Source organism: Cervus canadensis, chromosome 17 (genome assembly GCF_019320065.1).
Source record: "Cervus canadensis isolate Bull #8, Minnesota chromosome 17, ASM1932006v1, whole genome shotgun sequence".
NCBI lineage: Eukaryota > Metazoa > Chordata > Mammalia > Artiodactyla > Cervidae > Cervus > Cervus canadensis.
This window is the reverse complement of record NC_057402.1, coordinates 58,499,297-58,643,475: the sequence shown is the minus strand read 5'-3', so window position 1 is coordinate 58,643,475 and position 144,179 is coordinate 58,499,297. Positions and strand designations below refer to the sequence as shown.

The 144,179-nt window shown below is 43.0% G+C and overlaps 1 protein-coding gene and 2 pseudogenes across 6 annotated transcripts; all 3 read left to right on the top strand.

Moving 5' to 3' along the window:
* The first annotated feature begins 37,386 nt into the window (after positions 1–37,386).
* LOC122454981 lies at positions 37,387–40,143 on the top strand (annotated as a pseudogene).
* Positions 40,144–46,449: 6,306 nt separating this feature from the next.
* GABRA5 (gamma-aminobutyric acid type A receptor subunit alpha5) lies at positions 46,450–143,278 on the top strand. Of its 6 annotated transcripts, none has more exons than XM_043434548.1 (11): positions 46,450–46,595; positions 48,203–48,261; positions 48,633–48,792; positions 62,155–62,276; positions 63,097–63,164; positions 63,267–63,487; positions 114,396–114,478; positions 131,670–131,813; positions 134,230–134,382; positions 137,508–137,719; positions 141,988–143,278. In XM_043434548.1, the coding sequence occupies exons 3-11, from the start codon at positions 48,707–48,709 to the stop codon at positions 142,285–142,287; spliced, it is 1,389 nt and encodes a 462-aa protein (XP_043290483.1). In that variant the 5' UTR covers positions 46,450–46,595; positions 48,203–48,261; positions 48,633–48,706; the 3' UTR covers positions 142,288–143,278. The 6 variants fall into 6 exon arrangements, with proteins under 6 accessions (XP_043290483.1, XP_043290480.1, XP_043290482.1 ...); XM_043434545.1 differs by lacking the exon at positions 46,450–46,595 and adding an exon at positions 46,634–46,861; XM_043434550.1 differs by lacking the exon at positions 46,450–46,595 and adding an exon at positions 47,013–47,134.
* LOC122419932 lies at positions 76,444–76,534 on the top strand (annotated as a pseudogene).
* Positions 143,279–144,179: the final 901 nt, after the last annotated feature.

The window sequence follows — 144,179 nt, the reverse complement described above, 5'->3', positions numbered from 1 at the left end:
TCTATACATGGACATCACCAGATGGCCAACACCGAAATCAGATGGCTACTTTGCAGCCAAAGATGGAGAAGCTCTTTACAGTCAGCAGAAACAAGACCAGGAGACGGCTGTGGCTCAGATCATGAACTCCTTATTACCAAACTCAGACTTAAACTGAAGAAAGTAGGGGAAACCACTAGACCATTCAGGTATGACCTAAGTCAAATCCCTTATGATTATACAGCAGAAGTGAGAAATAGATTTAAGGGACTAGGTCTGATAGACAGAATGCCTGATGAACTATGGACGGAGGTTCGTGACATTGTACAGGAGACAGGGATCAAGACCAATCCCATGGAAAAGAAATGCTAAAAAGCAAAATGGTTGTCTGAGGAGGTCTTACAAATAGCTGTGAAAAGAAGAGAAGTGAAAAGCAAAGGAAAAAAAGGAAAGATATTCCCATTTGAATGCAGAGTTCCAAAGAATAGCAAGGACAGATAAAAAAGCATTCCTCAGTGATCAATGCAAAGAAATAGAGGAAAACAACAGAATAGGAAAGACTATAGATCTCTTCAAGAAAATTAGAGATACCAAGGGAACATTTCATTCAAAGATGGCCTCAATAAAGGACAGAAATGGTATGGAACTAACAGAAGCAGAAGATATTAAGAAGAGGTGGCAAAAATACACAAAAGAACTGTACAAAGAAGATCTTCATGACCCACATATCACAATGGTGTGATCACTCACCTAGAGCCAGACATCCTGGAATGTGAAGTCAAGTGGGCCTTAGGAAGCATCACTACGAATAAAGCTAGTGGAGGTGATGGAATTCCAGTTGAGCTATTTCAAATCTTGAAAGATGATGCTGTGAAAGTGCTGCACTCAATATGCCAGCAAATATGGAATAATCAGCAGTGGCCACAGGACTGGAAAATGTCAGTTTTCATTCCAATCCCAAAGAAAGGCAATGCCAAGGAATGCTCAAACTACTGCACAATTACACTCATCTCACACGCTAGTAATGTAATGCTCAAAATTCTCCAAGCCAGGCTTCAGCAATACATGAACCGTGAACTTCCAGATGTTCAAGCTGGTTTTAGAAAAGGCAGTGGAACAAGAGATCAAATTGCCAACATCTGCTGGATCATCGAAAAAGCAAGAGAGTTCCAGAAAAACATCTATTTCTGCTTTATTGACTATGCCAAAGCCTTTGACTGTGTGGATCACAATAAACTGTGGAAAATTCTGAAAGAGATTTTCACACCTGACCTGCCTCTTGAGAAACCTGTATGCAGGTCAGGAAGCAACAGCTAAAACAGGTCATGAACAACAGACTGGTTCCAAATAGGAAAAGGAGTACATCAAGGCTGTATATTGTCACCCTGCTTATTTAACTTCTATGCAGAGTACATTATGAGAAAGCCTGGGCTGGAAGAAGCACAAGCTGGAATCAAGATTGCCGGGAGAAATATCAATAACCTCAGATATGCAGATGACACCACCCTTATGGCAGAAAGTGAAGAGGAACTAAAAAACCTCTTGATGAAAGTGAAAGAGAGTGGAAAAGTTTGCTTAAAGCTCAACATTCAGAAAACTAAGATCATGGCATCTGGTCTCATCACTTCATGGGAAATAGATGGGCAAACAGTGGAAGCAGTGTCAGACTTTATTTTTGGGGGCTCCAAAATCACTGCAGATGGTGATTGCAGCCATGAAATTAAAAGACGCTTACTCTTTGGAAGGAAAGTTATGACCAACCTAGATAGCATATTAAAAAGCAGAGACACGACTTTGCCAGCAAAGGTCCATCTAGTCAAGGCTATGGTTTTTCCAGTAGTCATGTATGGATGTGAGAGTTGGACTGTGAAGAAAGCTGAGTGCTGAAGAATTAATACTTTTGAACTGTGGTGTTGGAGAAGAGTCTTGAGAGTCCCTTGGATTGCAAGGAGATCCAACCAGTCAATCCTAAAGGAAATCAGTCCTGAATATTCATTGGAAGGACTGATGCTGAAACTGAAACTCCAATAATCTGGCCACCGATGCAAGGAAATGACTCACTGGAAAAGATCCTGATGCTGGGAAAGATTGAAGACAAGAGAAGGGGATGACAGAGGATGGGATGGGGCTGTCATCACCGACTCAATGGACATGAGTTTGAGTAAGCTCTGGGAGTTGTTGATAGATAGGGAAGCCGGGCATGCTGCAGTCCATGGGGTCACAAAGAATCAGACATGACTGAGCAATTGAATTGCATGGGGGTGGGGGGGGTGGAACTATAAAAACCACAAACATATGGAGGTTAAACAACACTCTTCTGAATAGCAAACAGATCCAAGCAGAAATCAAAAAGGAATTCAAAATATGCACAGGAACAAATGAAATGGAGACATGACAACCCAAAACCTGTGGGATTCAGCCAAAACAGTGCCAAGAGGGAGGTTATAAGCAATACAAGCCTATTTTAAGAACCATGAGAAACATCAATAAACAATCTAAATTTACACCTAAATCAACTAGGAAAAACAAAAACAAAACCCCAAAGTTAGTAGAAGGAATGTAATCATAAAAATCAGAGCAAAAATAATTGAAAAAGAAACAGAGGGGAATATAGCAGATATCAAAAAACTAAAAGTTGGTTCTTTGAGAAGATAAATAGATTAGACAAACCTTTAGTCATACTCATCAAAAAGAATAAGAAGAATAATCAAATCAATAAAATTAGAAATGAAAATGGAGAAATCACAACAGACAACACAAAAATACAAAGGATCATAAGAGACTACTATCAGCAACTATATACCAATAAAATGGACAACTGGGAAGAAATGGAAAAATTCATAGAAAAGTATAACATACCAAAACTGAACCAGAAAGAAATAGAAAAACTGAACAGACCAATCACAAGCACAGAAATCAAAACTGTAATAAAAAAAATCTTCTGAAAAGCAAAAGCCCAGGAGCAGATGGCTTCACAGGTGAATTCTACCAAAAATTTAGAAAAGAGCTAAAACTCATCCTACTCAACTTCTTTCAGAAAATTGCAGAGGAAGGTAAATTTCCAAACTCAGTCTATGAGACCACCATCACCCTAATACCAAAACCAGACAAAGATGTCACAAAGAAAGAAAACTGCAGTCCAATGACACTGATGAACATAAATGAAAAATCCTGAACAAAATTTTAGCAAAAAGAATCCAACAATATATTAAAAGATCATACATTATGACCAAGTGGACTTTATTCCATGGATGCAAGGATTCTTCATTATTCTCAAATTAATCAATGTGATACACCATATTAACAAATTGAAAGGTAAAAACCATATGATTATCTCTACAGATGCAGAGAAAATGTTCGACAAAACTCAACACCCATTTATGATAAAAACTCTCCAGAAAGCAGGCCTAGAAGGAACATTTTCAACAAAATAAAAGCCATATATGACAAACTCACAGCAAACATTATCTTCAATGGAAAAAAATTGAAAGGATTTCCTCTAAAATCAGGAACAAGACAAGGGTGCCCACTCTCACCACTACTATTCAACATAGTTTTGGAAATCCTAGCAACAGCAATCAGATAAGAAAAAGAAATAAAAGGAATCCAGATTGGAAAAGAAGAAGTAAAACTCTCACTATTCACAGATGACTTGATCCTCTACATAGAAAACTCTAAAGATGCCATCATAAAATTACTAGCGCTAATCAATGAATATAGTAAAGTTACAGGATATAAAATTAATACACAGAAATCTCTTGCATTTCTATAGACTAACCATGAAAAAAACAGACAGAGAAATTAAGGAAACAATCCCATTCACCATTGCAAAGAAAAGACTAAAATACTCAGGAATAAATTTACACAAAGAAACAAAAGACCTATATAAAGAAAAGACCCATATAAAGAAAACTATAAAACACTGATAAAAGAAATCAAAGATGACCCAAATAGATGGAGTAATATACCATCTTCATGGATTAGATTAATCAATATAGTGAAAATGAGTATACTATCCAAAGCAATCTATAGATTCAAGGCAATCCCTATCAAGCTACCAATGGTATTTTTCACAGAACTGGGACAAAAAATTCACAATTAGTATAGAAACAAAAAAAATTCAAATAGCCAAAGTAACCTTGAGAAAGAAGAATGGAACTGGAGGAATCAACCTGCCTGACTTCAGACTACTACAAAGCTACAGTCCTGAGCATAAAGCATCTATGGACACCTGATCTTTGACAAAAGAGGCAAAAATATACAATGGAGAAAAGACAATCTCTTTAACAAGTGGTGCTGAGAAAACTGGTCAACCACCTGTAAAGGAATGAAACTAGAACTCTTTCTAACACCATACACAAACATAAACTCAAAATGGATTAAAGGTCTAAATGTAAGACCAGAAACTATAAAACTCCAAGTGGAAAACATACACAGAACGCTCTCTAACATAAATTGCAGCAAGATCCTCTATGACACGCCTCCCAGAATAATGGAAATAAAAGCAAAAATAAACAAATGGGTCCTAATTAAACTTAAAAGCTTTTTCACAACGAAGGAATGTGTAAGCAAGGTGAAAAGGCAGCCTTCAGAATGGGAGAAGATAATAGCAAATGAAACAAGTGACAAATAATTAAACTCCAAATATACAAGCTCAATACCAGAAAAATGACAACCCAATTTAAAAAGTGGGTCAAAGAACTAAACAGATATTTCTCCGAAGAAGACATACAGAAGGCTAATAAACATGAAAAGATGCTTGATATCAATTATTATTAGAGAAATGGAAATCAAAACTACAATGAGATATCATTTCCTGCTGGTCAGAATGACCACCATCAAAAATTCTGCAAACAAAATGCTGGAGAGGGTATGGAGAACCCCTCTTACACTATGGATGGCAATGCAAACTGGCACAGCCACTGTGGAGAACTATGTGGTGACTTCTTTAAAAACTCAAAACAGAATTACCATACAACCCAGCAATCCCTCTCCTGGGCATACACACCGAGAAAACCAGGATTGAAAGAGACACATGTACCCCAGTGTTCACTGCAGCACTGTTTACAATAGCTAGGACATGGAAGCAATCTAGATGTCCATTGGCAGATGAGTGGATAAGGAAGTTGTGGTATATATACACAATGGAATACTACTCAGGTATATATATATTAAAAAGAAAACAACACATTTGATTCAGTTCTAATGAGGTGAATGACACTGGAGCCTATTATACAGCATGAAGTAATTTAGAAAGATAAACACCAATGCAATATATTAATGCATATATATGGAATTTAGAAAGATGGTAATGACAATCCTATATGCAAGGCAGCAAAGAGACTCAGATGTAAAGAACAGACTTTTAAATTTGTGGGAGAAGGTGAGGGTGGGATGACTTGAGAGACTAGCGTTGAATCATGTATATTACCATGTATATTACCAATAGCATTGAAATATATAAAACTAGATGAGCAGTGCATATTTGATGCATGAAGGACACTCAAATCCAGTGCTCTGGGACAACCCAGAGAGATGGGGTGGGGAGGGAGGTAGGAAGGGATTTCAAAATGTGGGGGACACATGTGCACCCATGGGTGATTCATGTTGATGTATGGCAAAAATCACCACAATCTCGTAAAGTAATATTTCTCCAATTAAAATAAATAAGTCAATCAAAATAATAAATACATAAATGGCTGTTGAATCTTATCAAATCTTTTTCTACATCTATTGAGGTGGTCAGATAAGGAAATGGCAACCCACTCCAGTACTCTTGCCTAGAGAACCCCGTGGACAAAGGAGCCTGGTGGGCAGCTGTCCATAGGGTTGCACAGAGTCAGACATGACTGACATGACTCAGCAGCAGCAGCAGCATTGAGGTGGTCATATTATTTTTATTCTTTAATTTGTTAGTGTGGTGAGTTATAATATTGATTTTCAAATACTGAAAATACCTTACATGTCAAGGATAAACCCCACTCCATCAAGGTGTGTAATCCTTTTAATATATTGCTGGATTTGAATTGCTAATATTTTGTTGAGGATTTTGTATCTATGTTTATCAGTGATAGAGGCGTGTAACTCTCTTTTTTGTGATCTTGTTTTCTGATTTTGATATTAGGGTGATACTGGCTTCATAGACTGTGTTAGGAAGTGGTCCTTCATCTGCAATTTTTTGGAATAATTTGAGAAGGATAGGTGTTAATTCTTATCTAAATGTTTGGCAGAATTCAGCTGTGAAGCCATCTGGTCCTGGACTTAAATTTGCTAGGAGTTTTGGTTACTGATTCAATTTCATGACCAATGATTGGTCTGTTCATACTTTCTATTTCTTCCTGATTCAGTCTTTAATAAAGCATTTGCCAATTTCCTTTCAGTTGTCAATTTTATGGTGTAGAGTTGTTTGTGGTAATCTCTTATGATTCTTTCATTTCTTTGGTGTTGTCCTTTCTAATTTCTGAATGAACTGATTTGAGTTATCTCTCTTTTTTTAGTTGGTCAGTATGTCTAAGGATTTATCAATTTTATTTATTTTTTGAAAGAATCAGATGTTAGTTTCACCGATCTTTTTATTTTTTTAAATCTTTGTGTCATATATTTCTGCTCTGATCTTTATGACTTATTTCCTTCTACCAAATTTGGGTTTTGTTGGCTTTTTCTAATTCCTTTAGGTGTTAGGCTAGGTTGTTTGAGGTTTTACTTTTCCCTGAGGTAGGCTTGTATCACTACAACTTTCCCTCTTAGAACTGCTTTTGCTGTGTCCATAATTGTTGGGTTGTCATCTTTTTATTTTCCTCCAGGTATTTTTAAATTTCTTCTTTGATATATTGGTTGTTTAGTAGCATATTTTTCAGCCCCCATGTATTTGTGATTTTTTGCAGTATTTTCTTGTGGTTTCTAGTTTCACATTATTGTGATCAGAAAAGATGCTTGACATAATTTTTAAAAATTTACCAAGGGCTTTATGTGGCCTAGTATGTGATCTATCCTGGAGAATGTTACATATGCACTTGAAAGAATGTGTAGTCTGCTCTTTGGGGAAAGAATATTCTCTGCATCTATTAAGTCCACTGTCTCTGATGTGTCTTTCAAAGCGAATGCTTTCTTACCAATTTTATGTCTGGATGATGTATTCATTGATGTGCGTGCATGCATGCTAAACTGCTCCAGTAATTTCTGACTCTTTGCAACCCTATGGCCTGTAGCCCATCAGTTTCCTCTGTCCACGGGATTCTCGAGGCAAGAATACTGGAAGGATTGCCATGCTCTCCTCCAAGGTATCTTCCTGACTCAGGGATTGAACCTGCATCTCTTATGTCTCCTCCAATGATAGGCAGGTTCTTTAGCACTAGCACTAGTGGTGTGTAAATGTCCCCTAGGATAATTGTGTTACTGTCCCTTTTCCCCTTAGTACTGTTAATATTTGCTGTATGTATTCAGGTGCTCCTATGCTGGGTGCAGTTCATGGGGTTGGAATGAGTTAGACATGACTTAGCAACCGAACAGCAACAACAATAATAACAACTGTTACATCTTCTTCTTCTTGAATTGATCCTTTGATCATTATGTAACATCCTACTTCTCTCCTATTATAGTCTTTGTTTTAAGATTTATTTTGTCTGACAGAAGTATTGTTACTCTACCTTTCTTTTGATTTCCATTTGTATGAAATATCCTTTTCCATCCCCTCACTTTCAATGTGTGTCTTTAGATCTGAAGTGAATTTCTTGTAGGCAGCTGATACAAAGTTCTCTTTTTTTTTAAACCATTCAGCCACCTTATGCCCTTTATTGGAGTATTTAATCCATTTACATTTAAAGTAATTTTTAATAAGTATGTACTTATAACCATTTTGCTAATTGTTTGGGAGGTTTTTTTTTAAGTTTTTTTTTTTAATTCTTTTTTTATTTGTATTATTCTCTTCTCTTGTAATTTGGTGATTATCTTTAGTGTTGTGTTTGGATTCCTTCCTGTTTTTTCTTGTTTAACTATTATGGGTTTGGGGTTATGGGTTTGTCATATATATATATATATATATATATATATATATGCATTCATATATATATTCATATATATATATATTCATATATATGTGTGTGTGTGTATATATACAATGTATATATATTGTATATGTACAATTTAAAGTTGCCAATCACTTAATTTCAAATGTATTTTAACAACCCCACTTTTTAACTTCCTAGTCACAACTACTGTTTTGACATCATATCTTGCACCTTTGATTTTTTGTATTTAGGCAGATATAATTGATTTTACTACTTCTGTCTTTAACCTTCTTATTGCCTGATTTATTAACTTTACTGTATGTTTCCCTTTACCAATGAATTGTTCATTTTTGTAACTTTTATGTTTCTAGTTGTGATATTTTTTTGCTTAGAGAAATCCCTTTAACATTTCTTGTAAAGATGGATTGATGGTGTTTAATTCTTTCAGCTTTTACTTGTTTATACAACTCTTGATCTTTCCATCAATCTGAATGAAAGATTTCCCAGGTAGCGTATTCTTGGGTGTAGGTTTTCCCTTTTAATCATTTAAGCTATGTCATGCTACTTCTTCTGGTCTACAGAGTTTCTACTGAAAAACCAGAGCTGATGGCCTTATGGGAAGTCCCTTGTAGATAACCTGTTGCTTTTCTCTTAGTACTTTTAATAATCTCTCTTTATCTTTTGCCATTTGAATTACAATTTGTCCTTCTGTGTTCCTCTTTGGGTTGATACTGTCTGGGACTCTATATTTCCTGTACTTGGGTGTCAGTTTCTTTTCCAGTGTTAGGGAAGCTTTCAACTGCTATGTATACATATATGTTCTCTTGTTTTTGGCTCTCTCTTCTCCTTCTGGAACCCCTATACTGTGAATATTAGTACACTTGATGTTTTCTCACAAGCCTCTTAAACTGTCTCCATTTCTTTCTTTCTTTCTTTTTTCTTTCTTCTGTTCAGTTTAAGTGATTTGCACTACTTGTTCTTCCAGATTGCTGATCCATTTTGTATCATTTAATATACTGTTGATTCCTTCTAAGGCTTTTTTTTCACTTCAGTTATTGTATTCTTCAGTTGTTTCATTACTCTTCATATTTTCTCTTTGATAATATTTTCTAACTTCTCACTCTGTTCATCTATTTTCCCCTAAGGTCTTTGATCATGATTACAGTCATAACCTTGAACAATTCACTGGGTAGATCGCATATGTCCACTTCCCTTAGTTCTTCTGCGGCTAGTTCTTATGCACTGGTATGGGAAGCCGAGTCCCACGGTCTCTGGTTTTACAGACGTGGGGGTCCCAGGCCTGGGGCCTGCACAACGGTCTCTGAGACATTGTCCTGTTCTTTCTGGTGGGTAGGGACATGTACAGGAACCATTGGAGGCTTAGGGGATGTTAAGGCAATCTGTACTTGGTGGGTAGGACTGTATCCCCACCAAGATAGTTGCTGGACTTGAGGTATACAAATAGTGGTGACTTCAGGCAGATGGGCCAGGCTGGGGAAGTGTGAAACAAGAGCAAGGCTTCCAAAGTGGCACTTACCCACACCAGTGTCAACATGGTAGAACAAGTTCCCCAAAATAGCCACCACCTGCGTACATGTCCCCAGAGTGAGCTATAGTTTCCTCCTGCCTCTCTTGTTGTTCACTCGCCCTGTGATGCCAACTCTGTGACCCATTGGACTGCAGCACGCCAGGTCTCCCTGGAGATATTGTTATCTCCTGGAGTTTGCTCAAGTTCATATTAATTGCCATCTCATACTCTAATGCCCTCTTCTACTTCTGCCCTTGATTTCTCTCAGATCATGGATTTTCCAAGGAGTGGTCTGTTTGCAACAGATGACCAAAATGCTGGAGCTTCAGCTTCAGTCATTCCCGCCTCTCTTGCTGCTGTTCAGTCACTCAGTCATGCCCAACTCTGTGACCCCGTAGACTGAAACATGCCAGGCTTCCCTGTGGTTCACCATCTCCGAGAGCTTGCTCAAACTCTTGTCCCCTGAGTCAGTGAGTCAGTGATGCCATCCAACCATCTCATCCTCTCATCCCCTTCTCCTCAGCCTTCAATCTTTCCCAGCATCAGGGTCTTTCCCAATGACTCAGTTCTTTGCAAAGGTGGCAGAAGTACTGGAGCTTCAGCTTCAGCTTCAGAATATTCAGTATTGAATTTCCTTTATGGTTGACTGATTTGATCTCCATGCAGTCCAAGGGACTCTCAAGAGTATTCTCCAACACCAAAGTTCGGAAACATCAGTCTTTTGGTGCTCAGCCTCCTTTATGTTCCAACTCTCACATCCATACATGACTACTGGAAAAACCATAGCTTTGACTAGATGGACCTTTGTTGGAAAAAATGTCCCTGTTTTTAATATGCTGTCTAGGTTGGTGATAGCTTTTCTTCTAAGGAGCAAGTGTCTTTTAATTTCATGGCTGCAGTCACCATCTGCAGTGATTTTCAAGCCCAAGAAAAAAAATGTGTCACTCTTTCCATTGTTTCTCCGTCTATTTGCCATGAAGTGATTGGAACCAGATGCCACAGTCTTAGAGTTTTGAATGTTGAGTTTTAAGCCAGGTTTTTCACTCTCCTCTTTCACTTTCATCAAGAGGATCTTTAGTTCCTCTTCACTTTCTGCCATAAGGGTGGTGTTATCTGCATATCTGAGGTTATTGATATTTCTCCTGGCAATCTTGATTCCAGCCTGTGCTTCCTCCAGCCCAGCATTTCTCATGATGTACTCTGCATATAAGTTAAATAAGCAGGGTGACAATATACAGCCTTGATGTTCTCCTTTCCTAATTTAGAACTAGTCTATTGTTCCATGTCCTGTTTTAACTGTTGCTTCTTAATCTGCATTCAGGTTTCTCAGGAGGCAAGTAAGGTGTTCTGATATTCCCATCTTTTGAAGAATTTTGCTCAGTTTGTTGTGATGCATACAGTGAAAGGCTGTAGCATAGTCAATGAAGCAGAAATGGATGATTTTCTGGAATTCTCTTGCTTTTTCTGTGATCCAATGGATATTGGCAATTTGATCTCTAGTTCTCTGCCTTTTCTAAAACCATCTTAAACATCTGGAAATTCTTGGTTCACTTACTGTTGAAGACTAGGTTGCAGAATTTTGAGCATTACTTTGCTAGCATGGAAGATGAGTACAATTGTGTGGTAGTCTGAACATTCTTTGGCATTGTCTTTCCTTGAGATTGGAAAGAAAACTCACCTATTCTAGCTCTGTGGCTACTGCTGAGTTTTCCAAATTTTTTGGCATACTGAGTGCAGCACTTTAACATCATCTTAGGATTTGAAACAGCTCAGCTGAAATTCCATCACCTTTGCTAGCTTTGTTCTCAGTGATGCTTCCTAAGGCCCACTTGACTTTGCACTCCAGGATGTCTGGCTCTAGGTGAATGATCACACCATTGTGACTATCTGGGTCATTAAGATCATTTTTGTATAGTTGTTCTGTACAAAAAGAAGCCACCTCTTCTTAATATTTTCTGCTTCTGTTAGGTCCATTACATTTCTGTCTTTTTTTGTGCCCATCTTTGCAAGAAATGTTCCCTTGGTATTTCTAATATTCCTGGAGAGATCTCTAACCTTTTCCATTCTATTTTTTTCCCTCGATTTCTTTGCACTGATCACTGAGGAATGCTTTCTTATCTCTCCTTGCTATTCTTTGGAACTCTGCATTCTGATGTGTATGTTTTTTCTTTTCTCCCTTGTCTTTAGCTTCTCTTCTCTTCTCTTCTCAGCTATTTGTAAAGCCTCTTCAGACAACCATTTTGCCTTTTTGCATTTCTTCTTTGGGGGAGATGGTCTTGATCACTGCCTCCTGTACAATGTTATGAACTTCTGTCCATAGTTCTTCAGGCACTCTGTCTATCAGGTCTAATCCCTTGAATCTATTTGTCACTTCCACTGTAAAATCATAAACGTTTAGGTCATACATGAATCGCCCAGTGGCTTTCCCTACTTCCTTCAATTATGTCTGAATTTTGAAATAAGGAGTTCATGATCTGAGCTATAGTCAGCTCCTGGTTTTGTTTTTGCTGACTGTATAGAGCTTCTTTATCTCTGCTGTGAAGAATATCATCAATCTGAGTTCAGTATTGACCATCTGGTGATGTCCATGTGTAGAGTCATCCTGGAAGAGGGTGTTTTCTATGACCAGTGAGCTCTCTTGGCAAAGCTCTGTCAGACTTTCCCCTTCTTCCTTTTGTACTCCAAGGCCAAACTTGCCTGTTGACTCCATGTATTTCTTGTCTTCCTACTTTTTCAGTCCAGTCCTCTATGATGAAAAGGCCATCTTTTTTTTTTTTTTTTTTTTTTAAGTTCTAGAAGGTCTTATAGGTCTTCATAGAACCATTCAACTTCAGCTTCCTCAGCATTAGCGGTTGGGGCACAGATTTGGATTACTGTAATGTTGAATGGCTTGCCTATGAAGTGAACAGAGATCATTCTGTCGTTTTTGAGATTGCATCCAAGTACTGCATTTTGGACTCCTCTGTTGATTATGATGGCTACTCTGTTTCTCCTAAGGGATTCTTTCCCACAGTAATAGCTATAATGGTCATCTGAATTAAATTCACCCACTGTGGTCCATTTCAGTTCACTCCAAAGTTAACAGATGGTTCTGACTCAGGAATCCTTCAAATTATTGCTTGTACCCTGTGTCCTAGAATATGTGAGATTTTGTGTGTGCCCTTTAGAGTGGAGTCTCTATTTCCTGCAGCTCTCTGGATCTCCTGAAAATTAACCCTACTGACCTTTAGAGTCAAATGTTCTGAGGTCTCATTTCATCTTCCTGGTGTAAGACCCCTAGGCTGGGGATTTCAGTGTGGGGCTAAAACCTCTCACACCTTGGAGAGAATCTGCAATTATGATTATCCTCCCATCTGTAGGTTGTCCACTCAGGTGTATAGTTCTTGACTGTGCCATGATTGCACCCCCTCACTTGTCTCATTTTGATTCCTTTTTTATATCTTTAGCTGTACAACATTTTCTGGTCTTTCTTATCAATAGTTTCTCTGTAAATAGCTGTTATTTTGTTGTGCCCATAAAAGGAGGTAAACTTGGTGTCTTTCTACTCCACTATCTTGGATCAAATTGACTGGTGCCCCAGTTTTTATGTCTGATGACCCACTTTTTACATGTCATCCAGGGAATTACCCTTGATTACCTACCTGGCTCTATGAGACAAAATGTCTTATGTTCCTGAGTTACCCAGGACTGCTAAAGTTGGAGAGACAAATCATGGCATATTACCACTCTCAGAGTATTGCACAAATAACAGAGTAAAAGATTATCTACAGACTTCCTGAGAAAGAAGTTTTTCTTTCTCAAGCAATATCTGCTTGTCTCAGAACTTTCATCTTAGGGTCAGATTTCTGGTTTGACACACTTACAGAATGTATAGAAATGCTTTCAGGGAACAGAGGTTAGTGGTCACAGTCTCTGCATAGACACTCTGACCTAGTCTAACTCACTGGTATCTTCCAGAAAGGGCCTTATATCTTAGTCTGGTGCCCCAATTTTTACAGTTGTTGCCAGGGAACACTTCTACATTACCTGGCTCTGTTGACTAACAGGGTTTATCCTTGTGGGTCCCACAGGACTTCAACTAATGGAGAGAGAGATCATGAACAGCTACCCCACCCAGGGCACAGCAAGAGGGAACAGAATCAGAGAATCTGTCTTTCTGTGAATGAAGTTTATCATCATAGCTGCAGGCTGAGAGGCAGGTTTCTAGTTAATCACACATCTAAGGGCTGAATGTAAACCTTTTCTGAGACCTTGGAGGTTGGGCACTATCTTTTTGTTCGCCCTTTCTTGGTCCAGAGCACCAGTATCTCTTAGGGTGGAGTTCTTATACACATCTAGTACCCTGTTTTCTTTGTTATGGTTTTATGGCTGTGGCCTAAGGGATATGCTTTGATCACCTGGCTGTAGTGGACACAGTGTCTTGCATTCAGGGTCTCATGATAGTGCAACCATTGGAGACAGTTGTTTCTAGGTTACCACTGTGTAGGGCACTGCATACACAGCAGATTGAGAAACATGCATAGCTTTCTGTGCAAGAGACCTAGTCCTAGAGCTTTGGCCTTAAGAGTACACATCAGATTTGACATACGTCTAGAAGTTTCAGGGGTGCTCTTAGAGAATCTAGGCCAAGGGACACCATCTTTACACTCTCCTCTGTCAAACTACAGCTCACTGGTATCTCCCAGAAACAAGCCTATGCACTCATCTGGAGCTCGTTTTGTGACTGCTGTCCAGGAGACACCTCCAGATGGCCTGGCACTGGTGGCCAGCAGGACTTACATTTGCAGTCTCGCGCACCTGTGTTGTGTCACCTGTGTTGTGTCTGACTCTGTGGCCCTGTGGACTGTAGCATGTCAGGCTTCCCTGCCCATGGGTTATTCATGCAAGAATAGTGGAGTAGATTGCCATTTCAATCTCCAAGGAATCTTCCCAACCCAGGGATCGAACTTGCATCTCCTGCATTGGTAAGCAGGTTCCTTAGCACTAGTGCCACTTGGGAAGTCCCTTGAAATTTCACAGGACTTGTATATATTTTTAGTCTTTAAAAGTTGCTGCCTGAGGGTCTAGATGCTAATAAGCCTGGATCTAGGTACTGAAATATCTGCCCCCTGGAAACACTGATTGGTCTTGACATTCTCTCAATTACTGGGACAAGTATTAATAATTAAAAGCTAAAATGTTATTAAAAATAGAATAGACTGTTTGAACAAACACAAAGTTTTGAGAGCCAAAACCAAGAGCTAAGTCGGGGTTGAGTAGTAAGGTTAATCTCTGACACAAAGTCCACTCTTTAAAGATGGGGAGAAATGGTTATTTCATCTAGTGCATAGATACTAACACAGAAAGTCAGGCTAAATGGAGAAACAGAGGACTATGTTCCAAAAATAAGAACAAGATAAAAGCTCAGGGAAAAGAAAAAAAAAAAAAAAACCTTAATGAAATGGAGGTAAGGAATTAGCTTGATAAAGAGTTCAAAGCAGGGGGAGTGGGAAGAAAATTCAAGAGGGAGGGGATATAGGTACACTAATTGCTGATTCACATTGCTATAAAACAGAAGCCAACACAATATTGTAAAGCAACTATCTTCCAATTAAAAATAAGTTTTTTAAAAATTTCAAATTAACAATAATAAAAATGGTCACCAAATTTGGGAGAAAAATAAATGAACATAGTGAAAACTTCAACAAAAAGGTAGGAAATATTTTAAAATTTGCAAATAGAAGCCACAGAACTGAACAATAAAATAACTGAATTGAAAAATACAGTAAAGTAGATCAACAGCAGAATAGATGAAGCAAAGAAAGAATCAATGAACACAAACACAGGGTAGAAGAACTCACCCAATCAGAGCAGCAAAGGGGGAAAAAAATTAAATGTAAAGATAGCTTAAGAGACTTATGGGACAGCAACAAGCAGACTGACATATGCATTAAATAAGTTCCAGAAAGAGAAGAGAGATTGGCAAAGAACTTATTTGAAACTCTAATGGCTAAAAACTTCTGTGACCTGAAGAACAAAATAGACCTTCAGATCCAGGAAGCCCAGAGTGTTCCAAATAAGATGTACCAAAAGACCCACATCAAAACTAAGTATAATTAAACAATCACAAGTTAAAGACAAGGAGAGAATCTTAAAGGCAGTGAAAGAAAAGTAACTTGCTATATAAAAGGAAACCACTATAAGAAAATTAATAGATATTTCAGCTGAAACTTTGCAGAAGAGAAAGGAGTATTATGATATACCCAAGGTGATGGAAAAGGTTTCAACCAAAAATATTCTACCCAGCAAAGTAATCATTCAGAATTGAAGGAAAGGTAGAATTTTCCAGTGAAGGAAAGTCAGGGAAGGACAGGGAAGCCCAGTGTGCGTCAGTCCACGGGGTCACAAAGCACTGAACACAACTTAATCACTGAACAAAAAGAGCTTTCCAGGTAAGTAAAAGCTAAAAAAGATCATAATCACTAAACTTGCCTTACAAGAAATGTTAAAGGGAATTTTTTTAAGCTGAAAAGGAAGGGCACTAATTAGTAACAAAAAAATATATAAATGCCACTGGTAAAGATAAACATATAGTAAAGGCACTAGATGAATCACTTATAAAGCTAGTATGAAGATTAAAGACAAAGGTAATAACAATAACTAACTACAATAATTAAGGGATACTCAAGATAAAAAGATGTAAAACATGACATCAAAAATGAAGGGATAAACAAGATTGATAAACCTTTAGCAATATTCATCAAAAAAAAGGGGGAGGGACTCAAATCAGTAAAATTAGAACTGAAAAAGGAGAAGTTACCACTGACTCCACAGAAAAACCAAGAATGATGAGACTACTATGAGCAAATGTATGCCAATAAAACGGACAACCTGGAAGAAATGGGTAAATTCTAAGAAGGAAGTCTCCCTAGACTAAACCAGGAAGCAATAGAAAATATGAATAGACAAATCACAAACACTGAAATTGAAACCCTGATTAAAATCTCCCAACGAATGAAAGTCCAGGACCAAATGGCTTCATAGGCGAATTTTATCAAACATTCAGAGAAGAGTTAACCCCTGTTCTTCTGAAACTGTTCCAAAAATTCACAGAGGAAGGAAAACTTCCCAACTCATTTTATGAGGCCACCATCACCCTGATACCAAAATCAGACAAAGACACCACACAAAAAGAAAATTACAGGCCAATATCATTGATGAACAGATATGCAAAAATCCTCAAAAAAATCCGTATCCAACAATACATTAAAAATACCATATACCATGGTCAAGTGGGATTCATCCAAGGGATGCAAAGATTTTTCAACATCCACAAATCAGTCAACATGATACACTATCTGAAAAATTAGAAAATAAAAACCACATGATCATCTCAATAGATGCAGAAAAGTCTTTTGACAAAATTCAGCACTCATTTATGACACACACATACACACAAAAACTCTCCAGAAAGTGGGCATAGAGGGTACATGCATCAACATAATAAAGGTCGTATATGACAAACCTACAGCTAGCATTATACTCAATGCTGAAAAGCCAAAAGCATTTCCTCTAACATCAGGAACAAGACAAGGATGTTCATTCTCACCACTTTTATTCAACACAGTTTTGGAAGTCATACCTACAGCAATCAGGGAAGAAAAAGAAGTAAAGGGAATCCAAACTGGAAAAGAAGTAAAACTATCACTGTTTGTAGATGACATGATCCTATACATAGAAGATCCTAAAGATATTACCAGAAAACTATTAGAACTCGGCAATGACCTTGTAAAGTTGCAAGTTATATAAGTTACAATGAACTTGTAAAGTTATGAAATCAATACACAGAAGTCTGTTGCATTTCTATACATGGACTAGTTCCAAATAGGAAAAGGAGTATGTTGAGGCTGTATATTGTCACCCTGCATATTTAACTTATATGCAGAGTAAATCATGAGAAACGCTGGGCTGGATGAAGCACAAGCTGGAATCAAGATTGCTGGGAGAAATATCAATAACATCAGGTATGCAGATGACACCACCCTTCTGGCAGAAAGTGAAGAAGAACTGAAGAGCCTCTTACTGAAAGTGAAAGAGAGTGAAAATGTTGACTTAAAGCTCAACATTCAGAAAATGAAGATCACGGCATCTGGCCCCATCACTACATGGCAAATAGATGGGGAAACAGTGGAAACAGTGGCTGACTTTATTTTTGGGGGCTCCAAAATCACTGCAGATGATGACTGCAGCCATGAACTTAAAAGACGTTTGCTTCTTGGAAGGAAAGTTATGACAACCTAGACAGCATATTAAAAAGCAGAGATATTACTTTGCCAACACAGGTCCATCTAGTCAAGGCTATGGTTTTTCCAGTAGTCATGTATGGATGTAAGAGTTGGACTATAAAGAAAGCTGAGCGCCGAAAAATTGATGCTTTTGAACTTTGATGTTGGAGAAGACTCTTGAGAGTCCCTTGTATTCCTTGGACTACAAGGAGATCCAATTGGTCCATCCTAAAGGAGACCAGTCCTGAGTGTTCATTGGAAGGACTGATGTTGAAGCTGAAACTCCAATACTTTGGCCACCTGATGCGAAGAGCTGACTCATTTGAAAGGACCCTGATGCTGGGAAAGATTGAGGACAGGAGAAGAAGGGGACAACAGAGGATGAGATGGTTGGATGGCATCACCGACTCAATGGACATGAGTTTGGGTAAACTCCGGAGTTGGTGATGGACAGGGAGGCCTGTCGTGCTGCAATTCATGGGGTCACAAAGAGTCAGACACGACTGAGCAACTCAACTGAACTGAACTGAACTGAACAAAAAAAGATGAGAAAGAGAAATTCAAGAAGTAATTCTGCTTACCTTTGCATCAAAAGTAATAAAATACCTAAGAAAAAAACCTAAGCAGACAAATGACCCCTACTCTGAAAACTATAAGATGCTGATGAAAGAAATTGAAGAAGAGATTAAACAGATGGAAAGATATACCATGTTCAAGGACTGGCAGAATCAATATTGTCAAAATGACTATGCTACCCAAGAAACCTACAGAATCAATGCAAGCTTTATCAAACTACCAATGACATCTTTCACTGAACTAGGGAAAAAAAAAAAAAACTCAAAAATTTGTATGGAGACACAAAAAACCCAAATAGCCAAAGAAACCTTGAAAAAGAGAAATGGAGGGCTCAGGCTCCCTAACTTAAGACTATACTGCAAAGCTACAGTCATCAAAAGAGTATGGCACTGGCATAACAAATATAAATATCAATGTAACAGGGTAGAAAACCCAGATATAAGTCCACGCACCTATAGTCAATCTATGACAAAGGAGGCAAGAATGCATAAGGTTGGAAAGACAGTCTCTTCAACAAATGGTGCTGGGAAAACTGCACAGCCACACGTAAAAAATTAAATTGGATCATTCCTTAACTCCATACCCAAAAATAAGCTCAAAATAAGCTAAAGACCTAAATGCTAGACTGGACACTATAAAACTCTTAGAGGAAAACATAGGCAGAACACTCTCTGATATAAATCATGTCAATATCTTTTTTAATCCATCTCCCAGAATAATGAAAATAAAAGCAAAAATAAACAAATGGGAACCACTTAAATGCAAAAGTTTTGCACAGCACAGGAAACAACAAATGAAATGAAAAGACAACCCACAGGTTGGGAAAAAATATTTGCAAATCATATGACTGATAAGGGTTTAGTCTCCAAAATTTACAGCTTATGATACAATAGCACCAGATGTGCAGAAGACCTAAATAGACATTTCCCTAAAGAGGACATACACATGGCCTATAGGCACATGAAAGATGTTCAAAATGACTAGTTATTAGGGAAATGTACATCAAAATTACAATGAGATATCACCTCACACTGGACAGAATGGCTATCCTCAAAAAATCCACAAACAACAAATGCTGGAGAGGTTGTGGAGAGAAGGGAACCCTCCTTCACTGTTGGTGGGAACATAAATTAGTACAGCCACTATGGAGACCTAATATGAAGGTTCCTTAAAAAACTAAAAATAGAGCTACCATATGACACTGCAATCCCATTCCTGGGCATATATCCAGAGAAAAATGTGGCCTGAAAAGATACATGCACCCCAATGTTCATTGCAGTACTACTTACAATAGCAAAGACATGGAAACAAACTTAAATATCCATTAACAGAGAAATGGATAAAGAAGACATTATATATATATATATCACTCAGCCATTCAAAGCAATGAATAATGCCATTTGCAGCAACATGGATGGACCTAGACAGTGTCATACTGAGTGTATTAAGTCAGACAGAGAAAGAGAAATATCATATGACATCCCTTATATGTGGAATCTAAAAGGAATCTAAAAGGAAATTATACAAATGAACTTACTTACAAAACAGAAAGAGAATCATAGACTTAGAAAATGAACTCAAGGTTTCTGAGGGGAAGGGATAGTTAAGGATTTTGAGAAGGTCATGTACATGCTGCTATATTTTAAATGGATAACCAACAAAGACCTATTGTATAGCTCATGGAACACTGCTCAATGTTACGTGGCAGCCTGGATGGGAGGGGGATTTGGGAAGAGTGGATACCTGTATGACTGAGTCCTTTCACTGTTCACTTGAAACTATCACAACATTGTTAATCAGCTATACCCCAGTGAAAAATATTTTTGGCTTTAAAAATTAAAAAAACAAAACAAACAAAACGTTGGGACGGGGAGAGTAAAAATTTAGGGCTTTAGAATACATTCAAATTTAAATTGTTATCAACTTAAAATAGATTGGTATAAATGTAAGTTGTTATATGTAAGCCTCTTGGGAACCTTCAAGCAAGAACCTATAATAGACACACTAGAAACAATAAGAAAAGAATTTGTGTACCACTACAGAAAGTCATAAAAGTGCAAAGAAATAGAGTAAGAGAAGAAAGTTACAGGAAACTATAGAACAGCTAGAAAACAATTAACAAAATGGCCTTAAGTATATCGTTCAGTTCAGTTCAGTTCAGTCACTCAGTCGTGTCCGACTCTTTGCGACCCCATGAATCGCAGCACGCCAGGCCTCCCTGTCCATCACCAACTCCCGGAGTTTACTCAAACTCATGCCCATCAAGTCGGTGATACCATCCAGCCATCTCATCCTCCATCGTCCCCTTCTCCTCCTGCCCCCAATCCCTCCCAGCATCAGGGTCTTTTCCAATGAATCAACTCTTCGCATGAGGTCGTCAAAGTATTGGAGTTTCAGCTTCAGCATCAGTCCTTCCAATGAACACCCAGTACTTATCCCCTTCAGCATGGACTGGTTGGATCTCCTTGCAGTCCAAGGGACTCTCAAGAGTCTTCTCCAACACCACAGTTCAAAAGCATCAATTTTTCGGCGCTCAGCTTTCTTCACAGTCCAACTCTCACATCCATACCTGACTACTGGAAAAACCATAGCCTTGACCAGATGGACCTTTGTTGGCAAAGTAATGTCTCTGCTTTTTAATATGCTGTCTAGGTTGTCATAACTTTCCTTCCAAGGAGTAAGCGTCTTTTAATTTCATGGCTCCAGTCACCATCTGCAGTAATTTTGGAGCCCGAAAAAATAAAGTCTGACACTGTTTCCACTGTCTTACCATCTATTTCCCATGAGGTGATGGGACCAGATGCCATGATCTTAGTTTTCTGAATGTTAAGCTTTAAGCCAACTTTTTCACTCTTCTTTCACTTCCATTAAGAGGCTTTTTAGTTCCTCTTCACTTTCTGCCATAAGGGTGGTGTCATCTGCATATCTGAGGTTATTGATATTTCTCCTGACAGTCTTGATTCCAGCATGTGCTTCTTCCAGCCCAGCATTTCTCATGATGTACTCTGCATATAAGTTAAATAAGCAGGGTGACAATATACAGCCTTGACGTACTCCTTTTCCAATTTGGGACCAGTCTGTTGTTCCATGTCCAGTTCTAACTGTTGCTTCCTGACCTGCATACAGGTTTCTCAAGAGGCAGCTCAGGTGGTCTGGTATTCCCATCTCCTTCAGAATTTTCCACAGTTTATTGTGATCCACACAGTCGAAGGCTTTGCCGTAGTCAATACACCATAAGTATATACCTATCAATAATTACTTTTAAAGTAGATGAACTAAAATCTCCAATCAAAGGGGATATGGTAGTTGAATGGATTTTTTTTAGAAGACCCATCATTATGCTGCTTACAAGAGACTCACTTCAGATATAAGGACATACACAGTTTATATAGTGCTGGAGAAGATAAGATATTTAATGCAAATGGAAACCAAAAGAAAACTGTACTTACATAAGACAATGGTCTTTAAAACAAAGACTGTAATAAGAGACAAAGAAGGACATTGCATAATGATGCAAAGGTCAATCCATATCATGACATAACATATGTAAATATTTGTGCACCCAACATAGGTGCACCTAAGTATACAAAGTAAATATTAACAGATCTAGAAGGAGAAATAGACAGTAAATCAAAAATAGTAGGGAAATTTAATATCCCACTTACAATTGATACAACATCCAGACAGAAAACCAATAATGAAAGATCCACCTTAAATAAAATGCTAGACCAGATGAACTTAACAATATTTACACAACATTTCATTCAAAGGCAAGAAAATAAACATTCTTGTTAAGATCACATGGAACATTCTCCAGGATAGATACTTATTAGGACACTAAACAAGACTTAAAAACATTAAAGTCTTATCAATTATATTTTCTGACCACATTGGTATGAAACTGCAAAATGATTAAGACAAGAAAACTGGAAATTTTACAAATATGTATAAACTAAGCAACACGCTAATGAAACATCAATAAGTTTATGAAGAAATCAAAGGAGAAATCAAGAAATATCTTGAGACAAATGAAGATACAATATATAAAAACATGCAGCAAAAGCAGTTGTAAGAGGGAATTTCATGAAATAAACACCTACCACAAGACACTAGAAAAACATCAAATGAACAACATAACTGTACATGTCAAGGAACTAGAAAATGAACAAACACAATCCAATGTTAGTAGAAAAAAGGAAATAACAACATCAGAACAAAAGTAAATGAAATAAAGGCTAAATAGACTGCAGAAAAGATTGATGAAACTAAGAGCTGATTCTTTAAAAAGGTAAAGAAAATTGACAGGGTTTTTGCTAGAATTACCAAGAAAAAAAACAGGACTCAGATAAAGTCATACATGAAGGAGGAGATATTACAACTGATACCACAGAAATATAAAGGGTGGGTTTCCCTGGTGACTCAGACAGGAAAGAATCTGCTTGCAATGCAAGAGACCTAGATTTGACCCCTGGGTCAATAAGATTCCCTGTTGAAGGGAATGGCTATCCACTCCAGTATTCTTGCCTTGAAAATTCCATGGCAGAGGAGCCTGGTGTGCTACAGTCCATGGGGCTACAAAGAGTCAGACAAGAATGAGTGGCTAACACTTTCATTTTTCAAGAGACTAGTATAAAAAATTGTACATCAACAAATCATACAACCTAGAAGAAACTAATAAATTCCTAGAAATATGCAGCCTACCACGAGTTAATCATATAGAAACAGAAAATCTGAATTGCTAGGAAAGATAGTGAATGAGTAATTTCAAAACTTCCCACAAGAAAAAGTCTAGGACCAAATGGCTTCACTAGTGATTTGTACCAATCATTTAAGGAAGAATTGATACTAATCCTTCTAAACTCTTTCAAATGACACACACAAATAAAGGTGGAAACACTTCCTATTTATTTTAGGATGACAGCTTTATGCTGATGCCAAAACCAGACAAGGAAATCACAAGAAAGGAAAATTACAGTCCAGTATACATGATGAACACATATGCAGAAATCCTAAACAAAATATTAGCAAACCAAATTAAACAATACATTAAAAGGCTCATACACAATGATCAAGTGAGATTTATTCAAGAGTCTCAAAAGTAGGTCAAAATCCCCAAATCAATCAATGTGATACTCCACATTAACAACAAGAAGGATAAAAATCATTGATCATCTCAATGGATGCAGGAAAAGTATTTGAAAAATTTTAACATTCAGCTATTATAAAAACTCTAAACAAAATGGGTATAGAAGGAATGTACCTTAACATAATGAAAGCCATATATGACAAACTCACAGGTAATGATACTCAATGGTGAAAAGATGAAAGCTTTTCCTCTAAGGTCAGGAGCAAGACAAGGATGCCCACTCTTCCCACTTTTATTCAATGTAGTATTGATAGACCTAGACAGAGCAATTAGGCAAGAAAAAGAAATGAAACACATTGAAACTGGAAAGAAGTAAAGCTGTCACTATTTGCAGATGACATGATACCACATATTAAAAATCTTAAAGACTCCATAAAAGTACTGAACTAATAGATGAATTCAATAAAGTTCCAGGATACAAAATCAATATAAAAATATCTGTACCATTTCTATACACTAATAACAAACTATCAGAAAAATTTAAAAAACAATCCTATTTACAACTACGTGTTTTTGTTGTTCAGTCACTAAGTCATGTCCAACTCTTTGTGACCCCATGGAATGCAGCACACCAGGCTTCACTGCCTCCCAGAGTGTGCTCAAATTCATGTCCATTGAGTCAGTAACACCATTCAAACAGCTCATCCTCTGCATTCCCCTTCTCCTCCTACCTTAGTCTTTCCCAGCATCAGGGTCTTTTCCAATGAGTCATCTCATCACATTAAGTGGCCATAGTATTGGCACTTTAGCTTTAGCAGCAATTCTTTCAATGAATATTCAGTGTTGATTTCATGACTGACTGGTTTGATTTCCTTGCTGTCAAAGGAACTCTCAAGAGTCTTCTCCAGCACCACAATATGAAAGTATCAGTTCTTCAGTACTCAGCCTTCTTTATGGTTCAACTCTCATATTTGTACATGACTACTTGAAAAACCAAAGCTTTGACTATATGCACCTTTGTCAGCAAAGTGATGTCCCTACTTTTTAATACACTGTCTGGGTTTGTCATAGCTTTCTTCCAAGAGGTAAATGTCTTTTAATTTCATGGCTGTCATTACCATCCACAGGGATTTTGGAGGCCAAGAAAATAAAGTCTGTCACTGTTTCCACATTTTCTCCTTCTATTTGCCATTAAGTGACAGCAACATATGCCAAAATCTTAGTTTTTTGCATAGTGACTGAACTGAACCAGACAGTGAGAAACCTGGCTCCCACCATTTTCTATTCACTCAATCAATTGTTCAATTTCAGTATAAATATGTAGCAACATCAAAATTATTAAGCTAGATCCCTGTGGTGTAATACATAGTCAACTAGATACAGTACTTATGTACAGCTTCTTTTGCCTATAGTATTACATATTCTACTTATTTTTCAAGTAGCTTAAGTTAGTATCTCCCCCCCTTTCCATTTGTATGGTTGTTTCATACCATTTCTATGGTTGTTTTAACTCACACTTCAGTTAGAATTTTGGCGTCACATTCTGCACTCCATCTTGGGACCTCTCAACTTCCTACATGATTCTTAAAATATTTGCATGTATTACAGTTAATTTCTTATACTGTAAAGTTCTATGAATGATAATACATCCCTTGTGAAAGTGACAGTGTTAGTCACTTAGTCGTGTTGGTGGTATGTTTAGTCGGTAAGTCGGATCCAACTCTTGGCAACTGTATGGACTGTAGTCTGTCAGGCTTCTCTGTCCATGGAATTCTCTAGGAAAAAAATACTGGAGTGGGTTGCCATGCCCTCCTTCAGGGCATCTTCCTGACCCAGGGATTGAACCCCGATCTCCCACATTGCAGGCAGATTCTTAACATCTGAGCTACCCAGGAAGTCCCTGAAGTTCTATAAGTTTGGACAAATACAGAATGTCATATATCTACCACTACAATGTCATACAGAATAAGTTGATTGCCTAAAGAATCCCCTTATTTCGTCTATCCTCAGTGTGTATATATGAACAGTAAGAGCAAGTGAGCTCTCTAGTGTCTCTTTTTATCAGGATGTTGATCCTGTCACATCACAGCCCCATCCTTATGACTTCATATAACTTTAAATACTTGGAGGTACCATTTCCAAATACAGTCACATTAAGGGTTAGAGTTTCAACATATGAAGGAGGGAGATATGAATATTCAATCCATTACAGTGGGAGACCTCAGTAGGACTATAAATACCTGCATACACACAGATTAGTATAAACACATATATTTCCTTGACTATTCAACTTAGATGTCCTAGAAGCTTGACATCCCATAGCAGTGACCACATCCAATGCCTAGGCCTTGGTTTCTAATGCCATTTTCCAATAAACAGAACAAGGGCTTCTGGGAGAAATAGCCAATGTTAACGATAGTTTAGAAACTGTACAAGATGAACCCAGAACATCTTGTATTTCCAGAAAGCAAATATGTAGTCAAAAGAAAAAACACACACCACACTGATGGGGAATTGTTAACAGGATACAAAAGCCAACTGAAAGAGCTCCCAGTATCCAAAGGTGGAACAATTTGATCAAATAAATAAAGTAGTACTGAATTGTAACCTGATATATGAAATAAATGTACTTGAGTACACAGTGATATAAAAAGTAATTGATTGAATAAATAAAGGAGGAAGCAAGAGAATTCTCTTATTCAGAATTCCAAATAATTTATGTAGCTACTTTGCCCTTAAGAATGTGAACTATAGTTCTCTATTACTTACATGTGGGCTAAACATAGTGACTTTTTTCCTATGAGTACAGTTGGAAAGGAATGGAGAACTGTAATTTCACAGTTTGGAAAACTGCAAATAATTCGATAACAAAAGTAACAAATTATAACATCAGCTAAGAGTGGGCAGGAGTATCTGACCACTGGCAAAGAAAATATAGAACCACACAAAATTCAGTAGGAGAAAAGGACAAAGGGTGACAAAAAGGAGGAGAGTGAGTAGGACTGGATCGGCACCTGGAGGGTGGGGGAACTGTCAGACCAGAAAAGGATGAAACAGAAAACAGTATCAACAAAGCCAAAAGTTGGTTCTTTGAGAAGTCTAATAAACTTAATGTCTAAACGATTTCTACAAAAAAAAGAGGGGAAAAACTCAGAGATGGGACAAATACAGCAATATTTGGGGTGAAATGACATTATTACAAACAAGGAGATACCAGGAATAACTGTATGCTAGATAAATTTGAAATTGTATATGAAATGGAAAAATACAATGGAATATAAATCAGTAAGTTAATTTAAGAAGAAACAGAAAATTTGATAAGTGCCATGTACAAACCCTATAGCTGAATCAGTGCCACTTTCCAATTTTTCAGGAAAAAGAAGAACAACTACACAGGACAAGACAATTTACACATAAACGCTATCAAATCAAACTTTGAAGGAACATGTGTTTCTAAACATGTGCAAATCCTTGCAAAAAAATATTTTTTTAAAAAAAGGAGAAATTTTTAAAAAATAAAAAAAAAATAAAAAGGAGAAATCTCCCAAATCATTTCATAAGGCCAGTATAATCTTGATACAAAAACCAAATGAAAATACTGTTGTTATATGTATTTTGCTACAATTAAATTTTTTTAATTAACAAATGGGAGGAAGACAATGAAGAAGGTGGAGGAGTAGGTGGAGGGAGCACATCTCTCTCCATGGATACATCAGGGATACACCTCCAGACATAGAAGATCTTGTAGAACATCAGCTGTGAGCAGGCAGGAGTACCTGACCACTCGAAAAGAAAATATAGAACCACACAAAATTCAGTAGGAGAAATTAAGGAGAGCAGAAAACAGGAGAGTGAGTAGGACTGGATCTGCACTGGGGAGGCGGGGGTACTGAAGCAGGGGTCAGATCCCCACATCAGGGCAACTGTTTGGGACAGAGGTGGAGCATTTGAGGCTGCTGGAGCGTGAAGCAGCTGATCTGGGACAGTCTGAATGGAATCACACATTCAATTCTAGCCGCAGCCATACTAACCCGGACAGGGACACGAGTGCCCTAGAAAGCTCAGTGGCTGGGAGCTGGAGGATAGAGATTGGACAGCAATCGCAGGCAAGCTCTGCTGTTGACTGGGGAGATGGCCCTAGGGGGCGTGAGGGAGGCGACAGCAGTGAGAAATGCTTGTGAAGGAAAGCCAGGCAGACACGGAGGCAGGGTGATTCTACTGAGTCACACACGGGGGTGGGGCCAGGACTCTAGTCTCTCTCCCCACACGTCATTACCTGGCAGCTGAAAGACCCCAGAGAGGGTGGTCCTTTAAGCACCTGAAGGGCCAAGCAATAGAGAAGAACTCCAGCCAGGGTGGACCTAAAGTGTTTGATACGCTGAACAAAAGAGAAGGACCCCAGCTAGGGTGGCCCCTTAAGTGCCTGATGCACCAAACAACAGAGAAGGACCCCAACTGAGGGGGCCCTGTAAGTGCCTGAACAGGCCAAGCAACAGAGAAGGACCAGCCAAGGAGGCCCTCTGATTGCCAGCTGCCAGAGGCTAGAAAGGCTAGAAATCGGTCCATAGCTCCTGTGGCTAGGGCAGTAGGTGTCCCTGCACATTTGGTACACCAGGGTTCCCACGATCCAAGCACCTGCGCCACCTCCACGCTCAGTCCTCACTGAATTAGAGTTGTCAGAAGCTAGAAAAACCCTAATAGCACCATACCTCCTGTAACAATAGCTGCCAGCACCCCTGCATATCCAGCATTAACAGGGTCCTCGTGATCCAAGCTCCCATGCCAACTCCATGCTTGATCTACACTGGGACAGAGAAGCCAGAGGCTAGAAAAAGTCATAAGAGCACCATATTCCTTGCTGTCCCAGCCACTGGCCCCCCTGAGTACCTGGTGCTGCCAGGGCCCCTGCTAGCCAAGCAGCTGCACCACCTCCACACCAGGTCCTCCCTGGGGCAGATCCGAGTCCTCCAGGGCAGCCTCAGGAGCAAACCCCTGTGGACAACTCACACACAGAGGTGGAGATAAAAACCACCATTGAAACCCAAGGGTGGTGTGGCTAAGGAAGAGAACCCAAAGCCTTCCCACCAGCTGTACAGGCTGCAAATTGAATCCCTACACTCAACTAGGCAGACTTCGTGTCTATGGAATACGTAAAAGGACAATGAGAGTTTCCACAAAAGCAAATGCACTAGCACAGGCAAATGTGGACACTGGAGGCAAGAACCTGCAGGAGCAGGACACGATTAGAGTCTGAGCTGCCCCCACAGCAGGTCCAGAGATGAGCTCAGCATTAGAGGGCATCCTAGGAAGGCGAGGTGGCCTGTGACTCACAGCGAGGACGCTTACAGCTGAGATCCAAGAAAAACATTGATTATTCTTATAGTTGAACTTGTTCAATATTGCTTCTAAATTTTTCTCCTTTTTTCTTCCCGCCCCCTTTGCTACAGTTGTTGATTTTATTAGTACTAATACATCTATTTATGCTTTTGTGAATTTTTTAAATCACACTTTTTATTTCCTTTAAATATTTCTGCCTCTGCTTTGGACTTTTGCAGTTTTGTGGGGTTTATCCTTTTTTTTAATTAAAATAATATTATTATTTTTATATTCATTGTTAGGCTTTTTATTCTTTTCCTCTTGCAGTTATTCTTTAACATATATAAATATTCTTTACCTCTATTTAACTTTGCTTTTCTATTCCTACCTTTCTTCCTTTTCCCACCATGTTCATTAGCCTGTTTTGCTTTCATTGCTTTATTCCCAGGTTGGCACATTCCTTTGGTTTTGTTTTCCAGTTTATGCTTTAGTTAGTTTTGCTTTTACCAGTTGATATCATTTTGCTATTCTTTGCTCTCCAAGTCAACCTCTTCTACTTTTTTTTCTTTTTCTTTTTTTGGACTGTATTGGTTTTGTTTACGTGTGTGTATATATATGTGTGTATATATGTCATTATCTTTGTTAGATAATATGCCATAGTCTTTGTTACTAACAAAGATTTTGTTAGTAACAAAGATTTTGTATTTGCCATTTATCTGGGATTTGCCTTTTGTTTTTTGTTTTAATGTGTCTGTCCCCACCCCCCACCTTTAATGCCATAACAAACCACCTGTGGAATCTCAGTTCCCTGGCAAGAGAGCAAGCCCTGAGCCTTTAGATTGGGAGCATGGACAACATGACTCCAGACTGCCAGAAAACTCCTAACCCCAGGGAGTATTAATTAGTGAGAACTCCCATAAAGGCCTTCAGCTGTATATAAGACCTAGCATCATCCAACTGTCAGCAGTACCAAGTGCAGGATGCTTCATGCAAATAACAAACAAGACAGAAACACAATCCCAAACATCAGCAAACAGGATTACTGCCTCATACAGCCCTGTCCATCAGAGGGAAAAACTTACCTCCTCCCACCAGTGCACAAGCATGACTCACCCAACAGAAGCACCTTAGCCACCAAGGGCAGAGACCAAAAGGAAGAAGGAATTCTACCTCAAAACCTGAGACAGGAGACTTCAAACACAGTAAGTTAAAAGAAATTATAAATAGGTGCTGAATTTTTGTCACAGGCTTTTTCTGCATCTATTGAGATGATCATATGGTTTTTTATCTTTCAATTTGTTGCAAAATTCTGTAAAGCAATTATCCTTCAATAAAAAATAAATTAATTTTAAAAAGCAATAAAAAAAATTAAAAGTCAGAGAAATATTGTGCAAATGAAGGAACAAACTAGAAACACACAAGACCAAATAAATAATGAAGAAATAGGCAAACTACCTGAAAAAGCATTCAGAGTGATGATAGTTAAGATATTCCAAAACCTCGAAAACGGAATGGAGAAAATGCAAGAAACAGTCAATACAACTAGCGAGGACACAGAAGAAATAAAGTATAAACAAACAGAGATGAAGAACACAACTACTGAAATGAAAAATACTCTAGAAAGAACAAACAGTAGATTAGCTGAAACAGAAGAATGGATAAGTAGCTGGAAGACAGAATGGTGGCAATAACTGCTAAATAGTAGAAGAAAGAAGAAAGAATAAAAAGAATTGGGGATAGCCTCCGAGACCTGTAGGACAATATTAAACACACCAACATTCGAGTTATAGGGGTCCCAGGGGAAGAAGAGAAAATGAAAGGCACTGAGAACATTTTTGAAGAGATCACAGGTGAAAACTCCCCCAGCATGGGAAAGGAAATAATCAGTCAATTTCAAGAAGCACAGAGGGTCCAATATAGGACAAATCCAAGGAGAAACACATCGCGGCACACACTAATCAAGCTAACAGAAATTAAACACAAAGAAAGAACATTAAAAGTAGTAAGGGAAAACCAAGATATAACATACAATGGAAACCTCATAGAATTAACAGCTGATCTTTCAGCAGAAACTATGCAGGCCAGAAAGGAGCAGTAGAATATATTTAAAGTACTGAAAGACATAAATAAATAAATAAATAAAAACAACTACAATCAAGACTACTCTAACCTGCAAGGATCTCATTCAAAATTGATGGAGAAATCAAAAGCTTTAGAGACAAGCAAAAGTTAAGAGAATTTAGCACCACCAAACCAGCTGTACAACAAATGCTAAAGGGACTTATATAGTCAAGAAATAGAAGAGAAGAAAAAAGATCTACAAAATCAACCCCAAATAATTAAGAAAATGGCAATAGGAAAATATACACCAGTAATTGCTTTTTAAAAAATGGATTAAATGCTCCAATCAAAAGACACAGACTGGCTGAATGGATACAAAAACAAGACCCATATATATGTTCTCTACAAGAAACCCACTTCAGGCCTCAAGACACATACAGACTGAAAGTGATAGGATGGAAAAATATGTTCCATGCAAATGGAAAGAAAAAGAAAGCTGGAATAGCAATCCTCATATCAGATAAAATAGACCTTTAAATAAAGAAGATTACAAGAGATAAGGAAGGATACTTCATAATGACCAAGGGATCACATCAAGAGGAAGACATAACAATTGTAAATATCTATGTACTCAACATAGGAGCAGACAATGCAGGATGCACCCAACACAGGAGCACCTCAATACATAAGACAAACACTAACAGACATAAAAGGAGAAATTGACAGTAACACAATAATAGTAGGAGACTTTAACACCCCATTCACACCAATGGACAGATCATCAAAACAGAAAATTAATAAGGAAACACAAGTCTTAAATGATACATTAGATGAGATGGATCTCATTGATATCTTCAGGACATTCCATCCAAATGCAGAAGAATACACCTTCTTTTCAAGTGCACATGGAACATTCTCCAGAATAGATCACATCTTGGGTCACAAGTCAAACCTCAGGAAATTTAAGAAGATTTAAACCATATCAAGCATCTTTTCTGACCACAACACTATGAGATTAGATATCAATTACAAGAAAAAAACTGTAACAAACACAAACACATGGAGATTAAACACGTTTCTAAATAATCAACAGGTTACTGAAGAAATCGAAAGGAAAATCAAAAAATTTCTAGAAACAAATGACAATGAGAGCATGACAACTCAAAACCTGTGGGCTACAGCAAAAGCAGTTCTAAGAGGAAGTTTATTGCAATAAAATCCTACTTCAAGAAACAAAACATCGAATAGACAACCTAACTTTACACCTAAGGCAACTGGAAAAAGAATAACCAAAAAAAAAAAAAAATAGTAGAAGGAAAAAAATAATAAAGATCCGAGCAGAAATAAATGCAAAAGAAAGGAAAGAAACAATAGTAAAGATTAATGAAACTAAAAGCTGGTTCTTTGAGAAGATAAACAAAACTGACAAGCCCTCAGCCAGACTCATCAAGAAAAAAAGAGAGAAGAATCAAACCAACAAAATTAGAAATGAAAAAGGAGAGGTTACAACTGACAATGCAGAAATACAAGGATTATAAGAGACTATCATGAACAACTATAATGGCCATAAAATAGATAACAAGGAAGGAATGGACATATTCTTAGAAAAGTTCAATCTTCAAAGACTGAACCAGGAAGAAATGGAAATTATGAATAACCCAATTACAAGCACTGTAATTGAAGCTGTGATCAAAAATCTCCCAAAAACAAAACCTCAGGACCAGATGGCTTCACAGGAGAATTCTATCAAACATTTAGGGAAGAGCTCATGCCTTTCCTTTTAAAACTCTTTCAAAAAATTACAGAGGAAGGAGCACTTCCAAATTCATTCTATGAGGCCACCATCACCCTGATACCAAAAACAGACAAATACAACACACAAAAAAGAAAACTACAGGTAATATCACTGATGAACACTGATGCAAAAATCCTCAACAAAATTTTAGCAAACAGAATTCAGCAATGCATCAAAAAGCTCATACACCATGATCAAGTTGGGTTTATTCCAGGGATGCAAGGATTCAATATATGGAAATCAATCAATGTGATACACCATATTAACAAATAGAAAGACAAAAACCATATGATCATCTCAATAGGTTCACAAAAAGCCTTTGACAAAATTCAGCACTCATTTATGACTAAAACTCTTCAACAAATGGGCATAGAAGGGACCTACCTCAACATGGTAAAGGCCATATATGATAAGCCTACAGTAAACATTATTCTCAATGGTGAAAAACTGAAAGCATTCCCCCTAAGATCAGGAACAAGACATGGGTATCCACTTTCACCATTATTCACATAGTTCTGGAAGTCCTAGCTACAGCAATCAGAGAAGAAAAAGAAATAAAAGGAATCCAGATCAGAAAAGAAGTAAAGCTCTCACTATTTGCAGATGACAAGATACTGTACATAGAAAACCCTAAAGACAATATCAGAAAATCACTAGAGCTAATCAGTGAATTTAGCAAAGTTGCAGGATACAAAATCAAAACACAGAAATCACTTGCATTTCTATATGCTAACAATGAAAAATCAGAAAGAGAAATTAAGGAATCAATCCCATTCACCATTGCCACAAAAAGAATTAAATACCTAGGAATGAACTTACCTACGGAGATGAAAGAACTGTACACAGAAAATTATAAAACACTAATGAAAGAAATCAAAGATGACATAAACAGATGGAAGGATATTCCATGTTCCTGTGTAGGATGAATCAATATTGTGAAAATGACTATACTACCAAATGCAATCTACAGATTCAATGTGATCCCTATCAAATTACCAAAGGCATTTTTCACAGAACTAGAACAAAAAATTTCACAATTCGTATGGAAACACAAAAGACCCTGAATAGCCAAAGCAGTCTTGAGAAAGAAGAATGGAGCTGGAGGAATCAATCTTCCTGACTTAGGGTTATACTACAAAGCTACAATCATCAAGAAAGTATGGTATTGGCACAAAAAGAGAAATATAGACCAATGGAACAGATAGAAAGCCCAGAGATAAACCCATGCACCTATGGGTACCTTATTTTTGACAAAGGAGGCAAGAACATACAATGGGGCAAAGATAGCCTCGTCAATAAATCGCTCTGAGAAAACTGGACAGCTACATGTAAAAGAACAAAATTAGAACACCTCTTAACACTACACAAAGATAAACTCAAAACGGACTAAAGACCTAAATGTAAGACCAGAAACTATAAAACTCTTAGAGGAAAACATAGGCAGAACACTTGATGACATAAATCAAAGCAAGATCCTCTATGACCCACCTCTTAGAGTAACAGAAATAAAAATAAACATAAACAAGTGGGACCTGATTAAACTTAAAAGCTTTTGCATAGCAAAGAAACTATAAGCAAGGTGAAAAGAAAATCCTTGGAATGGGAGAAAATAATAGCAAATAAACAACTGACAAAGGATTAATTTCCAAAATATACAAGTGGCTCATACAATTCAATACAAGAAAAACAAATGACCCTATCAAAAAGTGGGGAAAAGACCTAAACAGACATTTCCCCAAAGAAGACATACAGATGGCTAACAAGCACATGAAAACATGATCAACATCGCTCATTATTAGAGAAATGCAAATCAAAACTACAATGCGTTATCACCTCATACTGGTCAGAATGGCCCTCATCAAAAAGTCTACAAATTCTGGAGAGGGTGTGGACAAAAGGGAACACTCTTGCACTGTTGGTGGGAATGTAAATTGATATAGCCACTATGGAAGATGGTATGGAGATTCCTTTAAAAAAAAAAAAAAACTAGGAATAAAGCCACCATATAACCCAGCAATTCCACTCCTAGGCATATACACTGAGGAAACCAAAATTGAAAGAGATGCATGTATCCTATTGTTCATTGCAGCACTATTTACAATAGCTAGAACATGGAAGCAACCTAGATGTCCATCAACAGATGAATGGATAAAGAAGTTGTGGTATATATACACAATGGAATATTACTCAGCCATAAAAAGGAATGCATTTGAGTCAGTTCCAATGAGGTGGATGAACCTAGAACCTATCATACAGAGTGAAGTGAGTCAGAATTAGAAAGATGAATACTGTATTCTAACACATATATACAGAATCTAGAAAAATGGTACTGAAGAATTTATAGGGAAACAATGGAGAAACAAACATAGAGAATAGACTTATGAACATGGGTAGAGGGGAGGAGAGGGTGAGATGTATGGAAAGAATAACATAGAAACCTCCATTACCATGTGTAAAATAGATAGCCAATGGGAATCTGCTGTATGGCTCAGGAAACTCAAACAGGGGTTCTGTGTCAACCTAGAGGGGTGGGATGGGGAGGGAGATGGGAGGGAGTTTCAGAAGGGAGGGGATATATGTATACCTATGGCTGATTCATGTTGAGGTTTGACAGATAACAGCAAAATTCTGTAAAGCAATTTTCCCTCAATAAAAAATAATTTAATTAAAAAGAAAGCTCATATACCATGATCAAGGTGGGTTTATGCCAGAGATGCAAGGATTCTTTAATATATGTAAATTAATCATTGTGATACACCATATTAAGAAATTGAAAGGTAAAAACCATATGATCATCTCAGTAGATGCAGAAAAAGCCTTTGACAAAATTCAGCACCCATTTATAATAAAAATCTTTCAAAAGACGGACATAGAAGGAACCTAACTCAACATAGTAAAGGTCACATATGATAAGCCCTCAGCAAACATTATTCTCAATGGTGAATAAAAAGCATTCCTTCCTAGATAAGGAATAAGACAAGGGTGTCCACTCACACCACCATGATTCAACATAGTTCTGGAATTCCTCACTACAGCAATTACAGAAAAAAAAAAGAAATTAAAAAAAAAAAATCCAGATGGGAGTCAGTTCAGTCTTTTAGTTGCATCTGACTCTTTGCTACCCCATGGACTACAGCATGCCAGGTTTCCCTGTCTATCACCAACTCTCGGACCTTGCTCAAATGCATGTCCATCGAGTGAGTGATGCCATCCGACCATCTCGGCTTCTGTCATCCCCTTCTCCTCCTGCCTTCAATCTTTCCCAGCATCAGAGTCTTTTCCAGTGAGTCAGTTCTTCGCATCAGGTGGCCCAAATACTGGAGCTTCAGCTTCAGCATCAGTCCTTCCAATGAATATTCAGGACTGATTTCCTTTAGGATTTACTGGTTGGATCTCCTTGCAGTCCAAGGGACTCACAAGAGTCTTCTCCAACAAAGAAGTAAAGCTCTCACTGTTTGCAGATGACATGATACTATACATAGAAAACCCAAAAGAAACTGTCAGAAAATTACGAGCTAATCAGTGAATTCAGCAAATTCGTGGGACACAAGGTCAATACTTAGAAATCACTTTCATTCCTATATACTAATAATGAAAACTCAGAAAAAGAAATTAAGGAATCAATCACATTCATCATTGCAACAAAAAAGAACAAAATATCTAGGAATAAACCTACCTGAGGAGACAAAAGAACTGTATTTAGAAAATTATAAGAGATTGATGCAAGAAATCAAAGATGACATAAACAGATGGAGAGATATTCCATGTTCCTGGGCAAGAAGAATCAGTATTGTGAAAATGACTATAATATCAAATGCAATCTACAGGTTCAATGTGATCCCTATCAAATTACCAATGGCATTTTTCAAAGAACTAAAACAAAAAGTTTCACAATTCAGCTTTCTGACCCCATGGACTGTAGCCCACCAGGCTCCTCTGTCCATGGGACTCTCCAGACAAGAACACTGGAATGGGTTACCATGTCCTCCTTCAGGGGATGTTCCCAACCCGGGGATCAAACTCACATCTCTTATGTCTCCTTCATTGGCAGGCGGGTTCTTTACCCCTAGTGCCACCTGGGAAGCCCATAGAGAGTCCTAAGTAACTTACAGGGTGTATTCTTTTGGAAATCAAAATTAATTTGGGTTGGTCCTGTTAGAGGAGCCAACTGAAGCCAACTGAAGCAAACAGGAGCCAGCTGAAGTTCCAGCCAAAGTCAGAACAAAATAAATGATGTAGTCTTTATTACAACCCAAGTATAGATGCTGGGAAAGATTGAAGGCGGGAGGAGAAGGGGATGACAGAGGATGATATGGTTGAATGGCATCACTGACTCGATGGACATGAGTTTGAGCAAATTCCAGGAGCTGGTGATGGACAGGGAGGCCTGGTGTGCTGCAGTCCATGGAGCTACAAAGAGTCAGACACGACTGAACTGACTGAAGTACAGAAGAGTCTCAATACTCTTGTGAGTCCCTGGGAAGCTAGGAGGTGAAACCACTTAATCCTGAAGGAAATCAACCCTGAATATTCACTGGAAGGACTGATGCTGAAGCTGAGGCTCCAATACTTTGGCCACCTGATGCGAATAGCTGACTGATTGGAAAAGACCCTGATGCTGGGAAAGATTGAAGGCAGGTGGAGAAGGAGGCAACAGAAGGGCCTAGGGCTCCGGCCCCCGGGATTCTGGAGGGAAGCAAGTGACATGAAACAGCACGGAGGTGTGTGGTCTCTCCTCTCATTAAGTGAAAGGTACACCCCCCGGCACCCGAGCCATGGCTGGTCTGCGGAACGGCCATTGCAGCTGTATCCGGGCCGCGTTCATGGCCAGCACCAGGGCCGGCTTCCAGAAGAGGCAGAGAAACAGGCTCCATTGCCTCAAGGCCAGTCACAGGAAGAATCATCTGGACTTTGTTGAAGGCATCTGGAGAGAGGTACGTCCCCGAACAAGGCAGCCAGCAGCCGCTCCTGTCTCTGGGGACTGTTGGGGGCCCCCTCAAGTTCCCAGAGGCAAGGCCGAGGACAGCCTTGCAGGCAGACCTTCCTCAGGAGGGCGGTCGCAGGCCTGCTCCAAGAACTCTGCCCAGCCCAGTGGTGTGGCTACATTTTAGAAAAAGCTTCACTGTGACATTTACATTGGTTGTTCATTCCTCTTCCCAATTTTTTAAAGTAAGAACAAAAGTCTTCAGGTAGTTTACCTGGAAGATAGATTGACGAGACCATGGGTTTACAATTAGTCAATCTCAAAATGAATCTCAGTCAAGTCAAATTCATTCTCATGGATCACACAGGTGTAGTAGGTAACCCTGGCCTCCCGGTGGTTTAAGACGCCAGGTGCCCCTGGAGAACAGGGCAGGCGTGCTGCTAAGTCCTTCTACCCTGAACCAGTGCCTGGAGGGCCTGGCCAGGCGTTTCTTGGTTTGCCAGGAAAGATTCTGTGGGCTTATGAGCCCCAAATGAGGCCCTCATCAGCACCCCCGACCCCACACCTGGGCAGGGGGCTCTGGGCTGGGGCCTCTCGGGGACTCTCACTGCTCTGCTGGGGGTGGGGTCACAAGAGTGAGTGTCTGCTTTGTGAATTCCAGCAATTCTGACCAGTTTCTGGATCTGCAATGGTTACAGCTGCTGGTAGATTACGGTGTTTATGTTCATTTTCTCCTTCTGGAATAAATGAACATCAACTGTCCAAAGAGCAAGTGAGCTTTCTCGGGAGTTGTCACCACCCAAGGGAAAGGGCCCCAGGGAGATCCCCTGCTGACTCCGGTCTGGGGTTCTTCTGTGCGTGTGACCGAGGCCACGGGTCAGCAGGGAGGAGGTGCTCACAGGGCGAGTCGTGCGGATCAGCCTGCTGGTTTGCGGGTGGAGCCCGTCTGGAAAGGTCTCCGTGCAGCGGGGGGTGGTCCCTGGTCGTGGGCACCTGGGCTTTCCCTAGAGACCGTTCCAGCCAGAGCCCCAGGGCAGGAGTGAATGAGTAAGGAACAGGAACTTTCGGTCCCCAGGTGGTGTGAGGAGGGTCCAGAAAGCTCTGCAGCCCCCATTGGCAGTGGTAGAGGTGGGGGGTGGGGCCTTTGGCTGCCCTGGGGTGTCGCCTGCCCCTGAAGGGCCCATGGCCAGCCTTTGAGAACCACTCCGGGCACCTTGGAAACAGTGAATATTTTAGAGACTCATTTCCACCTCCTCCGGCACCTTGGGTGGCCCAGTGTGTTGGGGGTGGGCGCTGAGGCTCCACAGCCTGCCCAGGTCAGGGGCCCGGGCCGGCCCAAGCGAGGCCCTCACCGGGGTCAGAGCAGGAAAATGAGCTCAGACTGAGGTGGTGGACAGGGGCTGCCAGCGCTGGAAGGAGGGCTTTAAACGATGGGGCTCGGGCTGGGACACCCCCACAGTGGGGCACCCTCGGGCTTTTAGGAGGCTCTGGGATATTTATCAAATGCACTAAAAAATATTTATTTATGTGGCTGCCCTGAGTCTTAGTTGCGGCATGCGGGATCTTTCGTGGTGGCATGTGAACGCTTATGTGGCACATGGGATCTAGTTTCCTGACCAGGGTTTGAACCTGGGCCCCCTGCATTGGGAGCACGGAGTCTTGGCTACTGGACCACCCGGGAAGTCCTTATCAAACGCATTTAAAACATGTTTTTGCCTGTGCTGGGTCTTCATTGCTGCACGCATGCTCTCTCCAGGTGTGGGGAGCCGGGGCGACTCTGGTTGCGGTGCGTGGGCGTCTCACTGCAGTAGTTTCTCCTGTTGCAGAGCCTGGGCCTCAGGGCCCAGGGTCTTCTGCCCTAGTTTTGCTGCTGCTCGACATGTGAATCTTCCCGAACCAGGGATCAAACCCACATCTCTTGCCTTGGCAATCGGCTTCTTGACCAACTGAGCCCCCAGGGAAACCCTTATCAAAGGCATTTTTGAAGATTTATTTGCAGGGCAGATCGTGCAAAATTTGCCAAGGTCCATGATGGAAGAAACTGTTTGTGCGTGTAAGGCGTGTGTTCTCCGTGATTCCCCCGCTCGCCGGCTCAGAAACCCTTCTGTCGTCAGCTTTTAGATCCTTAAGACACTGAGTGGGAAGAGGCCCGTGGCCACGCCTCCTGTCATTTCAACGGCTGCTCCCTGGGTGCCGCGAACTGTGTCGGGCCTCTGTACATGCTCAAGTCCAGGGGTCCAGGGGACGTGAGCTTAGAAGACCCCCTCTCGGCGAACCTTCCACTCCTGGTCCTGACGGCCACGGCTGGGCCCCAGCAGCCCCAGAGGACAGCAATGTGGACATGCAACCCACGGAGGCCGGTGGCCTGGAGGCACGGGGGCGGATGGCCCGGCTGCCTGGACCCCGGGAAGACACAGGGATGATGGAGGAGGACCCGGGGTCCCCCGAGGCTGGAAGACCCCAAGGCAGGGCCAGAGGGTCAGGGCCGCCCCCCAGACTCGGGACCGAGAGGGACAAGGGGCCCAAGCTCACCCTCTCCAAGAGGCAACTGGAACTTTTACTTGCAGAGCTGGAGAAGAGTAAGCGAAAGAAGCAGTATGTGGCCTAGATCAGGTGAGCGGGGCGACCGGTGACAATGGGCCAGGGCCTCGGAGGTGAGGACGATGTTGATGAGGATAAAAAAAGAGCTTCCATGAAAATAAATAAATAAATAAATAAAACAAAAAATTTCACAATTCATATGGATACACAAAAGTCTCCAAATAGTCAAGCCGTGTTGAGAAATAAGAATGGAGCTGGAGGAATCAACTTTCCTGAGTTCAAACTATACTACAAAGCTACAGTCATCAAGACAGTACAGTACTGGCAAAAAAAACCAAAAAACAGAAATACAGACCAATAGAACAAGATAGATAGTCCACACTCTCTATGGGTACCTTAGTTGTGACTAAGGAGGCAATGGGGCAAAGATAGCCTCTTCAATAAGAGATGCTGGAAAAACTAGACAGCTACATGCAAAAGAATGACATTTGAATATTTCCTAATGCCATACACAAATATAAACTCAAAATGTATTAAAGACCTAAATGTAAGACCAGAAACTATAAAACTGTTAGAAGAAATAATAGGCAGAACACTCGATGAAATAAATCAAAGAAAGATCTTCTATGATCCACTTCCTAGAGTAATGGAAATAAAAACAAAAATAAAGAAATGGGACCTAATTAAACTTAAAAACTTTTGCACAGCAAAGGAAACTACAAACAAGTTAAAAGGAACTGCAGAGCTTCTTGATGAAAATGAAAGAATAGAGTGAAGAAGCTGGTTTAAAGCTCAACATTCAAAAAACTAAGATCATGGCATCCAGTCCCATCATTACATGGGAAATAGATGGGGAAACAATGGAAACAGTGACAGACTTTATTTTCTTGGGCTTCAAAATCACTGCAGATGGTGACTGCAGCCATGAAATTAAAAGATGCTTGTTCCTTGGAAGAAAAACTATGACCAACCTAGACAGCACGTTAAAAAGCAGAGACATTACTTTGTTGACAAAGGTCCATCTAGTCAAGGCTATGGTTTTTACAGTAGTCATGTTTGGATGTGAGAGTTGGACCATGAAGAATGCTGAGTGCCAAAGAATTGATGCTTTTGAACTGTGGTGTTGGAGAGGACTCTTGAGAGCCCCTTGGACAGCAGGGAGATCCAACCAGTCCATCCTAAAGGAGATAAGTCCTGGGTGTTCATTGGAAGAATTGATGTTGAAGCTGAAATTCCAATACTTTGGTCACCTTATGCAAAGAACTGACTCATTGGAAAAGACCCTGATGCTGGGAAAAACTGAAGGCGGGAGAAGAAGGGGACAAGAGGATGAGATGTTTGGATGGCATCACTGACTTGACGGCCATGAGTTTGAGCAAGCTCCGGGAGTTGATGATGGACCGGTAGGCCTGGCATGCTGCTATGGGGTTGTATTGTTGGACATGACTAACCGACTGAATCAAAATGTAAATTTTATATTATGTACATTTTATTGCAATTTTAAAAGTAGGTTTCTGACAAAGTAAAAATTGACTGATTAACTATGTGGAAGTAAAGTGTGACAACAACAGAAAATAGAACAGCAAACAATATACAAGTATAAGATTGTAAGATTCATATAGTACACATGAAATGGAATAATGTCACTTAAAGGTAGGTATAGGGGGTGTTAGTGGTAGAGAATGTGCCTGCCAATGCAGGAGACATAAGGGACTTGGGTTTGATGTGTGGTTTGGGATGATCCCCTGGAGGAGGGTATGGCAACCCACTCCAATATTCTAGCCTGGAGAATCCCATGGACAGAGGAACCTGGCAGGCTATGGTCCATAGGGTCACAGAGTCAGACATGACTGAAGTGACTTAGCATGCATGCATAATAATTTAGAGATTTTTATTCTCAACCTTAGAGAAACTAATAAAAGCAAAATAAATAGATATGACTAACAAGCCAATAAAGAAGATAAAATGGAATCCAAAACAAAGACTCATGTGCTTCTATTTGCCAGGTAACATAAGTGAAGGAGTCAGCCTAGATGTAAAAACAAAAGAGACCTTGCTTCTCTGAGGATCCCATGCCCAGTGTAAGTGGGTGACAGTTGGGGGAGAAGGTGGTAATGTATGTCCACTATTGCTAAATTTGATTTTAACTGTTTTTCTTTTAAGAAAAGCCAAAAATCTATTTATTCACCCATTGAATAGATACGGTTTACCTATTCATCTAGATGCAATTAATCTATGAATAGAATAATTCATCTATTATTCATTGACTCACGTGAAATCTTCTGGTTTTTAAGTTGTCTTTGTTTTAAAATAGCGCCGATTAATTAAACACAGCTTAGTCTACATGTAGCCTTCAGATAACTAATATTATAACTCTAATATAAATAAAATGAACAATAAAAGGAATCAATGATGGACTAAAAATATAGAGTGTGATTTTGGTGAATGGAACATTTATCACTTAATGTGCCCCATACCATCCTACTTTTGTTCCTGCTCTTACTTTTACTTTTTTCTGATATTTTCTGTCCAATTTCTTTTTCAAAATCCAAATCAACTGCTGTCAGGAAGCATTTAACAAAAGGCTTCCTGTGTGCTGTTTTGGATCTGTCAGGAACCCTCCGGCCCTTATTGATTCCTGAATATTCAGGAATTAAGAGGAGAGGCACGCCTTTCCCGGGGCTAAGAAATCCAGGCATTTCTCATTACAGTGATAAGTACCCTCTTCCTTTTTATGAGCCAAATGGTAAGAGGTGATTGCAACTCTCTCTTTGATAGGGATCTCTTATGTTTTGTAAGTCTGGAATTTTAATCTTTTTCTTTGCTGAGAATAACCACCTTGTAAGACAGTATATATGCACATGCCATGTTGATTAAAACACCTTTGCTCCATCAGAGCTTTGGTCCCCGTGTCTTTGTTTCTTTCTGTTCTTTCTGTCTTTCTCTCTCTATTTCTGGCTGACTCCCTGGAGCATGGAAGCCAGCTGCATAACCCAGGGAATATCAGCCCCTTCCCTTCTTTCACTCTCTCACTGTTAACTCCAGACCACCAGGTTCCGTTCCATTAAAGGATCAACAAACTGCCATCTTATCCTAGGAATTTTGTTTCTTCTTCTAGTCAGAACTGACATTTCTGTTTCCTTAACAATCAAGACCCTCTTGCTTCTGCTTGGGCAAAGCACTAATAAATCCACTTGGAGTACATGTGAATCAATGTGGTTATGATTCCATTAATGAAAAAACATTTATTAAACTTCCCTCCACCATAGACTGGACCTGCAATGTTCATTCATGCTTTTAGCCTAGATTTGTCTCTTCCCAACACTTTTTCTGTATACAGCTGCTATGGGGAATCTGTTCTGGAACATGTACTTCCCTGACCAATGAAACTATTCAATGACACCTTCCCTGTAAGAAGTTGATTCCTTGGCTCCACATTTTTTGTCTTCCAGTTATTTTTGGGGGCTCCAAAATCACTGCAGATGGTGACTGCAGCCATGAAATTAAAAGATGCTTGCTCCTTGGAAGGAAAGTTATGACCAACCTAGATAGCATATTAAAAAGGAGAGACATTACTTTGCCAACAAAGGTCCATCTAATCAAGGCTATGGTTTTTCCAGTGGTCATGTATGGATGTGAGAGTTGGACTGTGAAGAAAGCTGGGTGCGGAAGAATTGATGCTTTTGAACTGTGGTGTTGGAGAAGACTCTTGAGAGTCCCTTGGACTGCAAGGAAATCCAACCAGTCAATCCTAAAGGGAGTCAGTCCTGGGTGTTCATTGGAAGGACTGATGCTGAAGCTGAAACTCCAATACTTTGGCCACCTGATGCGGAGAGGTGACTCATTTGAAGAGACCCTGATGCTGGGAAAGAGGGCAGGAGGAGAAGGGGATGACAGAAGATGAGACAGTTGGATGGCATCACCGACTCAATGGACATGAGTTTGGGTGGTCTCTAGCAGTTGGTGTTGGACAGGGAGGCCTGGCATGCTGCAGTTCATGGGGTCGCAAAGAGTCGGACATGACTGAGTGACTGGACTGTACTGAACCCGACTCATCTTATCTCTTTCTATCTTTACCCTGCACTTGAATTTTCCTAAGTACTAAATTACACACAATTCAATGAACATCTTATACGAGTGGACTCTCAGCTTAGAAGACTCTCCATTCAACTTCTCAACAAGCTCTGCTTCCTTATGGCAATACTGTTTTTTGTTTAGCCATCTCTACTTCACCTACTTCCACAAACACAGCCTAGCTGTGCTGCCTCTGTTCTGGATGGAATAGAAGGTGTCCACCCATTCCCCGGCTTCCCCAGGGTCAGCTATTTTAGTCTCTCACTTGGAAGCTTTTATGGAGACTTATCCAAGGTTACATGGAACTGTGGTGCCCTCTACTGCTTTCCAGAACCATGACTACTTTGCTTTCTGTCATTCAACACAAGGGAAAATGCTAATAGACCAAATGGGAATTAAGTGGATAGACCATAATTTCCCAAGGCAAACACTGAATTTCATATTAAAACAAATATTATGAAATGGTAATATATGTTCTTCTAACATGTGAATTTCTATAAGGTATGCCTTATTATTTCACTATCCTTTCAGGTCCAACCTATGGCTCTTTATATGTTCATAAATATTAAGAGAAGAGATGGGATTACCATTTCATCACATGGAGAAATTACGTATTTAAGCCACACAGTTAAATAAAATTTAAAGATTAGCTCTCAATAAACATAATTTCCATGTGTTCAATAATATGCATTGACATTAGACTGATAGGGAAGGCATGGAAATTTTTAAAATAATTCATGAAAAAAACATAAATTCTTACAGTTGATTAAATCCATTAAAGTATTATTGTTAAAAATCAGTATCTGTAACTCTCATTAATACAAAATAATCCCTGGTTGATCTACATTTCTTTGCAAAAATTACTAAATGATTTCCTTTGGTTTGATTTCCTTTCTAAGGCTTTAAATTCACTAGTTATTTGAACTGTTTGATTTGCCTTATGTTATTTAATATTGGGAAAAGAGTAATTATCACTGGTATCTCTAAACCTAGAATTCTAACACTTAGTAGGTTACAATTATATTGATTTTTATTGCTTTAAATTTAATGATTTTTATTTTCAATGAACTTTATCTTAGTGATATGATTGAGTAATTAGAAAATTAAGAAATGTCTGTGTTCAATTTATTCACTTCAGAATCAGAAAAGCCTTTCAAATAAGCATCTTATCTAATTTATATTTCATGCAGAACCACTGGAATCAGAGCTATTTAATACTATGACTAAGTGTATACTCAGAATAACACTTCCTTATACTTGGAACATTTATGTATTTTTCTGTCCTATTTCTGAAATATATCTAGAAGCTGCTATTTTTAGAAAATCTTAGAATTTTTGGCATGTGCAAAAGTGCCAGCAGTTAGCTTAGATTTGGACTGCGTTGTATTAAACATAACTAAGGATAGTGTGACTTCACACACTGAATGATTAAAGATCTTTCCTGGAGGAGAGTTAGAAATTTGCCCTTCTCACAATTATTCTGTTAAGAGTGACTGTAAACAATTCAGTCAGAGTCTTCTGACTCTGACTCTCAAAGTCTTTCTATGTCTTTTGTCAGAGACATAGAAATGATAATACACTGCCCATCAGGTTCTTGCTAGGTTTATTTAAATATTGAACATCTCCCCCTGGGTGTTCTCATAGCCAAGAGGCATCCCCTCCGGAGAAAATCAGACGCTGCCATCTTAAAACCTGAACTGTGCTGCTTTGCCTCCCTATCCTGCTCAAGCGTCATTTGTGCCAGCCAGCCTCAGCACTCAGAGTAGGCACGCTGAGGCAGAGACGAACATGACCGCAATAATGGAATTTCACGTGTTCGTGGGTGCGGGAGGTAACGCCCTACAGCAGAATTCACGTCCAAGACCCACTCTCAATTCTGCAGACCCTCAGTCCTGTTGTCACTGACAAGGAGGCTTGCTGTCCAGAAAGGGAACTTCCCAGCCTCCCCAAATGTACAGAGCAATTAGGTAAGCGTTCAATTCTAATTAATCCATTTTACTGACTTTCCTTCCCATAGCAATGAATTACAATTTTTTAAAGAGGCCAGTTTTCTTCCAATAGAGAGTAGGAGCTGCAGACACAGGGGGCTGCGTGGAGGACTGAGGCAGGACTTAGGCCCGGCCAGAAAGGCGCTCAGGGTTGGTCCTGAGACAGGAAAGCTCTCGGCGCCCTGGCCTTCGGCGGCTGCCTGGACACCCCCTTTCCATCTCAGTCCTAAAAAGAGGGACACGAGGCGCCGATACACTCCCGCAGGCCACCAAGAAACTTCATCAGAAACGTGGCCTGTCCCAGAGCTGGTCAAGCCGGGGTCCCCGAACGCTCCCCCTTCCTCGCAGCCGGCCCGGGGCCAGGGCGCGTTTGGTGAGAGTCTGGCGGCCTCTACCGGAGCGCCTCCTCAGAGGAGCGTTTCTCAGAGCCGGAGCCGACATGTAGCGCTCGGGCGAGGTGAGAGCGCGCGCCGGCGCGCCGGGGGCGCCGGGGGCTCTGCAGCGGGGCGGCGCGCGGCCTCGGGCGCGGAGCTGAGCCGCAGGGCGGCGGCGGGAGCGCGGGGGGCGCCCGAGGCGCTCGGCCCGGGAGCACCGGGGAAGTTCGCGCTGGCTGCACGGGGCGGTGACGCCGCACCGGCCTCCGCGCCTGCCAGCCGGGGAGAGCAGACGGGGGAGGAGGATGCGCCCTCGCCGACGGCTCGCCTTCCCGGGCCGGTGCGCGGGGTAAGCCCGGGCGCGCGGGACCGGGGCCGTGGGGTCAGGAGCTGCGGGCGGCGGCGGGAGGGCAAGCGGCCCCGGCTCGGCCCGCAGCTCTCTCCTCGAGGCTGCCTGGCTCGGGGAGGGCGGTGGAGGCAGGCGGGGCGCCGCGGGCGGCCGGGAGCCCAAACTTTCCCCCGGCGACTGCGGAGGCGCAGCCCGAGCGGGAGGGCAGGGGCGTCCAGAGCAGCGCGGCGCCGCCGGACGGGGCGCCAGGGCGCAGGACCCACGGACCTGCCGGTAGGAACTGGGGCACGAGGCTCCCGCCGCGGTCACCCGAGCCGAGGGCCGAAAACGCCCCCCGGGGACCCCGCCAGCCGCCGGGCTCCGAGGCGCGGCGGGCTGGGCGCTTCCTGTGCGGTGGGCGCGGGCTCGGGCTCGAGACTGGGGCGGGGGCGCGAGCGGGTCGCGCTGGCGGCTCGAGGCCGGGAGACACGGAGCCGACGCTGCACAGCGCGCTCCGGGCCGAGGAGGAAAGCGCCGCGCGGCAGGACGCTCCGCTCGGACCCGGGGCGGCAGCAGGGCAGGTCTGCCGGGCCAGAAACAAGCCGGGGAGGGTGGGCAAACGGTTGGCGCTGGGCGCGCCGCTGCGGACCGGGCGGGCGGCCGACTCTACCCGGCCGCGGGCGCCCGGGCGCGGAGGCTGCAGCTCTGCAGTGCCACCCCCGCGCCCGCGAGCCCCCGCGGCGGTCCCGGGACCGTGGGAGCCAGCCTGTCTTTGGGGGTCCCGACTCCCCCAAAAGCCTGGTCCCGACTCTCACCAGGCTGAGGGCGGCAGGAGGTGCCGCCCGGGTTTCCCGCATGCAGCGCCGCGTGCTCGCCGCCGGGACTCCGGCCCGGGGTTTGGAGAGCAGCCCCTGGACGCACCCAGGCGATCCCCGCCCTGCCTTTCTCGACTCGAGGGCCTTGGTTTCGGAGGTCGAAGTACCTGTTGTGTGTTTCTCTCTTCCGGAGTTGGCCTGGGGTCTCCTCGGGAAAATGTTGCTTTTGAACACGCGGTGCTCCTATATGATGTCTATCCATTTGCATTATGCGCATATTGAGAAATATATCCCTTCTCTAGGGTTAGTTGCAGAGCCCAGGGATTGTGCCTGCTTGGATTTCAAATGCATTAATTAGGGCCCAGCATATAACCCAGAGCCGAGAGACTTTCCCAAATGCAGTGATTACTAAGTTCTTTAGTCATGGGGACAGATTGCTGAGAAAGTGGCAGCCTTCTTTTATAAGCAGTTCTTATATTGTCGTGATCTTGCGGAAGACCTGTTTAAATGTGCCTTTTTTCCCCTCTTTCCACATACTTTCTCATAGCACCTTGCAGAACAAGGAGTAGCTTGCTGGCTTTGACGCGTGGCAAATATTTCAGAAAGGTAAAATTATTCCACTTGTGGATTTGACAGATGTAAAATACAGTTAGATAACTTCAGGCATTGATTCTAATAATAGGACTAGAGGGTCATTTGATCACATGGAAAAAGTAAAACAAAGAATTTGCGACATGGGAAAGATAAATTAGGAAAATGATTCTGCACCTTGAGTAAAGGTGAAAATTAAGCCTACTGTAATTTCTTTTTACACCCCAACTTACTGGCCATTGAACACAGATAACTCCTGATATGGAGCCATGATGGACAAGGACAGCCAGGCTCCTTTCTGTATGAATTGTGTGTGTTAGCAGTGTGATTTGATTCTAGGAGCTGTTTCATGACAACAGTCATGTTTATGTTTTTTCCCCTTTCAGCTTCAAGATCAAGGTGGAGAAAGGAATAGCTCTTCTTCCAAATTCATCTGCTTCAGCTGTTATTCTTACTGGGAATGGACAATGGAATGTTCTCTAGCTTTATCATGATCAAAAACCTCCTTCTCTTTTGTATTTCCATGAACTTAGCCAGTCACTTTGGGTAAGTTATTGTCTATGCTTTGATTTTACAATTTTCAGGGCAGAAGTACCTTTTAGAAACTTTGCTGAGCAGTGTATCAGCAAGCCCTCCTTGACCACCTTTGCAGTCCCATAGCCTTATAAGAGTCCCTGCCTTACCCCACGCTTCATTCCGAGCAAGGCTGCTCCAAGTATGAGGTCTCTGAAGTCAGTCAGAGAAAAGAAGCAGATTATGTTTTCAGAAGTGGAAACCGAAGATGGTTTCAGAGTAAGCTGTGTTTCCTCCCACTCAGGTTAAAGCAGGACTCAAAAGCTGACCTGCATGAAGGACGTTTAATGCTTGTTGGACAAAGCAGTGGGCAACATTCTTTGTCGTCCTTAGTTCCATTCTGTAACGGAATTTGCCTTTAAAGCCACGCCTACCCTAGGTGGCACTGACAAGGACTCACAGTGGTCCTGACTTGAGCCAAAGGCCTTGAACTGTGGCCATCAGAGTGCAGACGCAGATACCAGAAACTGTATGTGTTTGATGATCTGCAGGACACCAGGGCATTTGGTGTTACCAGTGCCTTTAGGCTCTTTCATCTTGGCCTTTAGTATCAGTGTACTGATTCTAATAGTTTTTCATCAAACCAGTGATAACCCACGTTCCTGACAAACTTCTTATGAGGTGCTGACTCTGTCCTCTTCTTCCCAAAATTGCTGTGGCTAATCACAAGGATCCTAACTTGAAGTTGGTGGTGTGTTTAGTCGATAAGTCGTATCCGACTCTTTGCAACCCCTTGGACTATAGCCCACGAGGCTCCTCTGTCCCTGGGATTCTCCAGGCAAGAATACTGGAGTGGGTTGCAATTTCCTTCTCTAGGGGATCTTCCCCACCCAGGGATTGAACCTGTGTCTCCTGCCTTGGCAGGCGGGCTCTTTACCCCTGAGTCACCAGGGAGACCCCAACTCAAAGTTGGTGGAGTGTAATTAAGAAGTTACATTTTAGGACAAAAGTCGCCAAACACCCCTTATGTGAAAATCAGTGGTGAAGGTTGCCCTTGTGTGAATCATGGAGGCATCCGCAGGCCGCAGTGGCTCTGCAATACCTGCCCATGAGTTGGCAGGAAGGAGGCCCCTCCAAAGTCCATGACCCTCTCTCCTTGTTCTCAGGACATTTTCTGTACTTCTGACATTCCCAGGTCTGTACAGACGAGAAAGCAGAGAGAGGGAGGTCCGTGCCCTTCCCCAGGTGTGTGGCCGGTACATGACGGCATGGGGCTGTGTTCCAGCTCCATCAGAGACTTGTCTGGCCCTCAGCACCGTGAAGGGGACAGAGTGAGCGTGCTACCCATGCCCATGGGATGGCCTTCTAGCCAGTCAGGGCATTCCCTTGGGACAGTGTCGGTTGTTATTCTTACCTTGCTGCTCATCTTGAATGGGTACTTCCCTACTTGTGCCTTTGGTTTCCTTGTCTGTTCAGTGAATGTCTTCCCTTCCAAGGGCTCTCCCTGCTGCTAAATCTTCTAGGATTTAACCTTAGTGTTCCCACATACACCCTGCATACATCCCTCCTGCCTGAGAAGTGTGTTTAGAAGTGAAATCAAACACAGTATTTTAAATTTCCGAGTTACTACATTAGGTAGGTAGTTTGCTTACTGATATATTGCATATATTTATCAATATTTCAGAGGTAAGAAATATGCTAGGATTGGAAACATGTATTTTTTCCCTAAGATTTTAGTCGAATATATTTCTGTGAATCTGCATATTCTATAGTCAAGAAGGTACTATGCTTACCTGGTGGATGAAAGTCTGAAGTATGAAGAAATGTACATATGGAGTTTAGCCATTAGAAGCAGCTGTACTTAATTTCTTACTCAATTTAATGACTTTCTGAGGTCATCTTCAAAATAGAGAGATAACTCTTAATTTCTAGAAGCTAATACAGAACGAGTAGTAGGATACCCCTTAATCTCCTTAGACAGTTAGTTGTTGGAGAAGTTTTGAACCTGTCAGATACAAGTTTAATAGTCCATCCTAAAAATGACACCTGCAGAAATTAATGAAACACAGAATAGTATGTGAAAAAGGAAAATATCCTTAATTCCACCACACAGATACAATTATCCTTCCCATTCTGGTGTGTTTCTTTCTATTGCTTCTATGCCTAGCTTTATACAGTTGGGATCATACTGTGTTTTCAGTTCTGTATTTTTGTGCTTTATTCACATACTTTGTTACCACAAGGTCTTAAAATGTATGACGTAGAATGGACAAGTGTATTGCAGTACATAAACGCTTTGTCATGGGCTACTTCCCTAGTTAGGGGCGTTTGCATTGTTTCAGATTGTGTTGTTTTCCTACGTACCTGTGAACATATCCATCCTACAATTGCTTTAAGTATTTGAGATCATTTCTATTAGAAGATCTTTCTGTAAGTGGAATTTTACGTCAGCTCCCCTAAGTGCTTTTAGCTCTTGGTTTTGTGCGTCCAATTGCTTCTGGGGACCAAGATCTGTAGCAAAGTGGGAAGTCAAGTAGGGTATGGTTTTCAGCAGAAGGCATCTGACGTCTAGGGGCACAAGGCCCTATCGATTTCCCTTTTCATGCAAGGCTCCTCTCACTTGGTTATTACTGTAAATGAGCTTAAGAATAATTTTATCAAATTGCAAAGAAAGTTTCAGAACACTTATTTGATTTAAAATCTTGACAAAATAATATCTATTGCAATATGCAGTGCCTATTGTAACACTGTCTGTTTTAGAGGACACTTATAAGCTGAGCATCGTTAGCCCTGGCTTACAGTCAGGAAGACGAGAGGAAAAGATGGCTAACTGGGGGTTTTACCACGCTGGTTGTGCTGGGGTTTTGTCCTCAAAGGAAGCCTGCCGGGTGGTCCTGGGGTTCTCGTCTTGACTGCACACGGTTTTCAGGGAAGGTCGAAGTCAGACTGATCTATAGAGGAAGGGGGCATAATTTTGAAAGGAATTCTCTGCATCAGGGTAGAGAGAATTTTCCGTTCTGAGATTACAGAGAAAAAGAGCTTGGTAAGCTCTGTTATCTTCCTCCAAAGGAAGAGTTTATGTGATTTTGTTCTAAAGAAAGGTGAACAGGGAAGCATGAAAGGCCGTAATTTGCACATTGAGGGACAAAAGAAATGTGGATACCTGTAAATACGTAAAGAAAGTCAGACAACTGGTGAAGGGGAAAGAGAGTGATAGGAAACTGCTCTCAGTTAGAGAGCAGAGGAAAGAGGCAGGACGCTTGTGCTTCTGTGCAATACAAAATCATACACTGTTTGCGAAAAACGTGTGGAGCTGGCGATCAGGAAATTTATATGTGGTAAGTAAAATGTATTTGGTGATTACATAAGATAAGGTGAAATTGCTTTGAAAATATGAGTCTCATTTCTTCTCCCTTTTATTTTCTAAATTTGATCAGAGCCACCAGTAGCTCATTTTCAGTAGCCTTTGTAATTCTTCTGTTAGTTTTAGGTTATATAACAGAGCATGAGTCAAGTGTATAATAGAACAGAGACATATCTGACTGTCGGCCTTGTGTGATGTCACATTCAGAGGCATGGTATAATTTGAGGGATTATAGTTATTTTAACCAGTAATCACGCATACATGGTGTAAAGACACCAGCACAGAAATGATGTTTGCATCAATGTAAGGTCAAAATATAATTTAATCTGAAGTTAGTTTATCATCCTCTGAAAAATCATACTTTTCAGACTTGATTAGATCAGTGATAATTATAAGATAGATTTGAGGATTATCAACTCAATTATATGGTAAAATGTGATTCATTTAATAATATTAAACACTTTTTAGAGGTTTATCTATTAGAAAGTAAAAAATGCATTAGAATTTTATCACATGGGTGCTATAATTCAAATAGTCTTTGGAAAACAGTATTCTATAATTGGCAATTATAGGCAGGTTCTTGTAGAAGTAGCTTAAGAAAAGGAACAGATAAGGTTCTTCTTTATCTGTCTACACAAGCATGCTAACCAGGACTGTTGGTTTCATGAAGAGGGCCTGTTCACACACGTTCTTAAGGACAGTTCTCTTCTCAACTAGAGCAGAAAGTGCACTCTCTGAGTCATTCACATACTCACGATGTCTTTTTAAATGGCAAGAGGGAAATCCCCACATGGAAAGTTCTTCCTGCTTATAGCTGCAAATTCACAAGACCAGGACGAATGGTCATCACGACAGTTATAAAACCACAGAGCAGTGCTGTGAAGCGGATAGGACACTCACAGTGAGAAGGCATTACGTGGAGGCTGCAGGGATGGCCAGAGACCTCGCACATGGTAAACTTCTCAGGTGACCAAGATGAGGTGTGAGCTGTGCTTAGTCACTCAGTTGTGGCCAACTCTGCGACTGCATGGACTGTAGCCCACCAGGCTCCTCTGTCCATAGGGATTCTCCAGGCAAGAATATTGGAGTGGGTTGCAATTTCCTCCTCCAGGGGATCTGCCCTTCGACCCAGGGGTCAAACCCAAGTGTTCCGCATTGCAGGCAGATTCTTTACCATCTGAGCCACCAGGGAAGCCCATGAATACTGTAGGGGGTAGCCTATCCCTTCTCCAGGGAATCTTCCTGACACAGAAAGGAACTGGGGTCTTCTGCATTGCAGGAAAGCCCGACTAAGACCCTGCTACAGAGTAATGCCAACACTTTTTTAAGGCACCAAAACAAAATACTTCCAAATTACACGCTTAGAAACTTAAAACTGCTAAGCAAAGATTAGATGGACAGTCAGCCAGAGTCGACCCAGCCAGCCCTTCTCTGGCCATCAGCTCCAAGATGAGTAACTGGCTTGCTTCAAGGGGAGAAGGAGAATGTGGGCTTTGGGATTTTTTATACAAAGGTGCAATTGCATAACATGCATATTTTAATTGGTGTGAAATTTCAAAGGAAAATATTAGAATCAAAAGTAGAATTCTGGTGGCAGCAACAATAGTTATAAGTGCTTACATGAGTACTTCTTCATTTCCAGAATGCATTTTCAAAAGAAATGTGTTTAATTTTCACAGAATCGTCTCTTTGTAGGTGAAAAGAGTTAAGGTGATGGAATACAGAGAAACATGTCTAAGTTTCATCATTGAAAAGTGGGAAACTCAGGGTCCATCCCCAGGCTGAGGGCCTGGGCTAGCACCATCAATGCAGGACCTTCTCCAGAATGTCTGGATATTTAAGCTGCAACAAAAAGGGATAGAATGGGGAAAAATCTGTACATTGGAATCTTCTAACCTAGAACTCAAATAGCACTGCTCTAAAGATAGTCTTTTGTAGCCTGAATAAAATTGAATACAAAATATATGCTATGAAATATAATGTAATAGAGAGGGAACCATGTTATAGGAAAATTAAGATATACAATGAAACAGACTTTAGCAGTTCATTGAAAATTGTGTTTTATTTGTATTTATTTAACAATTTATCTCAAGATAAGATCAAAAGGCAAACCTAAAAATAAATGAAACCCAGGGCCAGTTCATTTTCACTTTTAACAACAGGAAGAAATTGGGCCATCACTCCATAATCAATTTAGTTCCTACTTCAGGGATGTAGGTATCATTCTGACAGAAGACAGTGAAGCTGCTCTTTGTGGCAGCAGTTACTAAGCCTGCCTGCAGCTCAAGTTGCCTAATCTCCAAGTGAAAGTAATAACAGATCCTACGCCACAGGGTTGATGTGAAGGATCAATGCGTGTATGTTAAGTGCTGAAACATGGCCAGGTAAGAAGGGAGTGCTAAGTTCAGTGTCCTTCTGGGCGTTGTGACCGAAAAGCGCCAAGGTTTGCTAGACTCATGGGCTGGGCACAGCAAAGTCCACAAGCTTAGTCCCACTGGCAGTCTCCCTCCCGTGTAAGGGCACATAGCCACAGTTACAGGTTCTGGGCTGGGGTTTGGGCATTCTGCAGGATGGTGCCCTGCAGCTGCGTCAGGATCTGTTGAGTCCTTCCTACGTGCCAGGCACTGTCCTAGGTGCTGAGACCCTGTGATGGGCAGAGCAAAGCCTGCCTTCCAGGAGGGCTCCTTCTGGTGCAGTAAGTAAACACATACTTATCAATTGGGTCACAAGGATTGCTGTAAAGAGTAATTCAGAGTAGGAGGTAGTGAGTGTGCTGGGAGATGTACTCAAGCAGATGTCTGAAGAATGAGCCTATCTTGGTGGCAATGATCGGACTGTTGAGAGGAGCAGCAGAAGCAAGGTGATTGAAGAGGCCAGCTTGAGGACGGGGAAGGTGGGTGGGAGGCAGGGCCAGAGAGGCAGCGTGGGTGGGGATAGTCAGTTCATCTGTAGGCCATGCGGGGTAGCATCGGGACAAGCAGTTGGCCGTTGAAGGGTGAAATCTGATCCGTTGAGACGTGACAGCAGAATTACAAACAGTAAAGCTGACTGGCTGTAAGTGGAAAGTAAACTCCTGGGTGGGGAGACTTAGTAAAGGAGGGGCCAGGAAAGGCAATCAAGAGGCAAAGGCAGTACCCTAGGGGAGGGGCATTTTGGCCAGCAGGATCAGTTGATGGGCTGCCGTGGACATGAACGAAGGCTTGAGAAGGTGGTGGGTTCAATAGGCTGTTGTTGAGCTGGAAGAGACAGCAGTGGAGGAGGCCACTGAGAATCAATCATGAATGCAGTTCCGGACCTGTGCAAGCTTTGTTAGATATCCAAGCGGCCAGGCAGGCCATTGGGCATACAGGTGTGGAGTCAGAGAGACAGAGTTTGGGACTGAAGACATGAACTTGAGAGAGATATTTAAAGCCATTAGATTGAATGAGATCAATTAGAGATTGAGTTTAGACTGAAGGAGTGTCTCTAGACAGCCCTGGGAAATGCCAGGTTTAAGGAGAAGAGACCGGGGAAGTTAAGAAGAAAGAGACCATGTCCTGCACTGTAAGAAGGGGATGGGGTCAGCTGAGGGCTGAGACTGGACCCATGGGTTTGGCACTGGGAGGAGCAGCCACAGAAGATTTCACTGGGATCCTGGGTAAGGTGGGGGCAAGAGCAGGGCAGAGAGCCAGCAGAGACCTTTGAGCAGACAGATCTTCAGTGGGAGAGCCTCTCTTCAGATGAGAGGCTGAGGATGGAGCAATACCTCAAAGGGAATATAGGGTGAATGAGAGACTTTTCAAAGATCTGATGTAGTTACTGATGGGACTGGTTAGGGAGGAGGGAGACCCACATGTAATAAGCACCGGGATGATTCATGTGCTTTATAACCACATTTGTGGAGCACCCATTGTAGCTGGGGGAAAGGAAGGGGATGAGTCTAGGGAAGTCTGGGGTCAGGTGACGGGGGTGTGGCCTGTAAGGCAGGCACCTGGGTCCTACCTTGCAGGTTGTAGGATCCTGAAACAGGCTGCAGTAGTGGGGACAAGCGTGGAATATCTACATACAGGGTGGTGGGCAGGGGTGGGGTGGGCTTGAGCTCTGTCCAGAGAGTGATGGGCAGGACCACGGGCACTTTTGACGTGGAAGCCACCTAACAGTTCTGGCATAAAGCTTTATGGACACAGCTTTATCCACATAAAGCACACGTGCCAATTGATCCATATTTTCCATCATAAGAGGAAACAATTTAATTGGAAATTTGAGTTTTATTTTCATGTCTGGTTATATCCACCATGGTATTTTTTAAAGTTTACGTATTTTAACATAGTTAACTAAAGTGGTTTGTAATGGAAATTTGAGGAAAACATCACGAAACAGTGCCATTTAGAGGTACTTATTTAATGAGCTTAAAGTAATGAGCGAATAAAACTGAAGATACTTCTCTCAGAAGTAACTATATACTGGAGAAAGAATGCAAAAAATGCAGTTCAAGAAGACAGACAAGCTGTTGCTTAAAAGCAATTCTGTTCAAGTCCCAAAGTAAGTTCATATTAAAGCTGGTCTGCAGATGCAATTATCTATACCATTTTATGGAAATCGAAAATGACTGTCAGCATAAGCAGAGATCACAAGAAATGCATCACATATTGCCATCAATAGCACCATTTGTGGTACGAGACTCAAAAGATTTTTCTTCCCCAGAAATGATGATGTAACTGTTCAACTTGAACCATTTAAAATACTGAAATAAGGAGGCATCATCAAGCATCACTTGGTAAAGTGAAACACCTTTAAAGGTGGACTCTACTGCAGTGTTATTACTAGCAGAGGCATTCACACTGATAGAAAAGTTACACTGGAGTAAAGTTTCCTCAAAAACAAAAAGACTCTTAGATTTGATGACTAATACAACTCTCCCCTTTCAGAGTAATGCATGGGTTCTACTGCAGGTGTCACCCACCTTGATCCCTGGTTTTGGAGAAAGCGCTCTCGGGATCCTGGTCCTGCTGCATTCAGATTCCTCCCTCCCCATTTCTCCCCAGCTCGAGTCAGAAACCCTGCTGATGGCCTGTCCATCCCACCTCTGCAGCCCTGCATGTCCTGAACACTGGCCCTCTCCATCGCCAGTCTTGCCTCAGATAAGCCCATCATCCCCGAGGTGCCTGAGGCCACAAGGAAAGACAATGCCCCTGTTGAGAGGCTAGATCCTGGAGGTGGAGCTTGTCACCTGAATATGCTGTGATTTGACCCCCACACAGGGCTCTTCTCACTAGGATTCTTACATGCCCACTGCAAATGTCAATATTTTTCTTTTTTTGTTTTAATTTTTTTGGAGTATAGTCAATTTACAATGTTGTGTTAGTTTCTGCTGTATAGCAAAGTGAATCAGTTATACGTATACTTATATCTACTCTTTTATAGTCTTCTTTCATATAGGTCATCACAGAATATTGAATAGAATTTCCCTTGCTATACAGTAGGTCCTTATTAGTTATCTGTTTTATATATAATAATGTGTATATATCAATCCCAATCTACCAATTTTTTTTCTTAGTGCCACTACTCACAGACCCCTTCCTTTGGCTTGAGACCTGATCTTCATGCTTGAAGGTTCAGGTCTGCTTTCCTTTCTTCTGACCTCATACAAAGCTTGATCTCTCTACTTTCGGGTCCTAGGATGCCCTGCATATAAGACTCCTGAAGCAATCATGTTCTTCAGGAATCCTCTGGGAACATGGCCCATTCTTTTAGACCCCAAGGTTAGGGATGTCACCTTTGTCATCGTCACAGTTCCCGCCACAATGCCAGGTACACGGTCGCCATCCACAATGCCTTTGCTGAGCTGAGCTGCTGGGACAGTGAACCTCTGTGAAGATGTGATGGAGACAGGTGCTCTCTGGGGTCATTTGGAGTCACTTTGGCAGCTGGTTCACAGAGCAGCCTGTTTCCAACTTAGCTATCTAGGTCCCTCTTAGAACAGTCCCTCTCCCCTCTGACTTCACATGAAGATCACTTGGGGACCTTAAAAAATACCAGTGCCTGTTCCTCCTGGGTCAGTTAAGGCTGAGGCTCTAGGGTCTAGAAATCTGGAAGAAGCTAATGCAAAAGTCACAGGTTCAAATGCCCTGAAGACACCAGAGGTAAGACCACAGGGACAGGAGTGAAGTTTGCACAATTACTGGAGTTGAGTCTAAAGTCATGCATGTTTTTGTTCTGAAAACTCTGCTTGTGAAATAAACCACTAGTGGACCACATTTATGGCTGCCTGTTCCCTACTCCACCTCGTCAGAAGTCCCTGAAAGACCCAGACCTTTAAGCCTGGTGGGGGCCAGTCACAGCGTCTGAGGAAGTCCTTCCGCTGCCTGAGCGTTGGGTCCCACTTGTGTCCCTGCCCATATCCCAACCATCACCTTCCGTCCTCAGCCTGGAACGTGGGGCTCAGCGTTCAAGCTTAGGGATCAAGTCCATGTGCCTTTTGTATAGAAGATGTAAAAAACGAGGATGTTTTAACATGAATGGTTGGATCTGTATTTCCTTTATTGTCCCTTTTCTGAAACATCAGTAATATGAAAATGTTGCAGCTGTTTCATGGACGTTATTTGTAGTGGCATTATTTGTAGAAAACATGCACTAACTCTAAGAAAATAGTTCAAATTTTCAGACAACCTAGGTTATTCATCCTGATACTGAAGGGAAAATCACCACATTTTTCAAGGATTTCTACTTTATATAAAATTGTTGTTAAAAATAATGGAGCTAGTCTTACTTAGTTCACAGAATCTGCTTCCCGCAAGAACAGAGCCTTCAGCTTACCTTAGAAGTGGCGGTGCACTCACAGCTGACCTGAGGGCTGGCAGAGCTCTTTGGTTTTACCCAGAACCGTGAAGACGCAAGCTGAAGCCTGCTTCCTGTACCCCAGAGGGCTGAGGGTGTCTTGTCTTTCCACCGGGAGGCCTTGTGGATTTGCTCACTGAATGGAACTGCTCGCTGAAGGCACAGCCCTGTATTTGTGTGCCGTTTTGTTTTCCTAGCCCAAATGGAACAAGGCAAGCTGAAGTCACTCTATATCAGGAGCAGTCTGTAAAAATTATACAACTTGATATGCATGAGAAAGTTCACCAGGCCACTCTGAGAGTCTCCTGTATGCTGGCACACCATTTGCTTTCAGTCGTAAGGGGAGGCCTTCCTCTCCATAGCTGTGAAGACGGTGCGTTTTGTAACCACGAGTTACAAAGGGATGGTTTCTGAGAAGGATTTATGGACTGAGGAGGACTTTCCAGTTGTTCACGAGAGGAACCTCTACTCCTGCCCCGACAGTCATTTTTCAGGACTTCTAAAGAAACTATTTGTGACATCCTAGGCCCTACCTTCAATAAATACAGAGAAGAAATCATGGCAAATCCCCAGCCGTGGCACCTATTTTTTTTTTTTTTAAGTCCACAGATAAATGCAAGAAACAGTTATAGCAAAAGGGGGCAGATACTGAAATTCCTGCAAGGGTGTCTAGGAGGCAGCGCTCCTGGAGACATGATGGGACTAAGTGGTCTGTGGCCATCCCCATGGTCTCTGTCTCCTGACAGTCAAGGCTATTCAGAGCAAATATAATTTAAGAATATATTCACAACAGATAATGCAATAGTTCTTAAAATGTACTTGAAACATTAAGGTATGCTTTTTCTTTTTTTTTTTTATTGTGACTTTTATATTTTTTATTAAGATAGAATTGATATGTAGCATTGTGTAAATTGGGGTATGTAGCATGTTGATTTGATACATTTATATATTGCAGTGTGATTCCCACCTTCGCAGTAGCTGACACCTTTGTCATATCACGTAATTATTAAGTCATTACCTTTTTGTGATGGAAACAAGAGCTAGCCTTTTATTAACTTTGAAGTTTATAACATAATATTATTAACTAGAATTACTTCGCTGTGCGTTAGATTCCCCCAAATTATTTTTTTTCTAGTTGCAGGTTTGTAACCTTAAACAACATCTCCCAAATTCCATCAGCCCAGCCCCTGGTTACTGTCTGTGTCTACGAGTTGGCTTTCTTAGATTTCACATACAAGTGATAGCTTTTTTCTGCTAGTTTGCATGCTGTCACCTCTCTTCTAAGTTAAAGAGCCAACAGGGACCTTCCAAAAATTGGACACCTGGACAAAACCTAGAATTGAGTAACCAAACTGGTGATTGTTGTGAGCTTCACACGAAGTGGACGTTGAGGCCAGAGTTAGTTTGAGCAATAGTTGCTCTGTTGTTGCTCAGCTGGGCCCATGCACAGACTTTCTTTCATAAGTTTGGAGGACAGTGTTAAGGCCCTTCATTCTGAAGTTAGGTTTTCAAGGCTGAGTGCTTTGTCTTTCTGTGTGAAACTACAATGGATGTCAGAGAAAAGGGAATTCAGTATTTTTAAGTACTAAGTCACAGAGTAAAGGGAAAAAAAATGTGTCTGTGTGCTCCAAAGGTACATAATTCAGTCTAACAGGACTGGATTTTAGGTTGTTAGAGCTTCAACTATATGCATTTTAATGGTGATGAGAAAATTAGATCCAAAGAACATTATAGTTGTTCATTCAAAAGGGAGACACTTTAGGCCATTAGAGGATTGATCTGTTTAGATGCAGTTGGTGAAAATGACCAATTTTCAAGAAGAGGGTGGGGCAGCACAAATGTGCTCCTGCTGATGGCGAGGTTCAGCTTTCACTGCAACTATTTCAGAAGAGGATGCGTGTGAGCAGAGTGGGGCCTCACAGTGACACCAGAGGGGCCCCAGCAGCCCCCTGTTCTCCTCCCAAGTACCAGGGGTGCTGACTTCATGGAGCCACAGCCGGCTCTCCCCAGGATGAGTTCCCCTTGAAGCCGAGCCAGATGGCAGGTCAGGTTCTTGGTGATAACACACACCTTGCTATCTGCACGTCTGAACAGGTAGCAATGGATGGACTTCTGAGGTGGAACCTGTGATGTTCAGGTGTTCAATTGTCTTCTAGACTGTGGCTTTCTTTCCCTGCTGATAACTTCTTCAGCTTGCCCACATCTGCTCAGGGCCGGTTCTCATTTCCACCTGCTCCATTGGCATACATGTTTTTTTGACACAAGACTTTTGAGGCCTGAATAAGTTTGTTGCTGAATTGTACAAATTAGACCGTTCTTCCTGTGAACCACCCACTCAATAACACTTGGGGTTTTATTGTAAGTTGACATGTTGGTCACAGAACACTGTGCTCCCTGAGTCTCTGCTCTGGGGCCACATCACGTAAAGTCAGGGTTTTCAGCCTGGGTTCAGAGCTTCTGCTCTGACAGAGGAGCGTGCCAGCAGCCAGCAGAGCTGACGGTGCGGAAGCCCCCCACCGCCCCCCACCAGTGATCCGTGCCGGCATAATGCTCACAGCACAAGTGGTCCCAGTCAAGGATGCAGGAAAATGTGGGCCCAGCAATCTTACTTTCAAATTAGACAGAAGCTTTAATGTCCCCCGGTGCCCCATAGCCCATTGCAGTGGAGTAACTAACAAAGTGAAGGCTCAGTTCTCTGTATTTGAACCAAACTGCTGAAACACCCCACAAGTGGGTGAGGTTCTGCCAGTCCATGTGCAGTGACTAATATGCCTTAAAAATGGCTGCACCATCAACTCAAAGAGTTCTTCAGAGTCTGGGAGGCATGGAGTTTGATTTGATGGGTGACCAGCCCAGAGCCAGCATTCTCAGACTGGCTATTCAAGAATTAGGGCTGTTTAAGACATTCAATGGAGAAGCAAATGGCAACCCACTCCAGTATTCTTGCCTGAAAAATTCCGTGGACTGAGAAGCGGGCTACAGTCCATGGGGTCGCAAAGAGTCGGACACAACTGAGCGACTTCACTTTCACTTTAAGATATTCAAGAATAAGGATTATGTAAGCAAAACAGCCTGGATGGTACAGGAAATTATTCTTAGATGTCCTCCCTCCAAGACAAGTCAACATATCATTCCCCGTTTCTATACTTTGAGAACAAATTGTAAGAAACAGTTAACAAAGTCTGAACTCCTCCTTTTGTTTCTCTGTTAAAAAGCTTTTCACAAATGCCAACCAGCTCTGTAAAAGCGGAGACCGATGACAACATCACGATATTCACCAGGATCCTGGATGGGCTGCTAGATGGTTACGACAACAGACTGAGGCCTGGGCTCGGAGGTGGGTGTGGGCCCTGCTGAGGCCCTCGAGGCCCAAGGCACATTGTTGCTTAAACCCAATCTCAAGCCTACGTTTGCCGTGATTCAGACAATTCCTCAAAGGGCTTCCCTGCTAGCAGTTTGAATTGGTGGTGTTGCCAAGGCTGCTGCATGTTGTCATTTTCCAGATGCAAGAAGCCAGGGGAAGTGGTCTCCCTGAAAACTCCTTTTTCTCCCCAGATAACGGTAACATCCATTCCGGTCCACTTAAGGAGAAACCACTTCTTGGGTGATACTGAAGCTGAAGTTGCCCTATGTTAGGAAATACTTTATCATCCACCACATACCCTCCTGTCTCTGCAAGTCCTTTTCAGAAAACCACTTTTAGTGCAAGTGTTCTTTACACGTTGGATATTACAGGTTTAATTTTTCACTAGAGCCATAACTAGTTTTTACTTTGACCCTGTAAAGCTGATGAAACTAAATGAGTAGTAAAATATGCTGTCAGGCTACAGCTGGCTTGACTGTGTGCTGAGAATCCCGTGCATTTCAGGCGTGTGCAGGGCCCTTGGCTCCACCAGCTTTGCATGTGTACATCTGAACCTGCTCCATTAGGTGAGGAGGGCCCCCTAGCAAATCCACCCCCAGAGGAAAAGTGTTTAGTCCTTCTTCATTATTTGCATTTTCATCAGGGACGTTTGCTTAAACCATGAGTTGACCCTCTCTCCTTTTTGACAAGAGCAGTCCACGTAGGCGCCCTGACCCCGTTTACTGCACCCTGACTTATGTCCCCCTGAACTGTGAGCTGAGGCCCTGGCGAGGAACCTGTATCTGTGTTTCAGAGCGTATCACTCAGGTGAGAACAGACATCTACGTCACCAGCTTCGGCCCCGTGTCCGACACGGAAATGGTGAGTTCGCTTGCGGCCCGGTCCGGACCACTGTAATCCCTGCTGGCGCCGGCCCAGGGCTGCCCCTGCTGATGGTCCCTTGGTTGCCTCCCTTTGGGCTAGGAATACACCATCGACGTGTTTTTCCGACAAAGCTGGAAAGACGAGAGGCTTCGGTTTAAAGGGCCCATGCAGCGCCTTCCTCTCAACAATCTCCTCGCCAGCAAAATCTGGACTCCAGACACGTTCTTCCACAACGGGAAGAAGTCCATCGCCCACAACATGACCACGCCGAACAAGCTGCTGCGCTTGGAGGACGACGGCACGCTGCTCTACACCATGCGGTGAGTGCCGCCGGAGGGCGCTCTGTGTGTGTGTGTGTGTGTGAGTGTGTGTGTGTGTGAGAGAGAGCGAGAGACGACGGCACGCTGCTCTACACCATGCGGTGAGTGCCGCCAGCGGGCGCGGTGTGTGTGTGTGTGTGTGTGTGAGAGAGAGAGAGACGACGGCACGCTGCTCTACACCATGCGGTGAGTGCCGCCGGCGGGCGCGGTGTGTGTGTGTGTGTGTGTGTGAGAGAGAGAGACGACGGCACGTTGCTCTACACCATGCGGTGGGTGCCGCCAGAGGGCTCTGTGTGTGTGTGTGTGTGTGAGTGTGTGTGTGTGTGTGTGAGAGAGAGAGCGAGAGACGACGGCACGCTGCTCTACACCATGCGGTGAGTGCTGCCGGCGGGCGCGGTGTGTGTGTGTGTGTGTGTGTGTTTGAGAAGAGAGAGAACGACGACACGCTGCTCTACACCACTGCGGTGAGTGCCGCCGGCGGGCGCAGTGTGTGTGTGTGTGTGAGTGTGTGTGTGTGTGTGTGAGAGAGAGAGAGACGACGGCACGCTGCTCTACACCATGCAGTGAGTGCCGCCGGCGGGCGCGGTGTGTGTGTGTGTGTGTGTGTGTGTGAGAGAGAGAGAGAGACGACGGCACGCTGCTCTACACCAGGCGGTGAGTGCCGCCGGCGGGCACGGTGTGTGTGAGTGTGTGTGTGTGTGTGAAGAGAGAGAGAGACGACGGCAAAACGTCTCTCTACACCATGCGGGGAGTGCCCCAGAAGGGCTCTGTGTTGTGTGTGGGTGAGTGTGTGTGTTGTGTGTGAGAGAGAGAGTCGAAGAACGACGGCACGCGCTTCTAGCACCATGCGGTGAGTGCTTGCCGGCGGCGCGGTGTGTTGTTGTGCTGTTGTGTGTGTGAGAAGAGAACGACGGCACGTTGCTCTACACCAGGCGTTGATTGCCGTCCAGAGGGCCTGTGTGTGTGTGGTGTGAGTGTGTGGTGTGTGTGTGAGAGAAAGAGAGCGAGAGACGAACAGCACGCTGCTCTTCACCGAATGCGGTGAGTGGCTGCCGCGGTGTCGGTGTGTGTGTGTGTGTGTGTGTGTGTGTGTCGTTGTGTGTGTTGGTGTGAGAAGAGAACACGCACCTGCTCTACAGCCATGCGGTGGATGCTCGCAGCGGCGCGGTGTGTGTCGTGTGTGCTTGGTGGTTGTGTGTTGTCGTGAGAGAGAAGAGACGACGGCACGTCACTGTGCTGCCTACATCCAATGCGGTGATGCCAACGGAGGGCGTCCTGTTTGTGTTGGGTTGTGGTGTGGTAGGTTGTGTGTGAGAGGAGCGAGAGACGACGGCCAACCTGCCCCTACTCCATGCGGGAGTGCCGCCACGTGGCGCGGTGTGGTGTGTGTGTGTGTAGAGAGAGAGACAACGGCACGCTGCTCTACACCATGCGGTGAGTGCCGCCGGCAGGCGCTGTGTGTGTGTGTGTGTGTGTGTGAGACGACGGCACGCTGCTCTACACCATGCGGTGAGTGCCGCCGGCGGGTGCGGTGTGTGTGTGTGTGTGTGTGAGTGTGTGTGTGTGTGAGAAAGAGAGAGAGCGAGAGACGACGGCACGCTGCTCTATACCATGCGGTGAGTGCTGCCGGCGGGCGCGGTGTGTGTGTGTGTGTGTGAGTGTGTGTGTGTGTGTGAGAGAGAGAGAATCGACGGCACGCTGCGGTCTACACAATGCCGGTGGAGTGCCGCCCAGAGGGCTCTGGTGGTGTGGTGTGAGTGGTGTGTGTGTTGTGTGTGAAGAGAGATGAGCGAGAGACGACGGTAACCTGCTCTACACCATGCGGTGAGTGCTGCCGCGGGCGCGAGGTGTCTGTGTGTGTGTTGTGTGTGGGTGTGTTTGTTGGTGAGAGAGAGAGACGACGCACGCTGCTCTAACACATGCGGTGAGTGCCGCCCGGCGGCGCGGTGTGTGTTGTGTGTTGATGTGTGTTGCTGATGTGGTGTTGAGATATGACAGACGACGGCAACGTCGCTCTACACCATGCGGGAGTGCCCCGGCGGCGCGATTTCGTGTGTGTGTGTGTGTGTGTGGTGAGAGAGAGACGAGTAGCGACGCACTTGCCACATCCATGCGGTGAATGCCGCCAAGGGCTCTGTGGTTGTGTGTGTGTGAGTTGTGTGCGTGTTGGAGAGAGAAGCCAGAACGACGGCACGCTGCCTCTACACCTGCGTGAGTGCTGCCGGCGGGCCCGCGGTGGTGTGTGTGTGCTGATGTGTTTTGTGTGTGTGTGTGTGTGTTGTGAGAGAGAGAGACGACGGCACGCTGCTGCAGCCACCAGCGGTGAAGTGCGGTCCGCGGCCCGCGGTGTGTTGTGTGTGAGTGTGTGTGTGTGTGTGTGTGTGTGAAGAGAGAGAACAACGCAACGGTTGCTCTACACCATGGCCGTGGAGTGCCGCAAGGCGGGCGCAGTGTGTGTGTGGTGTGTGAACAGTGTGTGTTGTGTGAGAGAGCAGAGAGACGACGGCACGGCTGCTTCACACCATTGCGGTGAGGCCGCGGCGGACGCAGTGTTGTGTGTGTTTGTGTGTGTGTGTGTGTGTGTGAGAGAGAGAGAGACGACGGCACGCTGCTCTACACCATGCGGTGAGTGCCGCCGGCGGGCGCGGTGTGTGTGTGTGTGTGTGTGTGAGAGAGAGAGACGACGGCACGTTGCTCTACACCATGCGGTGGGTGCCGCCAGAGGGCTCTGTGTGTGTGTGTGTGTGTGAGTGTGTGTGTGTGTGTGTGAGAGAGAGAGCGAGAGACGACGGCACGCTGCTCTACACCATGCGGTGAGTGCTGCCGGCGGGCGCGGTGTGTGTGTGTGTGTGTGTGTGTGTGTGTGTGTGAGAGAGAGAGAGACGACGGCACGTTCACGTTGCTCTACACCATGCGGTGAGTGCCACCGGAGGGCGCTCTGTGTGTGTGTGTGTGTGTGTGTGTGTGTGAGAGAGGAGAGAAGGTATGACGCAACGTGCCTGCTACACTCATGCAGTGAGTGGCGCCGCGGGCACAGTGTGTGTGTGTTGGTGTGAGAGAGAGCAGAGAAGACGGCACGCGCTTCTAACACCATGCGGTGAGTGCGCCGGTGGCGCGGTGTGTGTGTGTGTGTGTGTGTGAGAGAGAGAGAGAGACGACGGCACGCTGCTCTACACCAGGCGGTGAGTGCCGCCAGCGGGCACGGTGTGTGTGAGTGTGTGTGTGTGTGTGAGAGACGACGGCACGCTGCTCTATACCATGCGGTGAGTGCCGCCGGCGGGTGCTGTGTGTGTGTGTGTGTGTGTGTGTGTGTGTGAGACGACGGCACGCTGCTCTACACCATGTGGTGAGTGCTGCCGGCGGCCCTGCCGCGCAGAAGCGGGCTAATGTGAGGGTTTGTCTTGTGTGTGTGTGTGTGTGTGTGTGTGTGTGTGATGGGTGCTTTTTACCTTCTGACTTGCCCGTATGTGAGGGTTTGTCTTGTGTGTGTGTGTGTGTGTGTGTGTGTGTGTGTGATGGGTGCTTTTTACCTTCTGACTTGCCCGTACTGATGTCCATGTAGATTATTTCTTTGGGCTACTATGAGTTCTTAGTATTTATCTATACTTGTTTGTTTGGTTCAAGATCAAGGGCATCTTTAGAAAAGTGGTAATGTAAGTTAGGGAAGATTGAACAGATTTTATTTTAAAAGTCTAAGGGGACCCCTTTTTTGTTGTGATCATCCAGTATTTTGAAGTTTTAAAAGTCTATTTATTGTATGGTTTGATAACATTTCCAGCACTGAGGTTGAATTTTAGCATTTGTCGTTTAAAATGATCATTAGTCATTTTTTGAAAATTCTGAATTATTCATTGCGTCTGAGTAAATCAATAAATTGACCAGTGAGAAAGACGCCTTTATAGCTTTTCAGCTTCCATGGTGGGTCTAAGTAGACTTTAGAAGATATTTTTAAATTAATGAAAAAGAGAAAAGGAAAGAAAAAAGCACAAAATCCAAGTTTTTAAAAAGGTACATTCATTTGGTAGCTGTTATAGATATTTTCTATCTTAGTTATAATTATTCACAATGAACTTTATATTTAAAAGGATAATTGTAATTCTTTGGGACAGAATAGTTTTTTCACAACAAACAATGTTTGCAATCAGAATCAAGAAATAGCTTCTAGACATTCATCATTAAAGCAATGATGAGGAAAGCAAAAAAAAAAAAAGGATAATTGTAGTGGAAAATAATGTTAATACAGTCATCTTCAAAGAATGCATGTCCTAACGTAATTCTGAGGAACGCTTTGGCCTATTGTGCCCCAAACCTGTTGGACAACAGGCCATGATTTTTCTTATACCAACCCAGTAAGGATTCTGATCAGTGATCTGCACACACACCTTGGTGTTTTGTTCCAGTCTTTACTCTTCCTTTTTCCCTGCATTGATCTGGAAGGTGTTTCACCCATAGATGGGGATGGGAGTTGTGAGCATCACATCAATACCTGAACATCCCATCAGTACCTTTTTCATGCAGAAAGTATGTAGAAAGCTGAGGAGCATCTCAAGGACTGACATTTAGTCCTCGGTCATCATGCTATGGAAAGGAAGGCTGGGCAGTGACACCAAGAGCCCTATGTTCAGCCTGTGAGCAGAGAGTGGCGTGGAGTCCTGCATCCTGGCCAGTGCTGGGGTCCCCCGCAGAGGGGGCCCTGGGTGGGCCTGCCGTGCACCTGTGTTCTGTTCTTAGGTTAAAAATACCCCAGTCTGCACAGGTTCTTGTCCTTGATTCACACCTGGCTCCTGCCCTGCAGAGGTCAGTTTGGTCCATTGCCTAAGACAACGGGATGCTTTCGTCCTGTGCACGGCTGCGTGGACAGGGCAGTGAGATAAGCCTCTTGTCCAGAAGGGGAGGAGGCAGCAGAGGGGCCTCTTACTCAGTGTCTCTGCACCAAAAACCTCCCAAGTAGGTGCAGCCCTTCAGTCCTCAGACAGCCCAGCCAGCTAGGGGACACCATTTCCACTAACCAACAAATGGGTAGAGGTCAGAAATGTTTGGTAGTCAGCCCAAGGTCACACAGCTATGAAGGGGGTGGTGGCAACAGGAATTTAAGTTCTACTATGAGCAATTTCCTTGTTTAATCCACCACATTTGGAAATCGGAGGGATGCAGTGTTATTAGACACGTAATGGCCTTCTCGCCTTTGTTAAAGTGTCATGCCCAGAAGGAAGTGGTGAGAACCAGAGCAACTTAGCAATGATTTAAATCCCATGGACTGAGGGTCCTGGCAGGCTACAGTCCATGGGGTCGCAAAGAGTCGGACACGCCTGAGCGACTTCACTTCACTTCATGCAGAGGAAGCCTGCTGCTAATGAGTTGCAAAGTTGATAACCAGTTTTCTTTTTCAGTCTTATACATGTGGAAAGTAGAACGAGCTACACTTGAAAGCATTAGGAATTATAGTATGATGCATCTGTAGCTATAATTGAGATCATTTTAGTCTACAGATTTAGCAGAGATGGTGAGAAGGCGTTCCTAACTCACTAGACAGAGCACAGAGCCCCACCCAGGCCTCACCCCGTCGCTGGGCCCTCAGAAGTGCAGCCCTTCTGTCTCGCTCCTTGGTCACTCCTACCAGATCTTATAAAAGCAGCGGTACAGTGTGACCCAGTAATTTCCATGTAATGTCCATCTTAAGGAAATAGCTAGGAGTAAGGACTAAGCTTTATGCACAAAGGTTTCTACTATCACGTTACTTACAATACCAAACACTGGGAAAAATATAAAAATTCTGCACATTTTTCCAACTAAAATTGTATTTAAAAGTTTTTATTCAGATTTTGGATCTAATAAAAAAAGATGAAACATGAACATGAAGAAGAAACTAGGGTTCACATCCTACACTTTTAACCTGAGATACATGTTGAGAAATATTTCAAAAGTACTGTTACCAACTTCTGAAAAGTAACTCTATAGCGATTATTGTACATGGGCAGGATTCATTTATGTAAAATCCCCACCATGCTCCTGAAATCATTTAAGGTAATATTAAAAGACACACACAATTCAGATGGATGAAATTCCTTAGGTGATTCCAAAGAAGCTAAGGGAACATAAGCTATTGATGCCATTTGCTCCAAAAATGTCTTCTAAAAAGCCTTTGGTGCTTGCCTAGAGCTGATCTACAATTTCAGTTCCAAAGAACTTTCTACCACCTATGCATAATCTGTTTATAGGGTCTGATGATAAAAAGGTAAGTCCAAACAGAGCCATAGACATTTCCTGTTGGACCATCAAAGAGAGGACCCTTAAAGTGCTCTGCAATTTCCTTCAGGATGATCTTGTAGCAGATAAAAGTGATAGGTTTTACAGAGCCATACCCAGAGGTGTACTGTGGATGCCAGGCCAGTGGCCCGGCATCTTTAAAGGGACCCCCAGCGCAGCAGTTTCCGTGGGTTGTTGTTGCCAGAGCTGGGGAGAGAAGAGGCACAGAATGCAGAGCACGGCTTCTGTCCACCCAGGGACCGAATTACTGCCCTTTTGGCCTGCCTCGCTAATTACCTGGGGTTTTTCCCTGGGTCATCATTGAGTGAATTTTGATTTCACTCCCCTGCAAGTTCGGACATGACCACAGGAGGGCATGTGCCAAACCTCATGACACATTTTCTTTATAACAGGTGAGCTGGGAGATAGTGACCAGCTCTCATCTCATTCCTGCATCCCTTCTCAAGGTGCAGACTTGTGAGGACCACACAGGAATCAGTTTCCTGGTCTTTGGGTCCCTGACGGAAGAGCCAGTCCCTCTAGCCTGTGGTGTAGGAAACCTCAGCAGGCGAGAAAGCACTGACAAGGAAGCGGGCTCTGGTAGTATATCACGTGGTGTCAGAAATCCTGGCTGCTGCTGGACCTAGGATTACTGTGTCCACACCCGTGGGCAGGTGTCTGAGACTGCCGTCGTGGTCATTCAACACCCCGCATCGGGGAAAAGGCCCTGGGCAGAGCAGAGTCATTCTGCATTATCTCTTTGGCACACTATGCATTTCCCTGTGCTATTTTTATTTTGAGAAAGGCATATTTTTGTGATTGTTTACACCCCGTTTGGATTTTCATTATTAGTAGAAATCATTGCTTCGAATCAGAGCTATAGGAAGAGAAAGGAGCATGGATTTTGTAGGCAGGCTCACTTAAGCTCAGATCTTGACTTGATCATTTAGTGGTCATGAACACATGGCTGTTTTACTTTAATCTCTTAGAACCATTGTCTGTTATTGTGTATTTCTTTCTTTCAGTACCTTGTACCTGCAGGCTCTGAGAATGTGTTTGAGAATGTGTTTGAGCTGTATTTAATCATATATACAGCTATTCCTTGAATGGCCACTGGGAGGCAACGCAGTCACATTTTTGCATAGTGATTGGCAGGGACCATTTAGTATAAGTAACTTACTTGAATGAGATTATGTACACGTTTACGTGTGTTTGATTCATGGGTAATGTATTTGAAGGAGATTATACATATATAACTAGAAGTTTGTAACTTAAGCAGTGGTATGTGTTTAAGAGTGTCTACATTGCTACATGTAATACCATTGTCTTTCATGACCCCAGTAGATATATTGGGCAGATCTTGAAATTTTTAAGATAACATTTATTTTAACGATTAGAATCAATGTATCCTTTAAATATTTGTAAAACAAGGAAAATCACCAAGTATGGAATACAGTTATGACACCGAGACCAAAGAAAATCTATGTCGACAGTTTGGTCTGTATCACATGTATGTGTCCACGTGTGTGGGCACACCTGCATACACGTGTGTTTATCTGCGTGTGTCCACACATGCTCCCCTATACATTTTGAGTAGTCTCATTCTCTGAAAATTGTTTTGTAAATAGCTTATGTTCTAAAGTTATTGAGCACCTTTTTCCCTCACTAAACATTGTTCTCAAATTTGTGACCCATTACATCCATCGGGTCAGTATCCTATCATTATATAGTCTCTAAAGAAATGCATGTCATTTTAATTTTTTTCCTGTATGATAAACATTGCAATGCAAGCACATAATTCTGTCCATTGGATAAATTCCAGGAATTGGTCAAAAGATAAGCCTTTCAGTACATATTTCCATGTTACTCTGTAAAAACTCTACCAAACCCCCTCCCTCCAACAGGGGAGGAGGGTTGGTCCCTGTTACTTCCTGGCTGACATTTGACCTGTGGAGCTGAAAACAAAGCAGCAGCCCATTTTGATCAGTGATAGGAAAGTGCACATGTGACAGTGAGTCTGAGGTTATATCACACCAGCCTTCTTTCCCTGCGGGAAACGCGTCTCAGGGCAGCCTGTGAACTGACGTGACTGAAGACTACCTCTCCTCCTAAAAGAGGGCCTGGGGACCTGGCTGCCCTGTGCCGCTCCCACCTCCATCTCCCCATCAGTGTGCACCTCCAGCCTCCCTCCTTTTCCTCCAGCACTGGGCCCCAGACTTCCCCAGATTGTGCCCCGAAGCCTCCTGCTCTCCAGCTCACGGGCCCCGGCTCATCTCAGGGTCCCCACTCATAGCCCCTAAGTAATCTTGCCTGGAGCGTTTGCCACCTGCATCTGACGTCCCTGTTGAACTTTGGAGCATCTTTGGGGAAGGGCCTATGTCTTGATCATGCACGATTCTCTGATTTCTTAGTCCGTGGACTCTGGAGGGCTCCTGGCCCTGAAGAGGAGTTTACGTTTGTGAAGAGTAAAACATAGTGACTGGAGAAGTAAATGGCAACCCACTCCAGTATTCTTGCCTGGAGAATCCCATAGACAGAGGAGCCTGGTGGGCTTCAGTCCATGGGGTCACAAAGAGTCGGACATAACTGACTGACGCACATACACAAACCATAATGAACAAAACACCTCCCTTAGTCTAGGGTATCTCACTGCTCAGCCCTTAGTTTGACAGATTTGGGAGGGAGACCTGGAAAGTTTCCCCAGACATGCTCAGTGCTTGAGTCTCTGCCAGTTTTTTATATGGATTCAAGTTTATGTTTGGCTAACAAATTGTACTTTGGGGCCACATGAGGCCATCTTACAGGTTTCTTGGATACTTGGTTTGAAAACGTGACTGGAATTATCCTGGGTCAATTCGCTGCAGTTAGTGTCAATTTAGACCATTAAATTGGATTACTTCATCCTTTGCAGATGGACAACTCCAGCACATTTTTGTCTTCTTAGATTCTCAACCAACAAAAGCTGTCAGACACTCACTTCTAGGCTCCTTCCACTGTGCTCTTGTGGGCTGAAGTCTCGGGCTTCCCTGTCCAGGCAGGAACTCTAAGCTCAGGGCCACAGCTCCCACAGTCTTGAGGAATCTCTATGACCTCTCTTTGGAGGCAGTGGGTGGGAGGCGGTGGGCGGCAAGTCCCAGGCAGCTGCTGGCTAGTGACTTGGTCTTAGACCCATCCCCAGCCTCATAAAGGTAAGGCCCAGGCCCTGAGTAATGTTGAACGGAGAACACCTCTTGACCTGGGCTGCTAATTGCTTTCCAAAAAAACTATGTAGCCTTTTTTATGTGCCAGACACTTTAGAAATATAAAGCCATCTAATCCTCAAATCACCCTAACAGCTTGGTACCATCATCATCCCTGTTCATAGATGAGGCATATGAAGCAGATGAAAATGAATACACAGGAATTAGCCCATCAATAGAGTCCAAATGCCCAACTCACCTACCTGCTATACCTGCTATATCTACACGGTTTCTAAGAAACACAGCAGCAGGGTGCGCATGCTATTCCGCCAACCTGCGTGAAAAGTCTCCAGCAGGTGGCGCCCTACCCACTTGCATTTAGGGGGAATGGGCTTAGGAGGGCCTTGTGTGAGACCCAAGGGAAGCTCTGGTCTCACCGAAACTCATTCAGGGAAAGTAAAGTGCTGCATTTCTGGACAGTGTTGCTATGAGATGCACTTGGTGTGTCTGCGACTGACCTGAGGTTTCTCACAGTCAGGAAGTCCGCCCTAGCCCCACACCCTCACTGGCACACAAGTGGTCTGTACCTCCTACCACGCCACGGGGATGCCAGGGTGCTGACTCCAGAGCTGAAGGGCTCCCGGAGAAGTGCTTCCGTCTCCTCGCCTGGGGAAACATGAAGGGTCCTTCTAGGATGCTGAAATTGGTGGTCTCATCTCAGATGTAATCTGTGCATAATCTCATCTCACGCATGATCTGTCAGATGGCGAAGAATCCGCCTGCAGTGCAGGAGACCAGGGTTGGATCCCTGGGTCAGGAAGATCCCCTGGAGAAGAGAATGGCTGCCCACTCCAGTACTCTCGCCTGGAGAATCCCATGGACAGAGGAGCCTGGCGGGCTGCAGTCCACGGGGTCGCAGAGTCAGGCACAACTGAGCGACTAACACTGACACTTCTCGCTTCATAAATATCAGACAGGCACCTTGCGGGTCGCGTACATCAGAGGCGTATGAGGCATTTCCACCCGCTTCATATGCCTCACATGCCTCATATGTCTTAGTTTCGTGGGTAATGCCCTGAGGATTTCTGTGTTAGCCCTGAAAAGGACTGTGCACGTGTCTGATGTTTATGGGGAAGAATGAAGACAGCGAGTGCTCGATGCTAAAGATATTTCCCAAGGGGCGTGGGGTCATGAGTTTGGGGTTTTGTTTTCCCTGTAATTGTACTTCCTCATACAGTAGCCACTGTATCTTGTTGTTAATTTTAAGGTTAAATAAAATTGAAAATTCAGCTTCAAGTCATACTGGCCATATTTTAAGTGGTCAGTAGCTAGCGTGAAGAAGGGATTCAGTATCAGCATAAATATAGGCCGTTCATATCATCACAGAAAGTTCAGGTGGAAACACAGCCTAATGCAGCAGAGCTGAAATGTTTCTCAGGGGTCGTATTTTTCCACTGGCCCTGATGGTTGCACACTCAGCGCTGTGGCCAGCAGTAGCCACCTTTCTGCTCTAACGCACACAAAGAAGGGACGACAGAGGTCACCGAGAATCCTCGGACCTAAGTAAAATTTTAGAATAGCTTTGAAAAAGTTAAAGCCTTTATGATTCAATATTTTTAAAGCTGTATTTTTATATAGACAAATGCATATGTTTTCTATTCTTATCAGAATAATTGACATATAATGCTGTGTAAGGTTAGGGCGTACAGTGGGTTGACTTGATGCCTTATGCATTGCACCATGATGACCACCCCCATGTTAGTAACACCTCTGCTGGGTCACATAATTACCATATCTTTTTTTGTGGTGAGAGAGAACATTTTAGGTCTATTGTCTTAGCAACTTTCAAACCTGTCATATAGTATTACAACTCTAATCACCATCCTTCCACTTTAGATACCTAGAACTGATTCATTCTTAACTAGAAGTTTGTACCTTTTTACCAATATCTCCCCAATTCACCCACCCTCCAGCCCTGGTAACCACCAGCCTACTCTCATTTCTGGAAGTTTGGAGTTTTAAATTCATACAATATTTGCGTTTTTCTATCTGATATAATGCCTTTAAGGTTTATGCAAGTTGTTGCAAATAGAAGAATTATCTTCTTTCTCATGACTGAATAATATTCTCTTGGATGTGTAAATATGAGTATATATCACATTCTCTTTATCCAGTCATCCAGAGATGAATACTTCGGTTGTTTTTATAACTTATCTATTGTGAAAAATCCTGCAATAAGCATTGCAGGTAGTGCAAGTATCTTTTAGAGTTAGTTTTATTTTCTTTGGAAATATTCCCCAAAGTTAAATTGCTGGATCATATGGTAGTTCAATTTTTAATGTATTGAGGAACTTCTCTTTTTTCTGTAGTGGCTATACTAACTTACATATGCACTATCAGTGTAGGAGGACTCCCTTTTTTCCACACCCTCTCCAAACTTTTTATCTCTTATCTTTTTGATAATAGACATTTTGATAGGTGTAACATGGTGTCTTACTGTTGTTTTGTTTGCATTTCCATAACAACTAGTTGTTGAGCATCCTTTCATGTACCTGTTGGCCTTCTGTGTGTCTTCTTTGGGAGGATGTCTTTTCAGTTCCTCTGCCCATTTGAAAGTTGGATTTTTTTTTTCTTTTTTTGCTATTGAGTTGTATGAGTTCTTTATGTTTTTTGGAAAGTAAACTCATATCAGATATATGACTTGCAAATATTTCCTCCCATTTTGTAGGTTGTGCTTTCACTTTGATGATTACTTCTTTGGTTGTGCAGAAGCATTTTGGTTTGCTTGCTTTTGTTGTTATATCCAAAAAGTGGTTGCCAAGACCAATGTCAAGGAGCTTTTCCCCTGTGTTTTCTTCTAGCAGTTTTTTCTTGTCAGGTTTTATGTCTAAGTCATTGATCTGTTTTGAGTTAATTTTTATGAATAGTGTAAGATATGGCTCTGAGTTCATTCTTATGCATATGTTTATCCAGTTTTCCCAACACTAGGTATTGAAGAGATTATTCTTTTGCCAGTGAGTATTCTTGGCTCGCATATGGTATATTAATTGACTGTATGTTAGAAGGTTTATTTCTGGACTCTCAATTCTGTTCCATTGGTCTGCGTTGCTATATATTTTTTTTCTTTTTTTTTTCCATTTATTTTTCTTAGTTGGAGGCTAATTACTTTACAATATTGTAGTGGTTTTAATTTAAGGCAGTGCTATACTGCTTTGATTGCTATAGCTTTCTAGTATAATTTAAGTCTGGACACATAATGCCTCCAGCCTTGTTCATCTTTTTCAGGATTGCTCTAGCTATTCAGTGTCTTTTGTGGTTTTATACAAATTTTGGGATTGTTTTTGTATCTCTGTGAAAAATGCCTTTCAAGTTTTAAAAAGGATTGTATTGAATATATAGACAATCTTGGGTAGTATGGACGTTTTAACTATTTATTTTTCTGATTCATCATGAATGTGAAAATTTTCCATTTGTTTGTGTCTTTTTTAATTTCTTTCTTCAAAATCATGTTCTTTTCAGTGAAGAGATCTAATCGCTTCTCGGCCTTTTGGCTAAGATCAAGTGTAGTATCAGTGAAGAGATCTTTCACCTCCTTGGTTAAATTTATTCCTAAGTATTTTATTGTTTTTTGTGCTATTCAAAATGAGATGTTTTTATTTTTCAGATATTTTGTCATTAATGTATAGAATTACAGTCAGTTTTTACTTGTGATTTTTGCATCTTGCAACTTTACTGAATTCATTGATTAGTTCCAATAAGTTTTTGATGGGGAGTTTTTAGGTTTTTCTATATATAAGATCATATCATTTGCACACAAACACAATTTTCATTCTTTCCAATGTGGTGCCTTTTATTTCTTTTTCTTGCCAGATTGTTCTGGATAGAACACGCAGTAACTATGTCAAATTAGAGTGGTGAGAGTGAATACTCTTGTCTTATTCCTTATATTAGAGGAAAAGCCTTTTAGACTTTCTCTGTTGAGTGGGAGGCTAGCAGTGGTCTTGTCACATACGTGTGCTAAGTCGCTTCAGTTGTGTCTGATTCTTTGCAACCCTATGGTCCTCTGTCCATGGGATTCTCCTGGCAAGAATACTGGAGTGGGCTGCCATGCCCTCCTCCAGGGGATCTTTCTGACTCGGGGATCAAACCCACACCGCTTATATCTCAAACACTGGTGAGCAGGTTCTTTACCATTAGCGCCACCTGGCAAGCCCCAGTCTTGTCATATATTGCCTTTATTACATTGAGACATACTGTATACTGAAATTGTTAAATGTTTTTATTGTGATAGGATCTTATTTTTATCATGGAAGGATGAATTCATTTTCAATGAAAACTTCTGTTGAGTTAATTGCAAGATCCTTATCTTTTATTCTATTTATGTGATTGTTGTTGTTCAGTCACTAAGTTATGTCCAATGCTTTGCAACCCCATGGATTTCAGCACACCAGGCTTCCCTGTCCTTCACTATCTCCCAGAGTTTTCTCAAACTCATGTCCATTGAATCTGTGATGCCATCCAACTCTCTCATCCTCTGTCACCCTCTTCTCCTCCTGCCCTCAATCTTTCCCAGCATTAGGGTCTTTTCCAGTGAGTCAGCTTTTTGCATCAAGTGGCCAAAGTGTTTCTGTGGTGTATCATATTTATTGATTCCTTGTGTCTCTGGAGTAAATCCCACTTGATTATAATGTATGCTCTTTTTAATATGCTGTTGAATTTGGTTTGCTAATATTTTGTTATGAATTTTTGCATCTAGATTAACTAGGACTTTGTCTAGTTTTCATTATAGTATCCTTGTCTGGCTTTGGTATCAAGGTGATGCTGACCTTGTAAAATGAATTTGGGAGTGTTCTTTCCTTTTAAGTTTTTTGGAAGAGTTTGAGAAAGATTGTTTTCATTGTTCTTTTACTGTTTGGTAGCATCCATCAGTGAAACCATGTGGTCTTAACACTTTTCTTTGTTGGAAGATTTTTGATAATGATTAAATTTTCTTGCTAATTTTTCATCTGTTCATACTTTTTATTTTTCTTATAACAGTCTAGGAAGGTTGTATGTTTCTGAGAATTTATACAGCTCTTCTAAGTTATTCAATTTTTTGGCATATATTTTATAGTAGTTTTATGATTCTTTGTATTTTGTGATATTAGTTGTAAAATTTTCTCTTTCTTCTCTGGTTTTATTTATTTGAGTCTTTTCTATTTTACTCTTAGTCTAGCTAAAAGTTTGTCAATTTTGCTCCCATTTAAAAATAAAACCCATTAGTTTTGTTAATCTTTGTTATTTCCTGGTCTGTCTTTTTGATATTTCTGCTCTGATCTTTGTTATTTCATTCTTCTGCAAACTTTGGGCTTAGTTTGTTCTTTGTCTAGTTCCTTAAGGTATAGAGTTAGGGTGTTTATTTGAGATCTTTCTTTCTTTCTTTCTTTTTTCTAGTTGAGACATTTGTACGCTTTCCTCTTGGCATTGCTTTTGCAGCATCCCATAGGATTTTTTAAAATTTATTTTTAATTGGAGGATAGCTTTACAAAATTGTGTTGATCTCTGCCATCCATCAACATGAATCAGTGATAGATATACGTATGTGTCTTTCCTCTTGGCCCTCCCTTCTGCCTTCCCCATCCCACCACTCTCGGCCGGCGCCGAGCCCCGGATCGAGCTCCCTGTGTCGTGTGGCGGTCTCACGGACCGTCTGATTTCCATGTGGGAATGTGTATGTTTCACTGCTACTCCCTCCACTGCCCGCCCCTCCTTCCCTGCTGTGTCCACGCGTCTGTTCTCGACGCCTGTGTCTCCTGCGCTGCTCTGCAGATGGGTTCATCAGTACCGTCTTTATAGATTCCATATATCTATGTGCATAGACTATATAGATTCCATATATATATGTGTATATATATGCATTAATGTATGATATGTTTTTCTTTCTGGCTTACTTCACTCTGTATAATAGGATGTAGGTTGATCTGCTTCATTAGAACTGACTCAAATGTGTTCCTTTTATAGCTCAGTGATAATCCATTGTATATATGTATCACACCTTCTTTATCCATTCATATGTCAGTGGATATCCAGCTTGCTTGCATGTCCTCACTATTGTAAATAGTGCTGCAATGAATATCGGGGTACAGAAAAAGAACATCGGTGTCTTTTTCAGTTATGGTTTCCTCAAGGCATATGCTCATTCATGAGATTTTTGGGTTGTCTGGTAGTTTTATTCCTAGTTTTTTTAAGAAATCTCCATATTGTTCTCTACAGTGGCTGTAGCAGTTTACATTACCTTTTCTCCAAACCCTCTCCAGCATTTATTATTTGTGGATTTTTTGATGATGGCCATTCTGACCAGTGTGGGGTATGATACCTCATTGTACTTTTGATTTGCATTTCTCTAATAATTAGCATCTTTTCATGTGTTTATTAGTGATCTGTATGTCTTCTTTGAGGAAATGTCTGTTTAGGTCTTCTGCCCACTTTTTGATGGGGGTTTTTTGTTTGTTTTTTTTCTGGTGTTGAGTTGCATTTGCTGCTTGCATATTTTGGAGATTAATCTTTTGTCAGTTGTTTCATATGCTATTATTTTCTCCCATTCTGAGGGTTTCTTTTCACCCTGTTTATAATTTGCTTCACTATGCAAAAGCTGTTAAGTTTAATTAGGTCCCATTTGTTTATTTTTTGTTTTATTTCTATTACCCCAGGAGGTGGGTCAGAGATTATCTGTGCTTTATGTCAAAGGGTGTTTTGACTATATTTTCCTCTAAGAGTTTTATAGTTTCTGGCCTTATATTTAAGCCTTTAATCCATTTTGAGTTTATTTTTATGTATGGTGTTAGAAAGTGTTCTAATTTCATTCTTTTACATGTAGCTGTCCAGATTTCCCAGCACCACTTATTGAAGAGACTGTCTTTTCTCCATTGTATAGTATTGCCTCCTTTGTCAAATATCATTTGCCTATAGGTGCATGGATTTATCTCTGAGCTTTTCCAAATAGTAAAGTCTCAGGATTTAATAGTAATACACAGAAATCCATTGCATTCTTGTGCACTAACACTAAAAAATCAGGAAAACAAGTTCTGGAAACAATCCCATTCACCACTGCAACAAAAAGATTAAAGTACCTCAGAGCAGTTGGTAAAGAATCTGCATGAAATGCAGGAGACCTGGGTTTGATCCTTGGCTTGAGAAGATCCCCTGGAGAAGGGAATGGCTACCCACCCCAGTATTCTTGCTTGGAGAATCCCATGGACAGAGGAACCTGGCATACTCAGTCCATGGGGGTCACAAAGAGTCGGACACGACTGAGCAACTAACACTTTCACTTTAAAACCCATTTAAAGAGACAAAAGACCTGTATGAAAAAAAAAAAAAAAAAACCCACTATAAAACACTGATGAAAGAAATCAAAGACAACACACACAGATGTAGAGATATACCATGTTCTTGCATTGAAAAAAATCAATATTGTGAAAATGACTATACTACGTAAAGCAATGTATAAATTCAGTGCAATACCTATCAAACTACTAACGGTATTTTTCACGGAACTGGAACAAATGATTTTACAACTTGTGTGGAAACACAAAAGACCCCTAACATCCAAAGCAATTTTGCAAAAGAAGAATGGAGATGGATGTGTCAGCCTTCCTTTCTTCAGCCTATACTGCAAAGCTATAGTCATCCAGGCAGTATGGTACTGGCACAAAAACAGAAATGTAGACGGATGAAACCAGTTAGAAAGCCTATAGGATTTTGTGTGTTATATTTCCATTTTCATTTGCTTCAAGATATTTTTGACCCTCCTTTAGATTTTCTTCTTTGACCTTTTGGTCATTCAAGAGAGTGTTATTTAATTTCTATATACTCATGAATTTTCCAGTTTTCTTCCTGTTGTTGATCTCTAATTTCATACCATCATGATCAGAAAGACACTTGGCATGATTAAGTCTTCTCAAGTATGCTAAGACTTCTTGTGTCCTATCCTGGAGAATGTTCCACATGCACTCATGGAGAGTGTTTGTCCTGCTGCTCTTGGGTGGTATGTTCTGTATGTGGATGTTAGGTCCATTGGTCTTAAGTATATTTCTAGTCCAACTTTCCTTATTCATTTCCTGTCTGGATAGTGAAAGTTGAAGCAATGGTATTGTTCCAAGTGGGGTATTGAAGTTCCTTACTATTACTGTAGTGTCTATTTCTCCCTTCGGGTCTGTTAGTATTTGGTCAATATATTTAGGTAGTCTGATATTGGGTGATGCATATTCAGGATTGTTATATCATGTTGGTGAATTGAGCTGTTATCATTATGTAATGACCTTGTTTGTTTCTTCTTACAGTTTTGGTTTAAAGTCTGTTTTTTTCTGATATAAGTACACTTATTTCTGCTTTCTTTCAGTTTCCATTTTCGTGGAATATCTTTTTCTGTGCCTTCCCTTTGAGCCAGTTTGTGTCCTTAAAGTTAATGTGAGTCTCTTACAGGCCACGTATGATTGGGTCATGTTTCTCTGTCCATCCATGTGTTTTGTACCTTTTGATGCGAAAATTCAATCCATTTACATTCACATCAAGTAATTGTTGTTGGATAAGGACTTAATGATTGTGGTGGTGGCCAGAACTGGTGGTATGCACGCCCTCACCTGCGGGGCCAGCTGCAGACACATGTAGTGATGGAGGGGCAAGGCCAACCACGGGGGCCCTGAATGTCTGTGTGCACTCGTGACTGCTGGATCATGCCATGGGTGTGGCATGACGGTCAGGCTGGGGGCGTGGTGGCACACAGCAGGAAAGAAGGGCCGGCTGCAGGGGAGTGTAGTGGCATAGGTCAGCGGCAGAAGTCAGGGCCCAGTCCGGGCCCGCCAGCTGTGGTGGGGCCCCCGGCTCTGGTGTGCTCTCCTGTGGCCTCACTGTAGCGGAGGCTGACAGTGTTCACAGTCCTGCTGGGTGGGCTGGCCTCAGTGCGTCCATGGTGGTGGGCGTCAGTGGCGACGTCTCAGCGGGAACTCTTGCAGACACAGAGGCTGGGCCGGCTGCTGGTGTGGTACCCAGGCTCTGGCAGGGACACAGGAGAGGGACTGGGGAAGACTCGGGTAGCTGTGTCCGTGAGATGCCTGTGGGGCGAAGGCTGCTGAGGTCTGCAGGATGTCGATGATGGCTGTGCTGCCTTCGCTTCCCTCACTGGTGACTGCCGGTTTTGTCTACAGAGCAGGTCGCTGTGAGACACGGTCATTCTGCTGTGTGGCTGCTCCTAGTAGCCCCTGTTTTTCTTCCCATTTCTAGCCATGTTGTACATTGGTTTGGCCAGTCTTCGTTGCGTGTAAGTGAAATAGGACCTTTGCAAAGTGTTGAGAAGAGCTGTGGAACCTGATTGCTCACCCAGATCTTTTCTCCTAAGAAGTGGAGCGTGGGCTCCAGATCTCTCAGAGCTGTTTTTGTTCATGAAGAGCTATTCAATTGTTGATCTTTGTGGAGGGAAAGGGACTGGGCCTTCAATGTGATGATGTCACTCCTCTTTTAATAAAGCGACTTTTAAAAAAGCATTTAAACATATGAAAAATCAAATAGATCCTAAATATTTTTAAAGGCATCCAACAAAAAATAATAAACATTGCAAATCTGGTTTTTACTATTGAACCTATTCCTTCCCCACAGTGCTTCAGACAGTACTCATAAGGTCAATAATGTGTGTGTGCTTAGTCATGTCTGACTCTCTGTGACCCCATGGACTGTAGCCCGCCAGGCTGCTCTGTCCATGGGATTCTTTAGGCAAGAATACTAGAGTGGGCTGCCATTCCCTCCTCCAGGGCATCTTACCAGACCCAGAGACCGAACCTGTGTCTCCTGTGTCTTCTGCATTGCAGGTGGATTCTTGACCACTGAGCCACCCAGGAAACTCACACCTTTAAATACAGACATAGAAAATGTTATTCTCTGTTACTATTAAAACAGAGAAGAAAAAGAACATGGGAGAGACTAACACGAAAGGCCCTTTAGATTGGGGGTGGGCCCAGGAAAGGCTTCTCTAAGTCACTTTGCAATTGCAGCTGGAAAGACAAGGTGGCATTGGCTTGTTGTCCTGAACCAGTGTTTTAGGGAGCAAAGGAAAGGGTGAAGCTGGGAGTGAAGTGCAGAGGGTTAAGCTTAGGTATCTGCTGTCTTGCAAAAAGAACAGGGCTTAGAGGAATCAGGCTTCCAAGTGGAATCACACAGTGCTCTTAGGGGTTTTGCCACATCAGGCAGGAGATGAGGGCAGATCTTTGGCAGACAAAACCAAAGAAATGAGGTGAAGCAGTCATTTTAGAGGCGAACTGACAGGACTTGCTGGTGGAATTGAAACGGAGAGATATATGCATGACAAGTGTCAACAATGATTCCCAGATTTGTCTTGCAAAGCAGTGCTGTTCCGAAGTCACAGTGTGAAGGAATGCGTGCATGAGGACGCCTGGAGGGCACCAGGGTTTCCCGAAAGGGCCAGAGGAAGGCTGAACTCCATGTTCATTACACTCAGATCGTGTGGCTCTGAGGCTGCACACGAAGATGCAAGCGCTCGACGTTTTGGTTTGATTTTCAACATGTTGTTAAACCCTTTCCCTGGGTGCTGAGCAGCAGAGGCCTCGACCTGAGCAGCGGTCTGAAGGGCCGGCAGACAACAGAGCTGTCCCTGTGGGGCTCTGCCGGCCTCCCCACCCCTGCACGGAGAGTGATCCCTCCCCACCAAGCGCACAAGCTGTACTCATCCCCGGGCTGGAAAATGGACAGTTGCACAGACATCTGGAGGTCATTCTCCTCCTCCTTCCCTACTCTGTTTTCCTGGTGCAAGGCTGAGCTTGTGGAAGGACGTTACAGAGGATGTCAGTGCCAGAGCCAGAGCAGCGTGTGAGCCTGCGTGGGTGTGTGTGGGGCGTTGAGGGGATGAGCCTTAATCTTGCAGCTGAAAGTATATCATTAAACTATTAAACAGGAGGGGGAGGCGAGAGGAGGGTCGGTTTTGCTCATCTCCCTGTGTGTTAATTTAGATAAGTAAGCAGCGATCTCTGGAGTTGACCTGTCAGCCAGTCTGTCTCCTGCCCTTCACCCTGTGAGCTCTTCACTGAACCATCCTTTTCTCCCCTTTTTCTCTCAGTTGATGAAGGGATGGAGCAAGAGGGGAGAAAAGGATGGAGGGCAGGAGACAGACGGACTGACAGGCCACCTCCAGTTTAGATGGCACATAAATACCATCTGTAGACCTTGGATGTCATGGAGATGGAGGCAGGCATATTTGGGAACAGGACCGTCGGGACCTGCCTTCTTGGGCTGGTGGGCAGGAGGCAGGGTTGTCAGAGGAAGTGATGGAAGACTGAGCTGAGTTGTGGGGGGCATGGCTTTGTGGGTTGAGGGGGAGATTTGCAAGAGTGTTCTAAGACTTAGGAACAAAAATGTGCAAAAATATGGAAATAGCAGTCCAAGTGAAATTGTGTTAAAAATGTGTGATGATATCTCAGAAGAATAAAAGGCGGGCAAGAACCGATTCTCTGTATACAAGGCTAGTTCCTTCTGCTTTGGGCCCCTGGGAATTCTAGGGCAAGGAGCAGAACCTCTCCTGACCCCTCGGCTGACCAGCCTTCTCCTTCCTTCTCACATGCCCTGGAGTAGGGACTGCTGGTCTGTGCAGCAGATCAGCAGCATGTCGAGCACGCGGCTCTAGGCTGTTGCCCTCTGTCTGCCACGTGTTTATAAAAGCTGGTCCCTGATTGTTGAGGATGAACCCCTTGAGACCCATTTGCCCTCATTGGCCTTCATCTTAATCTCTTGGCCTCTGGACCCCAGGGGCATGATCCCCCTCTACAGGCATTCACCGTCCTTCGCTGCATAAACCTGTGCTTCCCTGGGCTCTGTGCTCACCAGACTCTTCCTTTCCTCCCACATTAGGAAGATGCTAATACCTGTTATTTTAGCCATTCGAGGTGCATGTGCTCTCCCTTAGAGATGTTAGGAGTATATTTTTCCCTTTTTTGAAAAGCTGAACTGAGACTTGGTAACTTTTAAAGCCACACAGACCCAGAGGCACAGCCTGGCCAGCAGAGCATCAGGCCCTTGGGTATCTCGTCTTCTTATTCCCCAGTTTCCTCTCTGAAAATTCTTCTGTTTCCATGGCCCAGCCTGTCTATTTGCTGATGTTCTGTAAAACACAAGCCTTGATTTCATCTTGTGTGGTCCCACATTGACCACACGATGATGACCTGTAGGACACCCCCTGAGGCTCATCTGTCAAGGTCTGGAATGTGGCCCAGAGTTCTTCCCAAATAGCAACTCTCCGCTAGTGTTTTGTTGGTTTTTCCGGCCCTGGCTACCAGGGGCTGCCTGGCCCTCCTGTCCTGCCTGTCCGCTCGGCCACGCGGGCCCTTCACCTCCACTGGGAATGTTGCCTTGGCACTTGGTCGGCCCCTGGCTCTCAGGGAGTCCTTCTGAACACAGAAGCCAAGACAATTTGAAACACTGAGTGTCTTGTTAGGGATACAGAGCTTGTTAACTGACTTGCAAATTCCTGACTTGATGCCAACTTGTGTGCAGATACTGGAACTATTCTGCTTGGATTGGAATCCTAACTGTGCCACTAACTGTGCGACATGGGAGAGATTTTGTAACTTCATTTGTAAGATGGGTATAAAAATAGTACCCGTGTTCTAGGGTTTTTGTAAACACAAGTGAGAAAAGCTTTTTCACAGCATTTCAAAAGCTTTTTTTTTTTTTTCACTGGCCAGAGGAGAAAGTCATTTAGTTGTCAGCCAGGCTGGTCAGGGTCTCCGTGAAAGCCAAGCAGATCCTGTTCAGGCTTTCCTATGAAGGGATGGAGGGGCCCCCACCCACCTCCCTTTCGTTACACGTTTTTCCTCCAGAGTCGTCAGCTTACATCCTTCCCACCCTCGGCCATTCCTCGATCTTGAATTTCCTCAGAACCCAGCACTTCTGGGGTCTCCTTCTCTTAAGTCACACAAGAGTAGAAAGGCTATTTGGAATAGATTGCCTATATATATATATGTATATCTATATCTATCTATCTTAGGGCTCTGAGGTGTCTCTGAGTATGTGCATTAACATTGGCCCCAAATGAACCAAAAGTTTCTTGGTGTCTCTGCAAAGCAGCCATAAAAATACTGTTCAGAAGATCTCATAAAAGGCATATGAAATGAAACATAATGTCTCACAAATACCAAGTCTTCACCCCCCTTTGTAAAGTCACTTTTCAATGATCCAAATTCACCAATTCAGGTAGATTTCCTTGTTGTTTTAGTCTGTATGCCATAATTTTTGTTAAGTCAGAAAGGTGGGGGAGGGTGTTGCAGGTAAGAAGCAAGTGATTTTGTTATTGTTGTGGGACAAATTGTGTCCTTCCCGCCAAGTTTGTGTGTTAAAGCCCTAACCCCCGATTCCTCAGAATGTGGCTGTGTTTGGAGATAGGTCCTTTAAAGAGATAATTAAGTTAAACAGAGGTCTTTAGAATGGATCCTGACCCTCTGTGCGTGGTGTCTTTATAAGAAGAGACAGGGACACAGCTACGCACAGAAAGACTGTGAGGATACAGGGAGAACAAGGCGTCTGTAAGCTGAGGAAAGAGGCCTCAGCAGCCGCCAGGCTGGCTTCCATCTCACACTTCCAGCCTCCAGATCCATGAGGAAATTTATGTCTGTGGTTTTCGCCCTTGAATCTGTAACACTTTGTTTTGGCTCTCTTAGCAAACACACCCAGACATCAGTGAAAAGCTACAGTACAGTCCAAACCATGCCAACCCACTATGCATGGCTTCCTCACTGCACTCTGAATTCCGTACAAACCTGGAGAAGTACAGGTTACTCACTGGTAAATCTAGAGTTTCAGAATGCATACGTCTTTTATGATAAGCCTACTAATGATAAGCGGAACCTCTTGTCACTTTTCCTGTTTTATGCTCAGCTTCTGTGCTACAAGTATCTTATTCTCTGCTTTGCAAACTTGCATCATGAAGACTAGTTAGTGTTACTCATAGGCTCTTCGCTGTGTGCTGGGGATAAAAACTAATTCAGAAAGGGACTTTTTAGGGCACATTTAATCATACTGTTTTCTACAGGTAATGCAGTTTCCATAAGTTGATGACACTTGGGGACTGGTAGCCTTGAGCTCAGAAATTTAAATGATAGAAAAACCTGAAACTCTTCCTGATTCACAGAAACTCCACACAGTTCCAAAATATTTGGCCACTTACTGGAAATGATAGACTGTCACAAAATGAGTTTCCAGAGTAGACAGTAGAGCATTCTGAAATGTGAAGTGAAAAGAAGAGAGTGATGGCCAAACCACAGTCATGGAAATTGAGAGGAATGATACTGATGGGCAGTCCTGATAGGCAGGAAGTTAGCAGAGAGTGAGAAGAGGCGGCCCCTTCAGCTAACCGACCCTCACAGCCTAATCCACCAAGTAATTTACCAGCCCCGCCTCCAATACAGTACTCCAAAAATAGGGGGCCGGAAGAACCCCCGTGGCCAGCTGGCAGGACTTTCCCTAGTCTAGCACATATGCAGGGCTCACACTATCCTGACTAAAGTAACCTTTGGCAGGCGTGGGACTTATTAACTGCTCATAAATATGCCATGAATAAATACATCTAATTATAACAGACTGAATTATTGGAAGTGCATGTTCAGTAGAGCATCATGTTATATAACATGCGGCTGTCAATCAGTGACCCCCTTGGACTATGCAGATAACTCTGTGTTAAAAGCTCTGCACCCCAGCTCTGCAGGGCCATTTGCCTCCCTTGGCCTGGCGCAGTTCACCCTTAAGGTATTCTCTCTGTTCTTTCTCTGTGTGTGCTCAGTCGCTCAGTTGTGTTGGACTCTGACCTGCTCTTTCTTTCCTTTTTGTTAATAAGCTTTCTCGCATCGGGTAAAGGCCTTAGATTCTTCTTTGTGTCCTTAGCAAAAACCAAAGCCCCCGGGAGGAAGGGTCTCCAGACTCTCTTTCCATGAACAGTCTAGGAAGAAAATCACTGAGTCTCTAAGTCTGAACAAAGACATCCCCACTGTTCACTGAGGCCAACAGAAAATCTAACCCAATCCTTACTTTAAGGAGGCTGCAGCCACCACTCAGATGGGGCTCAGCCATCGAGCTGAGTTTAGCAATTGTCTCGTCTACTTATCTGCATGTTCCAACACCACCCTTCCTGTCAGCTCCCCAAAGAAGGATGTGGTCATCATTTGGAAGATTCTGGGTTGTTAAAATATGTTAGATAACACAGTAAATCCTGCTCTAATGTCCATTATTCACAGAGTTTAGAATTCTGGAAGAAGAGATTCGGGCATGGAAATCTACGGCGTCTGCGGTGGGGAAGGCTGGCTCTGTGGCCTCACTGGGCAGCACAGCCTTTGGCTTCTCTGGGAGAAAAGCTGAGCTTTTTCTATTTGCTGTTTCACTTAGCCAGGTTTTATTATTTCCTTCCTTCGGTTAGCTTTGGGTCTAGTTAGGTCTTCTTTTTCTAGTTCCTTAATATGTAAAATTGGGTTACTGATTTTAAATCTTCTTTTTAAATGCAGGCTATTTGCAGCTCTGAATCTCACTCTGAGCACTCTTTTTAATGCATCCCATAAGTTTTCAAATGCTGTGTTTTTCTTTCCATTCATCTCAAAGTTTTATCTCATTTCTCTTGTGATTTATTCTTTGATCCACTTGTTATTTAGGACTGTATTATTTAATTTTCACATATTTGAGGAATTTTCCATTTTTCTTCAGTTACTGATTCCTAGTTCCTTTCTATTGCTGTCAAGGGAAATGCTCTGTATGATTTCAGTAGTTTGAAATTTTTTGAGACTTGTTTTATGGCTGTTCATGTGGTCTGTCTGGGACAGTGTTGTATGTGCAGCTCAATTCCAGAAAAATAAATGACCCAATCAAAAAATGGGCCAAAGAACTAAACAGACATTTCTCCAAAGAAGACATACAGATGGCTAACAAACACATGAAAAGATGCTCCACATCACTCATTATCAGAGAAATGCAAATCAAAACCACAATGAGGTACCATTACACGCCAGTCAGGATGGCTGCTATCCAAAAGTCTACAAGCAATAAATGCTGGAGAGGGTGTGGAGAAAAGGGAGCCCTCTTACACTGTTGGTGGGAATGCAAACTAGTACAGCCACTATGGAAAACAGTGTGGAGATTCCTTAAAAAACTGGAAATAGAACTGCCATATGACCCAGCAATCCCACTTCTGGGCATACACACTGAGGAAACCAGATCTGAAAGAGACACGTGCACCCCAATGTTCATTGCAGCACTGTTTATAATAGCCAGGACATGGAAGCAACCTAGATGCCCATCAGCAGATGAATGGATAAGGAAGCTGTGGTACATATACACCATGGAATATTACTCAGCCATTAAAAAGAATTCATTTGAATCAGTTCTAATGAGATGGATGAAACTGGAGCCCCTTATACAGAGTGAAGTAAGCCAGAAAGATAAAGAACATTACAGCATACTAACACATATATATGGAATTTAGAAAGATGGTAACGATAACCCTATATGCAAAACAGAAAAAGAGACACAGAAATACAGAACAGACTTTTGAACTCTGTGGGAGAATGTGAGGGTGGGATATTTCAAAAGAACAGCATGTATACTATCTATGGTGAAACAGAGCACCAGCCCAGGTGGGATGCATGAGACAAGTGCTCGGGCCTGGTGCACTGGGAAGACCCAGAGGAATCGGGTGGAGAGGGAGGTGGGAGGGGGGATCGGGATGGGGAATGCGTGTAAATCTATGGCTGATTCATATCAATGTATGACAAAACCCACTGAAATGTTGTGAAGTAATTAGCCTCCAACTAATAAAAATAAAATAAAATAAATAAAAAAAATAAATTAATTAAAAAAAATGAAAAGAGGGCTATTGTTGGACGAAGTTCTCAGTATAAGTCTGGTAGGTCTACTAGGGTTATAGTGTAGTTTAAACCTTCTACTTCCCTGTCATTATTCTCTCTGGTTTTTCTAACATTACTGGAAGTGGGATGTTGAGATCTCCAAGTATTATTGTAAAACTGTCTATTTTTCCTGAATTTTGTCAGTTTATGCCTCATATACTTTTGAGGTTCATTTTTGTTTATAATTTCTATATATTCTTAACTGATTGAGTTTTTTGTCATTATATAGCGTCCCTCTTTGTCTCTTGTAAAAACTTTTACCTTGATCTCTCTTTTGGCTATGTTTGCTTTTTCCCATCCATTCACTTTCAACTTCAACTTTTTTCACTTTCAATTTTTGGAACTAAAGTGAATCCCTTATGGAGAGTATATAGTTAGTTCATATTTCTTTATTGATTCTACTCATCTCTTGCTTTTAATTGAAGTGTTTGTTTCCATTTAGATTTCATATAATTACTGACAAGGAAGGACTCAAAATAATGTAGTAAGGGATGTTGTCACTGGCTGAACTGTGTCCTTCCAAATTCATATGTTGAAATCCTAATCCTCAGTACCTCAGCATGTGAGTGTATTGGGGGATAGGGTCTTTAAAGAAGTGATTAAGTCTATTTGCTTTCTTTATGCCTTGATTGTTTTTAGTTCCTCAACTCTTCCATTATTGCTTTCTTTGGTATTTAATTATTTTTTTATAATGCACTATTTCAGTTCTACCTCACTTCTCTTACTGTATATTTTTTAGTTATTTTCTTAAAGGTTACTCTGGGGATTTACATTAGCTTCTACATTTATGACAATCTAGTTCAAATTGATACTGACTTAGTTTCAATAGTATATAAAAGTTTGACCCTATAGTTCTGTCCTCCTCTTATGTTGCTACTGTCACAAATTGCATCTTTAAATAGAGAGTACCCGGCAACATGGATTTATAATTACCATTTTATAGTTTTTAAAATCGTATAATAGAGAGGTTTATGAACCTAAAATAAAAATAACACTGGCTTTTATGTTTTGTTTACCTATGTCTTTATTAGCGCTAGTGTTCCTCATTTCTTCACGTGACTCACAGTTACTCCTATGCTCTTTTGTTTTCACTTAAAGGACTACCTTTAGTGTCTATAATAGAATAGATCTATCAACAATGAATGCCCTCAGCTTTTGTTTATCTGGGATATCTTAATATCTTCTTCAGTTTTGAAGGATACTTAGTTTCTTAACAGCACTTTGAACATGTTCCTTCACTGCCTCTGACTTCCATGGTTTCTGATGGAAATCAGTTGTTAACCTTATTTAGGATATCCAGGGCAAGATGAGTTACTTCAGCCTTGCTGCTTTCCAGATTCTCTCTTCATCTTTGGCTTTCAACAGTTAGATTATAATGTGTCTTAGTGTGGATCTCTTTAAGTTTATCCTACTTGGAGTTTTTTTTAACTTTGATGTTGATATTTCTGATTAAATGAAGACATTTTTGGTCATTATTTCTTCAGATACTCTTTCTGCCCCTTTCTCATTTTGCACTTGTTCTGGGAGTCTTATTGTATACACTTTGGTATTCTTTTTAAAAATGTAATCAGTTTATTTGTTTGACTGTGCCAAGTCTTAGTCGTGTTACGTGGGATCTTTGATCTTCGTTGTGGTATGCAGGAGCTTAGTTGCAGCATGGGAACTCTTAGTTGCGGTGTGTGGGATTTAGTTCTCAGACCAGGGATTGCACCCAGACCTCCTGCATTGGGAGCACAGAGTCCTAGTCTCTGGACCATCAGGGAAGTCCCTATTTTGATATTTTTGATGGTTTCCCAGAGATCTCTTGGGCTTTATTCATTTTCATTCAATCTTTTTCTCTCTTTTCTTGAGCTGGATAATTTTACTTGACTTATCTTTGAGTTTGCTGATTCTTCCATCTCAGATCTGCTATTGAAACCCTCTTGTGAATTTTTCCTTTAAATTATTGATATCTTTTGACCTGAAGAATTTATGTTTGATTCTTATGATACCTTTTCTCTCTTTATTGATATTTTCTCTTTGTTGAGCTGTTGTTCTCTAGGTTTGCTTAATTTCTCTGCCCATTGTTTTCTTTAGCTCCTTGACATTTAAGGCAATTTATTTAAAGGGATTTTTGGTGAATCCAGTGTCTTTGCTTCCTCAGGGACTGCATCTGGTCATTTTTTCTTTCGCGTGTGAATGGGATATCTATTTTTGTGGAGTCTGTTTTTATGCCTCTTAAATTTTTGTTGAAATTGGATGTTTTGATTATCAAAATATAGTAACTCAGGAAATCAGATCCTGCTCCATCAATAGAGTTTCCTGCTTTGCTTTCTGTGGTATTGTTTAGTGAGTTTTCTCAACAACTTTTTAAAATCTGTATTCTTTGTCATGTGTGGTCACTCACTAGATTAATGGTCAGCTAGTGGTTTGATAGAGATTCCTTAATAACCTGTAGCAAAAAAACAGAAAATAAAATCTCTTTCAGTCTTTGTGGATCGGCTCATGTGTATGTTGGAGCGCTTTTTAAAGCTTAGCCAAGCAGTTTACAACTTTGCCATAGTTTTCACTTCCTGCATGTTCAGAGCCTGGGGGTCAGCTGGAAATGAGAACTTAGGGTCTTCTTGGGTCTCTTCTGAGCGTGTATTCAGTCCTGAGCATGCATATGGCCTTCTAGACTCTGGAATATGTGGGCACTTTACACCCCCTCTTTCCCCAAGTATCTCCCCTTCAACTTCTCCTTCTAGGCTTTCCATCTGTTTCTTGCTTGCCCCATCCATATCCATTGCCCCTGTGACCGTGCTGGATACATTTACCTTCAGATGTTTTCAACCCAAACACCCTAGGAGGACATCTCTAAGTCAGTTGAAACAAAGGCAAGCCTTTGAGCCAGTCCTGCAGGACCCACAAGACAGATCAAAAGAAGCAACTAACATTCTGTGAGAATAAGTCCATATCATTCCTGTTACCAGTAACCTGCACCAGGAATCTGAGTTCCTATTTTCAAGACCACTGCAGAGCTGGAGAGTGGGTGCTGGTACCAGGGTAAATTAAAATGCTACAGAACTTGCTTACAGGTTTTCAGGCTTTTATTTTTTTTACAAAATGTTCTCTGGCTATTTTTTATTTTTTGATGCCAGAGTTCCATAAAAAGTTGATGCTGACCATTTTTGCAGTTTATTTGCTGTATTTGTCCCTAGTCCCTCACTTCTACTGATGTTACCTTTACTTCTGTAGAACTTTCAAAGCATTTACTGTGTGTCAGCCTTTGTACAAAACATCTGTATTGGTATTTGGTACGTTGGGACTTAACACTGTAAGATAAGCTTTATATCAATATAATCCCCTTTATAGGGAATGTGGGCATGTGGAGACTGAGCTGAGCTTTGGAGCTGGGTCTGTTCCATTTTACTATCTACTCTCTCCCCCATGACACTGTTGATTGCATTATGCCTTGTGATTAGAGATGTACTTGAATTTCACTTTGAGAAAGGAATGTCTTTGCATATTTGTGCTATTTCTTTTTTGAAGCATTATTTTTATTGCCTAGGCTTGTGTTTATTTTCCTACATTTGATTTATTAAGATGGTTTATTGCTGGGTGTGTGGATACACATAAAAAATTAACCAAAATTTTCCATTCTCACATCAATCATAGTGTCTTCCTGAGAAACAAAAGCATTAAAAAAGAAATAGCTATGTTAATCCAAATAGATCAATAAAGCTTATATCCCTTTTTGCTAAGAAATATAACTGTTTGTAAAATTGTCACTCATCTACTAGTTTTCCAAAAAGATAGAAGAATTTCTGGCATCTTCTTTGCAACAGCTGAAGGGGAATGATAGTCCTAATGAACAGTGCAAGTTCAGGGAGGATTTTTAGCAGAATATAATTCTGATGATCGGTCCCTTGTACATTCCTGTTACATTGAAGAGTAGAAAATGAATCAGTTAGCTTTAGGATGACTTGAAATGTGTAACTCAAACTGGAAGTAAGTTGTAGCATTTGATTTCATTGCTAAAAGGAAGAGTTTCATTATGTTATTTCAATAGTAGTTTTTTTTTTTTTATAAGTGTAGAACTTTACAGTTGTAGAAACAAAAACACAGATCATTTTAGTATAGTATTATTGGAACTTTCAGATAAGGCCCTAAGTTTTGCTTTCTACAAGGCTGTCCTTCACTGAATTTAAATTCTGTTGCCTTTAAACAAGCCATTGCACCCTTTGTTCACGGACTGCTCCCCACCCCTACCTGGACTGTACCTGCTAAACTTGGTATCTCTTCTCATCTTTATCACAGACCAAACCCCTTCTTCAGATTTCGTTAGGCCAGGCGAAGATCCCTCAGGAGGGCAACTAACCAGGACAGACATCATGGCCAGACCCTGAATAAAACTAGGCTTGCAGTTCTGATTTGGATCAAACACAATTTCAGTAGGTCTATGACTGTCCCTGAAGGGACCAGTTTGCACAGGTTAGTTAGTGAAAAGACAGGGTGGGGGCAGCTGCGCCTGGCAGTGACCTTTGGGTTCCAACATACATTGCTCCCAATTTGTCACTGTTTAGGGTTTAAAAGTTCTGTTTTAGAGAACTGAGCTTTAGTTATATATGTGTATGTTTTTTATACATGAGCTTTAGAGTGTGTTTTCCTCAAAACATTATTATGAATCATAGTTAGTTTCTGGGAAAACCAGCCATGCCTAGCTGACAGATAGTGAACTTGGTATTTCACTGTTTATCACGACACACAGAACAGTGATTGTTTACAGGAAGAGAAATGCATTCATGTATTCTTGTATTTACTGAAGAAGTTTGCAGTTCTTCTATGCATAGGAGTATAAGGGAGAAAACTCCAATAAATAAGATTTTGACATTAAGCAGGGCTCATGGGGAAGTTTCTGAAGCAGAAGTAGGGCTATCTATACCTAGCTCCAGTGACTTAATAAATACATAATATGTGGACATATAAATAAGCACATATTATACTAGTAAAAAGACCAAGTGTTTGTAATACCTGAGTAAACCTCTGTTATTTGCCAGTCTAGAGGTAAATCAAATATAAGGAAAAGAAGCATATAATCCTCAGAACTAGGCTTCTTTCACAGACCTCCCCCATCTCTACCGAGTGCAAAATATGTTCCTCATGCAGATATGAATCTGCAGCTTTCTGTCTGAGGACGTGACTCAGGTGCAGAGCAAGGAAGAGTCTCCCGAGCGTTGAAGGGGCCCTGCACAGCCCCACCCCACGGGAATAACCAGAGCAGCACGGGGAGGCCGTGGAACAGTGCTGGTGCTGCATGTGGTAACGCCAGCTGCGGTGCCAGACCTCCGCCACCTCCAGACCCAGCAGCGCTTCAGATGGGTGCAGCCACCGCCAGTAGAAACTTGTGTATTAGGCATTTCTGTGTTCCTTCCAAGCGGCTTCTCAGTTGGCACTACTGGTAAAGAATCCGCCTGCCAATACAGAGACTGGGGTTTGATCCCTGGGTTGGGACGATCCCCTGGAGGAGGGCATGGCAACCCGCTCCAGTACTTTTGCCTGGAGTATCTTATGGACCGAGGAGCCTGGTGGGCTAAAGTCCATGGGGTTGCAGAGTCAGACAGAAATGAAGCGACTTAACACACACATGCATGTCCCTTCTGAAAGCTCACTTGGAAACATGTCACAGCCAAATTAAGCCTTGCCTCTTCCCCATAACACAATCATTAAGTACTGTGTGAGTACTGAATTTCAAGAGTCCTCAAGTAAATTCCACATATTGCCTGAGAGTCACTGCAGTATTGTAATAGGAAGGTAATGCTTCCACTGAGTGAGCAGTGGAGGCATATTACTCAGCTGTCAAAAAGAATTAAATAGCGTTATTTGCAGGAACAAGGATGGATCTAGAGATTGTCATATTGAGTGAAGTAAGTCAGACAGAGAAAGACAAATACATACGATACCACTTATGTGTGAAATCTAAAATATGACACAAATCATATCTAAGAAACAAAATAGACTTAGTGATATAGAGAACAGACTTGTGGTTGCCAAGGGGGATGGGGAGGGAAGGGGTAAAAAGGGTGGAGTTGCAGCCTGGACCTTAGTCACTGATCAAGCCAGGGTACTTTGCATGAGACATCCAGTACATTTCATCACCCAGGCTGTGATTTTCATGGTAGTGAACACTTTGTGCCAAGGGAACATTTCATGCAAAGATGGGCTCAATAAAGGACAGAAATGGTAGGGACCTAACAGAAGCAGAAGATATTAAGAAGAGGTGGCAAGAATACACAGAAGAACTGTACAAAAAAGATCATCATGACCCAGATAATCACGATGGTGTGATCACTCACCTAGACCCAGACATCCTGGAATGTGAAGTCAAGTGGGCCTTAGGAAGCATCACTATGAACAAAGCTAGTAGAAGTGATGGAATTCCAGCTGAGGTATTTCAAATCCTAAAAGATGATGCTGTGAAAGTGCTACACTCAATATGCCAGCAAATTTGGAAAACTCAGCAGTGGCCACAGGACTGGAAAAGGTCAGTTTTCATTCCAATCCTAAAGAATGTTCAGACTACCTCACAACTGTACTCATCTCACACACTAGCAAAGTAGTACTCAAAATTCTCCAAGCTACGCTTCAAAAGAACTTGAACCAAAAACTTGTGGATATTCAAGCTGGATTTAGAAAAGGCAGAGGAACCAGAGATCAAATTGTCAACATCTGTTGGATCATAGAAAAAGCAAGAGAATTCCAGGAAAACATCTACTTCTGCTTCCTTGACTATGCTAAAGCCTTTGACTGTGTGGATCACAACAAACTGTGGAAAATTCTTAAAGGTGTGGAAATACCAGACCACCTTACTTGCCTCCAGAGAAATCTGTATGCAGGTCAAGAAGCAACAGTTAGAACTTGACATGGAGAATGGACTGGTTCCAAACTGGGAAAGGAGTATGTCAAGGCTGTATATTGTCACCCTGCTTATTTAACTTATATGCAGAGTACATCATGTGAAATTCTGGGCTGGATGAAACACAAGCTGGAATCAAGATTGCCAGGAGAAATATCAATAACCTCAGATAGGCAGATGACACCACCCTTATGGCAGAAAGCGAAGAGGAACTCAAGTGCCTCTTGATGAAAGTGAAAGAAGAGAGTGAAAAAGTTGGCTTAAAGCTCAACATTCAAAAAACTAAGATCATGGCATCCAATCTCATTACTTCAGGACAAAGAGAGGGGGAAACAGTGAGAGACTTTATTTCCTTCTGCTCTAAAATCACTGCAGATGATGACTGCAGCCATGAAATTAAAAGATGCTTGCTTCTTGGAAGAAAAATTATGACCAACCTAGACAGCATATTAAAAAGCAGAGACATTACTTTGCCAACAAAGGTCCATCTAGTCAAAGCTATGGCTTTTCCAGTAGTCATGTATGGATGTGAGAGTCGGGCCATAAAGAAAGCTGACTGACAAACAGTTGATGCTTTTGAATTGTGGTGCTGGAGAAGACTCTTGAAAGTCCCTTGGACTACAAGGAGATCAAACCAGGTCATTCTAAAGGAAATCAGTCCTGAATACTCATTGGAAGGACTGATGCTAAAGCTGAAGCTCCAATACTTTGACCACATGATGCGAAGAACTGACTTATTGGAAAAGACCCTGATGCTGGAAAAGATTGATGGTAGGAGGAGAAGGGATCAACAGAGGATGAGATGGTTGGATGGCATCACTGACTTGATGGACATGAGTTTGAGCAAGGTCTTGGAGTTGGTGATGGACAGGGAGGCCTGGTGTGTTGTAGTCCATGGCGTCACAAAGAGTCAGACATGAGAGCATCTGAACTGAACTGAACGGAATTGAACACTTTGTGAGCTATTGGTTATTGGATTAGTAATTATTATTTTATTTTATTGAAACTAATCTGTTAGTTTCCTATTACTGCTGTAACAAATTACCACAAACTTAGTGGCTTAAAACTGTACACATTTATTATCTCATTGTTCTGGAGACCAGAAGTCTGAAACATGTCTCACTTTGGGAGGTTTGTGTCTCTTTCAGATTCTCTAGTGGATTTTTTCCTTACCTTCCCCAACTTCGGAGGCTGCCTGCACCCCTCGATTCATGGTCCAGCATCCCTGCTCCCACCATCACTGCTTCCAGCACCACATCTCCCCCTCCAACTCAGACACTCCTGTCTCCTTATCAGTAGCCTTGGTGCCTACTGGGCCCACCCAGATAATCAGGGTAATCTCCCCATCCCCAAATCCGTAATTTAATCTCATCTGAAAAGTCCCTTTTGTCATAGTAGGTTTCATGTTTATAAGTAGGAAGAGGAAGCATTAGGACATGAACATCTTTGGCAAAATCATTGTTTTACCTACCACAATCTATGTTCTGCCCACCAAACTCATGTCTGTTACACATGAAAAAAACATTAATCTCATTCCAGTATCCCCCAAAGTCTCAAACCATTACAGAATCAAATTAAAGTCCATAATCTCAACTAAATCTTATCAGCTCCCAAGTTCCAAATCTGAATCATCTAAATCAGCTGTATGAGCTTCCCTGAAGCACAGTTCTTATCTGTGAATTTGTGGAGCTCAAGAAACAAATTTGTTGTTGTTCACTGTCCTCAGTTGCTAAGTCATGTCTGATTCTTTGTGACCCCATGGACTGTAGCACGCCAGGGCCCCCTGTCCTTCTTTATCTCCCAGAGTTTGCTCAGATTCATGTCCACTGAGTCAGTGATGCTATCTAATATCCAACCATCTCATCCTCTGTCATCCCCTTCTCCTGCCTTCAACCTTTCCCAGCATCAGGGTCTTTTCCAAGGAGCTGGTTCTACCGCATCAGGTAGACAAAGTATTAGAGCTTCAGCTTCAGACCACAAGTTATTACCCACAGAATACAATGGTGGGACAAGCATAGGATAACAGTTAAAGATATTGCCATTTGAAAGCAAAGAAACTAATAGGACAAAAGGAAGCAGTGTTCCACCCAAATTTCTAAATCCAGTTAGGCAAACAGCAGTAGTTTTCAATGCCTGGGACTAATTCAGTTCAGTTCAGTTCAGTCGCTCAGTCGTGTCCGACTCTTTGCAACCCCATGAATCGCAGCATTCCAGGCCTCCCTGTGCATCACAAACTCCCGTAGTTTGCTCAAACTCATGCCCATCGAGTCGGTGATGCCATCCAGCCATCTCATCCTCTGTCGTCCTCTTCTCCTTCTGTCCCCAATCCCTCCCAGGATCAGGGTCTTTTCCAGTGAGTCAACTCTTCACATGAAGTGGCCAAAGTATTGAAGTTTCAGCTTCAGCATCAGTCCTTCCAATGAACACCCAGGACTGGTCTCCTTTAGGATGGACTGGTTGGATCTCCTTGCAGTCCAAGGGACTCTCAAGAGTCTTCTCCAACACCACAGTTCAAAAGCATCAATTTTTTGGCACTCAGCTTTCTTCACAGTCCAACTCTCACATCCATACATGACCACTGGAAAGACCATAGCCTTGACCAGACAGACCTTTGTTGGCAAAGTAATGTCTCTGCTTTTTAATATGCTATCTAGGTTGGTCATAACTTTCCTTCCAAGGAGTAAGCATCTTTTAATTTCATGGCTGCAGTCACCATCCGCAGTGATTTTAGAGCCCAAAAAAATGAAGTCTGACACTGTTTCCACTGTCTCCCCATCTATTTCCCATGAGGTGATGGGATCAGATGCCATGATCTTAGTTTTCTGAATGTTGAGCTTTAAGCCAACTTTTTCACTCTCCTCTTTCACTTTCATCAAGAGGCTTTTTAGTTCCTCTTCACTCTCTGCCATAAGGGTGGTGTCATCTGCATATCTGAGGTTATTGATATTTCTCCTGGCAATGTTGATTCCAGCTTGTGCTTCCTCCAGCCCAGCATTTCTCATGATGTACTCTGCATATAAGTTAAATAAGCAGGGTGACCATACAACCTGGCGTACTCCTTTTCCTATTTGGAACCAGTCTGTTGTTCCATGTCCAGTTCTAACTGTTGCTTCCTGACCTGCATATAGGTTTCTCAAGAGGCAGGTCAGGTGGTCTGGTATTCCCATCTCCTTCAGAATTTTCCACAGTTTATTGTGATCCACACAGTCGAAGGCTTTGGCATAGTCAATAAAGCAGAAATAGATGTTTTTCTGGAACTCTCTTGCTTTTTCGATGATCCCGCGGATATTGGAACTAATTACCTGTGACTAAAACTCTGCCCATGGAGTCATCCTTTCTTTTCCATGAAAGATAGCACATGTTTCCAGTTGAGTAGTTTTTTTCCTACCTATTTCCTACATATAGAATGTTGGGGTTCTGATACCTTTCTTTCATTTTGGCTTCTGTCTGTCCTTTTCAGTCTAAACTGACAGTGTTTCCTCTGGTAAAAATTTTAAAGAATCATGTAGGTCTCCTGCATATGTCTCAAGAATTTACACCACCAGACCTCCTCCATAAATCCTTTATGAATAATTCATTCCTTATGCCTGGCTTTTGCTAGCATGGCTGAGACAGTCCATGAATCACACGCCTAATTTCCTCAGAGTCTGAAGCAGTAGCAGAAGGTTGTCCAACCAAACCCTTGGCTTCCTCTTAAGCATTTGTTTTCCTCACAATGAATTGCCTAATTATAGCATCTTTTGCAACCTGGATAAACTGAGAATTTTCCCAAATCAAGTCCTGGGCCCTTTTTCATTGGCAGTTCTTACCTTAATCTATTTCTTCTCACGTTTTACTATAAGCAATAGGAAGAGGCCACAACTTTAACACTTTGCTTACACTCTCCTCATCTAAGGGTCTAATTTCATTATTGTATCAGTTTCCTGTAGCTACTATAAAAAATTTTACCACAAACTTGACAACTTAAAACAACACACATTTATTCTGTTACATTTCTGGAGACCATGAGTCTGAAATCTGTGTCACTGGGGCAAAATGAAGGTTTTGGCGGGGCTCCGGATGCTCTGGGCCAGAGTCTGCCTTTTCCAGTCTCCAGAGCTGCATATCTGCACTCCTTGGCTCAGGACACCCTCCTGCATCTTCAAAGCCAGCAGCACAGCATCTTCAAATAGCCGTGCTTTCATCCAGCACATTTCTTTCGTCTGTATGCGGTCTCCTTTGCCTTTCCCTGTTAAGTGTCTTTATGATGCATTTCTTGCCCATCTTGTCAGTCTCCCCATCTCAACACCCTTAACTTAATCACATCTGCAAAGACCCTTTTCCCATATAAGGTAATGTTTGCAACTTCCCGGAATTAGGACCTGCTATCTTTGTTTTTTTTTTTTTTTTAAATTCATTTTATCTTTATTTTTTTTTTTATGTTTTTCCATTTATTTTATTTATTTATTTTTTTTTCTAATGTTCCAAATTTTTTGTTGTTGTTGTTAGTTGGAGGCTAATTACTTCACAACATTTCAGTGGGTTTTGTCATACATTGATATGAATCAGCCATAGATTTACACGTATTCCCCATCCCGATCCCCCCTCCCACCTCCCTCTCCACCCGATTCCTCTGGGTCTTCCCAGTGCACCAGGCCCGAGCACTTGTCTCATGCATCCCACCTGGGCTGGTGCTCTGTTTCACCATAGATAGTATACATGCTGTTCTTTTGAAATATCCCACCCTCACATTCTCCCACAGAGTTCAAAAGTCTGTTCTGTATTTCTGTGTCTCTTTTTCTGTTTTGCATATAGGGTTATCGTTACCATCTTTCTAAATTCCATATATATGTGTTAGTATGCTGTAATGTTCTTTATCTTTCTGGCTTACTTCACTCTGTAAAAGGGGCTCCAGTTTCATCCATCTCATTAGGACTTGTTCAAATGAATTCTTTTTGACGGCTGAGTAATATTCCATGGTGTATATGTACCACAGCTTCCTTATCCATTCATCTGCTGATGGGCATCTAGGTTGCTTCCATGTCCTGGCTATTATAAACAGTGCTGCGATGAACATTGGGGTGCACGTGTCTCTTTCAGATCTGGTTTCCTCAGTGTGTATGCCCAGAAATGGGATTGCTGGGTCATATGGCAGGTTTATTTCCAGCTTTTTAAGAAATCTCCACACTGTTTTCCATAGCGGCTGTACTAGTTTGCATTCCCACCAACAGTGTAAGAGGGTTCCCTTTTCTCCACACCCTCTCCAACATTTATTGTTTGTAGACTTTTGGAGAGCAGCCATCCTGACTGGCGTGTAATGGTACCTCATTGTGGTTTTGATTTGCATTTCTCTAATAATGAGTGATGTTGTGCATCTTTTCATGTGTTTGTTAGCCATCTGTATGTCTTCCTTGGAGAAATGTCTGTTTAGTTCTTTGGCCCATTTTTTGATTGGGTCATTTATTTTACTGGAATTGAGCTGCAGGAGGACCTGCTATCTTTGAAGGGCATTGTTTAGCTTACTATAATCTTTTATAAGTTCTGCTTTCCACATAAGCCTTCTGTCACTGTACAGCGAGAAATCTCCTGTCCTCCAATTTCCAGTTTCCTAATTTCCTTCTGAGCCCTCATTATTAGGGCCTTTAATGTTCACATTGCTAGGAAACAGTGTGTTTATTAATGTAGGTTTAAACTACCTTGCTTCTCACTACAAGTTCTCATTACAGAATCATCAACATTCACATTTCAAGTTCAGTGTAGTCCAGGTGTTTTCTGTGATGAATTTCAGAATTCTTCCAGCCTCTTCCTATTGTCCAGTTCCAAATCGTTTTCCCCATTTTCTAGGTATTTGTTACCGTAGCATCCGACTTCCAGGTATCAGATTTTGTATCATTTTCCTATTGATGTTGTAACAAATTATCACAAATTTATTGGCTAAAACACAATTTATCCCACAGTTCTTTGGATCAGAAGTCCAAAACGTGGCTAAAAAAGGTCTTATGAGGCTGAAATCAAGTTGCAGGCAGCAGGACTGTATTCCTTCTGGATTCTCTAGGGGAGAAGCCTTTCCTTGCCTCTTCCAACTTCAAGAAACCACCTGCATCCTGAGGGTTCATGATGGCAATTCCGTTAACTTCTGCTTTTGCCATCACATCACTTCTTTTGGAGGGTAACAAGTTTAAAGTTGTTTATTAGGAATTAAGCAATGAAGAAAGTGAGGAGCAGGTTTGGACACAGCCTGCAACGTGGGCCTTATAGGGAGTCAGCCAGCCTCATGAAGAACTTGTCGGAGTGGCCCATGTTGAGCCCAAATGGCTGAGCCTCTCTCTGTCCACTTCCCTGCTTAGTCACAGGTACAAACTTCCTTGGGAAGAGTATGGCCTTGAGGAAGTTGGCTCCCTGCAGCTCAAGTGGATCCTCCAAGAGCTGACAGTGGGGCTGTCCACTGACCGTACCCCTGCAGCAGGGCAGAAGGCCTTCCTTGAAAGGGATCTGGTCAGCACAGATCTGCATATGCCACACACTCTCTGAATTCGTACTATACAGTCATCATCTACTGTTTTGGTTTTTTTTTTCCTACTTCAAAAAACAAAAGTTCTGTGTACAGAGCTGAGCCTGACCTGGCAGAAATCAAAAGCCAGTGTTTGTGAGCAGAGGGAAATTAGCTGGGCTTAGTCAAGTAGGCGTAGATTCTGATGGGTCTTGAAGTAGAAGGAAAGTTTGGGTTGATTATCTGGTGCAATACTTTCCTTTCGCTGTAATATAATAAAAAGTGACCACATGCTTAGTGGCCTATAACAGCACAAATTTACTATCTCATGGTTCTGTAGGTCAGAAATCTAGTTCCTCTGTTCTGGGTCTCCCGGAGCTGAAATCAAGATGTTTGATGATCTGGCCTGTTAGCCAGTGACTGTGGGGCAGAATCTGTTCCCAAGCTCACTCGGGTTTATGGGGAGAAAGCAAATTGGCCAGGATGGCGTGCTCAGCTCGCTCACCCCACGTTTTGTTGATAATGGCTAGGTAACAGCTGAGATCATTTTCAGCACCGCACGTGCACGTCACGAGGTGCTCGCTTCCTCATGAGCTCCTTTGGCTGTCGGCGCATGTGAGCTCCACCCAGAAAACAGCGGCATTACTGCTGCAACGCACCGTGTCTGTGGGTCAGCCACGAGAGGAGAGAGTATAGCGTGTCTGATGCCACGCCTGCTGCGCCAGCCGGGAGAGAATAAATGCCTCTGCAGTTCCTGAGGCTCCTCGAGTTTCCTTCCAGCCTCTTAGATGGCGCCTGGTATGCCTTCAGCAAAGTGTAAGCAGCCAGACAGTGGTTATCACAGACAGGATCAGCAGTATAGGGCTGCTGGCAGAATTCAGCTTCTTGTGGTCGTGGTGCTGAGGATGTATCCTTGCTGTCAGCTGGGTTCCTCTCAGCTCCTTCAGGGCATTTACTTTCCTCCTTATGTTTCCCTTTGTCTTTGAACAGGCAATGATGAGGTCTAGTCTTCATGTTTTGAATTTCTCTGACTTTCCCTTCTGCTAAGTTTCTTCTTTAAAAAGAAAAAAAAAAATTTTTATTTTGTATTGGAGTGTAACGGATTAACAATGTTGTTACAGTTTCAAATGGACACCAAAGGGATTCAGCCATCCATATAAATGTGTCCATCCTCCCCCAAATTCCTCTCCCATCCAGGATGCCGCATAACATTGAACAGGGTACCCTCTGCTGTAGAGTAAGTAGGTCCTTGTTGGCTAACCATTTTAAATGCAGCAGAATGTAGCTGTGCATCCAAACTCCCCAACTTTCCCTTCCCCCCAGCCTTTCACCTTGACAACCATAAGTTCATTCTCTAAATCTGTGAGTCTGTTTTATAAATACATTCATTTCTATCATGTCTTTTTATATTCCACATAAAAGGGATGTCATGTGATGTTTCTGCTTTGTCTTAGTTCACTGAGTATGCAGTCTCTGTGTCCATCCATGTTGCTGCAAATGACATTATTTCATCCTTTATTGATGACTGAGTAATATTAAGTAATATTACATTGTGTATGTGTACCACATCTTCTTTATCCATTCCTCTGTTGATGGACATTTAGGTTCCTTTCATGTGTTGGCTATTGTAAACAGTGCTGCAATCAATATTGTGGTGCATGTATCCTTTCAGACCAGTTTGTTTCTCTGGATATATGCCCAAGAATGAGATTGCAGGGTCATATGGTAGCTCTAATGTTCAGTTCAGTTCAGTTCAGTTCAGTCGCTAAGTCGTGTCCGACTCCTTGCAACCCCATGAATCGCAGCACACCAGGCCTCCCTGTCCATCACCAACTCCCGGAGTTTACTCAAACTCATGCCCATCGAGTCGGTGATGCCATCCAGCCATCTCATCCTCTGTCGTCCCCTTCTCCTCCTGCCCCCAATCCCTCCCAGGATCAGGGTCTTTTCCAGTGAGTCAACTCTTCACGTGAAGTGGCCAAAGTATTGAAGTTTCAGCTTCAGCATCAGTCCTTCCAATGAACACCCAGGACTGGTCTCCTTTAGGATGGACTGGTTGGATCTCCTTGCAGTCCAAGGGACTCTCAAGAGTCTTCTCCAACACCACATTTCAAAAGCATCAATTTTTCAGTGCCCAACTTTCTTCACAGTCCAAATCTCACATCCATACATGACCACTGGAAAGACCATAGCCTTGACCAGACAGACCTTTGTTGGCAAAGTAATGTCTCTGCTTTTTAATATGCTATCTAGGTTGGTCATAACTTTCCTTCCAAGGAGTAAGCATCTTTTAATTTCATGGCTGCAGTCACCATCCGCAGTGATTTTAGAGCCCAAAAAAATGAAGTCTGACACTGTTTCCACTGTCTCCCCATCTATTTCCCATGAGGTGATGGGACCAGATGCCATGATCTTAGTTTTCTGAATGTTGAGCTTTAAGCCAACTTTTTCACTCTCCTCTTTCACTTTCATCAAGAGGCTTTTTAGTTCCTCTTCACTCTCTGCCATAAGGGTGGTGTCATCTGCATATCTGAGGTTATTGATATTTCTCCTGGCAATGTTGATTCCAGCTTGTGCTTCCCTCCAGCCCAGCATTTCTCATGATGTACTCTGCGTATAAGCAGGGCGACAACGTACAGCCTTGACATACTCCTTTTCCTATTTGGAACCAGTCTGTTGTTCCATGTCCAGTTCTAACTGTTGCTTCCTGACCTGCATACAGGTTTCTCAAGAGGCAGGTCAGGTGGTCTGGTATTCCCATCTCCTTCAGAATTTTCCACAGTTTATTGTGATCCACACAGTCAAAGGCTTTGGCATAGTCAATAAAGCAGAAATAGATGTTTTTCTGGAACTCTCTTGCTTTTTTGATGATCCAGCGTATGTTGCCAATTTGATCTTTGGTTCCTCGACCTTTTCTAAAACCAGCTTGAAGATCTGGAAGTTCTCGGTTCATGTATTGCTGAAGCCTGGCTTGGAGAATTTTGAGCATTACATTACCAGCCTGTGAGATGAGTGCAATTGTGTGGTAGTTTGAGCATTCTTTGGGATTGCCTTTCTTAGGGATTGGAATGAAAACTGACCTTTTCCAGTCCTGTGGCCACTGCTGAGTTTTCAAATTTGCTGGCATATTGAGTGGAGCACTTTCACAGCATCATCTTTCAGGATTTGAAATAGCTCAACTGGAATTCCATCACATCCACTAGCTTTGTTCGTAGTGATGCTTTCTAAGGCCCACTTAACTTCACATTCCAGGATGTCTGGCTCAACCTCCATATTGTTCTCCATAGTGTCTGTACCAGCTTACATTCCCACCAACAGTGTAGGAGGGGTCCCTTCTCTCCACACCCTCTCCACCTTTTATTGCTTGTGGGTTTTTTGATGATAGCCCTTTTGATTGGTGTGAGGTGATATCTCATTGTAGTTTTCATTTGCATTTCTCTTATTGTTAGTGATGTTGAACACTTTTTCATGTCCCTCTTGGCCGTATGTTTGTCTTCATCTATTTAGATCTTCTGACTGTTTTTTGATTGGCTTGCTTCATGAGCTGTTTGTAGATTTTGGAGACTAATCCCTTGTCAGTCACATTGTCTGCAAATCTTTTTACCCCGTCTGTGCTTGTCTTTTTGTTTTGGTTGTTGTTTCCTTTGTTGTGCAAAAGCTTTTGAGGTTAAGTAGGTCCTGTTTATGTTTGTTATTATTTCCATTATTATGGGAGACATTTAAAAAGATATTGCTGTGATTTATGTCAGAGAGTGTTCTGCCTATGTTTTCCTCTAGGAGTTTTAGAGTGTCTGGTTTCACATTCAGGTGTTTTCGGTCTTTAGACATTTTGAGCTTTTGTTTGTCGTGTTAGAGAAGGATATGCTTTTGTTTTGTGCATATAGCTGTCCAGTTTTCCCAGCACCATTTGATAAGGAGACAGTCTTTCCAACCTTGTGTAGCCTTGCCTCCTTTGTCAGAGATTAACTGACCACAGATGCCTGGCTTTCTACCCTGTTCCATTGATCTATGTTTCTATTTCTGTGCCAGTACTATACTGTTTGGATGACTGTGTCTTTGTAGTATAATCTGAAGTCAGAGAGCCATTCTGGTTCTGCCACTTCTGTTTTTCTTTTTCAAGATTGCTTTGGATACTCAGGGTCTATTGCCTTTCTATACAATTTTTTTTTTCTAATTCTGTTAAAAAATTGCCATTGGTAATTTGATAAGGATTGCATTGAATATGTAGATTGCTTAGGGTAGTATAGTCATTTTGATGATATTGATTCTTCCATTCCAAGTACACAGTTTATCTTTCCATCTGAGTCTTCTTCAGTTTCTTATGGTTTTCAGAGTACAGTTCTTTTGTCTCCTTAGGTAGGTTTGTTCCTACTACTTTATTCTTTCCTATGTGTTGGTAAATGTAATTGTTTCTTGAATTTCTCTTTCTGGTCTTTTCTTGTTAGTGTATAGACATGCAACAGATTTCTGTGTGTTAATTTTGTAACTTGCAATTTACTGTATTCATTGATGAGTTCTGGTAGTTTTCTCAGAGCATCTTTAGGATCTTCTGTGTATAGTATCATGTGTGCTATGTTGCTCCTGTCATGTCTGACTCTTTGAGACCCCATGGACTATAGCCTGCCAGGCTCCTCTGTCCATAGGATTCTCTAGGCAAGAATACTGGAGTGGGTTGCCATTTCCTCCTCCTGACGCAGGGATTGAACCCATGTCTCATTATGTCTTCTGCATCGGCAGGTGGGTTCTTTACCACTGGCGCCACCTGGGAAGCCTATATAGTATCATGTCATCTATAAACAATGACAGTTTAGCTGCTTCTTTTCCAATTTGGATTCCCTTTACTTCTTTTTCTTCTCTGACTGCCATAGTTAGGACTTCCAAAACTATGTTGAATAAAAGTGGCAAGAGTGGACTTCCTTGTCTTGTTCCTAATCTTAGAGGAAATGCTTTCAGCTTTTCATCATTGAGTATGATGTTAGCTGTAGGTTTGTATGGCCTTTATGTGTTGAGGTATGTTCCCTTTATGTTCTTTTTAGATTTGAAATGCTAGTATTTTATTGATGATTTTTGCATCTATGTTCATCAGTGATATTGGCCTATAATTTTTTAGGTATCTTTGTTTTTGGTATCAGGGTGATGGTGGCCTCATAGAATGAGTTTGGGAATATTCCTTCCTCTGCAGTTTTTTTTTATATCTTTATCTTTGTCTTTAATTTTTGTCAGTTTGGTTACTGTGTGTCTCAGCATGTCCCCCCTGGGTTTATCCTGCCTGGGACTCTGCACTTCCTGGACCTGGCTGGCTGTTTCCTTTTCCATGTTAAACAAGCTATTATCTCATCAAGTATTTTATCAGGTCCTTTTTCTCTTTCCCTTCTGAGGCCCCTATAATGCTATGTTGGTTTGTTTAGTATTGTTCCAGAGGCCTATTAGGCCGTCTCCATTTCTTTTCATCCTTTCTGTTTATTCTCTTCTGTGGCAGTGATGTCCATCATTCTGTCCTCCAGGTCACCTATCCATTCTTCAGCCTCAGTTATTCTGCTATTGATTCTTTCTTGTGTATTTTTCATTTCAGGTATTGTGCTGTATTTTTCATCTTTGTTTATTCTTTAGTTCTTCTAGGTCTTTGGTAAACATCTCTTGTATCTTTTCAATCTTTGCCTCCATAGCCTCCATTCTTTTTCTGAGATCCTGGATTATTTTCACTATTCTTATTCTGAATTCTTTTTCTAGAAGGTTGCCTATCTCCACTTCATTTAGTTCACTTAGTTGAAGTGTTCTCTTGTTCCTTCACCTGGAACATAATCCTCTGCCTTGTCATTTTGGTTATCTTTCTGTGATTGTGGTTTTCATTCTGCAGCTCTAGTAATTTAGCCTTGATTCTGCTATCTGCCCTCTGGTGGATGAAGCTCCTGATGGGAGAGACTGACCATGGATAGCACTGGTTCTAGTTCTGGGGGACAGGGCTTTGCTTAGTAAAACTTTAATTCAGTTGTTTGCTGATGGATGGGGTTGAACTCCTTCCCTGTTAGTTGTTTGACATGAGACAACCCAGCCCTGGACTCAACAGGCTTTATCATAGGGGCAATAGTGACAACCTTCATGAGGGCTCATGCCAACAGGTACATCTGGAACTGCTGCAGCCAGTGCCCTTGTCCCCAGGGGGGCTCTGCCAACCATGCCTCTGCAAGGGATGCTCCAGCAGTAGCAGGCAGGTTTGGTTCCATCTCCTGTGGGGTCACTGTTCCTATCCCCTGGGTCCTGGTGCACACAAGATTTTGTGTGTGTCCTCCAAGAGTGGAATCTCTGTTTCCCCCAGCCCTGTGGAAATCCTGCAGTCAAATCCTGCTGGCCTTTAAAGTCAGATTCCCTGGGGATTCCTAATCCTTTTGCCAGATCCCCAGGCTAAGAGTCTGACCTGGGGCTCAGTACCTTCACAACCGTGGGAGAACCTCTACAGGATAATTGTTTTCCAGTCTGTGGGTCACCCACCTGGTGGTTATGGAATTTTATTTTATTATGACTGCACACCTCCTACTATTTTGTTGCAGCTTTGTCTTTGGACATGGGGTATCTTTTTTGGTGGGTTCCAGCATCCTCCCGTCGATGAGTGTTCAATGGTTAGTTGTGATTTCAGTGCTCTCATGGGAGGAGGTGAGCATGCACCCTTCTACTCTGCCATCTTGAACCAATCTCCCATTGCATGGCTTCTGCCTCTGACACTCCGCCTGTGTGATTCTGCTGGGCCCATCTGGATAATCCAAGATAATCTCCCATCTCCCAGAGGCCTTTACTTAATCACATCCTCAAAGCCCTTTTGCTATTTAAGGTAACATATTTACAAGTCATGAGGTTTGGGGGATTAGGACATGGACATCTTTGCAGGAACATTATGCTGCCTGCCACGACACCTTCTATTGCATTCATGCAGTATTTTCATGTAAATGAAGAAGGCTTGGATCTGAAGAGCATATTGGATAGAAATCTCTCTTCACACCTATTAACTTTTCTTTTTTTCCCCCAGAGAATAAAGCAGCTGTTATTTTTTTTTTCCATTTGGAAAGGCTGGACCAGAGAGGTTAGGCAGTTTACAAAGGTCTCACAGTTCCTTAATGGCAAAGCTACTCTAGAATTTGGCTGTTTTAGCATCTTAAAGCATGCTGCACTGTGGGCTGCCCCTGCGCAAACAAAAAGCTCTCTAGGGAGTTTACATCCAAGTTGAAGCAAACAGCTTAAGTCACAAAATGCCCTTTTCTCGGCCCTAAAATTAAGATATTAAAAATGAACCTTATGTTCCAATAAGTTAATGCTTGAATGTCTTTAGAAATTGGAAGTAAAACAGAAATATAACCTTTGGGGAAGAAAACCATATTCTTGGATCTACCAGTAATTCACTGAAGTTTTTCCATAAACACATTCATTAACCTTTTGAGAAAAGTGTTTCTAGGAGGTGCCCTGACTAGCTCCTTTGCTAGGACAGTCCATATTCCGTGGATTGCTTTGATCTCAGTTTTGTGTGAAGAAGGTTGATTATACATTAAGGGACACTACATTTTAAGGATCCCATGAATGGAAGGGTCTCTCTTATTTAGAGATATTGTTTGAGTACTATAAAAGCCTTTTTTAAAAATGTTTAAAGGCATCAAAATTTTAAATGTTCTCTTACTAAGGTTGAAGGTTGAAACATTTGCTATTGGGGAATTTATCTGAATAATACATTTATCCCTTAGAGGAGAGATGCTACCATAAATGAAGTATATTTTTTTGATGTTTGGAATTCTAATTCTAAGGAAGTCTATTAAATTGGGGAAACAATCTGTGAGGCTCTAATGATAACATTTATTGAGATGGTAATTGTAGACTCTTTGTTATATTTTTACTGAAATTATTTTTTTTCTTCAAAAGAGTTTTCTTTTTAGATTCAGTTAAATTCTTTCTACTTGTCTCTACCCACCCTCTCTCCTGCTGTATGCTAAAAGCAGACTCCTTGGTATACAATCCTTGCCATTGTAAAATGTCAGTGCAGTAGTCTTGGCCTAGATCTCAGGGCCAAACAGCCAGAATAAAACAAGACTTAAGATGCTAAGACCACAGTTACAGAAGGGATGGCTCCTCACCTCTCTTGTAAAGACATGGTGTTAGCCAAGAAAAAGGAGTATGTGAAGAAAAGGAGAAAAAGTCAGGGGTGGACAGAGTGACAAAGATGGGAGGCCAAGTCTCCCTGCGGGGGTCTTCTCTGACAGATTAGGGTGAACAGCAGGAATGCAGGGTCCCCCGTGGGCCTGGATACTGAAGCAGAGAACCAGCTCCAAGCAAGGGGCAGAGGAGTTAACCACGACTCACCGCCTTGTCAAGAACCCGGACAACACATCTGGCTTCAAGGCAGCCTCCAGACCCAGTGGGCCAAGGGATGGTTTCCAAAGGACAGAAGCCCAGTTGTGTGAGCTCACAGACATGCTAGTGTCTTGAGAGGAGATTCTGCCATGGAAGGACCCTCTCTACATTACTCTGGTGGTGGGAGTGTAGCCAGGAGTGGTTGACCTGGGTGGGGGCAACTTGCAACTGCAGCACTGGGTCTGCTGGTTGGGGTCTGCGCGCCCAGCAACAGGGCTAGGACAGTCGGCTCCACCTGAAGCACCCCACCCACCGCCTCCCAGTGCTCCCACGGGCCGAGCCCAGCATCTTCCTTACACCAGGGCCGTCAGCTGTTGGAACAGAGGCTGTCTATGAGACAGACTTTCCCTGGCGTCAGCGTTCTCTGAGCTCCCACATCACCATTTCTTCATGTGCTCACTTTCACATTTATTGCTTTGTACACGGCACTGTAGCTTTGTATATGCTTTCTATTCCCCTGCTATGAATTTGTTTCTCAAGAAAATTCTAGATTTACTGGGTCATTGTGATTTTATTCTCTAGAACACATTTGACTCACTTAAGTTTTCTGTCCCACTATTGCTTTTAACAAATGGCTTAAGTCTACTAACAAACAAATAAAGTAACACTATTTTCTTTTATGTTGGCTGAATGTCCTCCTCACAGGCTGTGGTTTTTAAGTCCTGTTTTCTTAGTTCTACTAAATAAATATTCCTTTACCTTACTTATTTTGTAATCTCTAATAATAATCCATTTTATATAGTTTATGCTTGAAGATGTCCACACATATACAGATATATCCATATTCTACACATACTTACACATCTGCATGCTACAATTAAATATTGCACCTTTCAAAGTCATGATTCTGTAGAGATTTTAATGATTTGGGAAATACCTCTACTCTAATGTTGGGTAACCAAAAGACTGAATTTTATAAACTAAGAAAAATGAAACAAGAACATATATACCTGTGAAAAAATCTGGACAAAATGTACAAGGTGAAATTATAAGTGAAATGATATATATTTATAATTTTCTTATAATTTTTCTGCATTTTCCATATTCTTCTATGAACATCAGTGGCATATAATTTTAAATATCATCTCCCTGCCTGAATATGAAACTTTTATGGTATATTCTCTTCCATGTGCACTCACATCCCTTGGAACTGACTCCATTTTGGGGAGAGTGGTCCCCCCCGACCACCAGAAAATTTCCTCTCTGTGATGGACACACACCTTCCTTCCACTGACACATGTTTTAGCTCCATTCAGAGAATACATGCATTGACCACTCCATCTGGAATTATCAAGTGTGAATTATGTGCCCAATTAAAGAGCAAAAGATTAATCTACCTTGAAAGAAGGAAGCAGTAAAGACAAAAATGATTGTATATTTTGATTTTCATCCCAGGCACATAGGCAAGATCCAGACTTAATATAACAAAATAGAATTGTAACATCCATGGGAGGGAGGTGGGAGGGGGGTTCAGGATGGGGAACACATGTAAATACATGGCTGATTCATGTCAATGTATGGCAAAAACCACTACAATATTGTAAAGTAATTAGCCTCCAACTAATAAGAATAAATGGAAAAAAAGAAAAAGAAAATTGTGCAATTTGATTTATTTTATGTAATTATTTTTCATTTTAAATAATAGAATTAAACATTGAGAAACAGAAGATTAACTCCTAAAGAAATTTATATTTACTACCTAATTAGTAGCTCTATAGAGAAATAAAAGCACCACAGTGACAAGTCTGCAAATACAGACAGCCTCAGGTCACAGAGCCTGTGGGAGGACCTGTCGTTAGGGTCTGTGCATTCTTGTCGGGATCCCTTAATATCCGTGTCTTACTTCCTTACCTTGAAACTGGGATGATAATAGCAATAAATCATGCTATTCTAATTAGATGTGTTAATACAGGTGAAGCACTTTACACAGTGCCTGGCACAGACCAGTACCTCTTACGACCAGTGCTGTTTTAGTCATTAGTGACGGTGGTAATGGATGGTATCGCTGTCTGGAAGACCAGCCTTGGATTAAAAACAGTAAGAAAGTTGTTGTTTCACTCACTCTGAAGTCTGATGGCCGTAGCCCAGTACCTGATAATTACAGCCAGCTTCTGGTTAAAGCTTCTTGCTGTTGCTCAGTCACTCACCAGGTCCGACCCTTTGCAACCCCATGCACTGAGCACGGTTGTCTGCCTGTCACTTCCTTGTCTGTCACTGTTTCCCAAAGTTTGCTCAAACTCATGTCTATTGAGTCAATGATGCCATCCACCATCTCATCCTCTGCCACCCCCTTCTCCTCTTGCCCTCAGTCTTTCCCAGCATCAGGGTCTTTTCCAATGGGTTGACTCTTTTCATCAGGTGACCAAAGTATTGGAGCTTCAGCTTCAGCATCAGTCCTTCCAATGAATATTCAGGGGTCAAAACATGGACTGTGCATTTATTCCACATTTATATTTTTGAGCTCATAAATTATTTCAGAAAAAATATGTTTTCAGTCTTGTCAAGCGAAGTTTTTTAGATTACTTTTGGTAAGTGATGGGAGAATAAAAAAATAAATTATTTTTAAAAGCATCTCAAATTGCTTTACAAGTGATAATGTATGTACAGATACATCAAGCCACAGAACTCCTGAGTAGATTTGATTTAAACCTTATTTCTAAATGATATTCACCTACAATGCAATCCTATGTAATTTGATGCAACAGTTTAGACAATGTGATAAAATACTTTAATTAAAATGAGTGGAGTACTTAACATGCCTTCTGGAACATGGTGTCTAATAAACAGTTGATGAGTCATTTAAAGGTCTCCATCTCTTGTTTTTCAGCTTGACCATCTCTGCAGAGTGCCCAATGCAACTTGAAGACTTCCCAATGGATGCCCATGCCTGCCCTCTGAAATTTGGCAGCTGTAAGTTATTTTCACAAGTAAGAACCATGGATATACTTTGGTGTTATTTCCACATTCATTCAGAAGTATTTAGATACTATATGTAAATAAACTCAAAATGAGCCTCAGTCTGCTTGGGAAAGCTGGGGAGTCAGTAGGGCACACACACTTGTCCTCTCAGACTGATTTTTCTGCCTGTAACAGAGAATGCAAGTGGAGGCTTTTGCCCTCTACAATATGCTCCCGGGAAAACAACTCCTTACCCCTAGACCTGCACTAGGCTGCTCTTTTCTTGTTTTCACTTTTCAGATTGCAGGTCACCTCCTCCAAGGGCCCTTAATGACTCAATTTCCATTACCCACCTCAGAACTCCTTATTGCATGGTAGTCATTGCTATGTTGAGTCACTTCTCAGATGTTCCATATGAACATTTGATTATTTGTATGTGGTTATTTAATTTTTAAACAGTTTGGGATTTTCCTGTTATCTTTCTGTTATTGATTTCTAGTTTAATTCCATTATAACCAGAGGACACCTTCTATATGATTTCACCTTTCTTTCATTTATGGAGGTTTATTTCATGACCCAGAGGATTCATCTTGGTATTTGTTGTTTGAACACTTGAAAATCATGTGTATTTTGCAGTTACTTGGTGGAATGCTCTACAAGTACTGATTAGATCCTGTTGACTATGCTGTTGTGAGTTCTATACTGTTTGCTGATTTTCTGTCTACATCAGTTGTTGAGCAAGAGGTGTTGAAGTCTCTGACTAATTGTGCAAGTAACTATTCCTACTTTCAGTTCAGTACTATTTTGTTCCATGTATTTCTCACTTGTTCTTTGGTGCACACACATTCAGGCTTATAGTCTCCTCTGGGTGAATCAACCCTTTATAATTGCATAATATTCTTCTGTCTGCGGTAATTTTCTTTTTTTTTGAAGTCTACTTTACCTGAAATCTATATGGCCACTCCTGCTTTCTTTTGACTACATTTGAATTATATATATATACATTTCCATTTGCTTAATCATCATGTTAAAATGAATTTCTTGTAGTTGATATATATTTGGGTCATGTTTTTAAGTTCACTTTGCCAGTCTTTATCTTTTAATTGGTGTATTCTCATAATTTACACTTTCTGGAAGGCCTGTCTGCCACTTTATTTGATTTTTTGGTTTTCTGCTGTGCTTTATGTTTCTCTATTTTCCTTTTCTTGACTCCATGTGGGTTAGCTGACCATTTATTATGATTCCATTTTTTTTTAATTTATAATGTTTTGTTTGTATCTTCTTATACATGTATTTAGTTATTGCTGTAGGTTTTACTTTATATATACATGACTTATTACAGTTTACTGTTCTTATTTTACCAGTTCATATGAAAGCAAAGTTCCTTTATCCTAAGATAGTGAAACATTTTGTCTGTATTCACCTAGAATCATGTCAGAGAGTATTGTGGTGTTCATTTGAACCATCAAACTTAATTCTGAAAGCTAAAGATAAAATGGATATTTTTTTTCTCTATTTTTACTTGTGGTATTCTTTTATTGTACTCCCAGTGTCCCAAGATTTCTTCTTTTATAACTAAAAATTATTTTATCATAAAAATAAAATAAAATGTTTTTGAAATAAATGTTGTATTAAAACTGGGCTTCCCTGGTGGCTCAGATGGTTAAGAATCCGCCTGCGATGCGGGAGACCTGGGTTCTATCCCTGGGTTGGGAAGATCCCCTGGAGGCAGGCCTGGTAACCCACTCCAGTATTTTTGCCTGGAGAATCCCCATGGACAGAGGAGCCTGGAGGGCTACAGGCTCCTTTATAACTGCTTAGCAAACTTCCTTTAGCCATTCTTTTAGGATAGACCTCTGGCAATAAATACTTAGTTTTTCTTAATCTGAAAATACCTTGATTTCTCTCTTCATACATGAAGAACATTTTTAATGAATATAAGATTCTGTACTGACAGTTCTGTGGCATTTGAAAAATGTGCTACTTTATTTTTGCCTCCATGGTTTCTGATGAGAAATCTGCTGTAATTCAAATCATATTTTCCTTATAGGTGAGATATCTTTTCTCTGTTGCTTTCCAGCTTCTTTTTTTTTTTTTTTTGGTCTTTACAGAAGTTTGACTATCATGTGTATTAGTATGGATTTCTTTGGGTTTATCTGATTTGAGATTTGCTCTACTTCTTGAATCTATAGGTTTGGGTCGAATTTAGGAAGTTTCAGCAGTTATTACTTTGAATACTGTTTCTGCCCCATCCTCTTTTTCTTCTTCTTTCCTGATTCCAATGACGTAAATATTAAATCTTTTGTTATATTCCTGAAACTTCTGAGGCTCTTTGCATTCTTCTCTATTGCATCTGTGTATGGTCAGGCTCCTCAAGATGGCTGTTCTCTTGTTCTGTGTATATCCCCTGCCTGACCAGTGGATATACACCTACACCCGCCTCACACGACTGACTTACATACTTGTCCCAGGCCCCAGCTAACGACTGTTCTAGCTTTAGGTCAGAACTCCACTCCTCTTATCAAAGGGGTAGTGGGGACTGGGTCCCTTTGGTGGTTTCCCTGGTAACTGATGAGCCAACTTGGTACTATTTCCCCCTGTGGTCTCCCCTTCCCCCTAAGCAAAGGTGGCTACCGTGTCCTGCCGGCCACCCAGCACACATGGTGGGGTGCTGCCCCAGGACCTTGCTTCAGACACGTAAGCTCCCCCATCCTGTAAACCACTGACATCTCTGTCACTGACTGTTTCTCCAGTCTAGAGGATGGTTGAGTACAGGCTTCTTAGGCCTAAGAGGTGCAAGCCAATACTCTATTTTTCAGATAAACTTATTAATTTTTATTGTTGTATATTTAATTTTACTGATACTTTCTTTTGTTCCCTCCATCTTGCTGATGAACCCATTTAGTGAGCTTCTTATTATGCTTATTATTTTCTTTAATTTTATGTGTCAACTTGACTGAGCCACAGGATGCCTAGATACTTGTCAAACATTATTCTGGGTGTGCATGTGAGGATATTTTTTAATAAGATTAACATTTAGTTTGGGTGACTGAATAAAGCAGATTGCCCTCCCTAATGTGGGTGGACCTTGTTCAACCAGTTGAAGACCTGAAATAGAACAGAAGAGCTGACTTTCCCATGGGTAAGAAACCCCTCCTACCTAACTGCCCTCAGCAGGAATGTTGGACTTTTCCTGCCTTTGGAGGCAAACTGAAACAGCTCTTCTTGGGTCTCCAGCCTAACAGTTCTCAAACTGGAACTACACCATCAGCTCTCCTGGGTCTTCAGCTTGCTGACTGCAGATTGGGACCTCAGGCTACTATTACTTCATGAGGCAACACCTTATAATAAATCAAATACATAAATGTGTATATTTATAATAGATCATATATATGTGTGTGTATATATATACACACACACATATGTCTATATAGAGATGATATACACACACATATACTATTGTTTCTCTTTCTCTGGAGAACCCTTACTAATATAGATTTTGGTTTTGAGAAGTGGATGCTACTCTAGCAAATGCCTGAAAACGTGGATGTGGCTTTAGAACTGGGTAAGGGATAGAGGCTGGAAAGTTTATGGTGAATGTTTAAAAAAGCTGAGATTGCTATGAAGGGACTGTTCTTGGCTGAAATGAGGATACTGAAGATACTGGTTAGGGCTCAGAAAGAAAAATGAAAAGCACTAGAGAGAAAATTTTCATCTTCTTAGAGAATACCCAAATAATCATGAATAGAATGCTGCTTGAAACTTGCATGTTGAAGGTTTTCTGATGAGGTCTCAGAAAGAAATGTGAAACAGGTTTTGGAAAATGGTGGAAAGATGCTCCTTATTATGAATTGGCAAAGCACTTGACTACTTTGTATTCTAGTGTTTTGTAGAAGGTAAACTTTGTCAGTAATGAAATTGGATGTTTAGTTGAGGAAATTTCTATGTAAAGTGCTGGAGAAGTTGTTTGGTTCCTCTTGAGAGGCAACACATGAATTAAAGAAGGAATTGTTAAGCCAAAACGAAAAAAAAATGAAAAAAAAAAATTCCAGAACTTAAAGATTTGGGAAATTCTTATACTCACATTGCAAAAATGCGGAGGTTTGTTCATGACGGAACACCAAAATAAAAGCTTACCCATGGTGTTATAAGCCATCTCAACAGAAGCAGGAAGAATGAGCCCCAAAGTGATTCAGGGACCCTCAGGGCTGCCAGTCCTGGCCCATTTGCAGCGTGCACGGGCCAGGGAGCGAGACGGCCTCTCCTCTGCCATCGGCAGAGCCCTGAGTGCTACTTGCTGCAGGGCAGTTTGTGTGAGGCTGCTCCCCAAAGAGCATTATTCTCGAGCTTTAAGATCTAGTGGAACATGGCTTGCTAGATTTTGGACTTGCTTGAGACTTATCAGCCCTTCTTTTCCTTTTGAAAGGGGAATGTCTATCCTATACCCATCCCACCATTGTATTTTAGAACAAAATAACTTGTTTCACAAGTTCACAGCTGGAGACAAATTTGGCCTCAGGATGAATGGAATCTCACCTATATCTGATTTAGATGTTTAGATGAGACTTTGGACTTCAGATGTTGGAGTTGATGCTTGGAATGATTTAAGACTTTGGGGCTTACTAGGATGGAATGAAAATATTTTGCATGTGAGAAGGACATCAGTTTTGTGGGGGCCAGTAGTAGAATGTTATGAACTGAATTATGCCTCCCAAATTCATATTTTGAAACCCTAATCCTCAATGTTACTGCATTTGAACGTAGAGCCTTTGTAACTAAAGTTAATTGAGGTCATAAAAGTACAACCCTCATCTGATAGGATTAGTGCCTTTATAAGCAAAGGAAGAGACAGATCTCTCTGTCTCCACATGCATGCAACAAGGAAAGGCTATATGAATACACAGAGAGAAGGCAGCCCTCTGTAAGCCAGGACGAGTCCTCACCAGAATCTGCTAACACCTTCATCTTGGACTTGCCCGCCTCCAGAACTGTGCGAAAATAAATTTGATTTAAGTCAATAATATTTTGTTATGGTACCCCAAGCAGACCAACACAAATACTAAAACTTATGTTTAGTTTTTGTTTCTCTCTTTTATTTCTTTGCTGAGACTATTTTTTTAAATTTGTTTCAAGCATGTTTGTAATTGATCATTGTGGCATTTTATGGTGGCTGCTTCAAAAACTCTTTGGCAGGTGATTCTAACGTCTCTGTCATATCTTCCTTTACATCTATTGATTTTTCAAAAAATCCTGGTTATGATTAGGACACATGTGTTTTTATTGGAACCTGGACACTTTGTGTATTTTATGACACTCTAGATTTATTGACACCTTGTGTTTTGGCTAGACTTACAATCACTGCTCTGCAGGGAAAGGTACAGCACAGCCTTATTACTGCCAGGTAAGCGTCCCCTCTGATGCTGGGGAAGATTGGGGGCAGGAGGAGAAGGGGACGACAGAGGATAAGATGGCTGGATGGCATCACCGACTCGATGGACATGGGTTTGAGCAAGCTCCAGGAGTTGGTGATGGACAGGGAGGCCTGGCGTGCTGCAGTCCATGGGGTCGCGAGGAATCGGACACGACTGAGCAATGGAATAGAGAGGAACTGAACTGTGGCTTCCCCTCAGCTTCTGTTGACAGAGGCGGGCCTGGGTTCTGGCTGCTGCTGGGTAGATACAGGAGCTCAGGCTCCGTACCCATGTCCCCTGACACCGCGTGGGGAGGCTGGCCTTGGGGTGGTAGGCGTCGGAGCCTCCACTGAGCCCCCTGTGATGCAACCCCAGCAAGTGTCAGCAGGACTGCTCCTGCTCGTTGGTGGGGGTCCAGGCTCCCCTCGTCCTCTTGCCCCTGCAGAGAATGGGTTCAGTGCTGCCCTGCCCCCTTAGGCTGGACCTGTCGGCAGACCTGCTGAGGGGAAAGCCTAGCTCGCCACTCTCTTTGGGGGCCTGGGTTGGGGCAGGGCAGCATCTTTTCTGTGGTATTTGGCTGGAGTCAAGTGATTATTTTCTGTCTTTTTTGAAGAGAAGCCCCTCCCTGCATCCAAGTGCCGGCTCCTCTCTGGGGCCCTCCTGCCCTTGTTCACTCTCCACTGCCTTCAAGGAGTTATGTTTCATGTGGTGTCCAAAGTTAATAGTTATTACCTACTAATAGCCACTCTGCCATTACTGGCAGGGAGCTTCCTTTATTTCTGAGGATTTCCTTTAAAATTAATTTCCTTCTATAGTTCCAAAGGGATTTGGGGGATTAGTAGTAAGTATGTATGATGAACCAAAATTAAGTCGCATGGGAATAAATCATTTTTTTTTCAAATGCCATGTAGAGATAGCACATACATTTACTTGGGGAAAGTAGTATAATAGAAAAGGGACTCTCACCAGAATTTACTGCCGTCAGGTGGCTGTGCACATCAGTAGTTGGGACAAACCCTTCAAAAGATCCCTAGGGCACCTCATTTAGGAAACACTGAGTCATTATTGCAGGCACTTAAAACTTTGCCACTCTTTGCACCTGAAAATTATGCTCTTCATTTGCTCAAAGGTAGAACACTAAAAGTCAAAGATTGTTATTTTTCATCATTGTCTAAATAAATTCAAGTCAATGTGATGTTCAGATTTAATGGCAGTGGTGTGCAGGGCAGGCAGCACAAAGCAATTTTTGGTGAAAGAATGTATGTGAGCTTTTAACCCTTCTTCATATCATCTCATATTCAGCCACTCCCCAACTATGGTTATATAATTTATCATATTCAAAGCTAAAACACGCATCTAGTAGGACCTTTTCATTTCTACATTCAACCAAACAAAACAAGATCAATTTATATATATTTATATATATATATACTTATATATAAATTTGTGTATACACAAATGTACTCATTTCTTTAACTTCATAGACAAAATCAATATAAACATTTCTTGAACCCAGTGGCGATACTGAACTCTCATACCAAATTTCTTTTTATCTGCCTGATATTTTAAGATTGGCTCGAAATAGATGTGATCACTTATTTATATTTGCTGTTACTATCATTACTATGATATATAAAGGCAGCTTAAAAGATTTTCCTCATCAGCTCAGGACTAGTTTTAAGAGGAGAAATACTATTCAGTGAAGTGTTTTTCTTACTTTTATCTTTTGGATTTACTAAAAATAGCTGCTTGGTCAAATAGCTCACTTCTACCCTTGGCATCCAAGGCTGCAGAGGCTAAATGTGATAATGAGTTTCAAATTACGCAATCTAACAGCTCTCTGCTGTTAGGAGACAAAGCAATGCAGATAGTCATCATTATTCTGATGAGCCACATGCTCTGGCTTCTCTCAGGCAGAACTGAATTAACATACATTTCTCTTATTGTTATATCTACTCTCAAGAATTCAAACACTTATTGAAATTATTCTTGGCTTCTAGAGCTGTATTTCCCAGTCTATAAGGAAATTCCTTAAAGATAATTTAGTTCAGTTCAGTTGCTTAGTCATGTCCGACTCTGCGACCCCATGGACTGCAGCACGCCAGGCTTCCCTGTCCATCACCAACTCCCGGAGTTTACCCAAACCCGTGTCCATTGAGTTGGTGATGCCATCCAGCCATCTCATCCTCTGTCATTCCCTTCTCCTCCTGCTCTCAATCTTGCCCAGCATCAGGATCTAATGGCATGGCTTAAATTTGGAAGCAAGCGCTTAAACAAATCAAGACTATTTAGAGAAGGAAACGATCCTTTTTTTGTTGCTCATTTTATTTGTGAAGTTATGCCTTAAGTATTAGACCAAGTTTCATGAGAAAACATCTGGATTCATGAAAATATATTCTGAGGTGGACATGGACACTATTTTGGTGGATCTCCAGTAGACAGAATTTCGGGCCGTCAAGGGTAAGTGTCATGAGGTTGAGCTGTTAAGAGTTCAGACATGTGAGATTACAGCGCTGCTGCTGCCTTGGTCATGCCAGGACGGAGCGACTCCACTGGTCTGCGGGTGTCTAGGGTGCAGGTTTCAGGGAGCCTGGTGTGGGGCCTTAGAGACACGGTGAAGCTTTGTCTGTTCTGTGCGTTCGTTGCCCTTGATGACTGTCCAGCAGCTGTGTTGGGAGTGGTCTGCCCTCAACACCTGTGAGGTACAGTGGGAGACAGGCGTGGCCAGCGTTCCAGGAGCTAATGCTGGGCAGATTAAATAACCGGGTGAAAACCCTTGTGAAACTGAGGGCCGTGTAGGGAAGCTCCTCATGGGGTCATATTTTGAACTGAGCCTGAGGATTTGGATGGAAGAAGGCATCATGGATAAAGGATCAGTTCGTGGAGGCACTGGACGCCCCCCTTTGGGGAAGAGACAGGGCAGTGTCACGGTTCAGATGTTGTCATTGTTGTCCAGTCGCTCAGTCATGGCTCTTTGTGACCTCATGCTGTTGTTGTTGTTATACGTCGTTACTGTTTAGTCGCTAAGTCAGTCCCCATGGACTGCAGCACGCCAGGCTCCTTTGTCCTCCACTGTCTCCCAGAGTTTGCTCGAATTCGTGTTCATTGAGTCAGTGATGCCATCTAACATCTTCTTCTCTGCTCCCAGCTAGGAAGGGCCTTAAATTCCAAAATGTAGAAATAGAGCAGTGATGTGAAGTAAGGGGAGGATGTGCTGAAGTCATTGTTTTGGAAGTGAAAACAAGTGCTTGGAATGTCATGAAGCAGTGGAGGTGATGAGAGCTGAGAGCAGGGTTGTGGCCGGTGTGAGAAGTGGATTATGAGATGGGCTCTAGGCCCATGTATGAGTCAAAGACGGCATCGTGATTTAAGACCAGGTGACTCGCAAAATGCTATTTTCTATGAGAAATTGGGAAGTGATTGGAAGGAGCTACTGGTATGAATGTGTAAAAAGCTAACTGCTTTATGAAGGGGACAGGAAAGTGTGTGGAGGGGTTTAATCCTCATATTCCTGGCCTTTGACCTGCTTCCCTCTCTTCTTCACAAAGGAAGCAGCCCTTCTTCTCAGAGGGCTTCTTCCTTTGTCTTCTTCCCTGACTTGGTTCCACTTAAGTCTATAGACACAGACAGCATGGTCTCTCAACTCTGCCTCAGACCAGCGGGCAGTCAGTGACCCCAGGTGATTTTACAGAGACCCAACTGTGGGGTGGTGATGGGGCATCTGACTAGCAAATCTCACTCTTCCACTATTGCTTTCTGGGTAACAAAGCAACAATGTTAACTGTTCATCTCCATCTGCAAAGAGCTGCACTCACTTCTCAGCTGATTCTGGACAAGGAAAGAGGCCTGGCAAAGCCCCACTGATCTCATTGGTACCTGCTTGATTGAAAGCAGGTATGCGGAGTGTCTCATAGGTTATTAGAGATCATGTATCCACAGACATTTATGTTTTACAAAGTTTCTCATTTAGATTATGGAATTGATGTGTCACGTGTTGACTTGGTTTTCAGTTCAGGAGACTGACCGGGCAGTTGAAGACAGGTGGGTCACACAGCTGATGGTTGGTGCGGTCCCCTGGGACAGGTACTCTCTGCCGATTCCTACCTCAGTTTTAGAAGGAGGAAAACTGAGGACACGGGTGTCAGAAAACTAAAATCCTATACATTTTGCAAATCGTCACAATTCTAATTACCTCGTAACCTGTATTTCTTCTAACATAGGCAGTAAACGCCCAGAGCAGAAGAGGTTTCCTCTCTGTCTCGTAGCCTGTCACATAAGACTCACCAGCGGTTCCCACACACTTGGTTTGCTTTTGACAGACAATTAGAAAGTGAATTCATGTACAAAGACCTTCTCATGAGACTGGATCAGACAGCAAACAAAACTCCTATCCAACCTGTGGCTATGTTCCTTACAGCTGCTATTTACTCTGGATCTACTGTGTATCAGGCATATGGTAAATACTTGATTGTCATGAATTCATGTGACCCTGAAGCACCTCCAGATTGTTTCTCTCCATCTGCAGATGAGAAAGCAGAGCTTAGAGCATAAAGAGGTTGTGGAAGGTCATCCCACAGTGAAGGTCGGGATTATGCCAAAATGTTTCTCTCATAGTTAGACAAAAACTCGCAGCTTCTAAAAGGCCTTGTAAACAAGGGGTTGATGTGCCATTGTGGCCTTTTATTCAGGATTTGCAGTGCCAGAAGAGGACAGATAGGAAATGTCACCCCGGGAACAGAGCTGCTCAGAAAGCAGTGATGAATTGCCAAGTTGGCTGTGGGTGAAAATGTTTCGAACCTTCTTGCCTAGCTCCACTGATGTATAGTTGGAGGAAGGCAAGCATTATGTTTTTGGAGCTCTAAATCATGACAGATGATGGTGCCATGGCAAACTTGATGGCCTCGTTTACTGTTGTACCAGCCAAGAGATTGGCTGCCACGCATCTGACACAAAGAGCAGAATTTAGTGCTGCTAAATGTCATTGATATCAATAGGCCATTTAATACTAGCAGTTTGAAAAACAAGAGGATATGAATTATTAGTGTGCATTGTAGTTGACATTCTTACATTACTCTGTGATTTCAAGTAACTTTTATCTAGTTACAGTTCTCATTTTCTGGGGTCCTTATTATAAGATAAGTGGTATAATCCACCCCACCCCATCCCCATCAGCAGTGGAGAAAGAGGCCTGGAGGCCAGCAAGCCTGCAGGTAACAGAGGCAGCCTCTCCTCAGCCTGAAGCACAGACCGGGGTCTGCATGCCCCTTGGCCCCAGAACTCAAGAATAGCCACACCCAGTCCCACGGAGAGAGTCAGGACCATTGCCCAGCCACACCCAGTCCCAGGAAAAGAGTCAGGACCATTGCCCAGCCACACCCAGTCCCACGGAGAGAGTCAGGACCATTGCCCAGCCACACCCAGTCCCACGGAGAGAGTCAGGACCATTGCCCAGCCACACCCAGTCCCACGGAGAGAGTCAGGACCATTGCTCAGCCACACCCAGTCCCACGGAGAGAGTCAGGACCATTGCCCAGCCACACCCAGTCCCACGGAGAGAGTCAGGACCATTGCTCAGCCACACCCAGTCCCACGGAGAGTCAGGACCATTGCAGCCACACCCAGTCCCACAGAGAGTCAGGACCATTGCCCAGCCACACCCAGTCCCGCGGAGAGTCAGGACCATTGCCCAGCCACACTTATTCCCACAGAGAGTCAGGACCATTGCCCAGCCACACCTATTCCCACAGAGAGTCAGGACCATTGCCCAGCCACACCCAGTCCCACCGAGAGAGTCAGGACCATTGCCCAGCCACACCCAGTCCCACCAAGAGAGTCAGGACCATTGCCCAGCCACACCCAGTCCCACCGAGAGAGTCAGGACCATTGCCCAGCCACACCCAGTCCCACGGAGAGAGTCAGGACCACATGCCCAGCAGTCCGGTCTGTACCCTGCCACGACTGCACCTCCACCACCCCAGAGCTCCCACATTCCTGCATCCTAGTTGGCTTCTCTCCAGGCCACCCAGGTGGGCACCCTTCCCCCTCCCGAAAGCCTCATTCGTCCCAAAGGCCCCCCTCTTCCCCATGTCACCTGCTCTTTGCTCTCTTCCCATCTTCCTCAAGGACACTGGGCATTGAGTAGGTAGCTCCGCAGGTTGATGGAGGAGGGAAGGTGCAGGGGAAGCATCATTTTCTGTGCTCTCTGCTCTGACACATGTCTTTGCACCCAGTCATCCTTGGCTCTCAGAACTGCCCGGGTCACTGAGACCTATTGCCCCAAGGTTTGCGCTCCTTTCTGAGCTTTGGGATTCACATTTCCTGGCCACCTCACATCTTCCAGGGGTCGTGGGGGCCCCCATACTTCTTTGGGGCAGGGGACAGATTCACAGCCCATGTGGTGTGTGGGTTGGGGCCGAGATGAGGGGTGCTGCTGGGACGTGGGCAGCCCTCCTCCATGTGAACATGGCTGGGGTAGGGCCAGCCTCACAGAGCAGCAGCCCGGCCTGCCCTGGGGCACAGGCGCTGGGGAAGGACGGGGCTCAAGACAGCAGGGTGCAAGCTGCCTGTGCCAGTCTGGGGACAGCAGGGAGCCTCATCACCATCCACCACCCACTCCACACTCAGCCCCGGCCAGAACCCGGCGTGGCCACTCTGCTCCAGTCCATGTCTCAGGCCATGGCCCTGAAGTCTTCAGGGTGCTGTACTGTGTGAATAATAGAAAGAGGGAAATCTCACCTTGTGTACGGGACACTCAGGGAGCCATCAGCATAAGCCTGACTGTGTCTGTGGCCAGACACTTGGAAAGCAGCTTGCCAGGGTGGAGCGCATCGTTAGCCCCCCGACGCCACCCCAGCCACGTCCCCCCCAAAAGAGAAGGGAACTTGCAGCAGAACGCATTTGTGCTGGAGGGCTCCAGTGCAGCCCATGTGAAAACACACTTCTGTGTTACCTGAGACTTGGAAGGTCATGGAATTTAAAAACACATGAAAAGAACACTCAGCCTCCACTTGCTGTTCCCCTTCAAGTGTGGCATCCGTGGTATCCCATTAACTGGTGAGCACTTCTGCTCTATTTATATCATTCTGTTTGATATCTTACTAATACACACATGGCACTGGAATCGTGTCACTAATTCTCAGGGTTCTAACTCCCCCCTCGCCAAGGAGCCTTCTGAGAAGTTGGGTTCCCAACCCTGGGAGCTGCGGCTTTGCTCAGAGACAGGATGCGCTGGGTTTTGGAACCATGTTGAATAACACACTGAGGGGAGAACACCCAGTGAAAGAGGAAAGTGATGCAGCTTCACTGGAAGCTGTGTCCGCCTAGAGCACTGTTCTGCATTGCCCTCAGGTCCTCATTAGCAGCCAGATACACACTGAGACTCGGAATGCCTGGGGTGCCCATCTGGGCCCGTACGAGCCATGGGAGCCCACTCACACATTCTCTGACGGGAGCCAGTGCTGAGGCTGGACGGGCCTTCGCGCTTCCTCTCAGGACTGCACGACACACTCAGCAGCAACCGCCAGGAAGAGGGAGCTTTGAAAAGACCAGGTTTATCACTCAGAGGTCTCAGACAGCACATGGCACACCCAGGCCACACAGCACCGTCACGGGTAAGGGAGAGAGAGGGGACACAGACGTGGGGCTCTGCCCTTACTGGGGCCCAGGGCGCGGTGCTTAGGCTTTCCATTTTTATTGGCAAACTCAAAACGTAAGAAGGGGAATTAGGTGTTCTAACTAGGGAGAATTGGGGTCCTCAAGCGGTCAGTTATCTAGGTCACTTTGGGTTTTCTTGAAGGGGAGCTGCATGGGTAGGTTGGTCCTTTATCTAGTGGAGTATCTGAGAACATGCTCATGTGGGGTGAGTGCCTTTTAAACAAGTGCCTTGGCAATCAGCAATTGAAAGCTTGGTGCCAGGCACTTAACACTACAACTAAAAAAAGCTTATTATCAGTCACTGGCACTCCAGAGACCTACATACACATCATGGCCCTGGTAAAAAGATTCGATACCTAACATGTGATGTCACCCCAGTCTAAATCTGTAGATCCGGTTCAGGTCCAGCATAAATCTCATCAGAATATTTTGGGGAAAGCCTGATTCTAACATGTGTGTGGGTGAAGATGAAAAGGGAACTCCTTGCTCTTCCAGCTGCTGGTTTCTAGAATTCCACACTCTGTGTGGTTAAGACGAGGGGCTTGAAATCGCGATAGAAAAAGAAGGCAGAACAGACAATTCCACAGAGAGACTGTGCCCGAAGGAGACCTTACTTGTCAGAACAGGCCCTGCAAGAATGTGGGCGGGAGGAACTGCTTAATGATTCCGGTGGCAGCACAGAAAAGCTCATGGAGAGGGTGTAATTGGATACTTATAAAGGAAAATATGTGCAGAAGTCAGCTCCCTGTATCAAGGCCCTAATGGTTAAAGATGGAGCATTCCAGCTTTGATCCTAAACGTATAACATCAGGAGGGCCTCTGAAATAAGATGCAGAGATTAAAAGGTTGATAAATTTAACTCACTTAAACTACCATTTATCAAAAAAAAATTTTTTTAAGTGAGCAAAGTGATATAGGCACAACTTGAAGAAGACGTTTACAACACATGGAAACAAAAAATTATGTATATCAGAATATGTAAAGAAAACATGATTCAAATGGGTAAAAAACACAATCAGATTTTATGAAGAAAATATAGGAAAAAAAATTTTTGTTTAATGATGTCTGTAAAACTACAGAGCAAACAATGCACTGATCATGTGATTTTCGTCAAGTTTGGAATAGAATCTGTGGGGGGAAAGTGAGTTCACAGAGGGCCTGGAAGTTCCCTCTGTGTTAACTGAGTGTTTGCTCCATACTTGTTTGTTGTATTATTTTTCAAATATTCAGTTCAATTCAGTTCAGTCGCTCAGCCGTGTCCGACTCTTTGCGACCCCATAAATCACAGCATGCCAGACATCCCTGTCCATCACCAACTACCGGAGTTTATTCAAACTCATGTCCATTGAGTCAGCGATGCCATCCAGCCATCTCATCCTCCATCGTCCCCTTCTCCTGCCCTGAATCCCTCCCAGCATCAGGGTCTTTTCCAATGAGTCAACTCTTCACATGAGGTGGCCAAAGTATTGGAGTTTCAGCTTCAGCATCAGTCCTTCCAATGAACACTCAGGACTTATCTCCTTTAGGATGGACTGGTTGGATCTCCTTGAAGTCCAAGGGACTCTCAAGAGTCTTCTCCAACACCACAGTTCAGAAGCATCAATTTTTCGGTGCTCATCTTTCTTCACAGTCCAACTCTCACATCCATACATGACCACTAGGAATGCTCTTTTACACGTAAATCAAGAATACGTGTAGTGATGTGCACCAGCAGAGAAACTCACACACTGGTAGGAAGGAGCACTGCTCATCACTGACGTGACCCTTCTTCTGGCACCTTCTGTGGAGGCCTGTGGCCACACGTGCACCCCTGCCCGTCTGCCCAGCAGTGGCTGCACCGGGCCCATGAGCTGTGCATCAGGCCCTGGCTGGTGGCGTCCCGGAACCTGCCGTCCCGCCCAGGGACGCCTTCCCTGCCATCCCACCCATCTCCAGAGACGCCTGCGAGGCCTCCCTGTAAGGGCACACAGCTCTTTGCGTCCGGGGTCGACATCAGGCGGGGAGCCAAGGTCACAGGCTTGTGCAGCAGGTGCTGGGTGCTGTGTCTGGCAGCCGTGTAGATCCACAGGCTGTGGTGTGTGGGTTCACCATCGGGGGCCTCGAGAGACACAAGGTGCACTCATGCGTGCAAGTTCCTTCACGCCAGCCGCTCCCCAGGAGCCACTCGTGCGGAGGCGACCCCAGCTGTCCCCTGAAGCCTGTGACCCAGGCCCCCAGCAGCGTGCTCCCAATTCTCCCAGGGCAGCGGCCACCATGCCTCCCAGCATCTGGGCCCTGCAGTCCCCTCCCCTCCACCAACACACACTCCAGCCGCTGCTTCCCATGATGTCACCTCCTCACCTCCTAAGACTGCCCCCCCGAGAACTGCACCTCTCCCCTCAGCATAGCGTGTGTCTCCCTGTGGCACTCACTACCACCTCACATATAACACGTTCATGTATATTTGTCTCCCTCCTCTGGGAGACAGTCTTCTGTTTATTTTCCATCCACCTGTTGTAGTGTTCTGCTGCCATGACATGTTATCGCAAACTTAGCAATTTAATTGAAACAACGTATTTATTAAGCAGCCTTATTGTAGTCATCATTTTATAATATATACATACATAAAATCATGATATTGTACACCTTAAACTTATACAATGATATGTGTCCATTGTATCTCAATAGTTAAAACATTAAAAAACAGAACAACACTTGTGTTATCTTCTAGTTCTACAGGTCAGACAGTGAATCTGCCTGGGGTCTCAGCTCTGGGTTTCGCATGGCCAGAATCATGGTGTTGGCAAGGCTGCCCTCCCTTCTAGAAGCTCTAGGGGCAAGTCCACATCCAGCCCCTCAGGCTGCGGGCAGGATTCAGTTCCATGATCTGCAGGTTGAAGCCTCTGTTTCTTGCTGGCTGTCACCAGGAGTCATTCTTGTCCATAGAAGGGCTATCCCCATGCCTTGGGTCATGGCCCCTTCCTACACCTCTAAAACCAGCAATAGAAGTTGAGTCCTTTCTTTCTGCTTTGAATCTCTAGGAGCTGGGTCTCTCTGACTGGCCTCAGCTTGAGAAAGTTCTGTTTTTAAGGACTAAAGTGGTTATATTGGGGCCACTGGGATCATCTAGGGAATTTCCTGATTTTGAGGCCCATTTGCACGATGCCTTTTGCAATGTAAGGAAACAGTCACAGACATGACGCCAGGGTTAAAGTTCCTGCTGCCTGCGTCACCTGCCTGCCAGGACAGTGCAGACAATCAGACAAGTGCCTTCTGCAAAGTGAGACCTTTAGAGGAGCTGATGTAGTCAGCCGCTGCTCCAAGTTGTTAGAACCACAAACAAATGGAGACCAGACATGAAAACTCACTGAGCTTCCTCCTACAATTGAAGCTTAATTTAGCTTATTTTGTAAGGCTGACTTGACCTGGGTCATTGGCCTCTAAGAATTAGAAGCAAAACTTAAACTGCTTCTCAGGGTTGATGTGAGGTAACTACTGACCAATTCTGTATCACTTAAGAAAATTCTAATATTGTAAGCAACCACTTTGAATGATAAACCATCAAGTCTTTCCTGCTACACAAGCGGCTTTATGACAGTGTACCCCTGAGCCTCAATACATGCTTTGGTGTGAGTGCTCCCGGTTTGCAGACTGTCTTTTTGGTGTGTGCACAGTGAACTGACTCATTGTTTCTTGGGTGATTCATCGTGTTTACTTTGACTCTTAATGAACCGTGGACAAGGTGCTCTATGAGCTACACTCTGATGGAGCTCTCGCCAGCTCCACTGTAACAGTGGACAGCAGGCCTTGTTACTACTGGCCTAAGAAGCGGGCATTGTCACAATCCCGTTCTCAGGTAGAAGCACTGAGCACAGAACAGGAGACTTGCCCCGGACCGCGGAGCTGGGAGAGCCCCAGGCCCTGTGGTCGGCCCCTGCACAGTCCGTGGGAAGCACCGGGCCTGACTTCTGAGCGCTCCGCCCTGCAGAAACGAGAAGGGCTGCGACCGCGGAGCTGTCTGCCCTGGTCTGCCCGCCTGTGCTTTCTGTAGGGCATCCCACTCTTCAGTCATCCCTCTCACTACTTTTATAAACATGTGTGGTTGTGCCAGGCTGCTAACGGTTCCAGGCTTGCACCACTTTCTGTCCCCTGCCATGCAGACGCCTACCCTAATTCCGAAGTCGTCTATGTCTGGACCAACGGCACCGCCAAGTCAGTGGTGGTGGCAGAAGACGGCTCCAGGCTGAACCAGTACCACCTCATGGGGCAGACCGTGGGCACGGAGAACATCAGCACCAGCACAGGTAGTAGCCCTCCTCTCGCGCACCCCGTGCGGGCGCACGCCCGGGGGAAGCCCCGGCTCTCTTGAGCCACAGGGAGCCTCCACGTCCAGCCCCTCCTCCGGCGCGCACCGAGGCGCAGCTGCGGCGTCCGGGCATTGAGGGTCACGAGGGCCGTTAATCCGAAGTGCATTTGCCCCCATGTGAGCATCAGTGACCCGGGGCCCTGCTTATGTAACAGTCCTGCCGAGCACCGAGACACCAGCAGCAGCCTCTGCAGCAAAGTCAGAGAGCTGCCTGCACATCCTCCCGTTTACCTGCTCTGCTGCTTCCCTGTTTGACCATTTCAGGGATTTCCCCAGGGGTTGAATTTTGGAAATCACAGCGAGCCGCGTAGAAATAGCCAAGGCCTTCGTGGGTGCAGTTAACTCCCGCAGGCAACAGGCCGGCTTGAACCCTCAGGGCAGCACAATCCTGGCTTCACCCGATGCCAAGTGGGCAGGGTCTCCGAAGGAGCACAGTGCATTCCTGGCCTACAGCGACACAGGGTGTCCTCAGACCCCCAGCCCCAGTGGTCACAATCACCAGCTTGGCTGTGAGCAGGGGAGGGCCCTCCAGGGTGCCAAATGGCAGGAGAAATGTGGGACAAGGATGGAGTGAGTCCTGCTTGCAGCATGAGTTCTAAGCCCCAGATGGTCCCCCAGTCAGCATCCAGCATCGTTCTGTCAGCATCACCACCCCTGGGAGCTGGCCGGAAGCAAGGGACGCACATTGCAGCCTTCCACTCCCTGCCTGTCCACTGGAGAGGGCTGGTTCCTCGGAAAGGGCCTGGCAGGCCTGGGAAGAGGCTGCTGCAACATACTGTTGCTGCGGTCAAGGGAAAGGAAGAGTCAGCAGGCCCGGTTTTACGGGAACAAGTGGGAAGGTGGCATGGCTGCAATGCTAGTAAAGAGCGCTACTGTTTCGTGTCATTCTGTGAACATTTTTCAATGGGATTCCGCCCCTATTTGCATTCAAAAAAATGACCTTTTTTGAATGTTATATTGCTATCCTCGACACAAAAATAAAACAGAATGAAAAGAACCATAACAGCAAAAGAATTTATAAGTAGGAGAGTCACTTCAAATCCGAATGCAAAGAAACAGAATGGCGTTTTCCCTCTTCTCAAGCACTGAGAGGCAAAATCAGATCATGGTAAAGATGTCTTTGCTACTAACATACCTCCCCCCCCCTCCCGCCCCCCTTCTCTCTGTCCCCGTCTCCTTCCGCGGGACGGAGCCTATTCCCCTCCTCTCCCCTTCCTGGGGCTGTGGGCTGGGCGTGGTGTGTCTCGGCCCTGCGGGAATTTTGGTCTCCTCTTCTGTAGGGAGCAAGCTTTGCCACACGTGATATTAATTCGTGCTGTGAGGCAAGGCACATAGGGACACGTGCGCAGCTGACCTTACTGAGCGCTGGATTTTGATTCCAGCAGCGAGCGTCCACGCTTCAACCAGTTTCAAACGTCTCAACACAGTGCCCATGCTGCAGTCTGCCCACCCTCAAACAGATGGCCCCATCTGGGGTCCACATCAGCAGAGGCCCCCGACCCTCCACCCGCGTCTACAGTTCTGCCAGGCTCGCTGGCCACACCATCTGATTTTTCCAATCAATCAAAGGACTCTTGTCCTCAGATCAACTCAGCTCTGCCTTCACGTCTGGAAGCATCCTTCCGGTCTCCCCAGGGAGATGCAGACTCACGCAGCAAAGGAGCCCGTCTCACCCGCTCCCCCTCTAGCCGCTTTGGCTCCTTACCAGTTCACCGTCAGTGCAGCGTCGTTCTCCGCGATGAAGGGGAGGTCGGCGCTCGCCTCCCACACCACCAGGCAGATCCAGAGAAGGCACTGGGGCATCGCCGAGGAGACACCCTCACTCTCCCTGGGAGGCGCGGGAGCTCGGCGCGGTCAGGACCCGACGCCTCCTGGGTCTGCTGCCTCTCACCCCCAGCCAGGGGCGGGGCGCTGAGCCTGTGGGGGCCTGGAAGCCCACCACCCCTGCCAGCCCTCTCTGGCTGGGAAATGAGGACAAACTCTCCACCCGCGACAGGGCTCTGTGATGTCCTGAGTTGTATGTAGAGAGGCTAAATCCTGAAATCCCGAGGGCAGTAGCAGTGAGGGGGGCAGGTGGAGAGCGGCACAGATTGTAACCAGGGATTAGGAAAACACACAAATCTGATTTTCCCCAGAAAAGCATTCGCCAGCAGAGGCTCTTCAGAGGCTGGGGGTCAAGAGACTCATAAAACAACCAGCCTCTCCTTCACCCGAACAACACAATTAAATGCTTGTCCAAAGAGAAGGTGGAGAGAAGGGAGACTCCCCAGCGGACTGTGACGGGGCAGGAACCACAGGGCGGGACTGTAGGGCTTCCTTTAGGTGGCTGACTGCACTGACTTGCTTATTTGCAGGTGAATACACAATCATGACAGCTCATTTCCATCTGAAGAGGAAGATTGGGTACTTTGTCATCCAGACCTACCTCCCCTGCATAATGACCGTGATCTTGTCACAAGTGTCCTTTTGGCTGAACCGAGAATCAGTTCCCGCCAGGACAGTGTTTGGTGAGTGTACTTAACCCAGGCCTGCAGACTGTGTTCTGCCTAGTCTAACATCCCAAAACTACAGCCTAGAGCTGCCTGTCTATTCTGTGGCCTTGAAAACAAATTCAGTCTTAAAGACTAGATTTAGGGCTGCTTTCTGAAGGAGGGTTCAGAGCAATTTGATCATCATTTCCCTCCTGAAAAGCCTTTCACCAGTAGCCTGTTTTTTTTTGGGGGGGGGGGTAGGGTGGGGCAGGCAGGACAGTGTTTTTGAAATCTCCAGCAATCTGTCTTACATGAGATTTTGCTACAATATTTCACAAGTCTCATAAAGTACTATTTTCTATGTTATCAGGCAATTTTCTTTGAAATATGCATGCTGCTTCAAAATTAACTCCCAAGTTGCAGTTAATATGTTGCATGTGATATGATAGTAATAGGTTATATATATAAAATACAATATGATAGTAATAGATTATATATATAAAATATAATACATATTACTGTGTGTGTGTGTGTGTGTGTGTGTGTTGCTCAGCCGTGTCCAATTCTTTGCGACCTCATGGACTATAGCCTGCCAGCCTCCTCTGCCCATGGAATTTTCTAGGCAAGAATACTTGGGGTGGGTTGCCGTTCCTTTCTCCAGGGGACCTTCCCGACCCAGGGATCGAACGCAGGTCTCCATTGCAGGCAGATTCTTTACCACTGAACCATCAGTATGTATAAATATGGGCTTCCCAGGTGGTGCTAGTGATAAAGAATCCACCTACCAATGCAGGAAATGCAAGAACTGTGGGTTCGATCCCTGGGTCCGGAAGATCCCCTGGAGAATGAAATGACAACCCACTCCAGTATTCTTGCCTGAAAAATTCAATGGACAAAAGAGCCTGGCAGACTAAAGTCCACAGGACCACAGAAATTCAGAAACGACTGAGCAACTGAACAAGAACAACAAATGTGTAAATAAACACATATATGAGATATATGCATGTATGATATGTGTGTATATGTATACATATGTATGATAAGAATCTAGAATATTATCTGACATCCCTGAGACATAAATCAAGTTTAGCCAGATCCAGCTAGCTGGTACCTTGACACAGCAGACGTGATCCAATGTTTAACTCTTACTTGGAAGCTCATTTCATCAAATTCAACATTAAAAGTAATTTCATGGGTGAGTTGTAATGGATATTCACATCATTCTAAATTGTAAAGTACTGTTTCCACCTCAGCTCTTCCTATTGTACTTTTTCTTCCAAAGAAGGAAAGGTGCCCTGCATTTCCTGCCAAAACTCCTGTAGGTGGAGGAAGCTGGGGATCCTGGAGATTCCCAGGAAGGGCCCAGGACTGCTCCTGTGCCACCAGCTGTCTGCCTCCAACCACGTGCTTCATCTGCCTCATCTGGCTTAGCGTCAGGAAGGTGTGGGGGTTGGCTTGTGGCTAGACAGTGTTCCCCCAGCTCTTTAGGAGAACATTAGTAGGTGGGCAAGGAAAAAATTTTAGTTTGGAGAGTGCCTTGTATTCCAGTCTGCTTCCTCGTAGAGATTTTCATCTAGTGTTAGGATGTTAAAAGACTCAAGGAGACACAAGAAGCCTGTTTAAGGTCACACACAGAGCACTGCTCTCTATCACAATGATGAAATGGATCTCTAAGAAAAATCAAAGATGACCACTGATTTCTCATTAAGCATCAATTCCATGCACAGTGCCATGTTCAGTAAGGGTATGTAAATATCTCTGAAGGATGACACTGAATGGACACTAAGCTGCTATGACCACCAGCAGCAATACACTCTTTTGATGCTGTTTTCTGGGGCTGTCCTAATATAGTTCCTCACACTGAGGGCTTAAGCAATAGAAGTTAACTGCCTGGAGTTAATTGTTCTGGAAGCTACAAGTCCCAAATCAGCAGCGTTGGTTTTCTCTGAAGGAAGGCTCTGTGTCTGGCCTCTCTCCTAGTTTCTGGTTTTTTCTTGGCATGTGGCAGCATAATTCTGGTCTTCACATGGGGTTTTCCCTGTGTGTGTGTGTGAGAGAGAGAGAGATACCAGTCATATTGGATTAAGGCCTATCCTTGTAACCTCATTGTAACTTGATTACTTCTGTAATCACCATATTTCTAAGTAAGATCTGGAAAGTAATTCTGACTTCTAGAGATTAGGACTTCAGCCTCTGAATTTGGGGAGAGCGGCACACAGTTCCACTGGAACAGCTGCATTGCACTCACACCCCATGCACAGACATGCACCCTTACGCAAGCAAAACTGTGAGCTTGTGGAAGCTACATGGGCTGTAAGTGTTCCGCAGACCTGGGTCCTAGTATTGGCTCTCATTTGCCAGCTGGTAAATTTGAGCGCATTACTATTTTTAAATCTTTAAGCTCCTCACCTGCCAAATGTGAATATTGACACCCATCCAGAATGTAGCTTAGGTCAGGGGCTGGCCCCTAGCAGACGCCCAATAAAGGCTCAACAGCTCCCTCTGAGGACCTAGACTTGCTGTATGCTCACTGCAGATTTCCCTAGAAGACAAGGCAGATGGCTACAGGCATCTCACACAGCAGCCTCAAGGTGACCCAGATCTTTCTTAGAGGGAGTGCCAAGACCTAGATTCAGATGTGGCACTTCTGTTGCACTCGGGTCCTCAGAGTCTGCAGGCTCCGTTAGTCCACGTGAAAGCAAGTCTGCTGCATGAGTTTTCTGGAGCCCACAGATTGTCAGGTGCAGTGAGTCTTTGTGAAGTGCTTCCCCAGAGCCGGGGGGACATCCCTGCCCATCTCAGCTGGACTTCTCTGAGGAACACAAAGATGCCCCCGTCTCCTAACTTATCCGTGCTGGGCATCCGGTCTCTGCAGGGTCGGGTCAGGACAACAGGGACGCAGTTAGGGTATGTGTACAAATCAGACCCTATCCCTGCCCACCTCGATCTAATATTCTAGTGAAGCAGACAACTGACAAGATAAGCAGACTAAGCAGTGTGTGTTTTAAATGAACGTGTTCTGCTGTGAGAATTGTACAAAGAGGAGAGACCTGGGCTGAGAGACAGTTTCTTTCTGTCTCTGTCTCATGCTGGGCTGTTATACTGGGGTCCGGTGCTAGAGCTGACCCTTGTTCCAATTGTCCCCCCTTATCGTTGACCAGGGGTGACCACGGTGCTGACCATGACAACCCTCAGCATCAGTGCCCGGAACTCTCTGCCCAAAGTGGCTTATGCAACAGCCATGGACTGGTTCATAGCCGTGTGTTACGCTTTTGTGTTCTCTGCGCTGATCGAGTTTGCCACTGTCAACTACTTCACAAAGAGAGGCTGGGCCTGGGATGGAAAAAAAGCCTTGGAAGCAGCCAAGATTAAGGTACTGACTTCATTTTCCTCCTTACTCCAGAGAAAACGGGCCGGATTTCATGTCCAACCATAAGACCAAATGTTTCTCTTCCCTACATCCCTCCCCCTGAAAAATGATTCCTTCCCTTATATCCTTGGACCTTACAAAGTCTTATAACAGGTCCTGTTTTAACTTTGTTTTCAATCACCAGCTTCATTCAAGGGAAAGATCTGACTTCATGTGGATGGTTTGGGCTTGTTTATACTCAGGCCCATTACTTTTGATGAAGTACCTTCTGTCTGTTCAGGGACTGCTTACCCAGTTTTGAATTGCACAGTTGTTCTGCTCTTTCTTTTGCCACTTCACCATGCAGTGTGTCTTCTGCAAGGTGGCTGAAGGTCATGAAGGGAGCATATGAATTATTGAAAGCAACACAACAGCAAACACACCTGATTCTACTCATGAGATGATCTGCCGTGCTTAAACGAGGCATGAGTTATTGTGGGAAGCATTTTTCTGTGCAGAGCAATTAAGTGCTGAGTATATAGAAAGAGATTGGTGCCTGAATCTAAAAAATATTTGAAGAAAAAGGTTGTGCAACATTCCAACTTGAACCAGGTCCTTGGGGAAAAGAAAATAACATACATGGAAGAGAAAAGAAATAGCACATGATAAAGCACTAATTATACCATACATAAAACAAACGAGCAAGTGAGATATGAGAGATGAGCAGGCCAGAGTTGCCAGAGCAGACTTGAACGTGAAACTCCATCTGTCCTTTGGAAATCATCACGAAGGCAGTCCTGGAAGGCCCTCCTGGAGACTGGACCCCAGACCCATGATGGTGCCTAGATACTTTGCTGCTGCTGAGGGCACTCAGGGGTGCACACCCACAACTATACAATTGTTTTTCTTTGCATTCAACACAGCTGTTCTTTTCTTATGAAAAGTCCGAAGTTCTGACTTGACCTGGCCCATCAGATTCTTCCTACTTCCAAGCACCATGAGTCCACTCCCACGCTGAGGTTTCAGTCATGAAAGAAAGACCTGCTTCCAGGCCCAGCTCACCCGTGTGGAGATGGAGGAAGGCCTAATGGGCCCGTATCAGGCCCCTGCGGGCAGGAGGGGAGGGGAGAGGTGCCTGGGCAGGCCTTGACAGGCACGAAGCTCCCAGATGGGTGTGTCTGGGGGAGGTGACCGGGGCAGGGGCCAGCTGAGCAGAGCGGGCGGTTGGCAGAGAGCTGGGAGACCGCAGAGACAGGGGGCTGTCAGACAGTGGAGGCTCTTGACTGAAGGGTCCCAGTAGGCAGAGCCACGGGGATGTTCGTACCCCGACAAGCATGAAGTCTGGGGAGAGGGGCTTCCCGGCCCTGTGTTGCCGGGAAGTAAACGTTTGCTATGGGCCTGGTGAGGGTCGACTGGAGGTGGCCCCCTTGAGTGGGGCAGCCAGCTGGGAGGTGCGGCAGGAGCTGAGGCCGTCAGGCTTATGTCTGTGAGTCTGGGAGGAAGGCGGAGTGGCAGAGAGGCCCTGAATGTTGTCAAGTGGGCTGTCATCATCGTCAGCCACCTCCTTCTCCCGCACGCGGCCTCCCTGTCCTTCCCACTCATCACAGGTCTGGACACAGCCCAGAAGGGAGAGGAGGGCTTGGAGGTAAAGTAGCTTGTCTCACTCCAGACTAGCACTGATCTCCCAGAAGACTGCATGTTGCCCCCAGAGGTGTGGAGCAGGGGGTCCCATGCCCCAGACTAGTGGAGACATCAGGGTATCTGCAGGCATCCCAGCCAGCAAGCCATACTTTAGACATGGTGGTGAGCATGAATAAGGAAGTGTATCATTACTCTTTTTGCATGAACTGGCTTTTACTTATAAGCAGAGAAAACTTGAACACCAATCTGCCACCATTACCTGTTGGGGTCTTCAGAGTTGGGGGTGCCAGGCAGTTTTTAGGGGTGAACACCTGTGAAAGGAGAGAGGAAAAAGTTCAAGTTGACTGTGAAGAGAGTGGTCTGCTGGCCACTGTGCCCTCAGCTGGGCAGCAAGTCTTCCCTGAAAGAGCACCAGGGGCCCGTCTCCGACCACTGTGGCGGTCCTAAGGCTCATGCGCTGCCTCCCCCAAGCAGGACTCCCGCTCCTGAGACCACCCTTCTGTCCTCCAGTGTCTGCTCTGCCCTGGTTACCCCAGGACATGAGGGCTGCACAAGACACTGACGGAGCTAGTCTGTCAGGCTGGCGGCAGCCCCTCACGGTGCGCACAGAGCCACAGGGTCCGCAGAGGGCCCTCCTGGAAAGCTGCTCACAGGCCCTGCTCTGCCCTGAGGCTCATGGTCGTCCTCGCAGTGGGCCCGGGTTCTCATGCTCCCTGGGGCTGGGTCTGCACGCGCACTTACTCAACCTCACTTTCCACCGCGGCTTCCTGCCCCCTCTCCATGTCCTTCCTCTCTGCTTTTTACCTTTCACATATTTTTAACAGTTAATATATTTTCTATTCTGTTTTAAAACTAGAGTCACCAGGCTGTGCACTACATTTCCTGATCTTATTTATTTTATAACTGGAAGTTTGTACCTTATGACCACCTTCATCCACTTTGCTCCCCACCCTACCCTGACCAGTTTGGATCCTACGTATAAGTGAAGTCACGGTATTTGTCTTGTCTGATTTATTTCACTTAGAACAGTGATTTCAAGGTCCATCCCTGTTGTAAATGGCAGGATTTTCTTCATTTTTATGGCTGAATAGTATTCCACTGTGTGTCTGTGTATGTGTGTGTGTGTATTAGTATATAGTATTAGGATTCTCTGGTGGCTTAGCAGTAAAGAATCCACCTGCAATGCAGGAGACACAGGATCAATCCCTGGGTCAGGAAGATCCCCTGGAGGAGGAAATGGCAACCCACTCCAGTAATCTTGCCTGGAGAATCCCATGGACAGAGGAGCCTGGTGGTCTACAGACCACGGGGCTGCAAAACAGTCAGACACGACTTAGCAACCAAACTGCATTCATATATATGTATATTCATGGTCAGTCACTTCAGCTATGTGTATATGCATATATATGTGTGTGTGTGTATGTGTGCATTTTGTTTAACTATTCATCTGTTGATGGATACTTGTTGTTACCAATCTTTGCTATTGTCTTGCATGTGAAATTCTAGAACAGGCAAAATAGTTTATGGTATTAAAACCCAGAATAGTGGTTCATTTTGCTGTGGTGAGGATGGAAATGGACTGGGAAGGGTCATGGTGACCTTCTGGAGTGCTGATGGTGTTCTATCTTGATCACCAAGACAGAGAAATTTAATTTAAACCTCATTAAATTTAATTCAATGAGACTGTGTTAACTTGATAAAAGAACAGAATTTTTCTCAACATTCTGTCATGAGAATTTTCAAACATGTGGAAATGTTGAATTACGGAATGAAAACCTCTACTATTAACTTTTTACTATGCTTGTGTCTTCACCACCTATCTGTCATTTATGTCACCTAACATCTGTCTATCCTTCATCCATCCACCCCTCCTCAGTCCATTAATGCATCTTAATTCTTGATGGATTCAAAGTGAATGGTGCATTTCCCACTATATACTTCAGCAAGCATATCACTAATTAGAGTTCAATATTCGTTTACTGTTTGATTCTTTTGAAGCAAAATTGACAGAGTGTGAAGTGCACAAACACTAAGGGTACTCCTGAGAAGGCTTGACGATCATGCTCACCTGTATAACCCAAACCCTTCACTTGTATAACCCAAACCCCATGAACACAGAGCACGTGGTCACACTCCAGAAGAATATGCTCACCTGTATAACCCAAACCCCGTGAACACAGAGCATGTCATCACACTCCAGGAGAACATGCTCACCTGCATAACCCAAACCCTGTGAACACAGAGCACGTCGTCACACTCCAGGAGAACATGCTCACCTGCATAACCCAAACCCTGTGAACACAGAGCACGTCATCACACTCCAGAAGAACATGCTCACCTGTATAACCCAAACCCTGTGAACACAGCACGTTGTCACACTCCAGGCCACGGGCCCCTTCCCAGTCCATTCCTGTCCTTGCCACACCAAAGGGAGCCATTTCCTAACCTTTCTACCATAAACTATTTTGCCTGTTCTAGAATTTTACATCCAAGACTGGCCATGGGGGGTTCTGAGCTTGGAAGGCTGTCCTCCACCAGAGATCAGCTGAACCCCCTGTCTGTCTTTGTCTCTTTTGAGAGAGAAACCCTTAGAAGAGAACTGATAGTTGCTTGCAAACATCATGCTCTTACATTCTTCTTGTATTTTGCAGAAAAAGGAGCGTGAACTTACAATAAATAAGTCAACAAATGCTTACACTACTGGGAAGATGACCCACCCCCCAAACATCCCGAAGGAGCAGACCCCTGCAGGGACCACAAATGCCTCTTCAGCCTCAGTTAAACCTGAAGACAAGACTTCTGAAAACAAAAAGACTTACAACAGCATCAGCAAGATTGACAAAATGTCCCGAATTATATTCCCAGTTCTGTTTGGCACTTTCAACCTCGTCTACTGGGCAACATATTTGAATAGGGAGCCGGTGATTAAAGGGGCTACCTCTCCAAAGTGAGCTTTCGTGCTCCCAAACTCCAAGAGAGCCATCCATCAGTGACGGCACCAAGGAGAGGTTGAACTTGGGGGGCCTCCCTTATTTGGGCACTATCTTTCAGGAAATTTTTGCATGTTTAATTATATGTACCAATAATATTGCCTTGATGTTTCTATATATAATGTCAGATGTTTCAGAGATGACACATTGATAAATAAATCAAGCCACTTTCTAGAAAAACAGGAGTCATGGCACTGACACTCAGATGCTCAGCACCTTACACTGATAGTTTACAAACAGGTATATTTTTAACTGTTCCAAGTGTTACCTAACAATGTTTTTTATACTTCAGATGTCATTTCATACAAATTTTCCCAGCAAATAAATATTTTAGGTAATGCTCCATGATTATTACTTGACCAACTCTCACAAGAAATGGATATCACAAAGCACATTTTGCATTGAAAATGAAACTGTGGGCATTTATGTACAAAACTAATTGCCTTTGATAATTCTTTGAAATTAAAGAATTTAATTGCTCTGAAATTAAAACTATTGCATGATCTTATGTTAAGAAATAAATATTTGTGCAGACATTTAATAATAGAAGTATATAGTATGTTAGATTAACAGATAAAATATTTCCCCAAGTTAAAATTTAACTGTTAAAAAAATTTTTTTTGTGGAGTGGGAGGGAAACTTACTTCTCTCCCTCTGACCACCCACCCTCGACCGACTAACTGAACAATGACCAAGAAAGAAAAGATCTTAAAACAAAAAGTAGTGTGATGACAGTCTTGGCATCTGACCTGAGCATCCACTGTCTGAAACACTGACCACAATTCACTGCAGCCAGAGTATAGTGCTTCAGTGGTGAGAAACTGTAAATGACTTATTTTCCATTTTATTTCCCTGTATGTTATTTCATGATTGACTTATTGCTCTGTAAGCTTTTGTATATGAACCTTACATGTTCATTAAAAAATAAAAATGAAACTGATCTTGTGGAAAAATGTCATTTTCTGAAAATATTTCAGATTTTGGTGGGTGTACTGACTCATTTTCTAAAGATGATGTAAAGGAAACCCAACACCATGATGAAAGTGCTTGGGGAAAAAGCCTCTTACTTAGCTGTTCATCTCTGTTCCAGTCTGATTCTTCTGGGTGGCATGTAAAGAGAAAGCTGACTTCAACCACGATGAGGTGAACAGGTAGAACCAGAAGTTCTTTCCATCACATGCATCTCCATGATACAGTGCTCCACCGATCTCTGCTCGATAGAGTGCTCCCTGAAGGTAAGGTTACTGCTCAGTCCTCCATGCCTTTCCTTCTGCTGTTTGTGAAGAGTGATACAAAGAAATGCATGTAGACCATCTGCTTACTGTTAGAGGATAACATGTATGAAAGGAACAGTTTCTTTTTCCTCTCATAAAAGGGATTTTATGACTATTAGCAAATGGTATCAAAGTTCAGTTCAGTTCAGTCACTCAGTCATGTCTGACTCTGCGATCCCATGAACCACAGCATGCCAGGCCTCCCCGTCCATCACCAACTCCCAGAGCCTACCCAAACCCATGTCCATTGAGTCAGTGATGCCATCCAACCATCTCCTCCTCTGTCATCCTCTTCTCTTCCTGCCCTCAATCTTTCCCAGCATCACGGTCTTTTCCAGTGAGTCAGCTCTTTGAATCAGGTGGCCAAAGTACTGGAGTTTCAGCATCAGCATCAGTCCTTCCAATGAACACCCAGGACTGGTCTCCTTTAGGATGGACTGGTTGGACCTCCTTGCAGTCCAAGGGACTCTCAAGAGCCTTCTCCAACACCACAGTTCAAAAGCATCAATTCTTCTGCACTCAGCTTTCTTTCTAGTCCAACACTCACATCCATACATGACCACTGGAAAAACCATAGCC

Bases quoted from the DNA above. Each gene is read 5' to 3' on its own strand.
- GABRA5 (XM_043434548.1), top strand. From the start codon at position 48,707: ATGGACAATGGAATGTTCTCTAGCTTTATCATGATCAAAAACCTCCTT. The intron at 48,793-62,154 runs GTAAGTTATTGT...TCTGTTAAAAAG, and splicing joins AACTTAGCCAGTCACTTTGG to CTTTTCACAAATGCCAACCA. The intron at 134,383-137,507 runs GTGAGTGTACTT...ATCGTTGACCAG, and splicing joins TCCCGCCAGGACAGTGTTTG to GGGTGACCACGGTGCTGACC.